This window comes from Phocoena sinus, chromosome 19 (assembly GCF_008692025.1).
Source record: "Phocoena sinus isolate mPhoSin1 chromosome 19, mPhoSin1.pri, whole genome shotgun sequence".
Classification (NCBI taxonomy): Eukaryota; Metazoa; Chordata; class Mammalia; order Artiodactyla; family Phocoenidae; genus Phocoena; species Phocoena sinus.
In genome coordinates this window covers 51,979,896-52,122,468 of record NC_045781.1, presented here as the reverse complement: position 1 = coordinate 52,122,468, position 142,573 = coordinate 51,979,896, and the positions used below count along the sequence as shown (strand labels likewise).

General features: G+C 43.2%; 4 protein-coding genes and 1 long non-coding RNA gene across 12 annotated transcripts in view; 3 read left to right on the top strand and 2 right to left on the bottom strand.

The window, feature by feature from the left end:
* C19H16orf46 (chromosome 19 C16orf46 homolog) overlaps positions 1 to 17,205 on the top strand; it is a 23,853-nt gene extending 6,648 nt beyond the window's left edge. The window contains exons 2-3 of the mRNA XM_032611813.1: positions 9,655 to 9,902; positions 15,064 to 17,205. Of these exons, the coding sequence (XP_032467704.1) occupies positions 9,693 to 9,902; positions 15,064 to 16,077 (1,224 nt within the window). The 5' untranslated portion in view covers positions 9,655 to 9,692 and the 3' untranslated portion in view covers positions 16,078 to 17,205. The remainder of the gene's footprint in view (positions 1 to 9,654; positions 9,903 to 15,063) is intronic.
* An 8,133-nt stretch (positions 17,206 to 25,338) lies between these two features.
* Positions 25,339 to 41,833, bottom strand: ATMIN (ATM interactor). The gene is made up of 4 exons (XM_032614399.1): positions 41,472 to 41,833; positions 31,336 to 31,461; positions 30,555 to 30,754; positions 25,339 to 29,862 (listed from the first exon to the last, which is right to left on the bottom strand). Exons 1-4 carry the CDS (start codon positions 41,814 to 41,816, stop codon positions 28,044 to 28,046), a joined length of 2,490 nt encoding a protein of 829 aa, XP_032470290.1. The 5' UTR covers positions 41,817 to 41,833; the 3' UTR covers positions 25,339 to 28,043.
* A 161-nt stretch (positions 41,834 to 41,994) lies between these two features.
* On the top strand, positions 41,995 to 43,562 carry LOC116744686. The gene is made up of 3 exons (XR_004347121.1): positions 41,995 to 42,264; positions 42,743 to 42,879; positions 43,471 to 43,562. It is a non-coding gene; the product is annotated as an uncharacterized LOC116744686 (long non-coding RNA).
* A 1,176-nt stretch (positions 43,563 to 44,738) lies between these two features.
* Positions 44,739 to 65,356, bottom strand: CENPN (centromere protein N). Of its 7 annotated transcripts, none has more exons than XM_032613768.1 (11): positions 65,236 to 65,356; positions 62,510 to 62,690; positions 61,182 to 61,227; positions 59,270 to 59,329; positions 58,893 to 58,969; positions 52,761 to 52,937; positions 50,867 to 50,968; positions 49,530 to 49,593; positions 47,892 to 48,004; positions 45,732 to 45,858; positions 44,742 to 45,468 (listed from the first exon to the last, which is right to left on the bottom strand). In XM_032613768.1, exons 1-11 carry the CDS (start codon positions 65,265 to 65,267, stop codon positions 45,386 to 45,388), a joined length of 1,062 nt encoding a protein of 353 aa, XP_032469659.1. In that variant the 5' UTR covers positions 65,268 to 65,356; the 3' UTR covers positions 44,742 to 45,385. The 7 variants fall into 7 exon arrangements, with proteins under 7 accessions (XP_032469662.1, XP_032469659.1, XP_032469660.1 ...); XM_032613769.1 differs by having other exon boundaries at positions 65,066 to 65,280; XM_032613774.1 differs by having other exon boundaries at positions 62,510 to 62,651; positions 65,123 to 65,240.
* Positions 65,357 to 65,556: 200 nt separating this feature from the next.
* Positions 65,557 to 80,065, top strand: CMC2 (C-X9-C motif containing 2). Of its 2 annotated transcripts, XM_032613776.1 has the most exons (4): positions 65,606 to 65,756; positions 71,888 to 72,003; positions 76,063 to 76,134; positions 79,679 to 80,065. In XM_032613776.1, exons 2-4 carry the CDS (start codon positions 71,923 to 71,925, stop codon positions 79,763 to 79,765), a joined length of 240 nt encoding a protein of 79 aa, XP_032469667.1. In that variant the 5' UTR covers positions 65,606 to 65,756; positions 71,888 to 71,922; the 3' UTR covers positions 79,766 to 80,065. The 2 variants fall into 2 exon arrangements, with proteins under 2 accessions (XP_032469666.1, XP_032469667.1); XM_032613775.1 differs by lacking the exon at positions 71,888 to 72,003 and having other exon boundaries at positions 65,557 to 65,756.
* The last annotated feature ends 62,508 nt before the right edge of the window (positions 80,066 to 142,573 follow it).

The following is a 142,573-nucleotide window of genomic DNA, read 5'->3' as shown; positions in this document are numbered from 1 at the left end:
TCTAGAGGGGCTTTACCATTTTGCATTTCTACCAGCAATGTAGGAGAATTCCAGTTGCTGCCGTCCCTGCCAACAGTTGGTATTGTCTATTTATATATATATATATATATATATATATATATATATATATAAACATCTTTATTGGAGTATAATTACTTTACAATGGTGTATTAGTTTCTACTTTATAACAAAGTAAATCAGCTGTACATATACATATATCCCCATATTTCCTCCCTCTTGCGTCTCCCTCCCACCCTCCCTATCCCACCCCTCTAGGTGGTCACAAAGCACCGAGCTGATCTCCCTGTGCTATGTGGCTGCTTCGACTAGCTATCTCTTTACATTTGGTAGTGTATATAGGTACATGCCACTCTCTCACTTCGTCCCAGCTTACCCTCCCCCCTCCCCGTGTCCTCAATTCCATTCTCTACACCTGCCTCTTTATTCCTGTCCTGCCCCTACTTTCTTCAGAGCCTTTTATTTTTTTTTTTAGATTCCATATGTATGTGTTAGCATACGGTATTTGTTTTTCTCTTTCTGGCTTACTTCACTCTGTATGACAGACTCTAGGTCCATCCACCTCACTACAAATAGCTCAGTTTCGCTTCTTTTTATGGCTGAGTAATATTCCATTGTATATATGTGCCACATCTTCTTTATCCATTCATCTGTCAATGGACACTTAGGTTGCTTTGGTATATCCCCGGTAGTGGGATTTCTGGGTCACTATTTTTAATTTTAGCCATTTTAATATGTGGTTTTAATTTGCATTTCCCTAATGGCTAATGATGTTGAATGTCTTTTTATGTGCTTTTTTTTTAATGGGGAATAATTGCGATCCCTGATCCCCATCACAAATGGGGTTCAACAGGTTACCCGCGTCTTCCAGCATAGGGTAGGCACACACTGAGCTAGGCATCACAGACCTGTTATTGCTCAATCTTGGGTGGGTGAATGCCATTTGTCCCTCTAAGAAGTATGTGCTTATTATATCCTCTTTGGTGAAGAGTCTGTTCAAGTGTTTTGTCCATCTTGTATTTGGCAAAAATAATTTTTCAATTTTCTATTTGTTGTTATTTTCTTACTATTGAGTTTGCAGAGTTCTTTACATATTCTGGATAGAAGTCCTTTATCAAATAAGCGATTTGCAAATATTTTCTCCCAGTCTGTAGCTTGTCTCTTTTCATTCTCCAACAGAGCCTTTGGCAGAGTGAAAGTTCATAATTTTAATGAGGACCAGTTTATCTATCTATCTATCTATCTATCTACAGTTTATCTATCTATTTATTTATTTATTTTATGGATCATGCTTTTGGTGTCATGTCTAGAAGACTTTGCCTAACCCCAGTTCTTAAAGATTTTCTGTATTTTCTTCTAAAAGTTATATAGTTTTATGGTTTATATTTAGATCTATGATCCATTTTGAGTTTTTTTGCATATGAATGGCCAGTTATTGCAACATTCTTGTTGAAAGACTTCTTTCTGCACTTAATTTTTTTTGCATCTTTGTCAAAAATCAATTGGCTGTGTTTATGTGGGCATATTTTTGAACCCCTTATTCTGGCCCATTGATCTGTTTGTCTCTGCATTCACCAATACCGTACTGATTCCTATAGTTTTATGGTAATTTTTGTTTGTTTGTTTGTTTTGTTTTTAAGTTTAAAAAGGTATTATTCTTTATTTTAAAAAATAGTGATAAAATATACCTAATGTAAAACTTACCATCTTCACTATATTTAAGTGTACAGTTCAGTGGCATTAAGTACATTCACATTGTTGGTGCACCCATCACCACCATCCACTTCCAGAACATTTTTCTTTCTTTTTTTTTTCTTCACACACACACACACACACACACACACACACTGTATTTTATTTTTACAAGAGCTAAATAAACTGACACCAAGCATTGTAAATGGATGACCACAACAAAATACCATACTGATTCCTATAGTTTTATGGTAATTTTTTAAACTGGGTAATGTGATTCCTCCATTTTGTTCTTCATTTTCATAATGGTTTTAGCTATTATAGTTCCTTTTACATTTCCTAATAAATTTTAAAACCAGTTTGTTAATATCTATAATAAATCCTGCTCTAGATTCATATCTTGATATTCAGCAGTTATTCCTCCAACTTCTTCTTTGGGATTGTCTATCTATTCTTGGGCCTTTGTATTTTCACATACGTTTTTGAATCCCGAAAATTGAAAACAGTTTTAAGAAAATAATTTTAACTTTATAGTCCTATCTTCCCAAGATCTAGGACTTCCCATTTCCAGGGTCCCTGGACTTTATTTTCAAAGACCACAAATGTCTACATTTTAGGTAGCGATATTTATAGTTATTAAAGGTCATTTGCTTTGTATCTCACCTCTGATGATACCAGACCAGTGTGGAACCAAGACATTACTACTGGGCACCAAAATCTGGCTTCCTTTTCCTTCTGGAGATAGAGGAGGAAGTATTATCTCCACTTCTCCTTGAAGCTAAGCAGTACCTTGTGACTTGTTCCAATTAATCACATGGGGACTGAAGTCATATGAGTTACTTCTAGGCAGAAACATCTCAGAGCCAGTGAGGGCTTCCCTGGTGGCGCAGTGGTTGGGAGTCCACCTGCCGATGCAGGGGACGCGGGTTCAGTGCCCCGGTTCAGGAGGATCCCACGTGCCGCAAAGCGGCTGGGCCCGTGGGCCATGGCCGCTGGGCCTGCGCATCTATAGCCTGTGCTCCGCGGCGGGAGAGGCCACAGCAGTGAGAGGCCCGTGTACCACAAATAAATAAATAAATAAGAGCCAGTGATTCCCCATGTTTGCCATCACATTCTGCCATCGCAGTTGGCTACGGTTTCCCAGGATGGTGTCTCCAACAGTTCAAGTTCCAGAGTGAGGAAAATGTGCCGCAGGGTCCAAAACATCATACAGTGGACATGTAGCATGAGTTAGAAATAAATTTATGTTGTTTTTTACCACTGGAAAAAAACCCCTGGGATTGCCTGTTATTGCAGGATAACCTTGACTATCTTGACTAAAACTAGGTAGCTGAGGCTAACAGACAGTGACCATGTCAAACTGAAGTATACCCTGGTAAGGCTGCCAGGGCAACCTTTTCCAAAAAGAACCTGACAGCTTAAGCCATATCGGGGGCAAACACACACAAAACAAACACAAATTCAGAGTTTTATAGGCATTTTCAAATAGACCCATTTCTACTTTTGTTAAAATGATAAAGTAACTACATTATCACCTTCTTGACCAAGGAAATACAAAGTTTCTTTATGTAATAATATAGCATACTCTATCTGTCTCTTCTTGTGTCTTCTGCTATCCCTTTTCTTAGCTTCTCTTCAGCTACTAGCCTTTTGGAAATGTCTTTGTGTTCTTGGTTGGGATTGTGGGGGGATCTCCTCTTTCCACGTGGGTTTCTCTCTGGGCAGCATTATTTATTTGCAAATAGTAGATATGGTCATTGTTCCCGGTTTACAAGAATTTCAACCCCTGCCACCCTATTTTAACTTTCATCCAACACATCCATGAGCATAGCAACAGAAGGCGTGTCCTTTCGCTGGACTCCGCTGTAATAGCGGTGTGCCTCTGCCACCGGCCAGTGGCAGCTTAATGGAAATCTTTGTTCATCTCAGGAGCAGGACACTTTGTATTCTAAGTTACAGATTGGTTAGTCTGTCAAAGCTCCATTGATTTTGCCAGATGTATAACAAAAAGGCATTTGGTAGTCTCTGTACTTCTTCATTAACAAACTACACCATCATAGTGCGGGGTCAGAGATCTGGAAGGTAACGTCTACTTTTTTTTCCTCTGCATTTCAAGCCCTTTCTTTTGCATTCAGTAAATTCAATGAGAAGGCTTTGAGTACTTTGACTTGTGAGTAATTGGCCGATTATTTATGGAGTGTCTCCAAGTCACCTTCGAAAGCTTTATTCTCTGATATTTTTGACTTTGTGGTACATCTGTTCTCTTTTTGTAAATCCCTCTTCAAGGTCTTTACTCCAGCTTAAAATTATACAAACCATGTAATCTATTCTTTGATACATTTACTTCAGTTTGCTTAAGGTCAAAATTCATGCTTCGCTCACCTCCACCATATTCTGATAACACGATGGCTTAAAAAAAACATGTTATTATGGAAAATTTCACAGTGACATAAAAATAGAGAGAATAGTGCAATTAACCTCCGTGTCCTCATACCCTTCTACAACAAACAGAATTTGTGGCTACTTTTATTTCCTCATTCTCTCTCTAACCATGGCCACACCCACCCCCTTTCAGGACTTTTGAAGCAAATCATAACAGCTTATGTTTAATTGGTAAAATAATAACCTACTTTACAGGTTTTTTGCTGATCATTTTCTTTCCATTTCTGTTTTTTTTTTTTTTTTGCAAATTTATTTATTTTTGGCTGCGCTGGGTCTTCGTTGCTGCATGCAGGCTTTCTCTAGTTGCCGCGAGCGGGGGCTTCTCACTGCAGTGGCTTCTCTTGTTGCAGAGCATGGGCTCTAGGAGCACGGGCTTCAGTAGTTGTTGCATGCGGGCTCAGTAGTTGTGGCACACGGGCTTATTTGCCCCGCGGCATGTGGGATCTTCCCGGACCAGAGCTCAAACCCGTGCCCCCTGCATTGGCAGGCGGATTCTTAACCACTGCGCCACCAGGGAGATCCCATTTCTGTTTACTTTAAATGCTACTAGAAATGATATTTTCTGTATCATACTGAATTTCCATAGGCCCTTAGACTCTCATTCATTTTCTTTATTTCATTTCCACATATCTTAAGTTCCTTGGATCAGTTTTTCTTTGGGTTTATTCTTGTTTATCCAAACATGTACTTTCGGGGCTTGCACCTCAGTCAAAATTTTCTTCTTTGTACATTTCAGTTCTAGCCACTTCAATAGCGTATGTCAGAGAATTTAATACCTTCTGGCATACCTCTGTGTGCCTTCCTGCTTTGTACTCCAAATCCAATCTTCTAGTTGCATCTGCAAATGAATTTTCCCATGGGAGCATTTTCACTGTGATCTTTGTGTTTCCTTGATGTAATTTTCTTGGAAAACATATGGACTTTTATGTATACTTTACACCAGTGATTCTTAAACCAAATCAGGTTGTAAAGGTCCATGGAAATCAAGAAGTGGAAGAACATGAGTTCTGATTTACTTCAAATCTATAAACAAGGCATAATTTTATCATCAGAAAATGAGTATTATATCACTGCAGATTTCTGCATTCCAACATAAAAGGAAAACTGCATGTAATTTGTAAGAAATCACATATCCACTCTTTCAGTTGACCTTTGATTGCTTCTTGCACATTTCTATTTGTCATCTCTTACATGAGCTGGAGGACAAGAATGGGCAATAAATCTCGAAGGCACAGGACTTCCCTGGTGGTCCAGTGGGTAAGACTCTGAGCTCCCAGTGCAGGGGGCCCAGGTTCAATCCCTGGTCAGGGAACTAGATCCCGCTTGCGTGGCACAACTAAGAGTCTGCATGCCGCAACTATGTTGCAACAGGATCCCACGTGCTGCAACTAAAACCCGATGCAGCCAAAATAAATAAACTAATTAAATATTTTTAAAAATCTTGAAGGCGTGTTTATAGGAGGAAAACTGAAAATTAAGATGATTCTTTACACTTAATGAATTTTTTCTAATTAGGAAAAGACCACCAATATTCTGTTTTAGTAGTGGAGCAGCTTGAGAACACCAGTGTTCCAGAGGAGCACCTAGCAATCTGGTATGCAGTAATCTGACCATTTGACTAAGAATACTGCATTTACCAACTCAGAGATGATACTTTGTTTTCAGTCATAAGGAGTCAGTATAGTTCCCATGATCCCCCATTAAATGAGCAAAGTACTTATATTGGGTTGGCCAAGAATTCGTTCAGGTTTTTCCGTAACATGTTACAGGAGAACCCGAACGAACTTTTTGGCCAGCCCAATAAAAATGTATTTATAATGAATAGGTAAAGTGCATATAGCAGTGCCTGGCACATAGTAAGGGCTATGTAACAGTAAGTTTTATTATTAAATTATTGTTGTTACCTGGGTTTCCTTTGGCACTTGGTAATATAATGTGACTGGAACCTCTTCTGGTGCCTTCACCAGGTCCATCTTCTAACTTACTCTAGTTTTTGTTGTTGTCCTTGATTTTTGTTTGTTTCTTTTTGTTTGTTTGTTTGGCTGTGGCATGAGGGATCCTAGTCCCCCGACCAGGGATCGAATCTGTGCCCCCTGCAGTGGGAGCGTGGAGTCCTAACCACTGACCCACCAGTGAATTCCCTCTACTGACTCTAAAATAGGGGCTTGGGACTTCCCTGGTGGTGCAGTGGTTAAGAATCCGCCTGCCAATGCAGGGGACACAGGTTCGATCCCTGGTCCAGGAAGATCCCACAGGCTGCGGAGCAACTAAGCCCGTGTGCCACAACTACTGAGCCTGTGAGCCACAACTACTGAAGCCTGTGAGCCTAGAGCCCATGTTCCACAAGAAGAGAAGCCACCGCAGTGAGAAGCCCTTGCACCGCCAAGAGTAGCCCCCGCTCTCCGCAGCTAGAGAAAGCCCGCGCGCAGCAACAAAGACCCAACGCTGCCAAAAAAAAAAGGGGGGGCTCACCTAATACCACATCTTTGGCCTCTGTGGTTCTCCTCTCTAGATATAGAGATGGAGATAGGGATATAGTCTTCCCCTCAGATTTCACGTATTCTCTTGACATGTGAGAAGTAGATGGAGGAACTGGAGATGGTTAACCTGTAAGAGAGAAGAGTACATGGAGCATTTTCATAGGGCTGTTGGGAGGCTGAGGCAGTGGCCAGTCTCTGGATCAATGATTCTTCAATCCTCTGTAGTGACAGACTGCTTTGTACCTCTGATACAAGCCCTTCCCCCCAAAAATGATTGAGCGTTTGCAGAGGCATCATAGACCTCCAGAAACCCATCCGTGGATGGGAAGGCTTCCTGCCTTGGTCTGGAGGGCAAAACGAGGACCAGGGAGTGGACGATGTTGAATGGGCAGGGAAAGAAGTCCTGGTTCAATATAAGGATGCTCTTTCTAACAAAGTGGTAGTTCTCCAACTTTGCAGGATTTTACAATCATCTAGGGTGATTTTAAAAATTTTGATGGCCAGGCTGTGCACAGACCGACAAGAATCAGAATTTCTGTGGGTATAGTCTGGGCATTTTTACTTTTTATAAAGTTCCCCAGATGATTCCAAGGTGCAGCCATGATCAGGAATCAGTAAATTAGAGTACTTTGCCATTGGAACAGTCTCTTTAGGTAGTGAGCACCTTGTCAGTGGAGATACTTCAAGCACAGAACATTTTTCTTATTGATTTGAACATTCTAACTATACTTAATCTCTCCTAAACAGTATCTATTTCTTTGCTCTATTAACCTCAAGTTCAAATTTCTTTTATTATTTAAGAAATGACTTCGCTTTTGATTCTCTGCTTTTTTTCTTTCCAGTTGTACACCTGTTAAGTCTATGGGTTCTGTGGTATTTGCATTTGTAATTCAAAATTACAATGGTATGAGTGTACTTATAGGAGCTTCTTTGGCCTGGGCAGCAACTGAAGTGAAATTTCACAATATGAAAGGCCCAGGCTGGTTTGCACAATCTGTCTGGTCCTTAATCATACTTCTGTTTGGAAACAGGATAGCACTTCTAGTTTTCAGTCACTTGTAATATCATTTCTTTCCCTTTCAGCTTTCATTCATTTCCTCTGATGTCATATTGGAAAAGATTAGGATGCCCAAAGATATTTGACCTTCCATAGGTAAATGGAACTTTATTAGCATCAAAATGCCATTTTAAGCCTATGTGAAAAAGCCAAAATGGTAATTAAACAGATATTGTTATAAGAAGTTGCTGATCTCTACCTAGACAGAAAGTGAAAATGTATGCTTCTGGCAGGGGTCACTTTGGGGTGAGAGAGCAAGGCGTGTGGTCCCCAGTGGCCTTTGTCTCATTACAAGCAAAGTTTTCCTCAGGAAGGCCATGGCCATTCATCAGCAGCCATTGTGCTGATGTAATATTGGTGGTCATTGCCTGGGCATTAGAGTCCATCCACACAGCTTGCGGGGTCCCCAGGAGGAACCCATCTGTGGGACTGTATTACAATCATGCTGGCTTTATAGATGAGCAAACAGACCTGGAGAAGTAACTCGCCCAACAAAACAGACAGCTAGGACATAGGATTGGAACCCTGGCTGATTGGAACCCGAGTCTGTGCTCTCCTGATAAGGATTATTACTTTCCTAACACTTTGGCTGGCTTATGAATGCCAAGTCCTATTTTTCAAGCTGGAAAAACATCAGCTAAAGATAGTATCATCATCACCACCACCTACCACCACCACAGCCACCGACACCATCATCACCACCACCTACTCTATCAGTTCGCTAGGACTGCCACCACGAAGCACCAGAGACAACACAAGTTTACCGTCTCAGTTCTAGAGACTTGGAGTCCAAAGTCAAGGTGTTGGCAGGGTTCGTTCCTTCTTTTTTTTTTCTGGGTTGTCTTTTCACTTTTTTTGTTTGTTTGTTTGTTTTGACCACGCTGTGCAGCATGTGGGATCTTAGTTCCCTGACCTGGGATCGAACCTGTGCCCCCTGCGTTGGGAGTGCAGAGTCTTAACCACTGGACCGCGAGGGAAGTCCCTCACTTTTTTTTTGTTATATCAAAGTATAATTGATTTACAGTGTTGTGTTACTTTCAGGTGTACAGCAAAGTGATTAAGTTTTATATATATATATATATATATATATAATAGATATAATATATAATTATATCTATAATATATATACTCTTTTTCAGAAAGAATATATATATTCTTTTTCAGATTCTTTTCCCTTATAGGTTATTATAAAATATTGAGTATAGTTCCCTGTGCTATAGAGTAGGTCCTTGCTGGTTATCTGTTTTACACATGGCAGTGTGTATATGTTAATCCCAGACTCCTAATTTATCCCTCCCCCTGGGTTGGTACCTTCTGAGGCTGTGAGGGAGGGATGTGTTCCAGGCCTCTCTCCTTGACTTGTTGATGACCGTCTCGTCCCTGGGTCTCCTCACATTGCCTTCCCTCTAAGCATGTCTGTGTCCAGAGTTCCCCTCTCTATGTGGACACCTTCATATAGGGTGGATGAGGGTGAACCAATTGACTTAGCTTTGACCACATTCTCCACCAGCTTCCTCAGATGCCAAAGGATCCCCAAGCCGACATCCAGGCTGTTCGGACAGGACAGAGGAGGTGGCTGGGATGCATCAGTCACACATAGCACGATGGTTCTCTTCATATTAGCACAGCATCATTTGGATGTTTTGGGAGTGGAGGGTAGGGATGCTTAACCCTACATTCCTACTCTGTCGGGGCACTTGGTACCCCATCACGAGAGACAGAGTCTGTGGTAACATCTTTCTACCCTCTTTTCTTCACTTCCAACTTTGGTCTTTAAATCCATCAGTCTTTAAAATTAGCCTTATTTTTTACAATGTCAATAGCTGGCAAAGGATGATTTTGTAATATTCTGTCTATTCCTGAACATATCTTGAAGATATTTCGCCTGAGTTGTTGAATTGCTTTTAAAACAAAAAACAAAAAACAATACTAAATGCTAAGTTCAATTTGCATTTCAAACCACAGGAAGAAGATGTTAAAGACTTTAAGCAACCATCACAGTAATGGATCTCAGTCTGAAAAACGAGACTGAATTAGAAAATAGTGAAAATAATGAAATTCAAAGCACAGAAGAAACTGAATTAATCTATACTTGTCCAGATGAAAGAAGTGAAAAGAATCACGTTTGTTGTCTTCTCAATATCAGTGACATTACACTTGAACAAGATGAAGAAGCCAAAGAGTTTGTCATTGGAACTGGATGGGAGGAAGCAGTGAGTATTTTCTTGAGTTAGGTCTCTTGCATGTCAGTGTTTTGACACAAGCCTTTTCTTTTACTATTTTCAAAAATAGTTACTATTGCCAAAAAAAAAAAAGTGTAAGTGATGAAATATAGAAAGCTTTTGGAACAGAGGTAGAATGTTAATGATGATAACAGCTGTACCTTTTATTGAGTATTTATGGCCACTCAGTATTGGCAAGCACAGTACTGAATGCTTTATGTACATCAATTCATTCACCTTCTCAATAGTTCTGTGAGGCAGGTATTATGTGAGGCATAATATTATGTGAGACAGCCTCTGGGACTCCAGAACCCAAGCTACTTAACTTAACCCAAGCTACTTAATTAATCCCCCAAGAGACCTGAGATTTTTATCCTGGTGGTTCTACTCAGAACCCTGTGGGTTTATTCTTAAACTATTCTTAGAATCAGTAATAGAAATACACTTCTAAATTTAGAACTGTAAGGGAATTTGGTCTAATCCAGTGATTCTCACCTGCTAGTGTCACAACTGGTGGGGAGGGAGAGGGGATGCTACTGGATGTAGTGGGTAGAGGCCAGGGGTGCTTACAATGCCCAGGGTGGCTCCCACCACAATAAATGGTCCAGCCTTGGGACTTCCCTTGCGGTCTAGTGGTTAAGACTCTGTCCTTCTATTGCAGGGGGTACATGTTCGATCCCTGGTGGGGGAACTAAGATCCCACATGCCACGAAGCCAAAAAAAAAAAGAAAAAAGAAATGATCCAGCCTTGTCTTAGCTTGGGCTGCTGTAATAGAATACCATAGACTGGGTAGCTTAAGCAACAGACATTTATTTCTCAGTCAGAGGTCAGGGTCCCAGCATGGTTGTGTTCTTGGTGAGAGCCCTGTTTCATTTTATTTTATTATTTTTTGGCTGTGCCATGCAGCATGCGGGATGCAGAATCTTTAGTTCCCCAACCAGGGATCAAGCCCTTGCCCCCTGCAGTGGCAGTGTGGAGTCTTAACCACTGGACCGCCAGGAAGTCCCCTCCTTTTCTTATAAGGGCACTAATCCCATCATGAGGGCCCTGCCATCTTGACCTCATCTAACCCTAACACCTCCCAAACACCCACCTCCAAATACCATCACACTGGGGATTAGGGTTTCAACATAGGAATTTGCCGGGGGAGGGTACACAAACATGCAACCCATAAATAGCTCCCAATGTTGGTAGCCAATGTTGAGAAACCTTGATCTAATTGGTTTATTTTATAAATATGGAAACTGAGGCCAAAATAAGGCAGAGTGACTCTACCCAAGTCCACTTGACAGTTGCAAGAATGTGTCTTCGGAGCCTCCTCTGGTGCTCTCTCTACTGTACGCCGCCCCCCGCCACCTCGTTAAGCGTATATGACCTATGACCTTCCATACACACACCCCCAGATCAGGTAAGTCAAGGTGGTAGAGAGTTCTATTTAAGCATGGAAAACTTTCTAAGCTTAGAAGTTAGAAGGTTCAGTTTACTATTCAAGGTAATTACTTTGAAATATACATCCAAGGGCTGTTGGAAAAGAATTTTCTTTTAATTGGAAAAATTGCCCCATGCCCCATGCTGAGAGTACGTTTGCTGTTCACACTCTGTCTGGTATGACCATTTCCTCCTGCCTGCTGCCTGCTACTCTTTGCTCTCTCTGTCCAGCCCCCGACCCCTGCCCACCCAGCCCTACCCCACCTCTCAGACAGCCTTGCCTCAGGAGGGTTGACTGAGGTCTGTCCCCGCCCCCTGCAAAGGCTGGCTTCCTGCACTGGCTCATGGCCCCCTGACCCTTTCTGTGCTGGTGCCAGGGACCCCTGGGCCAGCATTTAAAGGAGGACAGAGAACACTTTGCTGGTAGCAATTCGTGAGAGTTTCTTACGCTTGCAGAGCCAAGGGATCTCACAGGAGGCAGGTGATGGGATGCCTCAAGGCTGCACAATGTTGACTCAGGCTGACCCAGTGCAGGAGCCTTTCCTATCACTACCCTGCTGTTTCTCCCCGTGGCAGCCTGTGGACGCCCATACCACTTGGGGACTCTGTGGACACTCAGTCAGGAGGGAGGCACAGTCACCTTGCACTGCAGCTGGGCTCGAAGTCCTGGCAGACATCCAGACCTTTTTGGAAACACCTAGCTTACCTGTGACACCTCACCTGTAAGGACCAAAAAGGCAAGGTGTCATTGCCCCCTGCCCTGGGACTTGGATCCCCTGCCCGGCCATGTGAACACCCTGGAGATGTAGATCCTCTGTATCAGCCTCGACCCAAGGGGTGCCTTTTTTTTTTTGGCTGTGCCTTGCAGCTTGCTGGATCTTGGTTTCTGGACCAGGGATTGAACCCGGGGCCTCTGCAGTGAAAGCGCCAAGTCCTAACCACTGAACTGCCAGGGAACTCCCGTGTGGGGTGCTTTCTATTTTATTTATTTTTTAAAAAAAGATATATTTATTTTATTTTTTAATTAATTTATTTTTGGCTGTGTTGGGTCTTCGTTGCTGCATGCGGGCTTTCTCTAGTTGTGACGAGCGGGGGCTACTCTTCACTGCACGCTTCTCACTGAGGTGGCTTCTCTTGTTGCGCAGCATATCCTCTAGGCACGCGGACTTCAGTAGTTGTGGCACGCAGGCTCAGTAGTTGTGGCGCATGGGCATAGCTGCTTGGCGGCATGTGGGATCTTCCCAGATGGGGGATCAAACCCATGTCCCGTGCATTGGTAGGAGGATTCTTAACCAGTGCACCACCTGGGAAGTCCCTGGGGTGCTTTTTAAAGTCTACCTTCCCAGGAATTCCCTGACCCTTCCCAAGCCCCTCCCCTGAGTACTGGCTTAGTAGATTGGGGTGGGCCTCGGGAATCTGGATTTTGAAAAGCAGCTCAGGTGACTCTTAGGGTCAGGCAACTGGGGAGCCTTCGCTGACTCAGTTGGACCTGTTTAATAGATTCAGAAAGACAAAAGCTCAGGGGTTGCTCCACATTTTAGGCTCCCCTCACTCAACATCCCATTAAGCCAGAGTTGGCCTTTTCCACACACACAGCCTGGAGACAAATCCCCTTGCCTGGGTGGAGGTGGGGACCAAGCGACTTGCCTCACTCCACCAAAGCCACCATCTGGAGAGAGGCTGTCAGCCTGAGGACCTATTAGCAAATGGGCTGGGACCCTTGCTTTTCTGTAAAAGCTGGAAAACCACCTGGGGAGCCAGGGTCGAGAGCAGTGAGGTGCGAGGCAAGCAGCACGGTCCTCTTGAAGATGCAGTGCTGACCCTGCAGCACGTGAAGGGACAGGATTCCCTGAACAGAGGCAGAGGGAGGGGGAAGCTGGGGAAGATGTGCTCAGGCTGACTCAGCGTGCAGTGCTGGGCAGCAGCCTTGTAGCCGTCCAAGAACTGGGACTTCACTATGCTAAAGAAAATCGTTTTTTTTTTTTTATGAGAACATATTCAAGGCTTCAGCAGCACGTCTTTGGGAAGAGTTAGGTCTGGGGAATAAGAAAGTATCGGACTCCAATAGCACTTACTAGACTTTTTAAAAAAGTGATGCTGCAGGCTTCCCTGGTGGCCCAGTGGTTAAGAATCCGCCTGCCAATGCAGGGGACACAGGTTCGAGCCCTGATCCGGGAAGATCCTGCCTGCCACGGAGCAACTAAGACTGTGCGCCACAACTACTGAGCCTGCGCTCTAGACCCTATGAGCCACAACTACTGAGCCCTCGTGCCACGACTACTTAAGCCTGCGTGCCTAGAGCCCGTGCTCCGCAACAAGAGAATCCATTGCAATGAGAAACCCACCCACCGCAAGGAAGTGTAGCCCCTGCTCGCTGCAACTAAAGAAAGCCCGCGCAGCAAAGAAGACCCAATGCAGCCATAAATAAAAAGTTCCCTTTAAAAAATAAAAAAAATATAAAAAGGGGTTTTTCTTGACACTTATGAATTTCTAACAGGAATTTGGGGAGCTGAACACGTGAGGTGAGAGGGTGTGGAGGGTGAAAAGGGGATGATGGGAAAGGGATGATTTTGTGCAGGAGGACCAGAGGCTGGCCCCATCTTCAGGCCCAGGAGACAATGCTGCTCCTCACAGGCTCTCCTTGTCCTCTGCTTGGGGACGCACAGACCTCCTGAATGTGCCAGCACTTGTTGGCTGTAAGGATATTTTGAGCCTCAGTTTCCTCCTCTGTAACCTGGATATCAGAATACCTAAACTGTAGCACTCCTGTGAGGATTAAACGAACGAATGCCAAGAGATCCTCAGCTCAGTGCCTGGAACATAGTAAAATCGTGGGAGCTATTTTTGCTTTTTTTTTTTTTTTAACATATAAGGTTGCCAGATTTAGCAAATGAAAACACAAGGCACCCAGGTGAACTTGGCTTTCGGTAAACCTAATTAGTGTAAGTATATCCCGAATGTGGTCTTGTGTTTTTATCTAACAGCTCTGTTTACCTGTGACCTCTGTGGCAGGGTCAGCCAGGGGACTCCGGGTGTGGCCGCGGGCATCGGTGTGCCTGGGCCCTGATGACCCTGCGTCTGCCTCTGCTCCTCTGCCTTTTCTTCAGCCTCTCCGAGCAGCAGTCTCCCGGGTGTGGTAAACAGACCCTGCAGTACAAGAAAGGCTGGCAGAGAGGACAAGAACAAACAGTTTTGATTTTATTTTAATAATTCTGAATCGACTTTAACGCGCATCTAAAAAAATGTAGAGTCAGCACATCAATGTGGCCATTTATAGATACTATCGCTTAGTATTTTCGTCTTTAAAAATACTGTTACAAATACTATTGCTGAGTATGAGGCTAAACTAGGCATGAAAAGTTAAAACTAAAACATTTAAGTCGGGCTTCCCTGGTGGCGCAGTGGTTGAGAGTCCGCCTGCCGATGTAGGGGACGTGGGTTCGTACCCCGGTCCGGGAAGATCCCACATGCCGCGGAGCGGCTGGGCCCGTGAGCCATGGCCGCTGAGCCTGCGCATCCGGAGCCTGTGCTCCGCAACGGGAGAGGCCACTGCAGTGAGAAGCCCGCGTACCGCAAAAAAAAAAACAAACAAAAAAAACATTTAAGTCAATTTTTAGAGAAATATTGATTTAAATAGGACAGCCAAACTGGGAATGGGGCCAAAGTAGGGGCAACTGGAGTCTAGGCAGCTCAGCTGAGAGCAACACGCTGTTTTATTTGCAGGTCCGAGGCTGGGGAAGGATTTCTCCAACTGCCTGCATCTGGCCCAGGAAGAAGCTTAAAAAGGCGAAGATGGGAGAAAGTGCCAGCAGCTGCTTACTCTGTGTCAGCCTCTCCCAAGGGAGCCTGGAGGCCAGGCTTCAGTCGGAGGCCGGGAAGTTGGAGTCGAGGACTTCAGCTCTGGCTAAGGCAGGGCCGGAGAAGGATGGAGGCAGCCTCTCCCAGACTCCGGGCCCCCCGCCAGGCCCCAACACTGCCTACCGGAAGGTTAACAGGATCTGCTTTCCCACTTACAGTCAGGGAGAGAAAAAAAGTCTGCAAATGAAAGAGTTTATTTGGTGCCTGAAAGACTGGGCCACTCCCGAGTCTGTGAGGGGCAACGATCCCGGAAGCCCCAGCGGAGGCGCTGACGGAAGTGCCTCCATGGCAGACTCCTTGACTTCCAAGGCCCTTTTAGTTCTACCTGCCCTGAAGTCTTCACCCCCAAATGGCTTGGATGTGCCAGGTAAGAAGAGTCAGAACTTTTTCTTACAGCAGGAAGAGAAGGGGCCGAGCGTGGCGAAGGATGAGCAAGTGGCTTGTGCATATGGGGTGAAAACAGTTGACGGGACAGGTGAGAAGAGGCCCATTGAGCTGGCCAAGCACCACAAGGTGAAGGAAACGCAGCCTTTCCCCACCCCGGTGGCCCGGACATCCCTGCTGGCCGGTCCCGAGCCCTGCTGCCTGCCCTGGTCCCTCCTGCCTGGAAAACACCTGGTGTGCCCTCCCCACCACAACAGTGTTCGCTATCTCGCCACCCTGCAGCTTGTGCAGAAACAAGGAGCGCAGACCTACAAAGCCAAATTCAAAGCCAGGGAGCCAAGACCTCCCGTGAAAACCCCACAGTGCGTTCTCACAGCGGCCAAGCCGGAAAACAGGCCGCAAACGCTGGAGACCAAAGTGTTCCCAAGACCTCTCTTGCCGTCCCTCACGGTGAGCAGAGTTGTTATGGCCGTTCCCACTCACAGACTCCTCTGAGTTGCCATGATGTAATTCCCTGGGAATAAGCACCGTCTGAAAATTGTTCATCTTCTCTTCCCTCTCTCCCTCCTGCCCCAACCCCAGTCTCTTCCTACTCCTCCTCGTCTTCTCGTACACATTTCTCTCCCCCTCTCCCCTGGTGCTTTTTTGTAGTATAATCAGGGGAAATTGAACCTCATTGTATGGGTTTTGATGTGCTCTCAAAGCCCCGATATTAATGTGTTACCTGCTTCTATTGCTTAGCCGTTTACAAAACGCAAACTGGTAATGCCAGTCTCAGCCTCTGCCTGACTTATCTCTGCACTGGAAGACAAGTGGATGGTGGGGAATCTGAAGGGCCTCCCTCAGGGATGCCCCCATGCCAGCCCTGAGCCAACCTGCAGGGGCTCCTGCCCCCTCAACCCCAGTGCCTTAAGCCAAGCGTACTGGGCGTGTGTAGACCATATCGTTTCTTGATCTTTTGAACCCGGCAGATGTCTGTTGCCGCATTTTCTCTTGCAACAAAGATCTGCTTTAATAGAAACAATGTTATAAGAGAAAAATTCCAGCCTGTGTCCAAATGAATATCCTCTATCCAAGGTGGTGTATCCTTATCTTATATCCATGGATGTGCGGTATCCCTTGTTTCCTATGTGCCCCAGATTTCATATAGCCTCATGCTTGTCGCACATTTCATATATTTCATATATTATAGCCTCATGCTCGTCTCTGTGTCTGGGAAGTTTTTCTTACCATTCTACAAAATTCATCTTGGGAGGCAGGTTAAGAATATTTTTTTTTTTTAAATGTCGCTGTGATTATTGTCAGCACACATGCTTTCTCCAGTCTTACCTTATAACTACTATTTGGCAACTCGACAATCCCAAACAGACAAGTATGGAATGGGGCTGTGACTTTCTTCCTTCTTCCATCTTTCCTCTCCCCTCATTTTACCCGAGTGCGTATCTCCTGAAGTTGTATATAAATTAAACTTTTGTAAATGAGTTCTATTTTAAATGTGAAGTGACAATGCTATGTAGAGAAATGCTCTGAAGAACCATTTTGTAATACGCATAACCATTTAGCCGCTCTGTAATTACATAGTTGGCATGTGCTTAAGGTAGGTTGTACTTGAACTCTAGGCTTTCCGTCTCCTAAATGATGGGCAGACAGAATATATGACTGTATTTGTAAACATCTGCTTTCCATAACTGTTTTTTGTGATGTCTTGTCTGTTTGAGTTTAGGTTTTTTGGTTTTGTTTTGTTGGTTTGTCTTTACAGGAATAACTATAGTACAACCGTCACTGAAAGGCGTATTTTGCCTTTTGAGGTCATACACTTTATAGTCCAGAAGCAGTTAACAGGTTCTACTCATTCTTTCTTCTCTGAATGAAGAAACCATCTGGATTCATCCCCAAGAAGAGGCCCTGATTTCTCACTGTGTCTGGACAGTGGGGGTCTTGGACCCAGTACTGTTTGAGGACCCTCCAGCTCTGGCAGCCTGCCCACCTAAGTCAGTTGTTTTTCAAGCCCCTCTTTATAAGTTGCAGAATAATGAATAAGCTCACTATGTAAAGCAGTCATAAGTGTTTGATTGGGAGGGAAAAAGTATCCACCAGTATGAGGGACAAAGCCCACCTGCTCAGCCCAGATGTACTTACCTGTTGAGATCTTGAGGCAGTCTGAACTGATCCAAGTTACAACATAATGTTTTTTTTCTTAAGAAAAACTCATTTGTTGAGGTAAGGATTATAAATTCTATAGCTTTAGGGGTAAACATATAATAATTTAGAATTGAGGAGAGCCAGTTTGAACAAAGGAAGGGCCAAATTTAAAGGTTTGTAGTATCTTTTTTGAGCAAATAATTTGGTCAACAAAATGTTGACTAGAAGATCCCTCTGTGACTAGATAAGAATGCTTTGCATTTGGCATCTTTTTCTTTAGGTAATTATTCAAGTACCTGTTAAAGGCCCTCTGATATCTTATCTGTGTTAGCCGTGGTTTAAATTGTTTCTCTGTGGATAGTCACTCTAGGCCTTGTCCCAATTTCTATTCAGATTAAATCAGGACATCCGAACTGGTCTTTGATGTCCAAGTTTAGATAAAGGCTAAATGTTTACTAGAATGCAGCCCCCCTTAGGGTTCTAGGTCACTAACAAAAATCCTGCCATTTTAAGGAGTTAAGCATGTTATAATTCAGTGCCAGTGGCCCTCTTCCTACCTCCAGGTGATGATCTCAGTTAGATTTTGGTTCCTCTAGTCCTCCCCAAACCAAGCATGGAGGGCTCTGTGTTTCACCCCTCATTCTGTTATGTTTGGCTGTCTCATTAGTAAAGCTTTCCAAACCCCTATTCTTTTTTGAAATTAAAAAAATCACCGAGTGGAACTGTGGCAGCACCTGACAGAGGGCTCCTGCAGGGCTTGAGGTCAACTACTGGGTGAGGCCAGGCTGAGGTGTGGGGATGCTCCTGGGCAAGGGCAGGGCCGTAGGGGCTGGAAACCTCGGAAAGATAGAGTATAGATCTGACAGAGAGACGAGGGACAAGGCCAAAGGGAAGACTAAGAATAAGACCCGGCGACATTTGGACAAGTATGTAGGGCTTTGGCTACTCAGGGAGACTTTCCCTAATTTTTAGCTATGTTCTTTTTATTCTGGACTTTGCCCCCTATTGTGAAATTTACCTGTACTTCCAAGACCATGCTATAAAATGACTTGAACCCAGAATCAAATTTGCTTTTAACCTCTCCCGAAGCACCGGAGCCCCAGCCTGTCTCCCTGCGGGCTCCCCCAGTTGGCCAAGCGGGCCGAGCTGCACAGTTGGAGTCCCGCATCTGGGACTTTTTGGGTGTCTGGGCTCGGGTCCAGTGCAGCCTTAGTGCTGCAGTTTAGGGGCTACGGAAAAGTCAGATGGGGAAGAAACGGGCTCCTGTGGTTGTGACTGAGGGCAGACGAGGGTGGTCCCTGGTACCACGGGCAACACTCTCCCACTGTCTGCCAGGCTAACTGGGGCACTGGAGCCAGGAGAGATTCAGTGCTGTGCGCTTGATGCCCAGGCTAAACTCTGACCCGAGCTCTACTAGCCGGTCACATGATACAATAATTCCACTTGAATTGGCAAGGCACTGTTCTAAGAGTTCAAAGCCTCTTCTGGGTATTACCTCTTTTTATCCTGAGCAAATTCATGAGGGTCAGGGATCATTTTCTCCTGTGACCCAAGGAGAATCCAATCAACAGAGAGCTTGTGTTTAGTCAGGGCTGGTGTGCACCTTGGGCATCTGAAGGTGCCAACTTATCTCCAAGGTGAGGGAACAGCTGGAGCACTGGGTGGAAAGTATCACATAAGGCAGGAAGGAAGGCTTCAGAATGTCATTCCTTCCTGTAAGATGGGAACAATTTGACATAGGATGTGGTGAAGACGAGGAGGTAATGTATGTAAAACAAATCAAATAGAGGTTTGATCTGTGGTTTTCCTGAATGTGGTGATCAGATCAAATACAAATAGCTGGATCATTTCCCTTTAATGAATAGCTTTTCAAAATCACCTAGAAATCCTGTGGGCATGGCCAGTTGTCATTTGGAGTTTGATGGGTCTTCACTCTTTAGAAGTCCTCAGAGGGCTTCCCTGGTGGAGCAGTGGTTGAGAGTCCGCCTGCTGATGCAGGGGACGCGGGTTCGTGCCCCGGTCCGGGGAGATCCCACATGCTGCGGAGCGGCTGGGCCCGTGAGCCATGGCCGCTGAGCCTGCGTGTCCGGAGCCTGAGCTCTGCAACGGGAGAGGCCACAGCAGTGAGAGGGCCGCGTACGGCAAAAAAAAAAAAAAAAAAAAAAAAAGTCCTCAGAACTCAGCTTTCTAACTTGTTGACTCAGGGTCCTTGCTTGGGACTCCTGTTAATCCATGGGCCATCTTCATTCCCTGGCCCTTTTCCTCATCCTGTTTTGCTTGAATTTCCACTGCACCAGTCTAAACACCATTGCTCTGCAGATTTATACCATGCCTCTCATACTGATTTTGTGTCACCTTGAGGTGTTGTAGCAAAAAATTTACTTTTCAAGTTTAATCTCCCAGATCAAAACTATTGTATGTCTTCCTGAACACAGCCTCAGGGTAACTCCAGTGCAACAAGTAAAACTAGCACCATCACCCTTTTTCCCAAGAGCTGAGACTAGACTTTTTTTTTTTAATAGCCCAGCTTTCCCCCTGGACATTGTTGACTCTGCCCTATAAAATGAGGGGATTTTAATACCTAGGGTCCCTCCTAATTCTGTCATTTTAGTGCAGTTAACTTGACTGTAAACATTACCAGACACTCAAAATGTGAACAGTTCTTTTTGTTGCAGATTTGCGATCAGACTTCCTCTGGATGCTGGCTTTTGTAGTGTGAAATTTAAAAAAAAATCTAAATGAATTTCAATTTGTACATTTCAAAAGTTGCTTATAGTAAAAATCCTAAAGAGATTAAGAAAAAAAATTTTTTACATAAGACTATGAGAATTCAACTTTACTAACACATTCTTTATAAACAACGCATGCACTTTTTTTTTAAGACAATGTTTTAGAGCAGTTTAAAGTTCATAGCAAAATTGAGAGGAAGGTACAGAGATTACCCATATGCCCCCTCTCCCCCCCCACAGATGCACAGCCTCCCCCAGGATCAGCATCCCGAGAGTGTGGACATTTGTTACAAATGATGAATCTACGCCGACATGTCATAATCACTTAAAGTGTTTACATCAGCGTCATTCTGGGTATTGTACGTTCTGAACACACATACTTTTTTTTTGAATTTTATTTTTTATATAGCAGGTTATTAGTTATCTATTTTATACTTATTAGTTATCTATTATATATATATTTTATTAGTGTATATATGTCAATCCCAATCTCCTAATTCATCCCACCACCACCCCCTGCCGCTTTGCCCCCTTGGTGTCCATACGTTTGTTCTCTACATCTGTGTCTCTATTTCTGCCCTGCAAACCGGTTCATCTGTACCATTTTTCTAGGTTCCACATATATGCGTTTATATACGATATTTGTTTTTCTCTTTCTGACTTACTTCACTCTGTATGACCGTCTCTACAAATGACCCAATTTCGTTCCTTTTTATGGCTGAGTAATATTCTATTGTATATGTGTACCACATCTTCTTTATCCATTCATCTGTTGATGGGCATTTAGGTTGCTTCCACGACCTGCCTATTGTAAATAGTGCTGCAATGAACACTGAGGTGCATGGTGTCTTTTTAAATTATGGTTTTCTCTGGGTATATGCCCAGTAGTGGGGATTGCTGGGTCATATGGTAATTCTATTTTTAGTTTTTTGAGGAACCTCCATACTGTTCTCCATAGTGGCTGTATCAATTTACATTCCCACCAACAGTGCAAGAGGGTTCCCTTTTCTCCACACCGTCTCCAGCACTTGTCGTTTGTAGATTTTCTGATGATGCCCATTCTAACTGATGTGAGGTGATACCTCATTGTAGTTTTGATTTGCATTTCTCTAATATTAGTGATGCTGAGCAGCTTTTCATGTGCTTCTTGGCCATCTGTAGATCCTCTTTGGAGAAATGTCTGTTTAGGTCTTCTGCCCATTTTTGGATTGGGTTGTTTATTTAATATTGAGCTGCAAGCTGTTTATATATTTTGGAGATTAATCCTTTGTCCTTCGATTCATTTGCAAATATTTTCTCCCATTCTGAGGGTTGTCTTTTCATCTTGTTTATGGTTTCCTTTGCTTTGCAAAAGCTTTTAAGTTTCATTAGGTCCCATTTGTTTATTTTTGTTTTTATTTCCATTCCTCTAGGAGGTGGATCACAAAAGATCTTGCTGTGATTTATGTCAAAGAGTGTTCTTCCTATGTTTTCCTCTAAGAGTTTTATAGTGTCTGGTCTTACATTTAGGTCTCTAATCCATTATGAGTTTATTTTTGTGAACACACATACTTCTTTAATGTTCCAATGCTCAGCTGATATTGCATCCATAGCAGTGCTTACAATTCCACTCCACCAACTGGCCCTATGCCTCGGGCAGGACTTTTCAACCTTCACTGTTGGCATTTAGGAGCTGGATAATTCTTTGTGGTGGGGCTGTTTTGTGCACAGAGGGATATTGAGCAGCATCTCTGTCCTCTACCCGCTAGATGCCAATAGTCCCTGCCCAGTTGTGACAATCAAGAATGCCTTCAGACACTGCCAAGTGCCACAAGGGCAAAACCGGCCCAGGTGAGGACCAGTGCTTTAGGGAATTAGTTACCTAGAATCCTAGAATTAGTTATCTAGAATCCTAGAATTAGTTATCTAGAATGCCTCTGTTTGCTGCTTCCCTGACAACTTTACTTACAGAGCAAGCAGAAGCCCTGGCACAGAGGCAAAGGAAATGTGGGAGATGTCCTGCCTGCTTCATCCTGGAAAGCACAGGTGCTCTCAGTTTTGTCCTAGTCCTTCAGGGCCTTCTGGGGGCACCTGCCCGGTTTCCCTCCTGAAGGAAGCGACTCCGGGCCTGCTTTTCTCTGAGACAGTCTCTCTCAGAGTAACAGTAGGGCTCATTTAGCCAGCGCCAGGAAGAGCTGTTGGCATTCTCTTATCCTTCTTTTAGGAGAATGTACATTATTGTTTTGGCAAGGTTTTCAAGAAAATTCTAAGATGTTAAGTTGATTTATTTACATTTAATGGCATCATTCAGAATTCTCTACTTTTTTAACCAGTACTCTCCTCAACTTCACTGCTTGTGCTAAATCACTGTGAATATTGAGAGGCAGCCAACACTACGTATGACCCTCCTCAGTAACCGCTGGAAAATCTATACTTCATGTATGTGTGTGTGTGTGTGTGTATGTGTATATATACACACACACATATGAAAATGGCTTTCTTCTCCCATTTAGCTCAAACTACAAGCCTTTCTTCCCTTTGTATCTTTTAAAATGAAACAATTTCTCGCTTATTAAAACTTGAAGACTGCTAACTTGAAAACATAGCATAAAACTAGTCTTATTTCCAGCACCACAGGAGGGTTAGGACTATTCACTAAGTCTGTAAATGTGAAAGAACTCTCAGCAATTTCATTCGCTTTAAGCTCTGTATGTGAAGAAAAGTAGAAATCTAACTAATCTGAGATAAAAACCACTGGTCCTGATACTGTTCATGACTCTGTGAAGGTTTAGTTTCATGGCTATTCACCCAAATCCTCATGACTGACTTTTCTAATGTAATTCCAGGAAAATGGGCTGTCAGGGACATACCATATGGCAGCTAATGAGAGAACTTGAAATCTGAAGGCTTACTCCTTAGACACACATCTCATTAGAGAAATGGGATTTAAATGGTTTTAAAATACACCACATCTTACCAAAAGAAAAAGAAAAAAAAACTGATACCAGCTTACAATTCATTAACAAGTACTAGACTCTCAAATATAGCTAAACAAAAACTATTACCACGAACTGAACTAAGATAATATAAACAGTTCCTAAAGCATAGTTTGCCAAAGTTTGGATGGTTTCTCAAAAAGCATACTATAAAAATCTTAATTTTTGAAGGCTCACTTTTTAAATAGGGAAAAGTCTTTGAAGAGCATTTTAAGGTTAGATATCCTTTTGTGATTAAGTTAATTCAGATGCATTGACTCCTGCCAAATTTTTATTGCAGCACGAGCTACAATTTCTGAAGTCACTAAATTTCTCGTTACAGCACAGGAAAAGGAAGATAAAGTAGGAGAGGGATCAGTTTCAAATTCAGTCCTAAGCAGCAACAATGTTTGAGATGCAATCATAAAACCAAATATTCCACCTAGGACATGGAAAAAGCACTAGATCACCAGAAAGCAAAGAGTAAAAAGCTGCAAGCAAAAGCAATAAGAAGATGCCAAACTTGGAACAAGGTCTTATTGACACATAATATGCTAATCAGCTCACTCCTTTAGGCCAAAAAAAAAAAAAAAAAGTTTTTGTTCACATAGGTAACAGATATATTTTTGAGAATAACAAAGTCACCATGGAGATATATTTTTTTAAACAATTTTTTATTTTCTGAAATATTTGACTATTTCACTGATAAACTAAAAAAGAATATTATTTAATTTTGTTGTTTCTTTTTTGTAGCCTTTATGACCTGTAATACTAACTTGCTTGATGGTAAAGAACCAAAAGTTAACGGAAGGGCCTTGACCACAAGTTTCTCCTATGACAACCTTCACTATTCCTGATTTTGTGGATTTAGAACAAAGTTACAAATGTGTTTATTTTGTTAGTTATTAGTAAGGCAATATATAAATTTAGATTTTTTCTGAAGTTGAAAGAACTGAATACTAGCCCTCTTTCAGTTTCAGTATTATAGACAATGCTCTTATTCATTCACGTACTTTGACACGTGCTCCTTTCAAACATGCATACTTTCAAATTACAGTGCCCAAATGTGTTAATTTGAGGACACCAACAACCTGAGAGGCCTTTCCATTTGCTCTTTAGCCTGCTTCTCTCGATATGTAAACTAGTGTATCAGTGTGTCTGTTAATAAATACATTTCACACAACTGAGAGAACCCTTTGGATTTAAGCATTGCAAAACAATGGTATTTAGTCGACTATCTTCTTGACTATAAGAACATTAGACTAGCTGACATCTTGCTGAAAAAACTAGATTAAATTCATGCCATTTAAGCCAACAGACTGACGTGTCCTGTCCTAGTGTCGAATCTAATCTGTGGCACTTTAACACACTTCAGGTGAGGACACACACATATATTGAGATATAAGGAAAATAAAACTGCATAATACTTGAGACTTCAAAGGCTTCATTCCTAAATGCCCCAAAGTTACATGTTCCTCCTACTCTTTATTAAAGAGCCTTCCGAAAACAAGTCTGAGAAGCATTTCTTTAAGTATACATGATAGAAAGTACTCTTCAGAGTCAATATTAATTAGATAATAAGTTTGGACTGGGAATAAGATAAGCATTCTAAAATTGAGACTATAAAGGATTACATGAAAATATCATCCTGTCATTAAACAACTCAACTTCACAACTACCCTGACACTGATACATTTTCTTCCAATCAAAAGTAGCTGCAAACTGGGACTTCCCTGGTGGCGCAGTGGTTAAGAATCCTCCTGCCAATGCAGGGGACACGGGTTCCAGCCCTGATCTGGGAAGATCCCACGTGCCGTGGAGCAGCTAAGCCCGTGCGCCACAACTATTGAGCCTGCGCTCTAGAGCCCGCAAACCACAACTAATGAAGCCCACGTGCCCAGAGCCCGTGCTCCACAACAAGAGAAGCCACCGCAATGAGAAGCCCCCGCTCTCCGCAGCTAGAGAAAGTCTGCTAGCAACAACGAAGACCCAACGCAGCCAAAAAAAAAAGTAGCTGCAAACCTTACTCTGCATCTTTCAGGTAAGTCTATAAAAATTTTCTACTTTTATTTCCCTTTATCTAAAGGGAATCAAACACACTGATTGGGCTTTCCTGCAATTAGTGACTGAGTATGAGCAAAGAACTAGTCATAGTCCTACCCTCTTATTTTTGCTCTTAAGCCAGAACCATATTACTTACAAAGATAAAAGACACCCCATTATGAAATGGTGACATTTGGATGAAAAATGAATCAGAGTAATTTCCTTTGAAATTATTTTTTCAAATTTCCTTTGAAAAAATTTTCCCAAAACTTAAATCATAGGGCAGTTTTTATCAAAATAAAAACTTTACATCAAAACAGCAGCTTTGGGAATTCCCTGGCAGTCCAGTGGTTAGGACTCTGTGCTCTCACTGCTGAGGGCCCAGGTTCAATCCCTGGTCAGGGAAGTAAGATCCCACAAGCTGCATGGCGCGGCCCAAAAAAACCAGAAGTTTTGGTAATGGAATGTCTTTTCATTTTCTACTAGGAAAATTGTTAGCATATTTTCATGAACAAAGGTAAGACAGTAATGGAAATAACTAGGCACAGTCATTTCATCGTGTGACTTTCAGACGATGATGAGTTTGTGAAAAGTTAAGGCAACGAAGTCACATTATGAGTATGCTGAAGAATTCACACAAAAGGTAGAATTCTCACTTCTCTTTAATCACTGAGTTTCAGATTTTACAAATAATCTTAGAACAATTCAGGTAACTAAGGTTTTGGGGGGAAACAGTTCTTACTTGTACATGAAGAACTATTACATGCTCCATTTTTCTGCAAATAACTCTACTGGCTGGATTAACAAACACTGTCACAGAAACACAGAATTTTTTTAAAGCCATAGATCACTGCATATATATTTACAAAAAGCCATAAACAAACATGCATTTCTCCTTATTAGGAGAACTTAAATAGATGTTTGAACATTAAGGCAGTGATGATTCTAAAACATAATGAAATTCTAAGTTAAGGCTTTATGTTTGTTTTGAAACCCATATTCATAGGCAACTGTGACCAAAGCAAACTTTTATCTATCAGACTGAGTTCATCTACTCAGGATATGTTATTTATCCACTACCAATAATTCTTCTACAGGATGGGAATTAGTAGCAACACCACTGAGTTACTTTAATGAATTCTTAGTCCCCTCTTAGGTTTTATTTTGAGGATTTAGCCTTCAGCAGCATAAGCATGTGCCACAGAAAGAACAGAGCATTTTTCTGGGTAAACTCCGAAAAATTTACAGACTGCACTGATTTTTCCTTGCCTGAAAGTTGGCCAACAATCAAGAACTCAGAATCTCCTAAATACAGAAAACTCCAAAAGCATACTTAACCACACACCCATCTCAAAACACAGATGTTCTTGATTATTGAAGCACTTGGTCTTCACCTCATTTTCTTTGAAGACTGTTTGGTATTACCCTCTCTAAACAAACAAAGCAACAAAATGCAGAACACCATACTTTAGATGGATCTGTTCTATAATTGCTATCCTCAAGGCACAAATACTATCCTTGCTAGACCAATGTGTTTCCTCATTTAAGGAAAAAATGAGAGGTGGATGAAAACAAGATTCACTTTAGAATAGCTGCTGATTGCACTCTTGCCCTATCAAGCTTATGCAAACTATTGAAATTTAGGGGGGAATGTCCTTTTCTCCTTATGTTATTTTTCTTTAAACATTTAGAGAGAAAAACTCAGACTCAGCTGGTGGGTGAGCTTTGAGGAGCAGCTCTGGAGCACCGTCCTGGCCTTCTGTAGAGAGTAGGAGAGATGCTCGTAGGACACACTCCAGTCTGGGCTAACAGGCATGATTTCACAGCCCAGCGTTTCCATAGTTGGGGTGACTTACTGTCACTTAGACTGAAAGGATCACTATTTACACTAAGTGCTTGCCGCTACTTCTTTAAGCAATAATTTTACAGCAACACGTCTTGTGAGGAAAGTACTATACACTTAACGTTGGTATCAGTAAGAGTTCACGTAGAGGAGGGATGGCATTGACTATATGAAAATTGTCTCAAAAGCTAAAGACAAGTGTAGTTTCCTTTGTGTCTTCAAATCAGGGGAGAGTAAGATGTCAAAGCAGATGAAGCTGTTGGTGTTTAAATCTGATGGTACAGCGTCAGACTTCTTTAGACATTATTGGGACACAGGAATTTCTAACAAGCACTGGCAAAAGTATTTTAGGTGCAATTTAAGTAAGTCATACTTTGACTAAAGTGTTTTGAAGGTTTGAAAAGTCTGTACCCTAGTCCTGCTGAGCTTGGCTTCAGGTGAATGGCTAGATGGGTTTTAAAGATGTGAAATACATTTTTTTTTTTAAGAAGGGAAGACTACACTGAAAGGGCAAATGTAGGCAACACAAAAACAATTCTTGTTAGATCAACATCTTATACTTTATAATACACTCACACATTTTTACACAAATTTCATGTTTACAGTACAAAGGGCAAAGAACCTCAGATAATCGAAGTAACTGTATCATCAAGTACATTCAATAGAGTTAACACTGTTGTCCCCGTTCTCCATCTTCTAAATCCAGAAGGGAACCAACTGTAAATGCCATCCCCCATGTGGATTCCACTTTCAGAAGTTGGAGACTGGGTGCAGTTCTGCACATGTCTGGGTTTCAACAGAGCTGAATTGAGATTCCATCGTGTTCCAGGCCAAATCGGCCAGAAGAAAGTCATCCATTGCTGTTTGAGTTTCATTGCTGGTGAAGAATAAGCTCCCCAAAGTTTCAAAGCCAGAATTCATGGTCTGTGTTTCTGCACTGTTCAACTGAACTTTGCTTTCTAGAGCAGGTAGGTTTTTAGCAGTGGAGATTCCTTCAGTTTGGGTCTCTGTGTCAGATGAATCAGTACTCATGGAAAAGCTGGAGTGTTTCAGAATACTTCCCAGAGGCAGATGAGGGCTACTGTCTAAAAAGAAGTTCAAGTCCGTCTGTGTCTGCGTGTCGAACATTTCAAGGGCTAAGAAGTTAGAATTTCCCCTACAACTGTAGGACTGGGCACAGGCATCTGAAAGTAAGAAGTCAGTTTGGGTCTCTATGTCCAGGGATTCCAAGACTGGCTCCGTGGTCATGGTGCTAAGCTCACTCTCTTCGGTTTGAGTCTGGATATTTGAGGCCGAAAAGAACTCTTCAATATCAAAATCAATTGCAGGATTCTGGGTTGGGCCAGATGGGAGCTGGGTGTCAGGTCCAGTATTTGTGTCAGACAAAAGACTACGATTGTCCAGTGTCTGACCAGGCAGATTACTTGACAAGATGTTTTCTATATCACTTAATAAATCTATGGTTTGGGTCTGATTATCTGTCATATTCTGTGAAGAAAGTATACTATTATTCGGTGCACTGAAGTTTATAATTGGTGCAGATTTCTCAATATCTTGATTTAAAGTTTTAGGGTGGTTCTGAGGTCCCAACAAACCATGAGTCACAGTCTCTGCTACTAAGCTGCTGCTTATAATACTGTCTGTAGAAACACCATATGACGAATGGACACTCTCAAAAATGTCTCCACACATTACAGCTTGGTCCATCTGTACTCGATCATCGGTTGGACTTTGCATTCCACTGGTCTGAGTTTCTCTGGAGATCCCACCTGACTGGAAACTGGCATCTATAAACACATCAGTCTGAGCCGCTATAGATGAGGTTACCTTAGAACTGGGCAAAAAAGTTTGAGTATGAACACTAATGGGAAGGGAAACTTGAGAACCAAATGTCAAATCAGTTTGAGAACAAGATGACACAGAGGAATCAGGGCTAGCCCACTCTACAGACGGTATAAAGTGTGGTGTGGTATAAGACAGTTCTGTCTGTACATTGATTGAAGAAATGCTGTTCTTCTGACATGTGTTCCCTAGTTCTTGTAAAGGGTTAGATGGACTTTTACCCAAGTTCACTTGAACACCCGTGCTAACTGGCTCAACAGCAACAGGATTTAGAATTTTTGAAAGAGGGAGGCTCTCCTTGAGAGAGCAAGCCTCCGAATCTAGGCCGAGGATCAGGGTTCCGACGGACAAGGGCAGTAAGTGCACAGCACCGTGGGTAGAGCCCTGATGATCGACACCCAACACCACAGGCTGGGCTGAGGAGTCGGCTGTAGGCACAAAGACAGGCACAGGAGAAAGCTGCATAACGGGGAGTTTAACCAAAGCCACTTTGGGCTTTGGTAAAAGCAACTTCTGAGGATACCTTGGAGGTGTTGGAAGAGTCTGCTTTCTGGCATTAGAGCTGCAAGAATCTTCAAACGAAGCCACTAGCTTTATTTCTGAAGTTTCTAGTTCTTGAGCATCTGCTCTTGGGGTTGCTTGGTTGCTCAGTGATTCAACAGTCTTACTGGACAGCTTCTGGTTGTGCAGGCAGTTTTCCATTTTCCTTTTCTTACTAGGTGGATCCCTGAAAACAATGACAGTAAAAAGAGAAAAACAATTTTAAACTGCAGTTTTCTTCATCAACCCTGGCACTGTATCTTCACTTACAAATTCTATTTCCCACATCTACAGCAGAGGTCAGATTCAACCCAGCGAAGAGAAATCCCTTCTTTTGTAACTCGGCCTATTATCAATATATGGTAGGTAGAAGTTCAGAAACATGCAAACAGGGAAGCACACCTTTTTTTGAGTAAAGTGCTAAGTACCAGAACTCAACTTAGATCCGTAAGCATCAGGAAGCTAACAGATTATATAACGCAACTATTATCATTTCTAAAGTAGGAAGCTCTTAGTCCAATTATAAATATGACCTTTCAAATGAAGCACAGTTTCATGATAAAAAACTCTTCAATAATCTAGTATCCCTCTAACAGAAAACGCTGGAAGTTTTTGAAGAATTGAAAACCCAATAGATTTTCAGTTGGGAATAATTAAGCGATTCTCAAAAGGAGCTGGTGAAAGAATAAGTAACAGTTGGGTCAAGTAGATGTGGATCATTTGCTAGTACTGCTGCCATTTCCAAAAGTTCCCTTCTTCATGTCACATCTTTTCTCCACCATTGCTCCTTTCTCCCCACACTAATGGCTCTACAGGAAATTTCATTTGAAAATCTTCCCATAGCTATTGGCTTTTGGGCCACCATTTTTTCCCCTTTACCTGTGTTCTGCAGGGATCTCATGGCCAGTTCGGTAGATGTGGGACTGTAACGCAGTCCTGCTGGCATAGGGACAGCCACATGTGCACTGGAAGGTCTTACCACAATCCTCTGCATGTCTTTTCAAGTCCCACTCAGTGCCATACGAATTGCTGCACTTACTACATTTATGCTTCTTTTCAGCATGCATTTTCATAAAGTGCTAGGAAGAACACAAAAGGACTAAAATGAAAAACTTCAACTGCTCAAAACATTTCAAAAACCATCAACATACCCAAATTAACAATGATTTTACATGATACAATATAGCAGTGCAAATCAAAAGAATGTACAAGCAGGCAACTCTTCCAGTCCAGAATCATCTCTTTCCCCACTGGCTGGGTCCCTCCCTCCTCTTTAAGATAGCTGCTTCTGAAATTATTCTTTTCCCTGCAGTTTCTTAATCCCTTGGGAGAACATTTCCTTTGTGCTTTTGCTCCTCTGACCTTGAAAGCATGCAGATTCACACAAGAGATCTGGAAGTATAGTTTATCATACTTTGCTGACTTGGTCTTCTTTTCTTTCCAAATCCACTTCTGGACAACTTCCCCTCCAGAACAAGCCATGTCTCCTTCACTTACACCCTACTCATTTTTTCCCCAAGTAGGAGACTTGGGTGGCTGTCCTTACAAGCAGCTTTCTGCTCAATTCTCTAGTTATGATTGGTAAGTAATTAGAATACATGAGGTTTATGACATCTGCATTTCCTCCTCAGAGAAGTATACTTAAAGACAAGTAAAATACCTGTTTTACGAGAGAAAATTGAGAAAATGGTCTGTCAGGGCCTCTAGGGCATCCTTCAATTGGACAACAGTAGAATTTTGGTACAGTTTTCAAATCTTTTCTTATTGTTGGATTCACTATGCCATCCTGCAAAAGAAAAATTACTTTAAATAATTATCTTAAAAAAACCAACAGATGGGCTTCCCTGGTGGCGCAGTGGTTGAGAGTCCGCCTGCCAATGCAGGGGACACGGGTTCGTGCCCCGGTCCGGGAAGATCCCACATGCCGCAGACTGGCTGGGCCCGTGAGCTATGGACGCTGAGCCTGCGCATCCAGAGCCTGTGCTCCGCAACGGGAGAGGCCACAACAGTGAGAGGCCCGCGTACCGCAAAAAACAAAAAACAACAACAAAAAAAACCCAACAGAACGAGCTGGGAGTGATAACAAGGAATAAGTAAAGATGTGCACAAGGGATCTTTTTAGGGTGATGAAAATGTTCTAAAATTTGGGATTGTAGTCATGGTTGCACAACTGTAAATCTACTAAAAAGTAACTGAATTATGAACTTAAAATGCGTAAATTATATCATGTGCAAACTATAGCTCAATGAATCTGTTAAAATTTTTCAAAACAAAATAAACAAAAACCAACTATATTGTTTAAAAATCTTCTATCCATTCCCTTAGCACTCCTTCTAGACTTAAAAATCTCTGCCCTTCAAGCCAGCTTCTCTAATCGTTAAGTGGTATATTTATAGTTTCTCAGGCTCAAGACCTGGTATCATCCTTAAGTCTTCCTTTCTTTTTTATCCCAACCCCACTGAATTAGTGTGAGTCTCTGAAAAAAACCTGACTATGATCTAGTCTTCCTGATAAAGAGAACTGTGACTTTCTCTGATCACCACAATGCCCCCTAAAGTAGCTAAAGCTAGTTAACACAAATTTTATACAGTAGCGTGAATATGGGCACCATGCTCTGTTTGAAATTCAGTAATCATTATAACGGCCAGTGCTAACATAGCTTTTACTACCGTGGCAGGCACTGTTCGAAGCACTTTATATATATTAACTCATCCTAGTAATCCTTTCTTATTAAGTATGTGATTGACTTTTTGGCTGGGAATTTTAAAATAATTGGTGAGTTAATTTAGCTTAAACTGCTGTCTTGTTGCCCTTGATGAGCCCACATACCTCAGGAATGAGAAATCTATGACCTCCAGTATAATTCTTATCTGGCAACCCCCAGCTGGCTCCAGAAGAAGGTGTGTGGATGGGGGGTTGGGGTGGGGAAGGACCTCCCCACTACAGATGGAAACAACTGGACACGTGCTCAGGCCTCAGCTACCGCTGTAGCACCTAGACGTTTTAGTCCTTAGGTGCTGTGATGGGAAAGGATTCACTACTTTTGGAACACGCCCACCTCCTCCGCTTCCATCAGTGTGCATCTAGAGAAGAAACAAATAACCGTGCGGCTAGGACTCCCTGTTTGCTTTCCTACTGGATCTCAAGAGGAACATGCTGATCTTGTTGAGTCTGTGTCCACTCATGTAGAGGGGAAAAGAAGCTATTCTTGTTTCATTTTTAAACAACGTAATTTATCTCTCAATGATATCAAACGTAGTCAGTTATTCCTCCATGTCTTCTACCTTGGTCCATCTTTTTATAATCCTATTGCACTATACTGTCTAGATATTCATATTCATTTGGATTATTTAAATGGTTTCCTAAATAATTTTCCTTCCTCTTCTAATGTCAGAACAAATTTGACATTCCAAAAAATTATTTGTATATATCACCAAATACTATTTTTTTAAAAAAGGCATATAAAATAAAATCCCGGGACTTCCCTAGTGGTGCAGTGGTTAGGAGTCTACCTGCCAATGCAGGGGACGTGGGTTCGAGCCCTGGTCTGGGAGGATCCCACGTGCCGTGGAGCAACTAAGCCTGTGTGCCACAGCTCCTGAGTCTGTGCTCTGGAGCCCGCGAGCCACAACTACTGAGCCTGCATGCCACAACTACCTAAGCCTGCGTGCCTAAAGCCTGTGCTCCGCAACGAGAGAAGCCACCGCAATGAGAAGCCCGTGCACCACAATGTAGGGTGGCCCCTGCTCGCTGCAGCTAGAGAAAGCCTGCGCGCAGCAACAAAAGACCCAACGCAGCCAAAAAGAAAGAAAGAAAGAAAATTTATAAATAAATAAAATAAAATCCCATCTCCTCATTATGCCTCCAATCTACCATTATGACCATATCTTTTTCTGTTCCCTTTTCATACACTCCCCTGCTCAGCCTAAACACTCTTCCCACTTCCATTTCCACCTTCTATAGCCACTCTCGGATGACTGTCTCCGTGCAGGCAGAATGCAACGGTGGGAAGAGGGCACGGCATGGACAGGCCTGTGAGCCATTTCCACCACTGATTAGGCACATGACTTTAGACAGGTTATTTAATCTCTGAGCCAGTTTGCTCATTTCAAAAACAGAGAGAATAGTTAACTCTCAGGATTATCTAGTACTGGATTGCCATGGAGCCCGCTCACATTCTCAATAAATAGCACTTTCTTGTTCTGCTCACCACCCAGCTCTATTCCTTGTCTGAATTCCAAGGTAGCAGCTAACAACTTGTAAACTATCGTTTCCTTCTACAATTCCTGCCTCCTTAACTAAATTTTTTAAGGGCAGAAACTAATTTATACACCTCTTGGTACTGTTTTCATGCTTTAGACTGCATACTAAAGGCAGAGCACTTTTAGAAAGGCAGTCAGTCCAGTGTAGGGCAGCAGCTCTCAAATCTAGCGGCCTGTGAAAAATCACTTGAGGCGTTAAAAAAAAAAAAACCTGTGCCTGGTCCCAGTCCCAGGTAATGATATAATTAGTTTGGGGTGGGTTTGGTATTTGGTTTGGTATTTGGTTTAAAAATCTCCCCTGATGATCCCAGTGTGTAGCCTAGCTTAAGAACCATGGTGCAGTGGTTAAACCCATGGGTTCTGGAATATGGAATTCTCTACGTTGCTCCTTTCCTGTGACCTTGAAAAACTTAACTGTCTTGGTTTCCTTATTTGTGAAGTAGGCATGATAGTACGATCTACCTCAGGGTTGTTGTGAGGATTTAGTGAATAATTTAAGAGACTTAGAACAGTGCTTATCATATAATCACTCAATTAATTATTACAGCTATTAGTTATCGGCTGTGGAGATTTTTGTTGCTTCTTTTGCTTTCTGCCAACCAACTTAAGGCCAATAAGCTAATCTAAACTAGTACTTTACATTAAATACTGTCCTTGTGGCAACAGAAATAAAAGCAAAAATAAACAAATGGGACCTAATCAACCTTACAAGCTTTTGCACAGCAAAGGAAACCATAAACAAAACAAAAAGACAACCAATGGAATGGGAGAAAATATTTGCAAATGATGCAACTGACAAGGGCTTAATCTCCAAAACATACAAACAGCTCATTCAACTCAACAACAACAAAAACAATCCAATCGAAAAATGGGCAGAAGAACTAAACAGACATTTCTCCAAAGAAGACAGATGGCCAACAGGCACATGAAAATATGCTCAACATTGCTAATTATTACAGAAATACAAATCAAAACTACAATGAGGTACCACCTCACACCAGTCAGAACAGCCATCACCAAAAAGTCTACAAATAACAAATGCTGGAGAGGGTGTGGAGAAAAGGGAACCCTCCTACACTGTTGGTGGGAATGTAAGTTGGTGCAGCCACAGTGAAAAACAGTATGGAGGTTCCTCAAAAAGCTAAAAATAGCGTTGCCATATGATCCAGCAATCCCACTCATGGGCATATATCCAGACAAAACTATACTTCCAAAAGATACACGCACCCCTGTGTTCACAGCAGCACTGTTCACAATAGCCAAGACATGGAAACAATCTAAATGTCCATTGACAGATGAATGGATAAAGATGTGGGGTGTGTGTGTGTGTGTACACACACACACAGTGGACTACTACTCAGCCATAAAAAAAACAAAATAAGGCCATTTGCAGCAACATGGATGGAACTACAGGTTATCATACTAAGTGAAGTGAGAAAGAGAAAGACAAATACCACATGATATCACTTATATGTAGAATCTAAAATATGACACAAATGAATTTATCTATGAAATAGACATGGACTCACAGACACAGAGAACAGACTTGTGGTTGCCAAGGGGAGGGTGGGTAGGGGAGGGACGAATTAGGAGTTTGGGGTTAGCAGATGCAAACTATTATATAGAGAATGGAGTGACAACAATGTCCTACTGTATAGCACAGGGAACTATATTTAATATCCTGTGATAAACCATAATGGAAAATAATATATATATAAAAAGTATATATAACTGAATCACTCTGCTGTACAGCAGAAATTAACACAACATTGTAAATCAACTATACTTCAATTAAAAAAAGAAAGAAAAATCCATGGATTCATCTCAAAAAAAAAAAAATACTGTCCTTGTGAAAGTCTGATTGAAATGCCGCTTTTATTGAAACACTGGCCTCTGCTAGCTTTAATGACAACCAACACTGTCTCTCAATCACCAAACTCATCCCATTTACCAGTTCATCTTTTTTTAAATGAAATACTTTTAAACTCATATTATTTTCCTTCTAGTGTTATCTGCAAGAAAAAATCAAATACGGAGAGAATATTAAGAAAGCTTTAAAATTCTTTTTTTTTAAGGCTAGGGCAATTAAAAATTTTTTTTAATTTATTTTGGCTGCACCGGGTCTCAGTCGCGGCATGCATGTGGGATCGAACCCCGGGCCCCCTGCATTGGGAACATGGAGTCTTACCCACTGGACCACCAGGGAAGTCCCCATGCTTACTTCTAATACATCTTCAATTTGCTTAGCAATCCTTTTATTATCCCTTTTCAAACTCCCTATCATGTTCTCAATATACCTGTTCACTTCACTTTTTAAAATATTAATAAACTTTATTTTTTAAGAGAAATTTTATTAGATTCACAGCAAAATTGAGCGCAAAGTACAGAGAGTTCCCATACACTGTAGCGCCCCCGCCCCCCCCAACCCCAACACAGCCTGTTCCACTATTAACATTCCTCACCAGAGTGGTACATTTGTTACAATTGATGAAACTACACTGACACGTCATTATCACTCAAGTCCATAGATTTTATTAGAGTTCACTATTCGTGCCGCACATTCTATGGGTTTTGCCAAATGTATAATGACAGCTATCCATCATTATAATATCATACAGAGTATATTCACTTTCCTAAAAATCCTCCGTGCTCCACCTATTCATGACACCTTTCCCCTTAAGCCCTGGTAACCACTAATCTTTTTACTGTCTCTGTAGTTTTGCTTTTTCCAGAATATCATTTAGTTGGAATCATACAGTATGTAGCCTTTTCAGATTGGCTTCTTTCACTTGGTAATATGCATGTAAGGGTCCTCCATGTCTTTTCATGGCTTGATAGCTCATTTCTTTTTAGTGCTGACTAATATTCCCCTGTCTGGATGTGCCATCGTTCATTTATCCATTCACCTGCTGAAGGACATCTTGGGTGCTTCGAAGTTTTGGCAGTTATGCTTTAAAAATGTCTCCTACCACCTCCTCGTGTTTCCTTTCTCACTGCTACCATCATTAGTTCAAGTATTCCTGACTCTCTGTTTGGACTTTGTCACTAACCTCTTAACTAATTTCTAGACCTTCAATTTCTTTTTCATTCACACTTTGCCACATTCACCTTTCTAAAATATACCTCTGATCATGACATTACCTCACTCAAACATTTTCAATGGCACCCCAACACTCCCCAAGTCCAAATTCCTCTAGCCACTGGGACGTCCAAAGTCCTGTACTATATAGCTTCAAACTATGCTTCTTTTCCATCATTTCTCTGTTATATCTAATGGAATTACTTAAAATTCCCCAAACCTTTTCAAAAGGAGGAATATATTTATAACTTTGTTGCACTTGGGAATGTTTTAAAAAGAGTAAATGTTCAGTAAAAACTTGGGGCATTATACTGAATATGTTTAAGTGGCCATCTAAGTCAAAACTGTATCACACACCAGGATGAGACACTAAAGGCAGTCATACTGGACATCAACAACATCTCCTTGTTGCTGTCATTACAGGTGTGGAAACAACCCGACGCTGTTCGCTTTCCTGCTTTCTGAGGGCCAACTCCTCAATCCTCCCCATCACCACCTCTCTTCCCCAGTTCCTGACCTTCTTCCCATTCTTGTCCTTAGAAAATAAGCTCTGAGATGAGAATGGGGTAATAAGAAATGGTAATGGCACAATAAGACATGAACTGAAGTAAGAAAGTGATGTTTTTGTTCTGAAGTGCTATATACATTCTAGAATAAAACTTAGCAGACATATTTTTTAACTGTGCCTTTCGTGTGCATAACTGAAAAAAATACTTCATGCTTTCTGTACCTTTTGGGTACCTGTTTATAAAACATTTTAAGTAAAAGAATTTGAAAAAGAACCTATGAGAGGACATAACTGAAAAACAGGATGGACAAAAGTAAACAAAGAGAAGAAAAGCAAAGCAAGAGGAAGGACCCCGATGAAGCGAGGATAAAAGGAAAGGAGTGTAAGAACTGTGGCACAAATTGGGAAAAAAAAAAAAAGAAGAAGAAAAGGCATTATAGCTACTCTAGCATCTCTCTGCCTTTGCAGAAAAACATCCAAAAAGAAAAGTAGTTTGCTTTGTTGTTGTCTTATTGTAAATTTAAAATCAGAAGTCTTTGTACACTATGATCTATAGAGCAACTTGGAACATTGTCTTTCCTTAAAAAAAAAAAAAAATTCCTGGCAAATCATTAAAAGCAAACCCCTGGACTGAACATAACACAAAATCCACTAAGCCATGTTTTAAAACTATGTGTTGCTGGATAAGAGGTTCTTTAAGGGGGCCCCTGTCCCCTTCACTATTTTCAAACGTGAAGGATAAAAGAATCAAGAAATGCCCATTTACTCCTACTCTTCCCTGAATCACCAGCTTTCACTTCTCCATGGATCCCCTTGTAGGCAAGGCTGGAGTAGGATATTTCCAGATTTACTTACAGGATATGGAATATAGACATATAGCTGAAGAACCCACATAAAACCCAAAAGGTATCATGTACCTTACACCTTACAACTCTATCTCCACTTTTATTCATCATCCTTCAGAAGGATTTGTTAATCATTAAGAAGGGAGTATTTGATTGAGGGCAGGGTATCTTCTGAAGACTAGAAATAAATAAGAACCTTACAACAAATAATGGGGACGGGAATAAAATACTATCATAGGGTCTTCCCTGGTGGTGCAGTGGTTAAGAATCCGCCTGCCAATGCAGGGGACATGGGTTCGAGCCCTGGTCCAGGAAGATCCCATATGCTGTGGAGCAACTAAGCTGTGCGCCACAACTACTGAGCCTGTGCTCTAGGGCTCACGGGCCACGATTACTGAGCCCACGAGCCACAACTACTGAAGCCTGCGCGCCTAGAGCCCGTGCTCAGCAATAAGAGAAGCCACCGCAGTGATAAGCCCGCGCACTGCAATGAAGAGTAGCCCCCGCTCGCCGCAACTAGAGAAAGCCTGTGCGCAGCAACGAAGACCCAAAGCAGCCAAAAATAAATAAATAAAATAAATTAAAAAATATATATATATTATCATAATCTAGGAGAAAAAAAAACACAACAACTAGGACAGAAACTAGAATTATGTAAGTAGCAGTAACCAAGAGAACAAAGGGAAAAATTGCCATTGAATACGACGCAGATCTGCCAAGCAGATACACTCACGCTTCAGGGCCCGTAGGAGCACACTGGACTGCTAGTGGAGCCTCTGGTCCAAACGCAGCCCATCTTCAAAGCCACAGGGAGCTCTCAGTCAGCTCTTTTCCTTATTAGGCCTCCTTCTTTCCCCTCCCTCCTCCCAATACTTTGAGAACATCAAGGGTCAAGCGTGATGTTTGAACTCAAGAGCCTACTACTTGGCTCCCAAATGTGCGGACAGATTCACTACACTGGGGCAACACTATACAGATATGGCTATTTTGTCACATAGGCTACCTTCATTAAAAAAAAAAGAACCCCCTTTCCACCAAGACAGCAGATGTTCAGGGGCTGCGTGGTTAGAAAGACGGAACAAGGCAGGAAAGTGAGCCTGTTTGACATGGAAGAAACAACGATGGTTCAGAGTGAGGTTTCTTTAATTCCTGCTGAAACAGGTCTCTCTAGTGACTCAGGAAGGAAACTTAGGAGAGTCCATTTTTCGGTTGTTCAAGATTTGCCGTTCAGAAAGCAATCTTGAGCGCACTGTGCTGTCTGCAGACAAGAGAACTCTGAAAAAATGACTAAAACTGGAAGAATGGCTTCACACAGGTTCTAAGCAAGGGGGGATGCTGATACTCTGCCGTGCTAAGGTCCAAGTAAAGGTTTGACTGTTAAAATTTACAGTTGCCTCAAACATATTCCTCCTTCTTAGGCCTATTATATGCTTCAGATTGGTAGCTTCAGAATTCCTGAACTTTACGTATTTTAAAAACATTATTAGAAATAAACCTACTGCATACTACCAAACCCACTGTATACTAGTCCTGACAAGTAAATGGTATCTTTGCGCTTAACAGATGCTTCACAAAGTCTGGAGAGAGACACAGCCCCTGACAGCAATTCCATAGAAAAGAACAATGTAAACTGTTAAAAAGTGCTTGCGAGAGTGATGTTCAGGCCAACACAAAGAGAGTCGTGGTCAGACTGGCAGCTTCCTCTGTGCTCAGAGATGTAACGTCTGCCTTAGTTGTCTACCAGTGAGGGGAGGATACTGAAGGTGGATGATGGCTGTTACACGTGAGCTGAAGAGAACCCAGGGATTAGGCTGAAGAATTCCTGCAAATATACAGTTCATCCACTCAAGATAAAATATGGTTAAGAAAAGGAAGTGTTTAATTAAAATTCGGGATGGAGGAGAAAACAGGAGAACGAAGACCATTCCCAGAATTACTTCACTTGTGTTGTGGAAGAAACGCAGAACTTGCAGGGAAACTGCAGCCCCACCTGCAAGGTCTTCCTCAGCGTACCTCCATGTACCTCTCCCGATCGGGCCTCCCTGATCGTCACTTCAGGACGTTGTTGCCTCGGTATCTAGCTGGTGCTAGAAGGGGGCTGCCCTTCATGGGCATCACATCTGCCCTACTAGAGACCATCACCTCAAACTTTCTGCTGTTAAATTCTTATCAGAAACCTGATTCTTAAAACGTTTCTGAGGAAGATTTACCTGAAGGGCAGACGGGACATGCAAGAGGCGAGGTAATTTAAACTTACTCCTGAATCAATTCAGACCACCGAAAGCTACATACTCGCAAAACTCCTTTCAGTAACGTGCTTTGGAATTATGCCCCTGTTGGCCTAGAAAGACTTGAAGAAGTGGTGCAAGTAAACTTCCTATTGTAATGACTGAGAAATCATGATTTAATAGGTCTGGGATGGGGCTGGACATCTGGATTTTCAAGAAGCTTTCCGCAGATGTGCACTGAAGGCTGAAAGTCGCCCCATTTTACGTAAGGTGGAAGGGACGTTCAGATTACTGTCCTGTTATTATATACCGTGTCCCCTCTTAAACAAGATTCACGGGAGAAACTTCCCTTAGGTCTCATCCCTGAGCAAAGGTGATGTTTACCAACACTGTGGAACATGTTGCCAAAGCTGCAGCTCCCTGCTAACAACTGGCCCGGAGGAGGAGGCAGTGTGGGTGCGGTGCAAACGGCACCGGCTTCGACCCGAGCCCGGGTTTAAAGCCCAGCACTACGCAGGTGCGTCATCGGTTTCTCTGCAGTAGAACGAAGGTGCCGTGAGAGCTCACGAGACGAACCTGAGAAATGCCCGCGACGCCAAGTGCGAGACCGGTGGTCGGGCCGGCCCGAGCCCGACAGCGCAGTGGCATGACACAGGGTTTTCCTACCGCTGCGCCTTCCTGCCTCCTAGGTCCCACTCTCCCCGCCCGGACCCCCTCCCCGGTCTGGCCCTTTAGGGCCTCGGAAGCCCCCGCCGACGCCGGCCGGACCTCGGCGCCTTCCCGTCCGCGCCTCTGGCCGCCCTCGGCCCCCAGCGCCCGCTTCAGGCGCTCGGTCGCGTCAGGCCCCGGGAGGCGCCGTCCGCGGCGGGCTCACCTGCAGGCGGTGGCTCTTGACCAGGTGCATGTTGAGCGCGGGACTGTTGGGCAGGATCTTGCCGCAGCCGCGCACCGTGCACAGGATGTTGGTCCGCACGGCCCGGGACAGCTCGCTCACCGACGGCTGGATGAGCTCCCCGGCCGGCGGCGCCGCACCCGCAGGCTGCTGCCTCGCTGCCGTGGGTCGCGGCCGGCTGCCCCTCAGCCGCCCGGGGGGATCCCACGGGCCGGAGGCGGCAGCGGCTCCCCTCGCGGCGGCCGGAACGGCCGCGGCGCCCAAGGCCAGAGCCGTGGGCCCCGCCGCCGCCGTCGCCACCGCCACAGTCGCCTCAGAGGCCGCCATGGCTCCCGCACCTCAGCCCGGACAGCTAGGACGCCCCGCCTCCCGCCGCAGCGACTTCCGGAAGGGGGCGGGGCCTCTCGGCTCATTAGCATCCGGCGGGCCCGGGCGGCCGCGGCGTCGCGTGCGGTTAGCGGAGAGCGCGTCTGCCAGGAGCCACCACCAGATGAGGCGGGCGGGTTACAAAACTTCACAGAGGTTCCTGGGGACAGGTAGGACGTATTGGTCCCGCTGATCCATTGTTCGCCTTCCTAGAAATCTTACCTCGGGCCACAATTGGATAGAAGAAAAAGCAATGCGTTCAGGAACTTTACTTCCCAAAGATTGGAAATAACCCAAGTGTTCAACAGGAGGAGAGGCGAGAGTATGTGAATTACAACTATCTCTGTTTACTAGACACTGGGAATGCACTTTTCATTATCTCATTTTGTCCTCGAAACAGACCTAGCAGGTACGTATTATAAGTTTTCCCATATTTGAAGAGAAGTAACTAGCCCGAGGTCACATTATACAAACAAAAGAATTGTTATAATTGACAGAGTTAATCATTTTAGGGAGGGTAGGTTTACTTGCCTGTATTTTAACTGCTGAAATTTGATTACTGTTTGGGAGACAGTGTAGCTCAGAGGAGGGTTCCAAATCCTAAGTCGGAAGAGGGACCAGCAGATAGGTCATTTAAATGAGTGTAGGAGGCCAGGTGTAGTCAAAAGGGAGGGGTGAGGACTGCAGCGGAATGGGAGTTACATCCTTTGTTTAAAGGGGGCAGCGGCTACTACTCGTCTTTGGTATCGCCGGATTTATTTTTCAAGATTTTTATGTGAAAACTCCCAGCTTTTATATATTAGCAGCTCTATTTGTTTTCTATTGCTGCAATAACAAATTACCACAAACCTGGTGGCCTGAAACAACACAGATTTGTTATCTTACAGTTCTGGGGGTCAGAAGTCTGAATGAAATGAGCCTACTAGGTGAAGATCAAGGTGTTGGCATGGCTGCATTTCTTCGAGGCTCTGTGGAAGAATCTGTTTACTTGCCTTTTCCAGCTTCTTGAAGTCATTAATGAATGGTGAGTTGAGGCTTCTTCACATCACTCTGATTTCTTCAGTAGTCAGGTCTCCCTCTGCTCTCTTCTATTCCTCTTCCACTTTTGAGGACCCTTGTGATCACACTGGGTCCATCCAGGACATCCGGGATAACCTCCCCATCTGCAAAGTCCTTTTGTTTTGTAAAGTAACAGATTTACATATTCCAGGGATCAGGATGTGGACACCTTTGAGAAGGGTACTATTCTGCTTCACAGTAACGAATTCTGAATTAAAAAGTACTGTGGGCCCAAAACCCCCCACATCTGTGTGAGAGATAGCATCCACAGGCTATTGTTTCTTCCAGCACAGTGTCCAAGAGGGCAGGCTCTGGAGGCCAACTGCCTGGGGTTAATGTGGGCTCAATCACTTACTAGCTAGTACTAAGCTTTGGTATTCACGTCAATAGAGTGAGACAAGTAATGCCACCTGCCTTATAGGATTATTATGAAAATAAGATAAAGCGTATAAAATACTTGGCACAGCGCCTGCCACATAGTAAGTGCTCAGTAAACATGAGCTCTTTTTCATTTTTGGAGACCCTACCTAATGTGCATTAAATTCCTTTGGCCTAGAGATCCTTGGATCTGCATTTACTGCTCCATCTGATCCCAGGACTGCATCTGAATGGCGTATGTGTCTCTGGATCGTCAAGCACATACCAGGTAAGCATTCCCTGTATCTCATTTCCTGAAGCAGAAGCCTCTGTCTGGGAGGGCTGCAGGGTGCAGGCTCAAGTGATTCCACTCTAGGCTGGGTAATACTGGGATGGCCAGAAAGTCCCTTTGGGTTTTTCTATAACATCTTACAGAAAAACCCAAAGGGACTTTCTGGCCAACCCAATATTAATAGTGGCTTTCTCGTTCAGGCTCTCATTGCACATCCTTGCAAAGCACCAGAAAGGGCTGTGAGCCTATGGGAAACCATCCCAGGAACCTGCAGGGCCTCTGTATAGACCTAATATGGGCATTCAGGCACTGAGTAGAAGTGCCTACCATATGTGTGCACATAGGAACAGATGCTCTAAACCATGACTGTGGTCTACAAAAAAAATTAGCATTATTAAGCCCCTACAGACTCAGTGCCTCACTCTGAGATAACTGAAGTGTCTAAGCCATTTGCTAATTAAATCTAAACTAATATATTTCACATAAATACCTATTGGTATTGGTATACACAGTACCAATACATTATATTGGTATAAAGCATTGTTTAGCCCCTTCTGATTGTGTTTATATCTGTATATTAAGCCTCTTTTTGATTTTCATCAGAAGTAACTGATATACTAGTTTTTAAATATCTCATTTAAATTGGTGTTTTTCTCCTCTGCTTTGGCCACTGGCTAACACCATCCAAATTTTCCCTTTTATTCTAGCAGTTGAGGAGGCACTTGTATGTTCTTACGTGGTAATCTTACCTCTAGTTTTATTTTGTCCTCCTATTCTTTTTCTGTCCTTCATTTGCCTAGATTTCCTCACCTTTTAATTTTTTGTTAAAAATTAATTAATTTATTTTTGGCTGTGTTTGGTCTTTGTTGTGTTGCGAGGGCTTCTCATTGTGGTGGCTTCTCTTGTTGCGGAGCACAGGGTCTAGGCACGTGGCTTCAGTAGTTGCAGCACGTGGACTCAGTTGCTGTGGCTCGCGGGCTCTAGAGCGCAGGCTCAGTAGTCGTGGCGCACGGGCTTAGTTGCTCCGCGGCATGTGGGATCTTCCTGGACCAGGGCTCGAACCTGTGTCCCCTGAATTGGCAGTTGGATTCTTAACCACTGCGCCACCAGGGAAGCCCCTCACCTTTTAATTTTATCATAATTGTAACATATGTTGTTATAACCCCAAATCCTTTGTGGATCAAGATAAGGAGTAGATTTTAAAGTGTTATTGTAAAAGGACATGCAATTTAGTGATGATCACTGAAGGATTTTCACCACAAGTGACCGATACACCCATTTTTAAATATCTTTATTCACAAACCTGTATATTATCTGTCAGTTCGAATGCCATATGTATGATAAAATAGACGAGAAGTACCATATTTACAATGAAATCATTATTTTATATAGCTGAATCAACTGATAGGCTACCTCCTGCAATAATAACTTAATGGGCCCAATTCTGCCTTTTGAATGGACCAATTTTATGGTTCTCCTGGAAAGTTTCGGGCTGGGTATAGTTTCTTGTTGCTTCTTTCTGTGATCCAAGGCTTAAGAGAAAATCCCTGGAAACCAGCAACTGGAACCAAACCTCTCCAGGATTGAGGAGAGACAGGAGTGAGAGAAATGACATCCTGTCACATCTTAAAGTCCCACAACTGCTATGCTTTGCAGGAGGAGGAAAGAATCAGTCCCAAGAATTATACTGAACATTTCTAAATCATCAACATCAAGGATTAATCTCTAAAACAAGTTTGCAGATAGAAGCTATCCAGCTAGTCATTATAAAATGCATATGCAATACAGTCAAGGATGCTGTGCTTACAAAACCACATACATCTTATTTATCTCTAATTTTAAAGTAATTCATTCCCTTATTGGGTATGCAAGTGAGCAATGGAGAAAGTGGTGCATCTGCAATACCTGAAATTAAAAAAAAAAAAAAAAAAAAAGAAAAGAAAATGAAAATAATCACAGGGACAACGATTTGAGTCAGTTTAAAAATGACCGAGATTAGAGGGTGGATCATGGACCCCCATTAAGTGAAGCAGAATATGCAAAACAGGGCATGATGGGATAGCAGCCTAGAGCCATGAGAAAGCTCAGGGGCAATTAGTCAGCAAAGAGAGGGTCGAATGTAGTATGTTGTTAATTCTTCTGGCTGATGAAGTGTCCTGACTACTTACCGGCTGGTGCTAAGGATTTCAGTGCTTCCAGAAGATGGGGGCTAGAGAACTTAACCAGGCACCGGAGGGGTTCTTCTCTCTCAGCCAGGATGCCCCCATTTAGGTCACTTTTGAATTTTGTTTCAAGCTGTCAACAGATATATTTTTAAGTGACGATTAAATATATCAGTTGCAATGGCAAAATATAAAGAAATAGGATTATGTATTTCACTAATTCTTGTTATCAAGAAACACAGGGACTAATGGGGGTGGGAACCATTTAATTTGCTAATTGCAAACATTGAGGGCAACCAGTATATCCAACAATATCGCATGCAAAAGGCCAAGCGTGCACAGTGCCTGACACACAGGAGACCTTGCGTGTCGGTTCCGCCCTCAGATGCCCTTTACCTGAGCATTAGGTTTGCATTCTTAATGGAAAATGAGCAGTTTTTTGTAACCTGTCATTTCGATGTAAAAATGTCTTGTGTTTTGAGTCACTACCGCAGTTTAACTTCTTATTATAGAAGATTTAGAAAACATACAAAAGCGAGGAGCACAGTGTAATGAGTCCCCATGTGCATATCACCCAGCTGAAACAATGACTTGTCTTGTTCCATCTATTACCCTATCTTCCGTTCCCTACTGCCCACCCGCACTGGATTATTTCCAAGCAAATCCAAGACACCATAGTATCCCACCTGCAAATATTTCAATGTATCTAAAAGAGTCCTAAAAATGACTCTTTCTCAAAACTTCACCCCCATAACATTACCACACCTAAAAAAATTAATAACAGTTCCTTCATATCATCAAATATATAAGTACTGTTACTTCAGTAGGTACTTGGCTCTTAGATTCTAACTTCATTTTATTTTTTTTTAACTTAAAATGATTCTTAAAATTTAGAGACAGAATGCTGAAATATTTAGAGGGTGAGTAATGTCTGCAGTTAATTCAAATGGTTCAGAATAAAGAAAGAGAAAGAAAGCAGATGTGGCAAAATGTTAACCATTAGTAAATTTTGAAACAAAGGGGAAATGAATGCTCATTGTAATATTCTTGCATGTTTTCTGAAGGTTTGACATTTTTCAAAATAGAAAACGTAGGGAAAAATTAGTAGCAGGTATGAAAAAATGTATGCCTTGACTTATAGAATAGACCCATTCTAAGATGCATATAAAGAGAAGTTTTGTGGACTAAATCTTATGTATCCTAGATCAGTGGTTCTCTGTGCAGAATCGGCTAGAGGGCTTGTGAAGACAGCTGTCTGGGACCCACCTCCAGAGTCCGCAATCCAGTAGGACTAGAATGGGGCCAAGAACCTGCCTTTCTTACCCGTATTCCCAGCTGAGGCTGATTCTGCTGGTCCAGGGACCACACTTTGAGAATGACCTTCTTAAGAGTATGAGCTGTTTAAAAGAAATGGGTTGAAACCTGCCATTCAGGGAGCATCACTTGAAAGGTGTCAGTCAACTTTTCCCACTAGAAACAAATCAAACCAAACAGGCACTGGGCCTGAGTGAGCAGATCAATGGTAGACTTAAAGTGTGGTCCGTAGCTGCAGAAGGTTCCTTCTAAGCAGAAAGAATTTTATTGGAAGGTCTGAGGGGAGGAGGGTGTTACGAGTATGAGCATGAGTATTAGATTAGCGTGATCATGATATAAGCCTTGAATTCTTCTAATGGTGGCCATGGGCTTGCTCCCCCACCTGGCTTTCCTGGTGGGCAAGCTTCTGTAATGAGCCAGGTTTGCAGGCTGCTGGGTTTTCTCCAACTGCTTGCCAACTGGGCTTTGTAATGACTTATTTATTCACTCTTTTATTTAATAAGTATTTATGAGCACTGACCATGTGCAAGCATTGTTCTAGGTGTGGGTGGGCTAGAAAGGTATAACCTACCTTTTTTTTTTTCTCTCAAAAATACAGATCACAGCTGGTTATACATAACTGAATTAATATGAAAGGTGAAATGAAAAGGCAAATTCAAAATTTCCAAAGGTCTCCTTTGCAACAGAGGAACTTACTAAATATGATAAAGTCTATTTTAACTCATAAACTTCTTATACAACATTAAAGTGACAAATGAATAAGAGACAGTTTCTTAGATCTGTTTTCCACTTAGTTTTAGTTCTTTTTAAAAAATCTTGATAAGTTGTAGTTAGTTTATAGCAGTGTCCTACCTTATATTGTGCAAATTCTAGTCTTGGTTGTGGATAGTCTCCAAAAATTTCTTGAGTCACTCTCTGGACCCTCTCTTTTTCTGTTTTGTTTTCATGAATGATCCTTGAATCCACTACAGATGGAAGATTTCAAGAGAAACAGCTGTTATATATTTAATATTATTATAATAATATATATTTCATTCATAAAGTATCATCCTTTCATTCCTAACCTTTCAACTTGCTTGCATAACTTAAAAATAATGTTTACTGTTTCTTCTTGATTGTAATAATTTCTTATTGTTGAAAAGCTGGAAAGTATAGGCTGGTAAGAGAAAATAAAAATCACCCATAATTCTACCACACAGAGATAAGTACTGTTAACATTTTAATCTATTTGTCTAACCCTTTTTTCAGTGAATAAAAAGATATGTATTTTTTAAACTGGGATTATAAAATACACACAATTTTGTATCCTGCTTTCTTTACTTAACATGACATCAATAGCAGTTCCTATGCCATTGGAAAGTCATAAATATGTTTAGTTCATAATGGCTGTACCATTTCATTTTATTGCCAAATCACTGCCAAGAGAGAGGAACATTTTCATTTTTATAAATCTATATTGTACCCCATCCCTTTTCTGAACTTTCTGATCTACATTAGTAGTTTCATACTATATTCTCCTGGGTTTTCTAGGAAAGGACTCATGTCACCTGTGAGTAGCAACAGGGTAACAATTCTGATTACAGGCACACCTCAGAGATAAACGGGTGCAGTTCTATACCACTGCAATAAAGTGAGTCACATGAATTTTTTGGTTTCCCAGTGCATATAAAAGTTATGTTTATATTGTACTGCAGTCTATTAAGTGTGCAACACTATTATGTCTAGAAGGACAATGTACATACCTTATTTAAAAAGTACTTTATTGCTAAAAAATGCTAACCATCATCTGAGCCCTCAGGGAGTTGTAATCTTTTTGCAGTAGTAACATCAAAGATCACTGATCACAGATCACCATAACAAATATAATAATAATGAAAAAGTTTGAAATATTGTGAGAATTATGGAAATGTGACACAGAGACGTGAAATGAGCAAATGCTGTTGGAAAAATGGCGCTGAGAGATTTGCTCAACGCAGGGTTGCCACAGACCTTCAATTTGTAAATAACGCAATACCTGTGAGATGCAATAAAGTACTCAGGAAGCATTAAGAGCCTGGGCTCCAGACTCAGATTCGGATTTCACTCCTGGCTTTGCCGATTCCTAGCTATGTGATTTTGCCTCACAAGTTACTAAACCTCTCTGAAACCCAGTTTCCTGATGAAAAGAGCTTGTTCATGGGACTGCTGTGAAGAAATAGGAAATGACTCATATAAACACCTTAGTATGGTGCCTGGCACAGAAGAAATGCTCAACAACTGTTAGTTAAGTTTTGTTTTTGTTCTGATTATTATTAGATGCCAGTCTAGTAAATTCTAAAAGAGATTATGGTAGCTTAGCTTCCCCACTTCAACAGAAATGTAATTTTCAATTTTCTGAAAACAGTAAATACTTTTGAATCACATCCTGGTACATAAATGTTTTCCTGGGTGACAGAAATCTGAAAAGGAATGTCCTTCCAAATTTCAGTTTTTATCTTAAAACACACATACTATTTATATCTAGCCCAAGGCTTCTTTCTTGTAGAGGTGTAGTAGAGTTGTGAGTTTCAAAGGTCTAGGAAAAAGAAAAAAGAAAAAAGTGAATGTTTTCCTAATTTTATCACCTTGAAGTATAGATATTAATTGCTTTTAATGCACAAAAATATGGCAAATCTTATCTTTAGTTTTTCCCAACACAAAGATTTGAGGCCATTTGCAGACTGAGTTGAGCATTTCTCCTACAGCAATGTTGGCAGAGAATGCCAGCAACATGGCTGCTTTATTTGAGGAGCTCTGTACCTTGTTAACGTAAAAAATGGATCTGGAAGAAGTATAGCTGGTGAATGCAAAAGCTAGAGGAATCAGAGGCAGCATTTACAATGTGATGTTTCAGCTTTATATATATGTCTTTATAACTAAAAAATTTGCTGAGATTCCTTATCGAAAAATAACTTTCCTATTGTAAGTCTGAACCTCTCAGACCCCTTCGCTTACTTTCCCCACTGAAGCCATTGTTTTTATAATTAAGTGTTTGACAATATGAATTTTCCTAGAAATGCAACTGTCATAGGAGAACCATTGATAGCAATTTGGTAGGAGGGTGGTAGGTAAGAGGGAGGGGCTGCTGTGGGAGAAAATCATTATCTAACTTCTTAATGTTAGATTTTTTCCTTAAAGAGTAGCTTGCAGAGAGCCATCACTTCTTTCTACTTAGAACAGATGAAAATACATAAGTATAACATACCTAAGGGCTCAAAGATATACACAGAGCCTTAACAATCCTATAGGAATGTGAACATCTGAGCACACATATGCCATGCAGAGGAAAAAAAAACAAAAAAACCCCCCCTGAGCCTCGGAGCAAGGCCAGATCTGTTCTTATCATTAAAGGGGAACTTTAAATAATTTTGACAAATAAATTGTGGGACATAATAAACCAATGCCTTCTCCTTTACTTCCAACTCCTGTATCACTCGCTTGACTGATGGGACAAAAAATTCTGCTTCTCTCTTGCAGAACAGAATAATATAATCAGCTTCAAAAGACAGTGTCGAGTTACTCTGAAGAGAAAAATAAATTCTGATTGGAATAGATGATTTGGAAACAGGGACCTATAACATAGACCCCAATGACTAATGGGCAGTATAAAATACAATGCAACTATAAAAAGATGAGAGAGAGAAATTATATTGTTTCCTTTCATATTAACTGAAAACTTTCTGCACTTCAGGGATATCTGACGTGATCTCCTATGCTGGAGGTAGACTTTCCCACCTGCTCAGCTTCTAAATTATGTGTGAAAGAGAAAATGGAGACTTCACTTTAAATAGAGTCACTGATGGGCTCACCTGATTATACTGTTTAAAAACAATAGCCTTAAGAGAGTCCAGATACCGGCTTCTGAGGTCCATTTTCACAATCTGATGGTGTTTGCTAGCAATTGTCAGTGCCTTGAAGTGAAAATTAGCAAGACTATTAGCATTACTGTGTCTATCTCTGTATTTACAATACTTGTTCAGGAAAAAATCTAGAACAATTAAATCTCATGGCCTGTTACTCAGCTTGAAATACAAAAACAGGGGCTAATGCCATTAAGATTCTCACAAATGTAAGGTCTTTTGTAATACCATTTTTAGAAAAGTGATCCTGTTTATTTTTTTTATTAAAAAATTTTTTTTTTTTAATTCTTGGCCGCACCAAGCAGCATGTGGGATCTTAGTTCCCCAGCCAGGGATCGAATCCGTGCCCCCTGCAGTAGAAGCAAGACTCTTAACCACTGGACTGCCAGGGAAGTCCCAAAGTGATCCTGTTTAAAGTTAGGAATTACAATAAATGAAATTCAGAGTTAAGAATAAACAGTGAATACTCAAATGTTACTATTTTTGATTACTAGTCATTAATACTACGATACTGCCATACAAAAATGCAAATATGTATGTACGCTTTAGGACAAATTTTGAAGGAAAAAGTGCAAATTAAATGCAACTTATAAAAGCTTCCCATCGTCTGGGGAAACAAGTTGGAAGACTGAAACAGAATTAATAGAATAAGGTATTTACCTGGAACTAGAGGGTAGAAGTAAGTTTGCCTTAAGATACACATTAGAAAAGAACATTAGCTTTTGGGGTGATGTTTAAACTAGGTGGGACAGGGTGGACTCACCTGGCTGTCAGTGGATGGAAAACCAACATTTATTATGGAGGAAGAGACTCCAAATGTAAAGGAGAGTTAAGTGTTAGAAAGAAATAGAAGTGAGCAGCAGTAGCAATCTTTCTGCCATTTCAGTAAACACCTAAGGAATTTAAATGACAAGTCCGCCTGCCTGGAGGACTTGGTGTTCTACTTGGCACTAGAGATGATGCAGCCAGGATGGCAGAGCTGCTTATCTACAATCAGCTCTGGAACCAACTGAAGCACCATTGTAGTTGTGAATGTTAAGACGGTGGAAGCAGCAGCAGTTGCCAGGCTAATTTAGGGATGGCTTATTTGGGGGAAGATGCTAGGAAGCCTGTGACACCAAAGGCAGAACCATAAACAGAAGCAGGCTCTGACCAGAGGACCATCTTCTGTTAAAGCACGCTTCTTGTGTACGCAATGTGGGGAAAATGGTTACAAATGAAAATAATGTTCATTAATAGGTAAATGATGAGGTCATGAAAAAGTAGTGAGGTACATTCATATGTAACCTCATTGAAATGTTCTGTTAAGTTAGAAAAAGCGAATTACAGACCCTATGTACCCGTGTGGTTTTTGTAATAAAACATCTTCTGAAAGGAAATAGCAGAACTGTTAAAAGCAGTTATTTTGGGTGAATGGGATTGCACAGAAGGGTATGGAGTCTTAAAAGACTGTTCAGAGACTTCTGTGTTGGTTGGATTTTTGCCTTGATTGTGTGCTACTTCTCACTTACAGGACAGTAATGAAGAGTTCTAAACCAATGCTTATGCTGTCCTCCCACTTGTAGAATAATAACGTTTTCTGCTTCTTAGTTTAGGAGATGAAGAATTACAGGTGGTATTTTCTTTCTTGGCTGCGCCGTGCAGCATACTGGATCTTAGTTCCCTGACCACGGACTGAACCTGTGCCCCCTGCAGTGGAAGCGCGGAGACTTAACCACTGGACCGCCAGGGAAGTCCCCCTACAGGTCGCATTTTATATCAAATGATACTGAGCAGTTTAAACCTACACGGACCTGAGATAAGGATAGTACAGCATTATAGCTTATAGTAATTGGTTCCATACCTGACCCAGAAGGGGTAGATTGCTTTTCAGTTGGGAGGAAGAAGTGAAGGCATATGGTGTTTGGGAATAATACACCACGTAAGCAGGTTTGTACTGGTTTGGCTTTCTATACTGTGTTCCCCAGGCAATTCGAATCCATACTGCATTCTCCTCAGCGTCTCTGAAGCTGACTGTCACCTTATTTAAAAAAAAAAAAAAGATGTAAGTTTCCTAATTAAAATCTCATGTGGCACCAACAACAGGTGCTTTTTAGGGATGAAGGATGTTATTATAATCTTGCACACCGGCTGAGGTCTGGCAGTCTTTTCTCCTACGTTTTTTTATTTTTTGGCCGTGCCGTGAGGCATGCAGGATCTTAGTTCCCCAGCCAGGGATTGAAGCCATGCCCCCTGCAGTGGAAGCATGGAGTTTTAACCACTGGACCACCAGGGAAGTCCCTCTCCTACTCTTCATTACAGTGTTTTGGGAAATCTTTGGGAAAGTATTTTGTGGTCGTTTTGTAAAGATACATTCGTGCCTTGCAAAGTCTTTTGGAAGGAAAAAATTTTTAATCCTACAAGCAGGATATGACATCAGAAATTTTCAATAATTTCTTGGGCTTTGTCCTGAAAAACTGTAAGAGTTTATGAAGTAAAGCAGCCTCACAAATGAGATATCTTATAAGGAAGCATTTTTAGCATTGAACACAGACCTAGCATGCACTGTAAAGTTTAATAGTAAGATTTCTATGTAGCAATGGGCTCAAAAAAATACTAATCCTAATGCTTTTATGCATTTAGCTCAGGTGCTAAAAATTACCCCAAAGCAAAGTTACATAGCGAGAATATAAGAAATTCTACATGGTTTCCATTTCATGGATAAAATATAGACCTTTCTAAACTTTTAAATATGATTGCCAGTTTCTATGGAATTAATAGCTCACTCCTAGATTATTAGCCCCCCTTGCAGCTCAGACCCTGGAGATACTTGAGACAGGCACACTTGGCTTGCCCACATCCCTGGTTTGTTTTTTTTTTTTTTCCTGGCTGTGCTGTGCAGCTTGTGGGATCTTAGTTCCCTGACCAGGGATTGAACGCGGGCCCTCGGCAGTGAGAGCGTGGAATTCTAACCACTGGACCACCAGGGAATCCCCTGCCCACATCTCTGTATTTCCTCCCTCTTGTATCTTATTCCTGGTGATCACGTGGCTGCTGACATTAGCAAAGAAGGCAGTCACAGTTGTCCCTAAGGATTCTGGATGATTGGTTCCAGGACCCCTCTCAGATACCCCTCTCAGGATACCAAAATCCGAGGATGCTCAAGTCTCATATAAAATGGTGTAGTAATTGCAAATAACCTGTGAGATTCTCCCACATACTTTAAATCATTTCCATGTTACTTATAATACCTAATAGAGAGTAAATGCTATGTAAATAATCATAAGTACAACATGAATGCTATGTAAACAGTTGCTGACCCAAAGCAAATTCAAGTTTTGCTTTTTGGAACTTTCTAGAATTTTTTTTCCCGAATATTTTCAATTTGTGGTTGGTTGAATCCATGGATGTTGAACCCATGTATATGGAGGGCCGACTGTATTTTGACTCTGCGCACTCTTTATCTGGTTGCTTCCCCAAATTTCCTCAGTGTATCAGACAAGGAACCCAAGACAAGGGGCATGGAGGGTACAGAGCAGTCTGACCTTCCCCTAGATGAACAGCACAGCCCTCGGCCCCAACAGGCATGCAGTGGACCTCTGCCAGCTCGAATGGAAGAGGACAGGATCTTATTCTGAATAGCCTCTTTGCATCACATTACAAAAGAAAATAAGTGTGTAAAGTCAACATTGAGCGTAGTGTACGGAGGGCACATTTTCGCTAGGAGAAAATTGGTAGCATTCAACGGAGTCAGGTAGTCTCTAGTCTAGAATGAGGATAACTTAAGTGAGGGCTCATGAAGGGACTTAAAGAGGTCTGTGACCTCCTGAATTGGATGCACCGTTGGATGGACATGTCTAAAGGTGTGCTTTTCTAGAGAGGTGCTGTGCCACTTATCAAAATGTTCATAAGGGTCTATAGTCCAAAAGAAGGTTAAAAATCAGTAGGCTAAGAGGAAAGGGCGTCCACAGAGTCAGTGTAATCCTGGCCCGGCTGGCCGATGCTCCATCTCACATTCTTAAAGTAAAGAAGATACTCAGATACTTGTAGAGGCAGGGCCCAAATATAGATATTTATTATTTTCCCAAGAAACTACCTCAATGGATATCCTCCTGCAATACCTGGGATAAAGCGTTTCACAGAGGAGAGCTCAGATTAATATTGCTCAAGCTTAAACGAGTGCAGCCAAGGGACTTCCCTGGCGGTCCAGTGGTTAAAACTCCGTGCTTCCAATGTGGGGGGCGTGGGTGTGATCCCTGGTCAGGGAACTAAGATCCTACATGCCATGTGGAACAGGCAAAAAATTAAAAAAAAAAAATTTAAGATGACATAAACAAGTGTGGCCAAGGGTCCTAAGTGGTTTGGCGAAACTGGGACTGTTCTCTTGGCCAGGGTATCCTCCAGTAGCCATCAACTGTCAGTAACTGGCCAAGGCCCACAAGCTACTGAACATACGTATGTTTGGCGTGAGAATCAAATGAAGCTTACAATACAAAGAATCACCACATATTTAACACATTAACATACTTAACACAGACCATCATTATTATACTACATGATACAGGCATAGAAAGGGACAAAAAATGTGCTACCTTACGATTGAAGCAGTTTTTAGTTTGTCTCTTCTTTGTAAGTTTTTCCAAGAACTTTGTATTTTGAAGAGTTTTACCTGGTATGATGTGCAGTTAATCTCTCTCTCTCTCTCTTTCTCTCACACACACACACACACACACACTCACTCAGTCACTCACTCTCCACCCATCACTCCGCAGTTAGGCTCCCTGTGTCCTTTCATATCAGCTTCTCTCCCCCATTGGTTCAGGGCAGGAGTTCTTTACCTGAAGTCCATGGTTAGAATTCAGGGCATCTGTGGACTTGATGGGGGGAAAATTTCGTCTTTATTTGTACTAATTTCTAACTGAAATTTAGCATCTCCTTCAACTGGAAAGTAGGCATCAAAACAGTGGAATTTTAAGACCCGTTACTTTGTTGTCCATAGAAATCCCAAATACTCTTATCATATTATAATTGTTGCACATGCCTCAAAAATATCATTTACACCTATTAGTACTTTGAAACTAGTTGCTTTTAGACCCATCATGAGATTATTTATTGTGTTAATAAAGAAGCACATGCATTACTTATCACAATTTGCCATTTTAATACCTTAACTGTATTTTTAATACCATTTGTTTCCCCTGTGAGTCTATGGATTTTATTTTATAGCATTTAAATACACTCTTCTGAGAAGTGGTCCATAAGCTTCACTAATAGCCAAAGGGTCCTTGGCACAAAAAGGTTAAGGTGCCTGTCCTAGAGCAGCAGGTGAGTCACTCTTCACTCCTGGGCACCAGGAGGTGCTATTTGTCATGACGTCACCATCATCAGCCTTTCGGAAAGTGGAGTTATCCAGCCACTAGTTAAGTTATGTGGAGGAAGGTGAAGATAAGCCGGGAGTCCTCAGTCAGTTGAGGAAAGGGCTGAGGACACGTGGGCCAGCTCGGAGTAGAGGGATGGGGAGACAGAGAAGACACAAGGCCTTTACCTGCTCATCCTCATCTAAAACCTGCAGTATACAAAGCACGTCACTCTCTAGCTGGCCTTTCAAGCAGGACAGATATGATCAGTAAAAAAGCTCCTTTGTCCCCCCAGCCTCCCCCGCTAGTGTGCCTGAAATTCATTCAGGAGGCAAAAGCTTTTGGTAGTGATAAGAAAAGAGAAATCTAACGACTGAAATACATGGGCATCAAAGTGGGAGGAAATGTAAGTGTTTCAGACTCTTTTCTCCATGCCTGGTGAGGGCAGTGGCCTGGGGTTAAAAGAACAGAAGTTCCTGGTGCCTAAAACAGGGACAGGAAAGACCATCAAGTGGGAAGGTGCTGGGAGGGAAGATGCAGATAAACTCTGAACTGGACCAGAGAGAGAGAGAGAGAGACGAGTGTTTCTCAAGATGAGTTAGCCAGTCATGTTCAGCTTCATAAGAAGGCTGCTTCCAGAAGGGTCCAAACCACATATCCACAACACTTGTGGAGGGCTGGCCAGGGATCATGTGGTAATGAGGCTCTTTGTTTAAAAAAATAAAGCAGGTGCATGTGCCACAGCCACAGTCCAGACAGGACTCTCCTGTAATGTCTGCAAAGTTCATAATTTCATGGTAAGAAGAGTTTTCAAATAATATAATCCAAAATAAGAACTTAGGAGCAAGGTAAAAAAAAGTGCTTGCTTATTCACAAAATTAAAAAAGAAAAGGAGACATACCTTCTCTTGGTTCACAATTTTCTTTGAATTAATTTATAAATTAAATGCAGGGAATTCCCTGGTGGTCCAGTGGTTAGGACTCTGCGCTCTCACTGCTGAGGTCCTGGGTTCAGTCGCTGGTCAGGCAGCTAAGATTCTATAAGCCGTGTGGCACAGTCAAAAAATAAATAAATGCACCCCTACTCAAACGGCTGAAGATTTTGTTTTGTTCTGTAAACCTGAGAAAATGTTTCTAAGATTCATCTGGAGAAACAGGACATTTTTGACAAAGGAGAGTAATTGGGGGTAGGGGCCGGGTTGACTTGTCTTAAGGGTTATTGAAATGTTTTAAAAAATACAGCGATTAAAGGAATGGGGAGTTTGCTCCAGGCAAGTGGCCCTCCTGATACCAAATCCAGAAGCAGGCAGAGCAGCCTACATGGTAACTGGCAGGACTGCTCTGAGTGGTCTCCCTGCAGGGGCAGAGCTGGCCCTGGAGGAACAGACCAGAGTAGGTGCTGCCTGCAGGCAGCTGCTCTCACTCAGGCTAAGGCCCTGCTCCTGCTGGAGGAAAGTGAAGGGGGCGGTGAGGAGGGGCCAGTGGGATTGCTTCCACGTGTGGGACACATCCGGAGCAAGAAAAAATATTTCCCTCCAAGAGTCTTGTGGCAGAAAGAACAGAGCTTGAGGATGAGCCTGGGGAAAGGATGTACTTTTACTGAGACCTGAGCACACTTATAAGCAGTAGAGGAGGAATCAGAAGAGGCAAGAGATTAAGGATGCAAGAGAACAGAGGAAAATAAAGCAGGTATGTTGGATGAGGACATAGGAGATGGATTCACAGCACACACAGAGGGTCATTATAAGAAAGGAGATGAGGGAATATGTTCAGTGACAGGTGGGTAAGTAGAAAGCAGGACCAGTTAGAGACAGGATGAGGGGATGGAGAGGCAGGTCAAGGAGTTTATCAGAGAAGAGGGAACACCGCTATGCCAGAGAGGACGGGCAGTGCACAGCGAATGGGACAGGGTTGGCATGTCTTTATATGCAAGGACTAAGGCAGAGTAAGGTGGAAAGGGAATGAGAGGCTGTTAAAAAGTGACCACCTCAGGACCTACTGCATATCACAGGGAACTTGGCTCAACATTCTGTAATAACCTAAATGGGAAAAGAATTTGAAAAAGAATGGATACTTGTATGGGTATAACTGAATCACTTTCCTGTATGCCTGTAACACATCACTGTTAATCAACTATACTCCAATATAAAAAAAAAAAAAAGCAATCACCTCAACCTAGGATAAGATGTTGAGGTGGTACCTGTGGAAGCAGACTGGCAGCTGAGGACTCTTCTGTGCTCTCGAGCTACCCTAACGTTGTGACCACGAGCCACCTAGGGCCATTTAACTAAAATTCATTACAGTTAAACACGACGAACATTTTAGTTTCTCAGTCACACCAGCCACATGTGGCTACTAGCTGGGTCCTGGACGGTGCTGATCTAGAACAGTTCCATCGTTGTACAGTCCTACCGGGCAGTGCTGCTCTTGAGAAAGAAGCAGTGCCCCTGAATTGAGAGGTAAGGGGAGAGGAAAGTTTTTACACCGAGTAGAGTTTGTCTTTGATATGGAATAGAACAGTATGGAATATTACTAACTGAAATTCTTACAAATTGAAAAAAAGAATGTAGTAGCGAATTTTAAGTGCACAGATGCCATGAAATTGAATTTTATGGAAATTCAGATAAATTTTATTCTTACATTTTTTAATGCTCTCTTAAGAATTTTCTTGAATGAACTTTTGAATTGTTCCATATCAAAAAGGTCAGTGTCTTCACCTGTCAAAATGAAAAGAAAAATCAAGAAGAATCAAGGGAGCTACAGTGTCTTCAATACATTTACAAAGATCCTGAAGATAAGCATTTGGTGTAACGTCAAAGAGCAGTAATGATCAAATCACACAAACGCTGCTGGTACCCCTGACAGAGTGTCACCAGATATATTTCTCATTTTTCTATACATGAGTAATAATCACCACATTTGGAAAGAAAAGAGACTTAAGAGGAACAAACTGCTACTCATTTTTAAATTGCCAAAACATCAAATACAAGTGTTCAGTTAAAAATAGAAAACATTACCTGGTCCTTTACTCATCTGAAAAACATCCCAAACTTTCTGATGCCGATGAAATTGAGTATCTGAGACAGGGAGGAAGAGCTTATTACTATCATATCAAGAGAACTTTCGAGTAACTATAATATCAGAGAACTTTCAACTTATAAATACATTTTTTTAATAACGTGAAAGTGGAGAAAATTAACAGTAATTTACGAATTAAGTTATACAGATCTTTATTCAAAATATAAATTTTAAATGGACTAAATTTACTCCAGACAAATAAAACAAGTCATAAAGAATTACTCAACATAGTAGAGATTTAGCATTTATTCTTAGACCATTTATTCTGTCCACACAGGTCTACTCCACAGACTGCTGCATCTATGCGGCAAGCCAGGGATGATGTGTTCCTGGAACTGGTGTTTCTGTCGGCTTTCCTTAGTCTGGAGCACTCTTCTTCTAGCTCGTTGCACATCTCATTCTGGTCTCTACTAAAATGCCACAGTGCAGAATGGCCTACCCTGAACACCCTACCAAAATCGACCCCCCATCCCGCCCTGCTTTAGTTTCCTTCATAGTACTTACCACTACCTGACATTACAGCATACATTTAGATGTTCATTTTTACACTGCTTGTACCTGTGGGATATTGGACTGAGTCTTGTTCACCGCTGTAGTCCCAGCATCTAGCCACTGGCTGGCATTAAACATATATATTTGAGGAATGAATGAATGAATGTATGATATAGAAGACACCCTCTAGGAGTTACAAACTTAAGAGTATCTTGGAGTAAAAATGGGCCTAGGAAGTTACTGAGTTCAGTCCCAACACACTGTCATCCTGGCTTTACTCTATCCCTGCGCTGACCTCGGTCTGCATCCCTGTGTCTTTGGACCTAGGACCAAGGTGCTCTGCACCCCATAAGAGGAGCTGTTGGCCCCAATACTCAAGGGCACCAACCTGCTGTGCCTTTGTCTTATTACTTTTCTTGTCCTGTGTCTTTTTTTTTTTTCTTTTTTTTGGTGCCTTGGCATCCTTGTCTCCCCATCCCACCCCATTTATGGCGATGGCCTGACAGTTCTTGATTATCCAGTTCTGTCCAAAACAGGTGTAATCAGGTATAATGTGATGCCTGCCCTGAAAGATAGCATCCAAAGGGTTTTGTTTCTTTCCGGTATTTTCTTCCTTGGTTCTCTGTTTCAGAGTTCAGATGGCCTGCTAAATGATCTTTGAATAAGGTTGCTGTCGTAATAATGGAGATTAAAAACTTTTTGTCGTTAATGATTCTTTTAAACACCGTGTAGAAGTTCATGATAAATGGCAAGGACTTAAATACAAATGCAGACATTTCCTCAAATAGAACACATGCTAGACTAATCCATGATATTTGTGACAAGCTTGGGCCACCTCTAGTGTCTCCTATCTTAGCCGGGGGCCCAATTTCCTTCTAGTTGCACATGCAGACCCCAGAGCCATGTGTGCCTCTCCCACTTAGTGCCGCCATGACCACTCTACGTGCAAGTACGGTCACTGTTAATCCTTACGTTCCTAAAAGGCTGCGCTGTAATTAGAACACAGTCGCAGACATCTGCTTTCAAATTCTGTTAATAATAATGCAAAGCCTAACAAACACTAACTATGTGCTTATTGTATGCCAGTTACTGTGCTAAGGGCTTTTCAAGTCTTGTCTTATTTAACCCTCATAACAATCCTGTGAAGTAGAAGCTGTTATTATGTCCAGTTTACTTAGGAAAAGTCTGAGGCTTAAAAAAAGGTCGTGTGACTTGGCAAAGGACACAAGACTGGTAAGTGACAGAGCTGAAATATGAAACCAGGTCAACTTGACTCTAGAATCTGAGCCGTTACATACAAAACTGCCTCTCTGATGAAACTGGACTGGTTAAGCGTAAATACAAATCACCAAAACTTACAAATGATGTCCAAAAGGGCTGCATCATTGAGACTTGCACGATTCTCCTGAAAGAGAATATACCATTTTTAGTAATTGTGGTGATAGGTGTGGTTCTACCCCATCTACAGCACATTTTAGGATTGCTTAGAGCAGATGAGGGCCCTCTCAGTACTTTACTGACAACCTGTCTCCCATCTATGCTCTTCTGTTAAGTAATACATACACTTTCTGATTCGTGTCTCATTACAGGTTCTCACAACTGTTCTCCCCCGATCTAATCCTCATTTATCACTTTTAACTTTTTTTTTTTTTTTTAATCTATGGTATCCGTCTAGAGTTCCTCTATCCCAGGTTTTCTCAACCAGGTGCTAGTGACATTTTGAGTCAGATAAATCTGTGTTGTAGAAGCTGTCCTAGGATGTAAAGGAACATTCCTGGCCTCTACCCACTGGAAGCCAGCAGCACCCCAATCCCATAGTTTTGACACCCAAAAACGTCTCCAGACATTGTGTCCTCTGGGAGACAAAATCATCCCAGCTGAGAACCACTGCGGTATACACACACATTTATATGTTTACATATTATATAGTTTCTTTCAGTGTTATACAGAAAGATCTAGTTTATTCTTTTTAATGGTTAAGGAATATTTTATGTGGACATATTATTTATCTAATCTCCTAAGTATAGTTGTTTCCAAGTTTTTTGTGTGTAAACAATGCTAGTTAACATCTTTATATATAGATATTTACATATCTATAACTAGGTATATAAATGTTTATCAATTATGATATTACATATACCTCCTTTTTTTTATTATGTTTTCCATATATGTAAATTTCAAAGTGGAATTGCTGGGTCTAAATTTCAAAGTGGAATTGCTGGGTCATAAAGTATATTTATTTAAAAATGAATGAGGAGGAGCTTTCCTGGTGGCGCAGTGGTTAAGAATCCACCTGCCAATGCAGGGGACACGGGTTCGAGCCCTAGTCCGGGAGGATCCCACATGCCGTGGAGCAACTAAGCCCTTGCGCCACAACCACTGAGCCTGCGTTCTAGAGCCCGTGCTCCGCAACAAGAGAAGCCACTGCACTGAGAAGCCTGTGCACTGCAATGAAGAGTAGCCCTCGCTCGCCGTAACTAGAGAAAGCCTGCGCGCAGCAACGAAGACCCAACGCAGCCAAAAGTAAATTAAAAAAAAAATTAGTTCCTTTTCCGCTATTGTGGTACGTAGCCCTCCTAACTTCACAGCCTAGCAGCTACCTTACATCTCTTTCGGACTAAAGAAAGGAAAGAAGAAAACCAAAGGGTAGCATCATGTTCAAGGTTGATCATTTTGAACACTGTTACCTCACAAAGCAGAACCAAGTCCTGAACAAGAGATTCCTTTCTTTGCCGGAAGTTTACAGTCTGCAGTTGATTTTCAGACAAAAAATTCCAGGTTTTTAGTATTGTCATCATTTCAGTCAATGGGATTTTCAAGATGGTCCTCCTGAAAAACTCGGAAACAGTTTCATCCATCTCTTTGGCACTTTCGTAAAGACAAAACCAAAAACAGCACGATAAAGTATTAACCAAACACAAAAGTGTAACTTAGTGAATTTTCAGCATGATATTTTTAGCCAGAATTTTGATTTGTAGGTCAAGCACTCAAACGTTTACCATTTTTCAGGCGCTCTGCAAACAGTGTTCCAACAGGAGGATTAAACTATTTTCTCCTTAAGCGTACATTTAAATATGTTTTAGAGTTTTTAAAAATTAGTGCTCTCCCCCCTTTCCTGGCTAGAGTGTTTTGATCTTTTGATGGCAATGACATGTGAATCATTCACTCATTTACTGATTCATGTATCAAATTATTGAGCACCTGTGTGTGCCAGGCACTTTTCTAGGCACTGGGGATAGATACAGCTTTAACCAAAAAGACAAAAATCCCTGCCAATATGGAGCGTCCTTTCTAGTTGGGAGAGACAGGCAACAGCAAAATCACAAAAAATGTTAAAAGTGATAAGTGCTGAGGAGAAAACGGAGCGGTGTTAGGAAGCAGTGAAAGTGGAGCAGGCTGGCAATGGGTGGTGGGGATGGAGAGCAGGCCTCAGAGAGAAGGTGACATTTGAGCCAACCCTTGGGGGAGGGAGAGTGAGCCATGGGGCTAGCTGGTGGAGAAGCTTTCCAGGCAGATGGAACAGCAAGTGCACAAGCCTCGGGGTTTTCAAGGGACAGGGAGAAGGAGGCCTCCAGAGAGGTCAGAGTGGTGAGTGAAAAGGCACAGAGGGGGAGGTGAGGTCAGAGATCATGAAGGGCTGCGTTTATGACTAGAGGCAGAAGTCAGTCTGTCAATCTCACCTGCTTCCATCACGACTATGGGATTTCCAAGGGCAAATAGAGGAGATTCCCCTAAAAGAATCCTGGCTGCGACGTATTTCTACCATTTAAGTGTTGAACACGGCATATAATTTATTACCATCACCCACTTCTGAAAATATATGGGTAGTTGAATATATTGCGTTGCCCAAAAAGTTCGTGCAGGTTTTTCTGTAACATCTTATGGCAAAACCCACACGAACTTTTTGGCCAACCCAATACTTTGAAAAGATACTAAAAACAATAGTTAAAAATAAAGAGGAATGATTAGTTCTTTAGAGAGAAAAATAACTGAATTAAGAATGTGGGAGCAGCATGAGGATCATGAAAATTGAGCCTGACTCATTTCCTTGTCCAGATGCAGGACCCACCTGCCTTAATGTCAGGACTGAAATCCTCACCATGGTCCACAAGGCCCTGCGTTGTCTGGTTCCTGCCTCCCCGTCATCTACCACTCTCTCCTTGGCTTTCTGAGCTCCAGCTACACTGCCCTTCTAGTTTCTCTATTACAACAGGATCCCTTCAGCTAAGGGCCATTGCATCTGCGGTGACCCCTGCTTAGAAGGTTCTTCTGCACATATTCACATGGCTCTTGTAATTCAGGTCTCAGCCATGCTTCTTCACAGAGAGACTTACGCTGACCACCCAATCTAGTTATTTCCCCACCTTGTCTTTACAGAACTATCTGAAATTATCTTGCTTATTGCTTTATTGCATTAAATATTTGATTAAGCTTCACTAGGGCAGGAACTATGTTTGTCTTATTCATAGCTGCATTCCTAGAATCTAGAACAGTGTCAGCCCAAGAACTGTCTAGTGGAAATACTTGTGGAATGAAGTCTTAGAGACTCTCCACAAGCAGACGTGCCTGAGGAGGTAAACAACCTGGGAAGGATTAGGGTCCAACAGTTGGTGACAATATCAAGCCAACGTCTCCCATCAAAAACACTGGAGATGGTGGTTGTTAAAATGCAGATTCCTGGGCTCCAACGATTTAAACTGGGGGTGGGGTGGGGGACCGTGAAGGGCTTGAGATTTTTGCATTTTAAGACTAAGAGTCTTAATTCCCGCTAAACTTTGGGAATGCCATTCTAAAGAATTCTGGTAGAAAGAGTCCACAGAATCTCATCAATAAAGTTGGAAAACCCTTGAATAAACTCTTCTGATTCCCTGTGATTAGCTAACTTCTTTCTACATCTGAGCGCTTAGCACAGTGCTTGGCTTGGTGCTCGAGATATAACAGCTGAATGAACGCATGACAAAAAAGGTCCCTTTTAAGTAACTTTCCTGGAAATCTGCACAGCCTAAGAGCTGCCACAAGGAGCAGCAGGAGTAATGCGAGAGGCTGCAAAGACTGAAAAGGACGGACGCCAAGGTTAACCAAAAACAAGAACACTCAACTCTGGGGAAAGCAGAAACCCAGGGCTGGGATAGTTTCGCCGGTGACAGCTCGGCGCGGCTCCAGCGTGACGCAGGCCCTACGTGAGGCCCCGCCCCACCACGGGCGGATGTGACGTCACGGCCCAGCGTCATCGCCCTCCTCACCTCAGCCTCAACTGTAGTCCCCAGCCTCCGGCCCAAGAGCAAGGACCAATCCCACACCTTGGGACTTGCGGCAGTCGCGAAAGAGTCGCCTCAGAGGCTTGGGACGTGGCTTCTTCAAGGCTTCCGCCACGCTCGGGGGCCCGATGCCGTGCCGTCAGGGGTACTCTTACCGTACCACATCGCCGGCCGTCTCTCTCCTCATCAGCTGTTCCCGCCTGCTGCACCTTCAAAGCCACCAATTGCAGTTCCCGCCGCCCTGGAGCCCCGCCCGGCGGAGCCAAAACTTTGGACTGTACCCTCGGCACAGGGGACCGTGTGGGGAGAGCGACGGAAGTGAAACTCTCCGAGTCCCCGCCTCACTCTTCTTAGCAGAGAATATTGTTTGAATGCTTTAATCCCAGCCACGAAGTCTGGCTCGTCGGTTCGACTTAAGGTTCAGGCTCTGCCGCGCCTTCGCGGACTCGCTCTCTCTACCCCTACAGCGCCAGAAAATGGGCCTGTCCAGGCCGGATGGCGCATGCGCATCGGGCGGCGAGCGGTGGGGGCTGGCCGCGCGGGGTCAGGCGTGGAGGGCGCGGAGCCTCCGCCACCCGGAGCTGTTGGGGTTCCGGCGCCCTGGCCGCCGGCTTTCGGGCGCAGAGTCTTCGCCGGTGAATACCGCTTCCGCTCTCCGGGTGTGGCCGCCAGTCGGGTGAGTCTCGGGGGTCCGGGCCGTTCCGAGGAGCGCTCTCTTCGTGGCCGAGGTGTGAGGGGAGGCCGCGGGACACTCACCTGTCCCCCCTCAGGTCCCAAACTCGCGCGCCCCGCTGTGTGTCATCCTGCCGGGACTTCGCGCCCGCCTAGGGGGTTGGGACCACTGCGCTGGGTGTTGCCGGGGCGTTGGAGTCGTCCTGAGCTCCCCGCCCTCGGGCATTCTCTGGGACGCGCGTGTAGACCTTCACTGCCTGCGGGAATCGGCCCCGCCGCCGCTCTTGAGCCTGTGACCTTGGGCGAGCTCCTCCTCACCCCGAGCGTCAGCCTCCTCGCCTGTGAAGTGGGTATAACCCAGCGCCTCGGTTGTGAGAAGGGAAGCCCTGAACACCGTGTCTGACGCGGTGAGCGCTCAGTACGTTGTGTGATGATTACTGTTACTGGGTATCCAGGCGTTTAGGATTTGCTTGTGGTAGGTGAGAGCCTGTTAGGGCGCATCTCAGCTTCAGAGAAAGTTCCCACCAATCCGTCTTGCGATGCGAGAATCCAGTGAGATCACCCTCAGTATGCTTTTCAAGGAAAGTGACATTCAAATCTCGTTTATTGGCTTTCAAGATTACTGAGCTTGTCGTTTCACAGTAAGTGGTTTATGAAGAGTTTTCAGTAAATCCGAGTTCTGGAAGCCTTCATTTGAAGACTTAAATGCATAAAAGAAGTTTGCGCTGGCAAAGGAATTCTGTTGTGACACCCCTTGTGTCTCCTTTTCTATCTCCTTTTCAGGCTTCTGAACTTGTGTGGTTGATTTAAAGTGACCCTCATTTCCCACCTTTTTAAAAAAAATAACTATGTCGATGTCTGAATCAATTCTCAAATCCATGGTAATCCTATATTCAACGTTCAGTAAACATTTATTGGGCATTTACTATGTGCGTTTAGGGGAATGTCCCTTCCCTCACTAGCCTGTGTGTTCGTTGAAGTTCATGGACTAATTTTTTTTCCTCTGAAATTCAAGTGATCTGACAGAGTGCTCAGCAGCAAGTAAGTGCTGGTAAATATTAGTTCAGGGAAAGCTGCACCTGGGCCCATTCCTTAAGAAATTATGTGGGTTGCTCTCAGTAGCAGTGGGGCATGGTCTATACTCTGGGAGCACTTGTCACTCAAAAGCATCTGTTTAGATTTGGTGACTTTGCAGCTGTGATAAGTAAAAGTGGGTAGGGTAGGGAGTCCCCTGCTATGTCTGCTACCTCTACTGAATATGGTGCAGTTTGAAGTAGAGAAACACTCACTTAACTAATTCCGGTGCTTTCTGAAATTAGACTCTAAAAAAATATCTTTTAGAAAGCATTAACTCTTATTTTATCATTTTTCCTGGAGAACAGATTCTTCAGACTCTGAACAAGAGCTTTTCTGGGCTTGTTTTAAAATGACATTAGAAATTATAACTGGAGTGTAAATTTCTTTCTGGTGGGGCCACACAATAGCAAAATCTTTCTAAAGAAAACCTAAGTGGCATTAAAATATAGGGTTTCCCCCTTGTGATCATAGTTCTGCTGAAATGTGTTATTAGAATGCTTCCTCCCTTTTCTTCACTAGTTAATGTATTTCTTACTCTCGGTTTTTTTATTTTCTAAAGTTGTGCCACCTGGTGGTTGAAGTCTTCTGACTATCATAGAATACTCGTTAGAAAAATTTTACCTCAGGGTCTTGGTAGAATAAGGTGAAGCAGTGAATAAAATAAGACTATAGTTTTTATATCTTTAGTGAGGGCACCCTACTGCTTAAACCCTCCCAGCTTACCTCCAAGTAAAAGTTACAGTTGCTTTGCAGGGGCCTATTAGCCAGTTATCAAAATATCAAATTGTCACAGATGAACATTTTTAAGAGTTTAAGTGGACTGTTGTGGTATCAGTGTGTGCATACCTGAGGAAGTAGATGGGATTGGCATGGGGAAGGAAGAGTTGTAGCTGTGACAAGTAAACCGTTCTGATGGTTTCAAAATGCCAGTGTAAAAGTGGGACTGAAGTTTTGTGTTTAACTAAGTACTAACAGTTTGAATGGAATTTATCCCTGTCTTTCTCACTGCAAATACCCGTACACAAAGTCTTGTCACCAATGAACACTCCCTTCACCTTTGCTTCAATAGTGCGGCTGATGTTCATAATTACCTTGGTGCTGCCTTTTGAGATTGTTTTCTGTGTTATCAGTAGTAACAAGCGTTTATCCCTTGGGGGCAAATTTTATTTTTGGCAATGGCTTAAATTTAATTGTGAACTTAGATTTGAGAAGAAAGGTAAGGATGCAACGTAAGAATATACTCTGTAACATCCTTAATTAACTTAGCCAGTCTCTTGGGCACATTAGGACAGATAAATGAGAAGTTCACACAGCAGCCTGTTTCATTGTTGGATAGCTCCAGGAAGGTGACAACTGCCTCTGTAACTGCCACACTTTGGTTTCCAGTCCTGTCCTCGGATACATCTCAGAGTCAGTTCAGTTCAGCCTTTCCCATCAGGTGACAGGGCATTTCAGATATACTTTACCTTTGTCGCACTCACTCTTCACTATTTCAGATACTCTCACATATGTTATTTTAAACCTCATGATATAGGTCAAGAGCTAATTCCATTTTATGGAAGAAGAGACTTAGGTCTCAGATTAAGTTAGCCAAAGTGATATAACTTGTGAATAGCTGTGTCCACAGCCTTTGCCTTCAGACCCACATCTTCTCTCTTCAAATCCATTACTTGTCATACTTAACCAGGCTGTTCTTTTTATCTGTCTCCTCTGTTGTGGGTTTCCCTAAGTTAGTAAATATTCCCAATTTCATGAATGGCTTCCTGTTTAAACCTAGTGTCAGAGCCATCTCCATCCTGAGCATTCCCCCCAGGGGTACTCAAATTGTCAGTATTCTGGACATGGCTGATCAGGACAAACACAATACTTTTTTTTTTTCTTGATGTAGACAGATCCTCTATTTCTAATAATATAGGATAATATTACATTGACTTCTTTGAACCTAGGCCTAGAATTAGTCCCTGTTGAAGTTGTAGCTAACCAGAGGTTCTTTGGGAAATAGTTTTTTACTATCTGAGTTTATTTCATTCACAAACTGCTGGGAAGGCATGTCTTTCCTATTTTGAATGCGGGAAAAACCTGTCACGGTGGGAGATTACGTTGGGTAGTAACTCTGTCACTTACTGTGTGACCCGGGGCTTAGTTTTGCTATGAAAATATAAATAATGCGTATTTTGACCTACAAAAAAGCTCTTTCTTATGGCTCAACTGAACTTAAAAAGGTACCTACTTCCTCCGGTTATTGGGAGGATTATAAGACTTGCGCCTGCAGGTGGTTAAGTGTTCAAGAAATTATTTTCTATTCTAATAATGTGGATATATTCTTATGGCTTTGATGAAATTTTAAAAATAAGCATGTGCAATATATATTTAGCTTTTATTCAGTTCATAAAACGTTACTTTGAGTTACAATAGTGTTAATAGAATAAGCTTTTAAAGATGACTACTGGAGGGTGTCAGCACTCATTTAAATGTGCTCTAAGAACAATGCCATTGTTTTAGAGTTATGTTTTGTATATTACACCCAAGAGTACAGCAGTGCATCTGCATATACACCAACAGTTAGCCACAGCCAGTAGATGGAAGGAAAGGGGAAGAAGAGAATATCTAACTAAAAAGATAGGGTGGAGGCAAGAGGGGAATGATTGCTAAAGCAAGGATTTTGTTAGATAAGGGATAGGTAAGTGTTTAGAGCTTTAGGTTAAGTCACAGCTTTCACCAAGAAGACTAGGAAAAGGAAACTATATGAAACCATTTTCTTGTTTGACACAATCACCTAGGATAAGTAGGTAGACAGGAAGACGTTCCATTGGCACCATGACTGGGTCTACAGTAACGTACATGTTTGAAGTAAACTTTTGTGGAGGGAGGAAAAATATGTATCATGATATACATTTACGCTTATATACAAGGTGCATGTGTATATTTATCTCAGCAGCCAAGTGTGTTCTTAAGTTTTACCTTACCAATGAGAGAGGTCATTTCAGTACATCAGAAGCTTGTTTCTGAACTGTAAAAGCACACATTTGAGGGCTGGGTGATAGAAATATGCAAGAATATTTTGTCAAATATATTTACAGAATAAAATGTTAACGGCATTTTCTAGGTGACTAAACCAGTGTACATCTCCCTTCAGAAAAAATAAGCAAGGCAGAAGTAGGATAACTAATATATACATAAGTGTAGGTATATAATACTGGTATAATATTAGATGGCTTAAATTGCTGGACTGTATGAGACCTCATTTTTCTGAGGCAAAATTTTTATATCATTGAAAAGACTTTGTCATCAGTGACAGGCAAACAGAACTTGAACTTGGCTGCATTTCCAGTTTCCATTTCAAATACTCAAATACTTGCTTGGCACAGCGGCCTGATTTGTGATCTTTAGCTGTGGGGTGTGTGTGTGTGTGTGTGTGTGTGTGTGTCTGTATGTATGTATGTGTGTGTGTGTAGTAGTTACTCAGTGGAACAGTGATCTGATATTTTTATCACTTGAAATCTGAAATAGGTATATTATAATTCTCTGCAATTATTTGTTTAGTCATTTTTAAGGATTTTATTTGTCGGGAGTGGGACGTTGATGGGCAGTTTGAATTTCTTGGAACTTTTTTTAACAGCTTTATTAAGGTATAATTTACATACCATAGAATTCGCTCACTCTAAGTGAATTCAGTGATTTTAGTAAGCTTCTACAGTTGTGCAGCCATTACCACAATCCTATTTTAGAACATTTTCGTCCCCCAAAGTTTTCTTTGTGCCATTTGCATATTAATCCCCACTCTCACCTTTGGGCCTAGGCATTGATCAGCTTTTTGTTTCTACAAATTTGCCTTTTTTAGACATTGTATATAAATGGACTCACACATTCCAGTGTTTTGAATATGGCTTATTTCATTTAATTTAGTGCTTTTGAGCTTCCTCTGTGTTGGCACATGTATAAGTTCATTCTTTTTAATTGCTAGGTAGTAGTATCCCATTGTATAGATATACTGATTTGTTTATCCATTACTTGGTTATTAGACATTTGGATTGTTTCCAATATTGACTATTATGAATAATGCTATGAACATTCACATATAAGTCTTTGTGGGGATATATGTTTTCATTTCTCTTGGGTGTGGTCTTAGGAGTGCAGTTTCCAGGTCATATGTTAAGTTTGTGTTTAACTTCTTTAGAAACTGCCAAATTGTTTTCCAAAGTGTCTGTACTATTTAGCGTTCCCAGGTGCAATGAGTAAGGTCCCTTTCCTCTACATCCTAACCGGTGCTTGGTATCGCCTGATTTTGTGATTATAGCTCTTCTGGTGGATGTGTAGTAATCTTTTCTGAGTTAAAAAGAATAGGTTTAAGAAAAGAATAGGTGAATAGTGCTGCATAAATATAGCAAAACCTGAAAATGATGTTTTATCTTAGACCTTAGCTGCTAATTTTCTTCTTTGTGAAATGAAGCAATTAAACTTAATTTCAGGGATTTTAGGTTCTTGTTTTCATGGTAATAATTGCATTTTATGAGTATATATGCTAAATTTGAGAAAAAAATTTCCACATCTGCTTCTTGTTTCTCTTCATGGTTTAGTTAGATTTTCTCAGCTAGATGTTAGTTAGGAAGAAAGCAGTCTACATTAATTCACACTGATGTGAGACTGACTAATGGCCCTTTAACCCTTTTACATGTAAAAAGGATTAATAGGCCAGTTCTCATCATTGGTAGAATTTCATCGGAACAAAATAAGTTGTAATCAATTTCAGGAATGTGGGAAAAGTAATTGAAGGCACACATTAATATAGGCAAGCTGTTTCTGCTTGAGCACCTATTTCCAGGATTGGGTCTCTTGAGGAGTCTGCTTTTTTCTGAACCTGCATATTCTCTAAACACTCCTGATAACCTGCCAAATCTGTTAAGTCATTGGATAAGGAAGCTGAGGCTCAAGTTTAATAATTTGCCTAAGGTCAGCATTCTTTTCTGATAAAAGTCACTGCAGGTTCTTACTGAAAATACTTTTAGGTCGCATTAACAAATACAGTCACACATATTCAAGACACTCTTGTATCCACAGGTTGCTCTGCTGTGCTCCATCTCCTTCTCCTAAAGATGCATCCTGACTTATCTCCACACTTGCATACTGAAGAATGCAACGTCTTGATTAACTTGCTTAAGGAATGTCACAAAAATGTAAGAGTTCAGAAAATGACCATAAAGCAAAAATGAAACCTAGGTACAGCACACCGATGTAAAACGTTATCTCCATTAATGGAAGGAAATGATAATGTCTTAGTTATGGGTCTTAGCTTAGTAAAGATTAATGCTTGTGATCTTTTTAGAAAACATTTCCCTTTATGATGAGTAGAAATCAAGCATGGTAGTTTATTAGGGAGCTTCTGAAATGATATATAGTAATTAGAATCCCTGTTCCTTGACTTCTACAGTTCTGTGTTTAAAGGAAGTTGAAACATTTTTTATAATTATATGTTAACTAGATTTAAATTATGACTGGCCTAATTTGACAGGTTTACTTAGTTGTTAGTGGAATGGAAATAAAATTCCATGGTTAAAACCAAAATAGAAAATAAGCCCATTTTTGGAATGCGTTAAATTCATCTGATATTTTTCCCAATGTCAACTATTTAGCTTTTTTCATGTATTTGGTGTATGAGACAGTTATAAGGAGCATTTGTGTTTTTCTTTAACTTTGCATGATGCATTATTTCCTTCATGTTATTCATAAACTGTAGGTATATTAGATTCCAATAATAGTATTATTTAAATGAGTAAAATTTTAAGACTAAAAGTAAGGTAGTAAGGAATGCCGATGACCTGTGAAGTCAGGTATTTATACTGGTTCAAAGAATGTTGTTGATGACAGTATGCTTTTCGGTAAACTATTTCTGCCATACATCTAGATTAAGAATTGATACTGTGGGATTGACATATATTCACTAATATGTATAAAATAGATAACTAATAAGAATTGATATTGTAAGTCTTTTTAACTTTAGCCATTCTATGGATGTGTCATAGTATATTATTTGGTTTTAAATTGTATTTCCCTGGGGGCTGATGACTTTAAGCATATTTTCATGTACTTATTGGCCATTCATATAACGTCTTTTGCCCATATTTTAAAATTGGGTTGTTTTGTCTTGTTATTGAGTTGTAAGAATTCTTTTTATCATTTGGCATACAAGTCCTGTGTCTCATAAGTGTATTGTGAATATTTTCTCCCAGTCTGTGGCATCCTTTTTTATTTTCTTAAAGATGTGTTACAAAGAGCCGTTTGTAAGTTTGATGAAGTCTAATTTACCAGTTTTTTCTTTTATTGTTTATGTTTTTTGTGTTCTAAGGATCTTTGTATATTTCCTGGTCACAAAAATTTTCTCCTATTTTTTCTTCTAGAAGTTTTATAGTTTTAGCTTTTAAAATTTAGGTCTGTGATTCAAGTTAATTTTTGTGTATGGTGTGAGGTACGAGTCAAGGTTTATTTCTCTCCCTGCGGATACCCAGTTATTCCAGCACCATTTGTTGAAGAGACTGTCCTTTCCCCACTAAATTACCTTGGTGCCTTTGTCAAAAATCAGCTGACCATATGTGAATGGGTCTACTTCTGGGCTCTCTAGTCTGTTCCACTGATTTATATGTCTGTTCTTAACACCAGTTGATTCCAACATTATCTTACTGGGGCCACCTGGTCCCATGACTGTTTTGTCCTCTTTTCTGTCCCAGTTCACTTTCCATGCTCTATCTGGAGTGCTCTCTCAGACGTAAGTTTAATCACTGTTCCCCTTAATGGCTCCCTTTGCCTGTAGAATAAACTCTAAAATTTCTTTGTGTTTCGAGGCCTTCATGTACTGGCCCCTACTTACTCTTGGGCTTGACTACACGCCCCCCCTGCCCCCGCGCCCCTCATCCTTCCTGCGTGTTCTTGTCTGCAGTTGTACTGGAGCATGTTTTTGTCTTCTAAGCCTTTGTACTTGCTTTTTTCCTATGCTTAACTTAGAGCCTTCCTCACTGTCTCAACTTCTCATTTGCTTGATCAGGTTTTATCATCCTCCAGGCTTTATTCTGCTTAATTTGTCATTTCCTCTTCCTTTTCTTTCCTGACCCGGATTCTCTGTACTCCAGTAATACTGTACATAATAGATTTCCGACGTTATGGCAGTTACTCTTACACTTTTTGGTCTCAGGACTCCTGCACACTCTTAAAAGTTATTGAGGACCCCAAAGAACTTTTGTTTATGTGGACTATATCTACCAATATTTAGTGAATTAGAAATTAAAATTGAGAAATTGAAAAATACTCATTTATTTAAAAATTATAATAATAAACCCATTACATGTTAATAGTTATTTTTCATAAAAAAGACCTTATTTTCCAAAACAAAAAAATGGTGGGAAGAGTGACATTGCTTTTGCATTTTTGCAGTTCTCTTTAATGTTTAGTTTAATAGAATACAGCTGGATTCTCATATCTGTCTCTGCACTCAATCTGTGGTGATATTACACTTCATGTAGCCTCTGGAAAAATCCACTGTACCCTTGTGAGAGAATGAAAGTGAGCAAAGCAAATAAGATCTTCAATTATTAGGAAGATGGATTTTACCTTCCCCTGGAAAGGTCTTGGGTAGCCCTGGGGACTACACTTTGAGAACCGCTGCTTTATAGCAATCACTTTATGATTTGTCTCTTTCCTCTGACTCTGAGCTATGAGAGTAGGGCCCAGGTCCACCTTGCTCACTGTTGTGTCCCTAGTGCCTGGGACACTGTCTTCCAGACACTGACTAATTGATTAACTTATTCAGTCAGTTGCTCTACCAGTTTGTTCTCTATAAACAGACACCAGGCACTGGAGGCTTATGCACGTGTATACAAGAGAAGTGCAGTCCATGGACATTTCTTTTACCAACTTCACTGGGGCGTTTTGGGTTTGTTTTTCACATAATGTCCACAAGAGTATAATTCTCATTTGGGCTAATGTTGAGGTGAAAGTGAAAATATAAATTAGTTTTTGTCTTGAATTTTTAAAATAAGATGTATGTGTATGGGATGATATGAATAAATATAAACTAAACTATGAAATATTGCCTTACATTCTAAAAGTTTAACCCTTTCTGGTATTTCTCTTTGGCCAGAAGGTGTGTGAAAAAGCATTGTCCCTGTTTGTTGTCAAGGAGGTAGTTTATACACAGGAAATATTTATCCTGAAAAGGTAATTAGGTAATCAGTAGGAGATCTTAAATGCTTGCCAGAAAAACTCTGACCATTTATTCAATGTGGACCAGAAAAGTACATTTAAAGTGGTGAAGAAACAGGGAAAAAAGAAGTAGCATGACTATTACTAATTATGTGTTGTCTGGTTTCCATGAAAGCCTTAATTAGAAAGAAAAGGAAAAGATGTGCTTATTGTTACAAGTTCAGCATTTATGGCATGTCATTATAGGAGATCACCATGCTGTCCGACCTACCCATAAAAATCGTGACGTGCAAACACAGTAATTATGGCCCTACTAAAATTCAGGTTCTTGATGTCAGTCTTTATCTGCTTTGGAGCATATATACTTTTTGCCATGATAATAGTCACAGGACTTGAAACCACTAGAAGATTTTTATTTTTGCTTTTCAAACAAAGCAGACTTTGAATTCAGACATTGATTTTCTTATATTGTGAATTACTGGCTTGGTTATGTGGCCCTTACAGGCCATCTAATAATAGTGTTATGTGTTTCTAATTTATTTTGATGACATTTTGAATGGAGGCAAATGAGAGAATGGCTTTGGCACTAAGCTTTCCATAAGTAACTCTTCTATGGGACAGGAGTGTTTGCTGGTGAAGGAAGTTACTGGTCGTGTCAATATGGCTACACTGACGTCACTCTATAATAGAGGATGGATAACATGCCCTTAAAGAAAGGGTATTAGGTAATAAAATGCTTTTCACTCGGTCATTATGAGGTTTTGGCAGGTTAATAGTCTTCTCTTTTATCAAAGAAAAGTCTTTTTATTTTTCATTTCTACCTATAGAGCATTTATTCCTCTTTTGTAGGAATGCCAGAATAAGCCTGTTTATTTGTATATTTTATAGTTGTGACTTAACTATTTGCTTAACTATTAACTGTTTGCTTATTGACAAGGTGACCCATTAAACCCATTTCTGTAGGAATAAGTGTTTCAATTCTGTGTGCCAGAGACCTTAGCATATTATGGGATGAAATATTTTACACCTTTTCTTCCTTTTAGCACAGCATTCTGAAATTTTTTGGTCATTGCAATGATCTTGATCGGGAGATGAGAAAATGCTTGAAGAATGAGGTAAGGAAAATGTTAAAGGATGGAAATGGTTGAACAATAGAAAAGAACATCTTGGAACAATATTAAGTATTTTGCAAATTTTTGTATAACACCAAAAGTTGACTTTATATGTATGTCTTCCCCTAAAACCAAGAGGAGAAATGAAAGTGTCTTCTGGGGACAGTTTGGGGACATTGCTGATTTTCTTTTGCATGTACATAAATGAAAACAACTATCTTATAATAGTCACTGTAACTCCTTTGGATGGATTTTTAAGGTTTAGGACATTGAAGCTGTTCAGCAGAAAGACTTGTCAGTCAGTGTTTAGCTATAGCAGGTAACTAAAACTCTCTGGGCCTCAGTTTCCTTGTATAACATGAGGAGGCTAGACTTAGTCTCTTTCCAGCTTTAAAATTTTGAATTTCTTTATAATTATAGTATGCACAACCCGTAGGGATTTAGTTTGACTTGTTTAGAAAGACTCGTTTCCTGAATAGAGTTTTAGGCTATGACTTGGACTTGGGCAAACAGCCAAAGTTTATTGTCTTTTTGCAGGTACTGCAAACTGAACAGAGTGCATTTTAAATCTTTGAAAAGAAATTTAATTCCATTTCTGTTTTGTTCATCAGATATTTTAGGTCCAGAACCTTTAAAAATATATAACTACTAAAAATGTGCCCTCCAATTTGCGTTTTCTGTACTTTTGAACGTTTTTCCCCCTATGAGCCTCATATTGAAAGGTATTAGATATGATATTTGAAGCCATTCAGCATCTATGAATCATTTTTTGTGTTTTCCACTTTGGGGCTCTCCCCCCGCCACCCCGCCCTTCCTGGAATCCCTTTACAGCATCTTTCCTGTTTGAAAAACTTCCTGGAGTTCTGATAATTTTCTTTGTGTGAACAAATGGGTATAAGTGTTTTAAACTGGTTTTTGCAAAGAGTTTTTTCATCATATGTGAATGGTAGTTTATATGGAAACTAAACCTAGGGCTGTGTTCCTGTTTTAGTAAGATTATGGAAAAATAAAACCCATAGTGTTTTATTTGGTATAGCTGTTTGTTTCTTACATGCTTTCAGTTGTATAAGATAGCTTTTTTCCTAACTTTAGATTTTTTTTTTTTCCCTTACACTTCAGTGATTTTGCCATTGGTTTGGTGATTAGATCCTCATATGAAATTTTTTTTTTCCTATTTGGTAGAAGAATGTGTAGATATTTTTCTTATTTTGTCTGAGTCTGTTTTCGTATAAATGTCAGGTTTTCTCCTTGACTGCTTTCTAAGTCCTCTATGTAGTTTTTTATATTGCTTCATTACCTGATTTATAGATGTTTTTCTGTCTGTTCTTTCATCCTTCAATTCTCCGAACCTGTGCTCATTTATTTCCTCTCTGCTTTTAATGCTTCCCAGTTTCCCATTTACTGCTTCTAATGCTCTCCTCCTACCATTTCCTTCATGTGTCATTTAAGTACTTCATTCTTTGAAGATTTAACTAGAAAAAAGGTCCGGCCAGTTCTTTCTGATGCTCTCTTTGCTGCTTTGTTGCTGCTTTTGTTCTTTTTATTGAAATAATCGCTAATACTACTTTTGCAGCATCCTCTTTTGTCTCTCTTACTTGTTTTGTTTGGTTTGGTTTTTGGCTAATTGACCTTCCATGCTATCTGCGTTGTTTGGTGGTGTTTTGTGAGTAACATTATAGTTATCCTTTTTTTTTCTTCTTTTATTCAGGGGCTATGTTGACTCCCTTTGGAGATACCGTAACATGTATTTTAATATAGACTCTGTTTTAATTTGCTTTATGACTTATTTTATTGGCCTGCTACAGAGTATTGTCTTCTGAAGACTTACCCATTAGACCCTCCTTTGAACCTGATTGTTGGAGGCTTCATATGATTAAAGAAGGATATCAAATATTTTTCTCAGAGCAGGTATCCCTCCATGTTCTACAACTTTTTTTTTTTTAACCTTTAGAGCAATGAAACGCCCTTCCCCTCTCCCCATCGACAGTCTTATGAAGAAAATTAATGTATGACGGATAAAAGGAATGTTTTGGTTAAAGGGACCTGGTGTTTCATCTGTTATTTGAAATGGCCCTTTGATGAGGAAAAAAAAAGTTTGAAAACTGCTCCTATTCCAGAAGATATGTTAGAACTCTTCAGTCAAAACTTTAGACCTAGAAAACTTCTTAAAGATTATCTAGCCCAACTCCTTACATTTGAGCTTACTGGCCCAGAAGATGAAGTAACTCAAAGGTGTTAATCTCAGGACTCAGGGGAGGGCAGCCAGAGTCCCTGGTTAGTACTCTGTCACTAATCTTTTGCTTCTGTGGCTTCTTTCCATATCTCTGACAGCTGAAAGATTTTGATGTCCAATTATTCACATATACTCAGTTTTTTCAACTTGAACTTGCTTTTCCTTTTTTTCCACTCTGCCTAAGAACCCCTCTTGCACCTTTAAAATATATCTTTATTGCTGTATATATTATAAGCATGTAAATATACACGTATGAAACCACTTACATTCAAGTTTCTTTGCTTTAAACAAGTACTTTTTCTCAGTGCCAGGCTCTGGGTTTCCTGTTAGTTATAACCTGCTGGCCAGATCAGAATACTAGGCTAAAATCCTCCAAGGTGAAAACTACATTTAGATCCAACCGATTACAGAAACATAAGATTTGGGGAGAATTGGGTTTGCTGACTATTCATGATGAAAAAATCCTAGGAAGTTCAGCTGACTAAGTTTCCATATGAACCATTAGGATAATATGGTTACTAACAGCCAGTTACTCTTTTGGCAATATTTATAGAAATATGGTGTGTTTAGATCATGAGAACTAGAAGGCCCACTGTAGTCCATATCTGCCGGACTTTGTTTAGAGCACTAGAGTATTTAATTCTGGTGTGGTGTTTTTTTTATAAGGGGTTATTCATATTAAAGTGTTGTATAAAAGGCACTTTACAGATAAGACTTTAGAAGGCAGAAGCTATGTTCTGTGGAACAGTTGTAGAAGCCAGCAGCGTTCAGCCTGTAAAAGAGATAGTGAGTGGGTTACCTGTAATCAGATATTTGGAAGATTGTAGCAGGCAAGGAGAAATAGAGGGAAGTAGGAGAATTTACAGGGAAACACTTGGTTCAACACGAGAAGCTCTGGAACAAGTAGAAGTGTCCAACAGTTAAACAGGCTGCCTCTCAGGGTAGGGAGCCTCCTGATTAAGAAGTGTTCAAGTAGAGGTTAGATGACACGCTAGATTGTGAGCTTCTGGAGAACAGGGACAGGACTCATCCATCCTAAATATTTATTGAATTCACATTTTGGGAGGCAATTAACTCAGCAAATATTTCTGCACCTATTAGCAGTTAGGTGTTGTACTGTATTGAATGAAATTTTACTAGATGGCCTCTAAGGTCACTGTTTCCAATCTCAGGTTCAGTGAAATAAGAGCCGTGTAGAAATTTTGTCAGTAAAAATGTTATTTTTATTTTGCAAACATATCTAAATATTTAATGTATGTAAATGATGACATAATCTATTGTCTCTCTTCTCCCCCCCTTCATTTTATTTTCTAGTACATTGAAAAGAGGAACAAGAGCAGGGAGCGTGGCAATGCAATGCGAAAGAGACTTTTTAATCCTCCAGAGGAATCTGAAAAATAGCTCATACTTTCATTGGATGCCTTGGCTGAGAGAAGACCCAAAGACTCTTGGGTGGTAGTTGAAGGAATCCCGTTGCATTTGGTCTTCAGAATCCTTTGAATGGAAAGTGACCCATGAGAAATCGAGCCTTGGAGAAGTATGGAAGCCCTGGATCCGGAATGTTGGTTGGGCAGAGCTGTTAGTACTCTCTCTCCTCTTCCACCGCACCTGAGACTTCTAACGTGTTTGTTCCCTTTGCCTACAGCCTGTTGACCTTTGAGTAACTTATCTCCCTCAATAAAATCATTGATTCTAATCATATTTTCTCTGTTCTCTTAGACTCTCTTGGAATTAGGGCAAAATGGTGCCGTTAGACTTCTCTTTTTGCAGTGTGGCAGTTCTGGAGCCTAAACGTTGAAGGCACAGCTAGGGCAGACAGAGCTTGGGGAAATCCCAGCTGTGTTAACTCTATGAAAGTCTTCCAACTTTATTGTTTTTAAAGAGCTCTTTTCCAAAAGGTTAAATGTTTAGCATTGGTAAAATTGTGTCTGGCTAGGATTTAAGTCTGAGCAGACTTAGCTTCTCCGTTTGGTTGAAGGTGCCCACCCTGGGTGCCAGTTGTCTCGTGGGTATCAACCTTAGGCACGCGTGCCTCCTCTTTGCTGGGCACAGGGCCCTTCTTCCCAGTCTCATTTCTAGCAGCCATCCTGCCAGTGTTCCTTTCGCCGGGTGTTTCTGAGACCTGTGACAGTCTGGAAACCAGCTTCCAGCCATGGCCACAGCAGGGCCTTGAACTTCCTGTTGGATGAGGTGTCAGCAGACTGTGAGCCATGAGCTCTTTGTAGTGAACTCTGCCTTCATGTGCAGCAGGAGGCCTTGTTGGGCATCAGTGTTTGGTAGTGATTTCCCCATCACAAGAGGTGTTCAAGAGACTGGACATTCATTTAGCAAGGGGGTTACCCAGGGTAACAGACATTCGATAAAGGCATGGAGGAAGAAGCAGAATTAATTCTGAGGTCCCTTTCAAGACTGAGATTTATGAATATTTGTTCAGTCAGCCCTCCCCTAAGTGTCAGGCAGAACAGGTGCAGAAGTGAGACATTTTGTCTTCAGAAGCTTGTAGTAAACTGACAAGTTGACTATTACAGTAGTGTAGTTAAGTACCGTGATTAGGTAGGTGTCATGGAAAACATCAGGCGTCCATGCCCAGCCTTCAGGAGGAAGGAGCCATTCCAAGAAGGCTCCTTAGCAAAGGTGACCTTTGGCAAACAGTGAAAATGGAACATTCTCAGGAACTTAAGGTTGTTTAGCCTGACTGGAATATGAGAACTACTGGTGGAAGAAGATCCCAAACAGCTTTGAATTCTGTTGCAATTTTATCTTCAGTGTTATGATAACCAGTTGGGGAAGTAGAAATGGTGACTAGGGATTTGTGGAGGGGCCTTAGTTGGAAGGATGATGTGTTTCAATTTGTATTTTAATAATATTTTTCTGGTTATGGTTTGGGGGATAAATTGGAAGAGATGGGAGATTACACCCAGGGAGACCAATTTGGTTTTTGCCCCAACGTAAATGAGAAATTAGGGCCTGAGTTAAAGAAGTGGCTTGGGGATCAAGAAGAGGGACTAGAGGGCTTCTCTGGTGGCGCAGTGGTTGAGAATCTGCCTGCTAATGCAGGGGACACGGGTTCAAGCCCTGAACTGGGAGGATCCCACATGCTGCCGAGCAACTGGGCCCGTGAGCCACAACTACTGAGCCTGTGCATCTGGAGCCTGTGCTCTGCAACGAGAGGCCGCCATAGTGAGAGGCCCGCGCACTGCGATGAGGAGTGGACCTCGCTTGCCACAACTAGAGAAAGCCCTCGCACAGAAACGAAGACCCAACACAGCAAAAATAAATAAATTAATTAATAAACTCCTACCCCCAACATCTTCTAAAAAAAAAAAATAGAAGAGGGACTAGATTTGAGGGGGAATTTGGACCGAGGGTCAGCATGACTGACTAGGTGGAGGGTTTAAGAAGAGTACAGGGGGTCGCAGGCTTTTTTTTTTTTTTTGCGGTACGCGGGCCTCTCACTGTTGTGGCCTCTCCCATTGCAGAGCACAGGCTCCGGACGCACAGGCTCAGCGGCCATGGCTCACGGGCCCAGCCGCTCCGCGGCATGTGGGATCTTCCCGGACTGGGGCACGAACCCGTGTCCCCTGCATCAGCAGGCAGACTCTCAACCACTGCACCACCAGGGAAGGCCAGTTGCAGGCTTTTGATTTGTGTTTTCATGCTGATGGTCCCTGCCCTGAGCTGGAGGGAGTACAGCAGAGGTGTGGTGAAGTGTTGAGTTTGCAGTGTGTGGGGAAGATCCTGATGGAGATGGCTTTTAGACTTTTGAGTGTTCAAACCTGGAGCTTGTTAGAGTCACCGGGACTAGAGCAGATTTGAGAGAGGGCAGCATGCAGGTGGCAGCTAATGCCCATGGGCCCATGTTGACAGTGGACTGTGACTGGTGTTTTATAGACCAGAATGAAACTTTGGGGTCACTTAACTTAAAAAACAATTGTATAAGTTCATTTTTTATGGAACATTCAAACAATTTATGTCTTACAGAGTAAAAATTTGAAACCCTTTATACCCCTATATTACCTGACTCCCGAGAGGAATCTGTAGTTGACAGTTGGTGGGTCTTATGCACTTACATGGATATTTCAGGACAGGAGAAGGAGCCCTGTGTACAGAGAAGGAGCAGGCATAGAGGTAGAAGGCAAACCACAGGGAAGGGTGCCTCAGATTGCCAGGTAGTTACGGAGGAGGGAGTTACACTGGGTCAGAGTAAGGGCTGAGGTACCAGTTGATTTGGTTCCTCTGTCATGTGTGACCTTAGAATGGTGTGGTGTTGGGTGTGGAGAAATGGGTGGAAGTCCGGGTGGAGCTGGAGGATTCAAGCACCTTTGAAAAGGCTTGGCTCTGAAGGGAAGGGCAGTGGAGAGTTGAGAGACAGTCGTCTTCTTTTTTTTTTTTAATTTAATTAATTAATTAATTTTTGGCTGCGTTGGGTCTTCGTTGCTGTGCATGGCTTTTCTCTAGTTGCGGTGAGCGGGGGCTACGCTTCGTTGCGGTGCGTGGGCTTATTATTGCAGTGGCTTCTCTTGTTGCAGAGCAGGGCTCTAGAGGCGCAGGCTTCAGTAGTTGTGGCACACGGGCTCAGTAGTTGTGACACGTGGGCTCAGTAGTTGCAGCGCACGGGCTTAGTTGCTCTGCGGCACTTGGGATCCTCCTGGACCAGGGTTCGAACCCATGTCCCTTGCATTGGCAGGCAGATTCTTAACCACTCAGCCACCAGGGAAGCCCGAGACAGTCTTTTACAAAATCAAAAGAAGTGGTGAGTGACACTTGGGAATGGGTAAGTGTTGAAAGAATGACAGAAAAGAGAGAGGGATACATTTATGGAGTCAAGTCTTTGAGGATGCAAAAATGGATGAGATTCAGGGTTCATGCTGACAGTGATATGTTTTTTTTCCAGAAGGCAAATTAGAAACTCTGAAAACTTGAAGCACTGTAGGAAATGTTAAGTATTCCTTTCAGAGAGCAATAAATACCTGTTTGTGCAGGATGCAGTGCTGTTTCTTCTCCAAAGAATTAGGAGGTTTTGTTTCTGCTTTCTGAGCACCAAAAGCTCAGACACACTAACATGGTCATCAGTTACCAATGATAAGCTGGTAAATGTTTAATAACTGGCTCTCAGAAATAAAAACAAAAAACAGAACGGAACACCTCCTTTGCAGCATTTTCCATTTCCCATAGTGTAAATACTCCTGCCATGGCAGATTTTAAGGTACCAAGCTGACCTCACTGAAGGTGGTGTTGGGAAGAGGTGCACACAGGGGTCTCTCCTGAGCTGGTATCAGCTGGCACCTGCCCCGTAGGGCACTCCACTGATGCACAGAAGGGACTGCAAGTCATTTGATTGCCCCCTGATTGTCACCTTTCTCACTTCCAGCTTTTGGTCAGTTGAAAGTTCCTGTGACTGAGGTGAACGCTAAAGCGAGAGTGTTGTGATGTGACTTTTGTGACAGGGCACCTGTGGTCCAGGACTCCTGGAGTTCAGAGAGTCTCCAGGGCGTGTCATTTTGTAGAGGAGCGAATAACCATATGCCAGGTGGTTTAGGAAGGAAATGAGACCTGCCTCTGCCCTGAGGGCCCCAGCAGCAGAATTCAGGAGCTGAGATGCCTCCTGTCCTCAACCCTCCTCTCCATAATCACATTACCTTGGTAGCCGTCTCAAGGACTTTGGGGACCTTCAAAAATGGGCACAGGCTGTCTCTGAGTTGTCACCTGGCTGTGTGACTTCTCACGGGTTGTTCAGTCTGGATTTCAACTCATTTAAAATATTTTTTTTTTTTGCGGTACATGGGCCTCTCACTGTTGTGGCCTCTCCCATTGCAGAGCACAGGCTCCGGACGCGCAGGCTCAGCGGCCACAGCTCATGCGCCTAGCCGCTCCGCGGCATGTGGGATCCTCCCGGATCGGGGCACGAACCCGTGTCCTTGCATCGGCAGGCGGACTCTCAACCACTGCGCCACCAGGGAAGCCCCAACTCTTACTTTTAAAATGAGGCTGTCGGACTAGTTTACTGTGTTGTTTACCTCAGGCCTACTAAGCACTAAGTAATCAGTAGGAGATAATTTTGTCTTGCAATAAAAAAAGCTATGACTGTCAGGGAAATTTGGCCCGGGTGTTTTTGTTGTTTTGTGTCATTTTCCCTTTAAAGTTCCATCCCATCTAGGTCTTAGCTTCCTACCTTCGCATCTCTTTCTGATTGCTGTAAGACACCACCTTTACTAACAGGACTATATCGTATCCCTGGAGGATGGAGGCTAAATTGGGGGTTACAAAGTACTGCTCAGAACTCCTTTCCCTGCTCTGGCCTGGCCTCCTCTAGACAACCAACTCTCCCAGTACAATAAGTCCCCTACATATGAACGAGTTCTGTTCCGAGAGCATGTTAGTAAGTCCAATTTGTTTGTTAAGCCCAGCAGAGTTAGCCTAGGTACCCAGCTAACACAATCGGCTATATGGTACTGTACTGTAATAGGTTTATAATACTTTCCACAAATAATACATAGAAAACAAACAAACACTAAAAATAAACAACATTTTTAATCTTACAGCGCAGTACCTTGAAAAGTACAGTAGTGCAGTACCACAGCTGGCATCCAGGGGCTGGCATCGAGGGAACAGGCAAGAAATAAAGACACTGTACTACTGTACTCTATACAGTCCTGTACAGGAAAGTACACAAAAGCACAACCGCCTGTAGAGGACACACGCACATGATAATGTACGCCAGACACGTGAACTAACTTACGTGATTGGACATGCAAACGCACGTTCGCATCTTTGAAAGTTTGCAACTTGAAGGTTGGTATGGAGGGGACTTACTGTACTGCCAGGGAAACCCTACACTCTGCTTTTCATGTCCTACTCTGAATATTCCAGCTTGTCCTAATCCCAGTACAGTAACGTGCACACTCAAGGCCTCGGCCATATCAGCCCTTTCTACTTTTCTAACTCCTTCTAGGAAGGGAGTTTGTAAAGGAGAAACGGCTGTGGAGCTGGTGCACAGTGGGTGAGGGAGAGAGGGGACAGAGGTAAGAAGAGGAAGGTGGGCAGGGCCTGGGGAGCCACAGCAAGGAATTGGGATCTTACAAAGATCTGTCTGGTGGCTGGGTGAAGAATGGTTATGGTTAAACTAATTCAACCCAAGTTTAGTTACTTAAAAATTTTTAAGCCTCACATTCCAGATCTGTAAATGAGGAATAATATCATTACTTATCACATAGGGTTACTGTGGGGATTAGTTGAGATAATGTATGTAAAGGTCTTAGCAAATTAGCTGGTACAAAGTAGGGCTCACTCAATATTGTTATTCTTTAAAAGTGCATTCAAACTGGAGTAATAGAAACATTTCCCCTGCACCTTGGTAGAATGTACCAGATCACTTGGGGTGGTCGCATTTGGGCAGGGCCATGGCAGAGGGGTGGGGCGGGTCACGGTGAAATGCTTGGTATGTGGCAGAAGAGGGGACCAGGCTGCTAGAGAAAGAGCGCTTTCCTCCTAGGGATTTCTGGCTTTTAAATTTGTTTTTCAGTTGCCACTTGTAGTAGAAGCCTAAGAGGCTGGAGGGAGAGAGGGGTAGGGAGGGTCAGAGGTCCTATGTTCTGTTGCCTTTTTCAAACACCTGGCACTGTGCTGGGTGCTGGTGATGCAGTGATGAACAATCTGGACATAGTCCAGGTGAGGGCTTGTGTTATGGAAGACCACCTAAGTCCTGGTACAGAGTTGGCTTTCCTTTCAAGGGCGCTGGAAGACACTGTCGGGTTTCTTGGGCTGCAGAGTGAAGTGATAGGTTTACCTAGTGTCCAGTGCCTATGGGTCATAAAGGACCATCTCTTGAAGAGCTCAAGCCGGTGTTTTCCAGGGAAATCTAATTTTGCAGAACACTGTCAGCCCTAATGTTCTGGTCACAACAAATTTATTAATGCTTTATTGCAAGGAGCACTACACAGTTCTACTTAAGACTGAGGAGAGAAAGTTGAGCTTCTACTGGCCCTTCATAAATGGAGTTTAAAATCAGGTTAATCTCCATGGGGTTTTTAGCTCAAAGCACAGAGTTAGTTTCCTGAGAAAGAGTTTGGGCGAACCCCAGTGATGTCATTGGACTGCCAGGTGGACACACCCGAGATGATTCAGTCTTAGCAAAAGAACAAGTCCCCAAGTCCCAAGTGAGCTGCCGTTTCCACCCTGCCCTGAGATGGAAATTGGTGCCCTTTAAATGAGGTCCAGGGGTTCAGATAGGCCAGATCCTGCCTTCATCCACAGGCATGCCCGCTTCCCCCAGTGAGGTCACTGAAAGACACATGTGAGTGAAAGGGAAAGCAGAGGGATGCTTTATTATTACCAGTCTCCTGCCTCCTCTGTGGTATTAGAGATGGAGCAGGTGGCTTAGGCTGGAGGCTGGTGGCCTAGGCTGGAGGCTGGTAATTTCCTTCCTCTAAGCTCAAGTCTGATCTCACTGGCAGCTGGTCACATGGGCAGACAGGAGGCTGAAAACGAGACTGATGGTAGACAGGGAGTGAGAGCGATATGGCTGAGCTGCTCTCACTCATCAAAGAGGTTGGCTCCGTGTGGACCCCCTCTGACACAAGAGCCAGAGGAGAGTGCCACATCCCTGCGTGAATGTTGCCGTTCTTTTTGTAAAGTAAATATTTCAGATTTACTGAAAAATACAGACGCTGTATGAACACCCAGGTACCCACCATCTAGCTTTATTAATTTTAATATTTGCCATATATGTTTCAGGATTGTGATGTTTTTTCAGTTTTCTTTTTTTTCTTTTTTTCTTTTTTTTTTTTTTAAGAAATAGTACATTACAAATGTGGGTGAAGCTGCCTGGGCATGTGTCTCACCTCGATCCCATTCCCTTTCTCTATCAGAGGTAACTATTTTGACTTTGCTGTATTTCATTCCCATGTATGATTTTATACTTCTCATTTATAGGTTAAGTATCCATAAACTATATTATTTTGCATGTCTAAACATTTTAATTAGAAGTCATCATGATGTATGTAGCCTTCTGTAGCTGGCTTTTTAAAAAAATAAATATATTTTATTTATTTATTTATTTTTGGCTGTGTTGGGTCTTCATTGCTGCACACAGGTTTTCTCTAGTTGCGGCGAGCGTTGCTGTGCATGGGCTTCTCGTTGCAGAGCGCGTGCTCCAGGCCTGCGAGCTTCAGTAGTTGTGGCTCACAAGCTCTAGAGTGCAGGCTGAGTAGTTGTGGCGCATGGGCTTAGCTGCTCCGTGGCATGTGGTATCTTCCCAGACCAGGGATCAAACCCATGTCCCCTGCATCGGCAGGCGGACTCTCAACAACTGTGCCACCAGGGAAGCCCCCCTGAAGCTGGCTTTTTTCACAAAATATTATGTTGATAAATGAAGCTCTTTACTCATTTTAACTGTTATATAGTATTCCATTGTATAACTGTACCACTGATTGTTTATGCATTTTCCTGTTGATGATCATTGAGACACCAAGTTTTTGCTACTATAAACAATGCTTTAATTGGCATTCTTACATGTCTTCTTGTGCAATCTGTGAGAGAATCTCTTGGGTATAACCTGGGATTTCGATTGTTGAGCTGTAAGGTATGCATCTTCAACTTTACTAGGAGTTTCTAAATTACACCTCAAATGGTTATAGACATATAATTAATACATCTTAATGATATTAAGTTTTTCTGTCTATGAACATAGTATATTTCTCAATTTACTCCGTTCTTTTATGTTTTTAAATAAATTTTTATGATTTTTAAATAACCATCTCATGAATCTTTTGCTAAATTTGTTCCTAAGTGGTACTTTAAAAATTACATATTTGGTCTTATTGTTAGAGGTATATAAGTATGGAATTGATTTCTTTATATTGATCTTATATCTAGAAAGCTTGCTGTAGTTTATAGTTTATCTTAGATATTTCCATATAGACAATCATGTCACTTGTGAATGTTTACAGTATTGCTTCTTCCTTTCAGTGCTCAGACTTTTTATTTTTTTTATTTTATTTTATTTTATTTTTTTTTTAATTTTTTTTTTTCGGTACCAGGGCCTCTCACTGTTGTGGCCTCTCCCGTTGCGGAGCACAGGCTCCGGACGCGCAGGCTCAGCGGCCATGGCTCACGGGCCCAGCCGCTCCGCGGCATGTGGGATCTTCCCGTACCGGGGCACGAACCTGCGTCCCCTGCATCGGCAGACGGACTCCTAATCACTGCGCCACCAGGGAAGCCCAAGACTTTTTATTTTTAATTGCACTTAGGGCATCTAGTACAATGTTTAATAGAAACACCAGGTTTCTCTTGTTACTGACACTAAATCCTAACGTTTCACGGAGATCGTGTTTGTAGTAGGTTTTTGGAAAACACCTGTCTGTTGTTAAGGAAGTTCTTCCTGTGGTATATGTTGTGGACGGACTTTCTCCACCTCAGTTCCACATGCCTCCCCAAACTACTGAGAAGGGAAAGCTCAGTGCTGCGTTTTCTCGGATTCCCTTACAGTCAGGCTTTCAGATACGAATTAGTATCCATTCACCAGTGAGACTTGAGTTTAAAGTTGACTTAAGGTGCGGGAGAAGCAGCACATCAGGTGTCCATTTAGCTGTTGTGGATTCTAGCACACAGGGAGCAAGCAGTCAGAGGGCCAGCCGTTGTTGCTGCGGTTCCCCCTGCCCACCCTTTTTTTTTTTTTTGGCTAGGCAGCTTCCTAATTGTGTCAGGAACATATACCCAGCTCTGCAGAGTGGCTTTGGGATTTGTTCCTGAAGTTTCTTCATCCCCCTCAGTAGTTAAGTAGGGTTATTTTAATACCTTGTAGTAAATACTTTTCTGCCATTACATACTACACTCTTTCCTTTTTAATGTACTTTATTATATATATTATAAGTATATATTTAATGCTCAATGCTAGTCTTATATTAATATGTCTGTAGTCATTTTGGTTGTCTGAAGCTTGTTCTCCAGCAGATTCCTCAGGAAGGTCTCATGGGAACAATATTCCCTGGGTTTTTGCATGATGATAACAGTTTGCACCCTTATAGTTTCTGAACTTGTAGAAGGAGTCTTGATTCGGATGATTTTTCTGACAGTGTGAAGTCTTATTGGTTTTGCATAGTATTAAACAAATACTATGTTTTCTGAGATTCCTTGGATTTTACTCTCCCATTTTTTTCTGGGCATTCACTTTTCCTTACCTCTGTTGTCGTATCCTGCTCAGCGTTTATTCTGCTTCCTGTGTTTCCTCCCCAGGGTGGGATCTTGTCCTAGAAGGGAACCCTGGAGGGTGGGTTTTGAGAGTTCACAAGGGCTAAACCGCTCCAGCCCTTTTCACACCGCCCACGGGCCTCTTTTAACTCACCCACTATTGAAGTAGGCAAAACTCCATCTTAGTTGCTCCACGGCCTGTGGGATCTTCTTGGACCAGGGCTTGAACCCGTGTCCCCTGCACTGGCAGGAGGGTTCTCAACCACGGTACCACCGGGGAAGCCCCGGTCTCAGATTGGCTTGCCAGCCTTCGCCGTGAAGGTCTGTTGACTGTGTTGCGTGCTTCAAATGCCCAGTTGCTCCTGTGTGCCTCTTTGCACATAGTAGATGTTCATGCATCACAGTGCTTGTGGTTCCTGAGGATTTGTCCTCACTTGTGCTTTGCAGGTTGGCTTTTTAATCTAGTTTTGTTGTAAGTGTTGTCCATGGCCTTTGTCTTGGTTTACTTATCTGGTTCCTCTGTGTGTGTGTGTGTGTGTGTGTGTGTGTGTGTGTGTGTCTCTGTGTGTGTCTGTGTGTGTGTGTCTGTGTGTGTTTCTGTGTGTGTGTCTATGTGTGTGTGTCTGTGTGTGTGGGGGGGATTTGGAGAGATCCAAAAATTTGCTTCCACAGCTACAACCATCTTTCCAGAATTTCCCATCATGCACACTTGATTCATAAAGGCTAGAGTTAATCAGTATCTCCTGAGTAGAGTGTACTTAATTTAAACTCCTATTTACACCTTATTGTTTTTCTATTTGGAGACGTCTCTATTTTTTATCCCTTAGAGTAGTGATTGTTTTGTTTTTCAACTTCAGTATGTGATTAGGTTTGCCATAGGTTGCTCATCATTCCATCCTGTATCCCACTCCTTCTAGGTTTAATTACTTTGTTCCTAAAAAACAAACCTTAGAAGTTCTTTTAGTCAAGGTCTACTAGTTGTAAACTTTTTTGGGGTTTGTCTGAGAATGGCTTAATTTTGTCCTCAACTTGTATTATCTTTTGGCTGGGTATAGAGTTCTAGGTTATCATTTTCTCTCATCATTTTGAAGAAATTTTCTTATTGTCTTCTGGCTTATTGTTGCGTACTCAGTCTAATTGTTGCTTCTTTGAAGCAACTCTTCTTTTTTCTTTAGTTTTTCTTTTTTTTTTCCCCCCAAATACCAGAAGGCATCATTATTTTTTTATTTTTATTTTTGGGCTGCGTTGGGTATTTGTTGCTCTGCGTGGGCTTTCTCTAGTTGTGGTGAGTGGGGGCTACTTTTTTGTTGCAGTGTGAGGGCTTCTCATTGTGGTGGCTTCTCTTGTTGCGGAACACAGGCTCTAGGCACGCGGGCTTCAGTAGTTGTGGCTCACGGGCTCTAGAGTGCAGGCTCAGTAGTAGTGGAGCACGGGCTTAGTTTCTCCACGGCATGTGGGATCTTCCTGGACTAGGGATCCAACCCGTGTCCCCTGCATTGGAAGGTGGATTCTCATCCACTGTGCCACCAGGAAAGTCCTTCTTTAGTTTTAAGATCCCTTTGTCTTCAGTGCTCTGTAATTTCGTTGTGATTTGTCGTAATGTGGATTTTTAAAATCTTGCTTGAGAATTTGTCTGATTCCTGAATATGAGGATTCTTGCCTTTATTTGAAAATTCTCAGCTGCCATTTCTTTGTTTCCTCCATTCTCATTATTTTCTAATTCTAGAGCCCCTATCACATATGTATATCTATGTATGTATGTATGTGTGTGTATATATATATATATATATGGCCTTTTTATTCCCTTTTCTGTTTCTCTTGAACTTTTTCAAATTTTCTATCACTTTACCTCTGTGCTGCCTTCTTGGTAATTTTCTCAAATCTATTTTCCAGTTTATTAGTTAGCTCTTCTGCTTTGTCTCCTTCGCTTATTTATCTATTAAATTTATTTATTTATTATTTTTGGCTGTGTTGGGTCTTCATTGCTGCATGCAGGCTTTCTCTAGTTGCGACAAGCGGGGGCTACTCTTCCTTGCAGTGTGCGGGCTTCTCATTGCAGTGGCTTCTCTTGTTGTGGAGCACGGGCTCTAGGTGCATGGGCTTCACTAGTTGTGGCTCGTGGGCTTCAGTAGTTGTGGCTCGCAGACTCCAGAGCGCAGGCTCAGTAGTTGTGGCGCACGGGCTTCGTTGCTTTGCAGTAAGTGGGATCTTCCTGGACCAGGGCTCGAACCCATGTCCCCTGCGTTGGCAGGAGGATTCTTAACCACTGAGCCACCAGGGAAGCCCTCCTTCACTTACTTAAACAACCCATCAAGTTTTTTATTTCAATGACTGATTTTCCCTTTCTAGAAGTTCTATTTGGTACATTTTCAAAATTTACCCATTCTTTTTTCACAAAGCTATTTCATATGTTTTCAATTCTTTATTTTTTTAAAGATAGTTTCCTTTTTAATAGTTTTTATCCAATAGTTCTATTATTTGAAGTTTTTGATATCTATCTAATACTTCTGTTTGTTTGCTGTCTCTTCCTCATGGTTGATTGTTTCCTTGTGTGTTTTTAATTCCTTTATTGTTAGCATATCTTTAGCAGGGTTTATTTAATTGGACTTCGTACAGTGTAACTTGAGGGTGTATCTCTACTATATTTGCCTCTACTAGGCACCACAGAGGTATTACTGACTCAGAGCCACCTTTTATGCTAATTTTGCTGGTTGGGAATTCCTGGATCACTTGAGTAATGAAAATTGCTCACGTTTTGGTGAGGGAAGGCTCAAGGTTATGAATTCTAGGTGAAAATTTTTTTTCTGCTCAGAGCCCAAGATGAGTCTTGGCTTTATTTACTCTTGTCTCCCTATGCTGGTGAGTGGATGTTTTCTAGTTTCCTTTTCTTAGAGGGGGTACCCTTTGGTGGTCCTGGCACTATGTGGTATTCTTACTTCCTACACCACTCCTCATGCAGACCCAGTGTCTTCCATTTTTTTTCAGTGTGTGAATGAAAACCTATTTCTAGGTTACTGGAACTGGTCCAGGATGCACAGCACCTCCTGATGCTCGTACCTTTCTGGTTTAACAGTGCTTTCAACCCTCAAGGATTTTCTTTACTTTATTGTGAGCTCAACTGTACCTTAAAAAACTCATTTGAAATATGTGCTCTAGTATTTTAAAATAGCATTTTAGTAGGAAGGTGTTCAGATGATCTAATCATCCATATTACCAGAAACAGATGTCCCATGCATAAAATTTAACTTGCTCACTGGGAATGGTTGTATTTTAAACAGTTAAAGGAATAATTTCTCATTCCTAGGGGGTGAGTGGAGAGTGAAAGGGGTTGGAAGGAAAGGGGAGATGAGAAGAGCATGGCAAAGAGAGGAGTTGTTAGGGAGCAAGTGTTCTTTTTTTTTTTTTTTTTTTTGCGATACACGGGCCTCTCACTCTTGTGGCCTCTCCCGTTGTGGAGCACAGGCTCCGGACGCTCAGGCTTAGCGGCCATGGCTCACGGGCCCAGCCGCTTTGCGGCATGTGGGATCTTCCCGGACCGGGGCATGAACCCGTGTCCCCTGCATCGGCAGGCGGACTCTCAAACACTGCGCCACCAGGGAAGCCCGCGAGCATTCTTTTCCAGGTGTCTTCATCGATGTTTGGACTCTTGCTACTTAACTGGTCCATGGATCAGCAGTTTCAGCATCACCTGGGAGGTTTGTTAGAAATGCAGTCTTAGACCCCATTCTAGACCTACCGACTGAGAATCGTTTTTTTGGCCTTGCCAAGCGATGTGATCTTCGTTCCCCGACCAGGGATCTAACCTGTGTCCCCTGCAGGGAAGCATGGAGTCCTAACCACTGGATCACCAGGAAATTCCTGAGAATCTGCATTTTAATAAAATGCCCAGGCGATTTGTATGCACATGAAAATTTGACTTAGACTATTCCTGATCTAACTACTTCCTTAAAATGACTACTTCTTTGAAGTTAAAAACCTTCCTCCACTCTTTTTTTTTTTTTTTAATTATATTTTTATTTTTGGCTGCGTTGGGTCTTTGTTGCTGCGCACAGGCTTCCTCTGGTTGCGGTGAGTGGGGGCTACTCTTTTTAAAAATTTTTTTTTTTTTTTTTTTTGCGGTAGGTGGGCCTCTCACTGTTGTGGCCTCTCCCATTGCGGAGCACAGGCTCCAGATGCGCAGGCTCAGCGGCCTGCAGGCTCACGGGTCTAGCTGCTACGTGGCATGTGGGATCTTCCCGGACCGGGGCACGAACCCGTGTCCCCTGCATAGGCTGGCAGACTCTCAACCACTGAGCCACTAGGGAATGGGGGCTACTCTTCGTTGCGGTGCGTGGGCTTCTCATTGCGGTGGCTTCTCTTTGTTGCAGAGCACGGGCTCTAGGCTTGTGGGCTTCAGTAGTTGTGGCGTGCGGGCTCTGTGGTTCTGGCTTGCGGGTTCTAGAGCACAGGCTCAGTAGTTGTGGCGCACGGGCTTAGTTGCTTTGCAGCATGTGGGATCTTCCCAGACCAGGGCTCGAACCTGTGTCCCCTGCATTGGCAGGTGGATTCTTAACCGCTGTGCCACCAGGGAACTCCCTTTCCTCCACTCTTGTCACTACTTCTCTGGCTTTGTCCTTTTTCTGCAGTTAATTTTTAAGCATTTTTAAGCACTTTCCTGAAATGGCTTTTGTATTGAGGTTTTTGAGAACATTCCTATTGGTGATATATTGAGGAAGTGTTAACGTGAGAGATTGTCATATTGAATATGACAGCAAAATCTTACTTAACTCTGGAGCGAAGCCATTATGAAATTCTCAGAGTATTTGCTTTGTACTCAACACTGTAGGGTAGAGGACTGAGAAAGTGGAACATTCTGTATAGAGAGCTTTAGACCTGGCTGTTTTTCCCTGGAATGTTTGCCCTGTACATGGAGGATTCATATTTGCCAATATCCCAACAGTGCACAAGGGCTCCCTTTTCTCCACATCCTCACCAACACTTATTATCTCCTGTCTTTTTGATGCCATTCTTACAGATGTGAGGTGTTATCTTACTGTGGTTTTTTTGATTTGCATTTCTCTGATGATTACTAATGTTGAGCATCTTTTCAGGTACTTGTTGGCCATCCATATGTCTTCTTTGGAAAAATGCCTATTCATTTCCTTTGCCCATTTTTAAGTTGGTTGTTTTTTTAGCTCTTGAGTTGTAGGAGTTTCTTATGTATTGTGGATATTAACTTCTTATCAGATATATGGTTTGCAAATGTTTTTTTCCATTCTGATTGCCTTTTCATTTTGTTGGTTGTTTCTTTTGCTGTGCAGAGATTTGTAGTTCGATGTAGTCCCACTTGTTTATTTTTGCTTTTGCTGCTTATGCTTTCGGTGCCATATGCAAAAAACTGTTGCCAAGACCAGTGCCAAGGAGGTTTTTTCTTATTTTTTTTTCCCTAGGAGCTTTACAGTTTCAGGTCTTATGTTTAAGGTTTTAATCCATTTTGAGTGCATTTTTGTGAGTGGTGTAAGATTAAGAAACTTAAGAAACATAAGAACCAAATGTATGAATCATGTTTGGCTTCTGATGGGAACAAGCCAACTGAAAAACAGACATTTTGGGGGACAGTTGGAGAAATTTGAGTATGATTGGGTTTCAGATGATGTTAAGAGATTGCTCTAATTTTGTTAAGTGTGATAGTGACATTGTGATTACGTTTAAAAAGGTGTCTTTGTCAGTTAAATATGCATTATGGTTTTATTCATAGGGGGAGTGATAAGATGTTTGGGATTTACTTTAAAATACCAGCAAACAAAGTGAGTGTGGGGTTATTAGGTGAAACAGGACTGGCCATGAGTGTATAACTGTTGAAATTGAATGGTAGATTCATAAGGGTGTATTATACTTTTCTCTCTTCTTTAATGAATGCTTGAAAATTTCCATAATAAAAAAATTTTTTTAAGAGCCCTAGATGTTTAGAGTCAAGAAGCAATTTCATCTAGAAATATGATTTGTCATAAATACATATTTTTCTGAGGAAAGGAGTCAGTACTGTTGGTTCTTTTTTTCCTAAATACTTAAGATTTATTTTGAATTTTTTGACTCTGAAGGGTTCTGGGTTTTTCTGCTGAAGACAAAGGGCAGCCTTTCAAAAAAGATGTTGACTGTGGAAATGCTAGGAGTGGAATAGAAATGTGTTCAAAATATGATATATATGTGCCCACACAGAAACCTACTCATAACTATTTTGAAGGCTTTTTTTTCCCCCCCAGGGCCTTATTTTCCATGACAAATTCCCATAAATCCAAAATGTCTATTTCAGACTTTGTTGAGAGTCAGGACACTGCCATGATCAGGAGTTTGGAATCAGACAGACCTATATTCAAATCCCAGCTCTGTCGCCTCTGAGCTGCAGTGATGGAGTGCAAATTTAAATTCTCTGAACCTCGGTTTCTTCAACTGTGAACTGAGACTGTTATAGTACCTACCTCATAGAACTGTGGTGAGGATCAAATGATCACATTTCACATGTGGTGATCTTGGAATACTGTGAGTATCCATAGAATCCTAGCTTGTATGTATGTGTTAGAAAACTAGAAACTCAAGCACACGGCCTCATGGAGACAGATGCCTCTTGTCTGTCTTTATAACCCCATCTCAATTGTGATACATAACTTCCTGTGTCAGTGTAAGGAATTCACTCCTCTGAAGTGAATTTGTACTGCTGTTTTTGGAGTTGACCACTCAGAAGTGCAATTCCATATATTTGTCTCATTTTCCTTTGGACTTGATTTGTCTTCTCAACTTTCCCCGGGGGAAGAGAGTGATATGTGAAAAACAGGCTTAAGGACCATTTGATTAACTGAGGAGAGCACTGCTAGATATCACCCGGGCTACAGAGGTTAGCAAGACCCCACCTGTGTCCTCAAGAAGGCCTGGGACATATCTCTGTGTGTTCAGGGAAGAAGGAAGAAGGAGGTGGTGGTGTGAAAGGCAAGTCTCAGAGTCAGAATTTTTCACTGGAATCTTGGCTTCCTTGCATATCTTTGGCAGGTTATCTCTCCTTATGCCATAGAACCCCAATTTTCTCAGTTATAAAATGGAGTTCTCTGCTTCACCAGTTGTTGGGTGGATCAAAGGAGACTCTGGCATTGCTTTTGAACTATGCAGGGCCATGCAAATATTCGTTGATATTTTCTAGAGAAAGTATGTCAGACATCTCTTGGCATCCCAACAGGCATCAGAACAAGCAGGGAGTGGCCCCTGAATGCTCTGTAGACTCTCCTGGAGCATGAGCTGGGTCTAGGGATGCTCTGAAGGAGAGTCTAGCCCCCACTGTCTTATACTCGGCCTCCCTGTGCTGCTCCTGGGCCCAGACAAGGGAGTTTCCCAGGATGTGGTCCTTGGCCCATATTGCAGTGTCCCTCAGAGCATGCAGGAAAGCCCTACTCAGCAAGGAGAAGGTATGAGCAGTCACAGCCCCTAGGGTCACTCTGCACCTTCATTCAGATCCTTATGGGATCCCCAGGGCATGCAGGCCAGTGTACAAGGTGTCGGGAACATAGCATGAACCAACAGACATGGTGCTTATAAGTTCAGTGAGTAGTCCACTGGGTGTTCCGTGTGTCGGCCCAGCATTGTCCAGTAGAATTTCCTATAATAATGGAAATATTTATGTAATATCTGTGCTGTGCAACTCAGTAGCCTGTAGCCACATGTGAGTGTAGGACTGTTGAAATGTGGCTTTTGTGATTGAGGGACTGAATTTTAAATTTCATTTACTTTTAATTAATTTAAACTTAAACAGCCACATGTAGCCAGTGGCTACCATATTGGACAGTATTGTACAGCGCTGGAAACATTCTGAGAAAATTAGGAGGGTACCCATGCAGGCCGAAGGCTTGACCTCCCTTCGTAAGAAAGAGCTGTGAGACTCAGAAGACCTGGTTTTAGCTCTGCCTCCCACTATGTGTGGTTTTTGTCCTGGTACTTGGCCTCCTCTCTGTTGAGTCTCCTGATCTGTAAAACAGGAACAGAGGGATTGGATTAAATTCTTTCCAGTGCTACATTCTTGACTCTCTTACTATTGGCCTTTTATTTGCATGGTGTATTAGTGTGCTATGGCCTCTGTCACAAAATGCCGTGGACACTGTGGCCTAAAACAACAGAAGTTTATTTTCTTAGTTTTGGAGGCCAGAATTCCAAAATCGGTTTCATTGTGTCCAAGTCATGGTGTCGGCAGGACTGTGTTCCCACTGAAGGCTCCAGGGGAAAATCAGCTTCTGGTGGCTGCTGGCATTCCTTGGCTGGTGGCTGCATCACTCCAATCTCTACCTCCGTGGCCACAGGTTCTTATCTTCTTTGTTTGATCTCCCTCTGCCTCCTTATAAGGATACTTGTGATGGCATTTAGGGCCCACCAGATAATCCAGGCTAATCTCCCCATCTCAAGATCTTTAATCACGTCTCAAAGACCCCTTTGCCATATAAGGTCACATTTATAGGTTCCAGGTATTAGGACCCGATGTCTTTGGGGGCCATTATTCAGCCTCCTACACACAGTAATATTTAATGATGTGGGTTCGCTTCAAATCAAATACCGTGGCTGTGTAACTGGATGTGTGAAAGTTGCCGCCTGCCCACATGCTCTCCTGGGGAGAATTGTCTCAGCTTTCTGAATAGGGACTTGAGTTTGATATAAAATGTCGTTTCCTGCTCCTACCTTGATTTGTTTATGCCAGAGCATCTTTACCAAAAGATTGATTAACTCACGAATATGCCCCAATTCATATACTTCCAATATTGAAATATTCCCCATATCACCAGCAGTCTCCAATATGTGTGGAAGGGGGCTTTGACTGGGATTTGAGTCAAGAAACCAAACTGTATTGCATGGGAGTGAAAGGAGAGAGCATTTGTTGGATCAGCTGGATAAGTGATGTTTCTCTAGTGGCATACTCATAAATTTGAAAATATAAAGGATTGGCCCCGACACAGCCCGAGAACAGCTTGTAACTGATTTGGAATATCATGTTTTACTGTTACTTAATCAAATCTGAGAGCAGTGGTTGGGGAAGTGGGTTCTGTAAATATTGCTCTGAAGCTTTCACATTTCGACAGAGAACAGATGCCAAGTGTTTTCATTATTATTGATGTTCGAAGTTATTGGAATCAACCACAGATATACTCCTTGGAACAGCAAAATGCCAGCAATTGCCTGGGGTGGGGAAAAGGTGGGGGAAGAACAATGAATTTGTAAAGTTTGAATGAAGAATAAGTTGGCTTAATTTTTTTTGGCAAAAGAGACCTAAAGGTGAAATATTTATCATCACAGAGATAGAGAAACACAATTATCATTTAACATGAGTCACAACCTTGTGTTGTTCAAGCAGGAGATGAAATGACTTAGAGGCGGAATAAAACTACTTCGTTTGTGTCTCTTAAGAGCACAGAGTTCTGTTGGTCTGCTTAAGTGCTTGGGTTAAATAAGCGGAGAAGTATGTCTTCTGTTCCCCCAGGTGATCGGTGGCTTTGTTACTGGCCATTCATCTGAGGTTGCTTTTCAAATACTTAATAACGATGGTGATGTTGATGATGGTAATAATAATAACAATGTGTTTCTTAAGTGCCAGACACTGTGCTTTACTTGCATGATCTCATTTAATCCTCATGTTGCCCTATAGGATAAGTATCCTTATCCCCATTTCATAGATGAGGATAATAAGGCTTGGAGAAGTTTGGTAATTCTCAGCTACTAGGCATCACGGCTGAGGTTTGAGCCCAGCTCTTAGTCACTTGCCCTCTCCTCTCTGATGAGATGGGCTTGGGAATTCCCTTAACTTTCTCTCAAAAGCCCATGGAACTAACCTGGCAAATTTTGCCCTGCGCTGTTCATTCGTGGTCACTGTAGTTGGCGTGGCATTCGGGGGTGTGGATTACTGTGCATAAGGTTTTAGCTGCTTTGTAAAGTCTGAGCATTTATGCTTTTTTTTTTTTTTTCTGTGACTCTATCTCTTCACCTGTGCCCACCCCCCTACCAACCAACACTTTTCTAAATGGGAGAGGAGACAGGATTCAATAGCTTCCAGGGACAGAGAACAAAATCTTTTCCCCACATCGAAAGAAAATCTCACTGACTTCCTGACAGGGAGGATATTTTCCCTTCAGATTCCTGTCTGTTTCTGACTGATGAGTTAACACCCTGGTTTTCAAAGTGTACTCGTAGCAAGCACTGGAGTTCTGTGGGCTGGTGCCATAGAATACTGCATTCACACATGCCTTCTTTCACTTAGCAGGTATTTATGGGGCTCCCGCTATGCCAGGCCCTGGGCCAGGTGTTGGGGACACACTTGTCCTCAGCCTCCCAGAGCCTGCAGAGTTTGCAACAAGATCGCTATGGGCATTTTAGGCCAGATAGTTCCTCACTGCGGGTCTGTGCTGCTCATTGCAGGCCGTTCAGCATCCCTGGCCCTGACCCACTAAATTCCCAAGCAGGGAGACAGCTAAAAATGCCACCACACATTTCCATATGCCTCCAGAGGGCGCCGCTGCCCCGGTTGAGAACCACGGCAGGGGAGACGGATTTGGAACGAACAGAAAAATTTGGTTGCACGTCTTGGGTGTGGTGCACACTTGTCTGCCAGGATGGTTGCCTTCCTCCTCTTCCTTCATCCCCGTCTCCACGTGCTCCCACCCACCTCCCTGCTCCCATCTCCACCAAAGGATAAGTCTGATGGACCTGAATGGCTGAGCCTGAGCCAGAGGCAGAGGGAGACCCTGGCCAGGAGGCATAATGAGGGGCTAAGTGACCCTGAGCACTGTGGAGGTGCGGGGGGGGAGGACTCCTGATAAAACTTATTGGCAACCTGAGGGCACAGGTAAAGGCATCCTTTCCCCATCCTCCAGATACCGTGTGCATGCTGGTTGAGCCCACAGCAAGGTTCTCCCACTCACCAGACTGTACCCTCCCACCTTCCCTCCTTACTGTTAACAGCACAGCAAAGGATTTACACAGAGAAGAAGAATGAGGCCAGGACCCCGCACTCAAAAAGCTCAGCATCTGGCCCAGCTCTCCCTCGTGAAACTTAACAAGTGCTGAGTGTCGTCTGGTGTCTGGGAGTGAATGAAGTAAACACATTCTTGGCCTATGGGGAGTTTGGAGATTAGCAAGAGCCACAGACCATTTAAAGATGATTTACAAGACCAACCCATTTCAAAGTGGGACTCGGCATGTCGTTGGCAAGAGTGTGGAGGGGCAGAATCCTCACGCACAGCTGGCGGAGATATAACTTGGTACAGCCTCTACCGAGAACAAAGAAAGCTAAAGATGAACATACCTTATGACTCAATGATACCAATCTTACTCATATATCCAAAAGAAACTCCCCTAGGAATATACAGTCCTGTGCTGATGAGCATGTTCACAGCAGCTTTCTTTGCAGCAGTTAAAGAAAAAAAAAGCATCATCCTAAATGGTGAGCAGGAGAACGAATGAATACGTTCGTACGTTGGAATGCATCTGTGAAAATGTGTGAACTGAAACTTCACATATGCCTGTGGACATGTCTCGCTAATCGGATCATGAACAATGAAAGCAAGTTGCAGAATAGCGTGTACAGTATGATCCCATTTGTATTAAGTTTAAAAACACACAAAAGAATGCAACATATTGGTTAGGCGTACAAGCGTATATAATAAAAATAGAATGAAATATACGGGAATGATAAGCCCTAAGTTTAAATTAGCAGGCAACTTGAAGGAGGATGAAGGGAGTGTACTTGTTCACGGGACTGCAGGAATCTTCAGCCATGGCTGTATTTTATATTTTAAGGTGGGTGGGATGGTGGGCACATTAGTATTGTTGCATTATCATTTATATTCAATGCCCACCCATCATGTGTTCCCCTCTGTTCTTCCTGACAGAACCTCCATTTTGTTTAGGGCTCCACCCTCCCTTCATGCATCCTATTGGGGCCTCGGGGAAGCTGACCCACCCTTAGGTTTGGGTTGCATGGACTCATTAGTTTAAGGACCCAGCACTCTTACCAGCAGTTGGTTCAGAAAAGGGCATGTGGTCCAATTGTGTTCAATTAAACTTGGCAAGGTTTGCTGAAGTGTTCAGGGAAGCACCTTTTCTAAGGAGAGAGCTACAGGAAGCCTCTCTCTGTCTCTGGACTCTCTTCCTGGACCCCAAAGAGGAAGCATGTAGCTCTGCTGGCCAACAGTGAGGGGAACAGCCTTAAAAAGTAAGCAACACTGTATATGGCAGAGTGGAGAGATGATTAAATCTGTTGATGGTATCACGCTGGCTCTGAAGCCTGCCCCACTTTTTGCTTTTCCAGAAGGGGAGCCAGTAAATGTTCTTGAGGTTGAGCTACTTTGATCTGGGCTTTCCACTTGTCTTGCCGCCAAAGCATTCTCTCTGTACCACATAGGTTGTGGAAGCACATAGCAATTGTTTCTTAATTTACTCAATTTTAAGCTTTTCCCCCTATTGTACTATAAACATTTGTAGTAGTAACAAGGGGTTAGCCATTGAGGAAACCCATGAACAAGAAGAAAGAAAATATTAATGGAAAAGATCTTGAAGACTTTAGTGTGTGGTTGTCCTTTTCTGAGAACGTGTGTTAGTTTCCCATGTCTACTGTAACAATTACTGCAAAGTAGGTGTCTTAAAACAACTGAATTACTCTCTCACAGATTTGGGGTCCAGAAATCTGAAATAAAAATGTTGCAGGGCTGCGCTTCCTCCAAAGGCTCTGGGGGGGATTCTGTTCCTTGACTCTTCCAGCTTCTGGTGGCTGTTGGCATCATTCCAACACCTACCTCCACCTTCACATAGTCTCCTCCTTGTGTCTCTGTGTCTCTCCACTTCTGTTTCTTATAAGGACACTTGCCACTGGATTTAGGGCCACCCGGATACTCAGGATGGTCTTGTCTCAAGATCTTTAGGTGAATTACATCTGCAAAGACAAATTTCCCAAATAAGGTCATACTTGCAGGTTTGGGGAGTTAGGGCATAGATATAGCTTTTTATTTGGTGCCAACATTTGACCCACTACAGTGTGGTTGCTCTTTGTTGTGATTTTACAGTGCAAACAGATAACACGGTTTTAATTTTCAACCTAAAAAGTGGTTCCTGATTCATAAAAATAGGAATACATAGGTCAGTACTTACTTGTGCTCCACAGAAAGCATTAAATTTTCTCTTATCCAAGTTGGATAACTGCTTAGTTAACATTTGAGAGTTTTGGTTTTTTTTTTTCTTCTTCTAGATTTTAACAGAGGAAATGAAGTTGTGTGATGTAAATGTTGGACAGCATGTTCTTGACAGTGTAAGTTCCTGGCTCCCTGGGAGACAGATGGTGTTCAGCCTCAGATACGTCCCAGGACAAATTAGACAAAGAGGCCCAGCATCACATACAGGTTAGCCAGAAAGGAAAAGTATGAATAAAATCGTCAGAGAGCAGACGAGTGTGAGAAGGGAAAAACTCAAAACACGTTTTGAGGCCATTTGATCTCCTCTGAGAGGTGGTAGATAGATCCCAGAGAGGCAGCTGTGGAAGTTGGAAAGGAAGGAAAGGACTTTTGGACTTGGAATCAGATAGACCTGATTCATGTTGCTGACATGTTTCCATATGATTTTGGGGAAGTAATGTGCTCTCCCTGGATCTGTTTTATCTCCCATAAAACTTAAGAAAATTGCATTTCCCAACACAAGTTTATTTTGTAAAATAATGGGGATAATGATGCATACCTCTGAGGGTTGTTACTAGGATAAACTGATTTGTCCTCTGCAAGAGAACCTTGCCCACAGTGAGGACTCACGACATGTCTGTTGAATGAGAATCTGAACTTCTGAAACATCTTCAGTGAGTGGCAGGTTGGGAACACCTACAGCGTGGGCGTGTTACCATAGTTCTTCAGATTCATCAATTTCCACAAGGCTTCAAGTGGAAATAGAAAGGCCGAGGTAAACACACTGGACTTGAGTTTCTAGCCATGATGGAGTAACTGGTGTGGATTAACCCTTCCCCCACAAACAACTATAAATACACGGGGCAACTTTTGTCAGACAGTGGGCGACAAGTAGAGCAATAATGTGATCCCTGAGAGATGGGAAACTCAAGAGTTGAGTCCTGTAATCATCCAGCACCCAGTCTGGGGACAATATTCTGGCTGTGGCATAAAGAATTAGAATTTGAGCAGAGCACAGCTTGTCCCACTGACTGAAGGAGGCAGAGATCAGAGTTCAGGGCAAGTGAAGAAGTAGAATCCATGGGGCAGGATGTTACAGAAGAGGGCTCTCTGTACAGGAGGACCCCCTCTCTGCGGGTCCCCTTTGAGTCTCTAGTGGCCTAGAGACACATGTGCAAGCAAGACCACCTGAGGCTCACAGAGAAGGGCAGCCATAGGGTTGAGAGAAGAATATAGGTCCTAGAGGATGAGCAGGGCTGGGGATCATTGGATTTTTGGTCCTGCCACAGTGGAGAGATATCATTAATGGCTTGTGAATACACTGGCATTCAGCTGAGATGCTAGAAAGGCCACACCTTAGGAGGAAAATCTGTCTTAGCGCAGGGTTCCCAACCTTGGTATTACTGACATTTCGGACCAGACAGTTCTTTGTTGTGGGAGCTGTCCTAGGCATTGTAGGATACTGAGTGGCATCCCTGGACTCCACCCTCTAGATGCCAGGAATGCTCCACCACCTTGAGACAACCAAATAATGTCTCCAGACATTGCCAAGTGTCCCCTAGGGGCAGAATCACCCTAGTTGAGAACAATACCCTAGGGTAAGACCTAATTTGTACCTTCCCTAACAAACCCAAAATGGTATCATGACAAGATTTGCAGTTGAGGCAGAGTTTGGAAGTTGAGTCCTACCAAGTTGCAGAGGCTGGGCTTCCCGCAGATCCACACTAATATCGTAAAGCTAAACCTGCACTAGTTCAAGGTGGCTTGCCAGTAACTGAACAGCGGAACAGTGTGAGCTGGACTTAGTGACTGACTTCTGATGATTAGATTATGGTGGGAGTGCTGGTGAGTGATTTCCAAGGCTGGGTCATAAAAGGCCTTGTGCTTCCTGCTTGCTCTCTCTCCCTGATCACTCATTCTGGGGAAGCCAGCTGCCATGTTGTGAAGACACACAGGCAGCCCTGGGGAGAGCCCTTTAGGCGAGGAACAGGCCTCCCGCCCACAGCCATATGCGTGAGCTATCTCGAAAGAGGGCGTTCCAGTCCATCAAGGCTTCAGAGGACTTTAGCCCTGGCTGATATCTTAACAGGACCCTCACTAGAGACCTTGAGCTAGAAGAGCCCAGCTAAGCCTCTCCCAAATTCCTGACCCATAGTAATGGTGAGATGATAAATCTTTATTGTTTTGAGTGGCTAAATTTTGGGATAATTAATTATGCAGCAGTAGGTAACTAATTCAGTCCCTTTCCTTGGTGGATCTCAGTTACCACCTCTCTCACAGCTCCAAAATCTCTCATCCTATTTCTTATTTTTCACTCTTTTCAAAATTTTAACAAATACACTTAATTGTTCAGGACCAATTCTTCTCTCTCTCTCTGTCCCTCCCTCTCTCCCTCTGTCTGTTTTTCTGTCTCTGTTTCTTCTTTCTAAAAAAATATTTATTTACTTGTTTTTATTTGGTTGCACCAGGTCTTAGCTGCAGCTTGCCAGTTCCTTAGTTGCGGCATGTGGGCTCCTTAGTTGTGGCATGCAAACTCTTAGTTGTGGCATGCACGTGGGATCTAGTTCCCTGACCAGGAATTGAACCCGGGCCCCCTGCATTGGGAGCACGGAGTCTTAACCACTGCACCACCAGGGAAGTCCCTCTCTTCATAATTGTTTGCTTGATTTTGGTTTTGTTCTGTTTAGCTTTTTTCCATTACAAATTCTCATCCCCATTTCTCTGGTTCTTCTCCCACTGATGAGCCAGATTTCCCGCATAAGACCCAAGAGTAGAGGAGAGTGTGGAGAAGGGGCAGAAGGAGGAAATGTTGACCAAGTAATGCCAGCCTGTCTTCAATAGGAGAAGAAAGGGGAAAGCTATGAACACACATATATCAATTATTTTTGTCCCTATTATATTAGTACTTATAACCAAAGTTTGTTATTTGCTTGATATATGTCGGGTACAGTGCTAGGAGCTTTAGGTGTGTGTGTTTAATCCTAAAAACACATTCCAATGAGGTAGATGCTATTATTATCCTATTTTTCAAGAAGAAAATTGAGGCACAGAGAAATTAAATTAGTTGTCCACATTCACAGAGCTGTCAAGCAGCAGGGGCAAGGTTTAAAGGTCTGTATAACTCAGAAGAACATGGCTGAAGTTGCCATGCAAGTTACATCAAATTGGGCTGACATTGGTTCAAACTCAATTTTTTTATAATTAAAAAAAATTTTTTTTTTATTTTTGGCTGCGTCGGGTCTTTGTTGCTGCGCGCGGGCTTTCTCGAGTTGCGGCGAGCGGGGGCTACTCTTCGTTGCGGTGCGCGGGCTTCTCATTGTGGTGGCTTCTCTTGTCACGGAGCATGGGCTCTGGGCGCTCGGGCTTCAGTAGTTGTGGCTCATGGGCTCTAGAGCGCAGGCTCAGTAGTTGTGGCCCATGGGCTTTGTTGCTCAGTGGCATGGGGGATCTTCCTGGACCAGGGATCAAACCCATGTTCCCTGTGCTGGCAGGCGGATTCTTCACCACTGTGCCACCTGGGAAGTCCCTCAAACTCATATTTAACTTTTATAAAATCACAAGGCTGATTCAGTGCTGGGTTAGACATTTGTAAGCCCATATTGCCTAATCTCCCTTCTTGGACCAGAAGGAAATCCATGATCTCCAACTTATACAGAACAGGTGGCCATTCTCTTTCTTCAACCTTAGATGGCATCTAAGTCGAAAATTCCTGGAACGTAGGTTTTGGAAGTGAAGCCTAGTTTGTACACATATAGAACCCAAGGAAGAAGATTATCCTGATCACCACCTTTCTGTTTGTCAGTCATTCCCGTCGGTGGCAGGACCATTTGTCCCACAGGATTGAAATTACTCAGCCCCGGTGCGTCATCTGACATGCAAACCTTCCTCAACATCGTGAAGTTTGACACTGAAAAGCAGTTGCGTCTGCTGCCCATGCTGTTTTCGATTTCAGCAAGGGTATAAAAATGAGCAATTAAGAAAGTAGCAGAATAACGCAATAGAAAACAGAAGGGGAAATTACTCATAACCCAATGCCTTGAGACCATGATTATTCTTATGACACATTCATGAGGCATCCCTTGGACCATTGTGTTCTGGCCTTTTGTGAGCCCTCTGTTTGGGTTCCAGATGTCGAAAGCGATATGGGAACATATGTATATGTATAACTGATTCACTTTTTTATAAAGCAGAAACTAACACACCATTGTAAAGCAGTTATACTGGAATAAAGATGTTAAAGAAAATAAAAAAGCTTAGCTCTCAAGACTCTTTGTTTCTGCCACTGAAATCTGGACTGTCTGCAGCTGAGACTGTCTTTGCTCAACTCCCAGAAGTCTGGGAGCTTTGAGTCTCCTCCCATCAGCCCTGCTGGAAGGCTCCCTGTGATGAAAGGTAGATTTGTCAGGTCTTCTCCTACTCTCGCACACGCTCATTTCTTGGTATCACTGATTGCGTTATTGTTTGCAGCCATCTTCCTCCTGGTGAGGGTATTATACATCCACACCCTTTGCCACGTGACTTCCAGGAATGATGCCAATGAGTGGAATGTACTTTTTCCTGGAGTTATTCCAGTGGGTGGACTGTATCCATAGGCTTGGCCGTGTGACTTGCTTTGGCCAGTGGAATGTGAGTGGACATGATCTAGGCAGTGTCCAAGCAGAAGCCTTCATCGATCTTGCATAGTTTGGCTTGGCCTCTTGCCTTCCTGTGTTCTGCCATCAGATCATCACATCCCAAATTCAGGCTGTTCCTTCAGCCTGGGTCCTGGAGTGAGAAGATGTGGGTCAGAGGTGAGCAGAGCTGCGAACTTGAGTGTAAGAAGTATCCCTTGTTTTGGTAAGCCTCTGAGATTTTTGGAGTAGTTTGTTACAGCAGAATACATTACTGACTAATACATTGGTTCTCTAGGTAAGCGAGGAAGAGTCAGTCTTCTGGGGCAAACCTTCCTCATTGCAGGTATCTCAGCTACTTCCAGCTCCCCGCCCAAACTGAGGCATGACCTTCCTCTTCTTCACTGGTAGGACTCAGATATTGGCACGTACTTCCATCATGTTAAAGGAAAGCAGTGTGACATGGAGACTGAGTTGGAGCCCTGCCACTCGCCTCTGTGTGACCCTGGGCAATTTGCTTAACCACTTTGTTCCTTGTTTCTCTCCTTTTGGTAAAAAGAATAGCACCGACCGTAGAGTTTGGACGCAAAGAATAAATGTGGTGAAAGGTTGCTATGGAGTTTATGGTTATTGCCTTTCCAGTGACTGACTCCATCTGTCCAGGCTTTTAGGAGAGATGTTTACAGAATGCAAAGGAGAACTTCTAGAGCTGGACCTGGAGGCCTAGAACTGCTGGAGTCCTGCTGTCCATCTCTCATCTCTTCTGGTTTCTGATTGACTTTACTCTGTCCTCTTGAAGATTAGTTTTTTCTTTTTCCAAGACCCAAGAGGCAAAGGGCTTTCCCCATTTACACAATCCAGGGAATAACTCTGATGGTCCTGAGGTGGGTCATGTTTTCATCCCTCAGTCAATCTCTCTGTCCAGGGACATATCCCAGTCAGCTGTGCCTGGGTTCACAGACCTGTGGCCAGCGGTGGAGGTGGGGACCACTGCTAGAAACATGTGGAAGGGGGCATCAAGACAGTAGCACCATCACCAAAGTTACCACACAGACCAACACGTGATTACTGTTCCTTGGATGTGGTTTGTGGTCATTGTTGGCAGCATGAAAACACATGGTCTTGGAAGTAAGGCAGCTGTGTGACCCTTAGGAAATTTTTAAACTTCTATAAACCTTGGTGTCCTCATATAAAAATGAGGATAATAATTTCCCTCTCCCTGGTTTGCTATGATTAAATAAGGTAACATATGAAAGCATCTGGAACATAGGCTCAGCAAATACTAGTTATCAATCCCCAGGTTCTGTTACCCTTGCACCTGGGGCTGCCTAGGAGAATGCATTCCCTCCTTTCCCAATGTCCGCATTTCTTACTTTGCAGTTAGTAACACAGCTCTCAGGTGGAGCCAGGTGCCCCCCTCAGTTGCTCACTGCATTCTCTTCCTGGAGGCAAGCCACACGGGAAAGCTGATTATCACAGGGCAGTGTCCTGAGAATGAGACTGAAGTATACAAAAGCATTTGGGTGGTTTTAAAGAAGAGTTTCTCTACTAGGATACCTGAAACCCTTTCACTCGCTACATTAGCAAATCTTAACCTACTTGACATAATCAACCCATCTGAGAGTCTGACTGAAACAATGGACACTCTTCTCTGAAAGATGTACAACTGCACACACAATTTCAGGAGGGTCACTAAGTTCCAGGAAGCCCAGCCCGGGGACCCCAAGTTCAGAGCCTCTGCGCTAGATAGGGAATCTTGCTAAGGAAACCCTGATACCTATTAACCCAGATGGTGCTTGGATGGCCACTGCCAACTCTTGCTCCACAGCCCTCCTTTGTCCAGGCACCTGTGTCTGACCAACCCTCCTTCTCATGGACACTTTCTGTGTCCAGTAACTTAAGAGTCTAGGCACAAGGTATGCCCTCTAAGTCTGTTCAATTAGGTTACAGTCAAGTATTGCAGCTTCAGGGCCATTCTGTCTCTTTAAGTTGATCCCATACTTCTATTTTGATGCATGACCTGTGGATTTCAAAGGTTTTCTCTCAAGGAGTATTATTATTTCAACATCTTTTAATGATATCAGGATTCTTTTGCTTGCAATAGATGGAAAATCCACGTTCAAAATGTCTTAGGCAAACAGAGGGAATGGCTTACACAACTGAAAAGTTCAAGAGTTATGTCTGACATCAGGCACAGCTGCATCTAGGGGCTCAAATGTCACCATGGGAACTTGGTCTCACTCCAGGTACTAACTCCTTCTTTGTTTGGGTTCCATTCCCAGGCAGTGTTTACCTCATAGTGGCAGAATGGCTGCGTGCAGGTCCAGGCTTAGGTCTTATTCGCTCTCAGAAATGTAAAGAGGCCCATTTCAAACCAGCTTCCCATGTTCTGCCTGGGAAATAAAGCAAACCTAAGACTATCTCTTTTCCCCATCTCCACCCAGAATGTACTCATTCACTCATCCCACTCTTTGAAGTGGTGTCTTGGTCGAAGGGGACAGATGAACACATGACTTGCAGGATAAATCCAATATGGTAAAGTAGGTGCTAGAGTAGAATTGGGGTATAGGTGTAATAATGGGAACTCAGAAGAAGGAGTGATAGATTCTGCCTGTGAGGCTCAGAGAAGGCTTCCCTCAATAGGGGATGTTTGAGCCTCATCGCAAAGCACAAGGAAGAGTTTCCTAGGTAGAGAAGAGGGTGAAGGGCATTCTAAGCAGAGGAATATAACACATGCAAAAGCTTGGAGGCTCAAAAAAGCAAAGAATGTCCTGGAATCTGTGATGAATTTCGTAAAGCTAGAGGAGAGTGCTTGGGTAGGAGTGTTGAGAGATGACAAGCATGGCACAGAGTGCCAAGTGATACAAGACCTTGTTTATCATGATAAGGAGTCTGGGCTTTACTGAGGAGCCAGGGGCCCAGTATTGAAGCATTTCAAGCCCCTGACATAACCAGATGGAAGATTTCGGAAAGATCGCCCTCACTACAACATGGAAGATGGGTTGGAGGAGAAAGGCCCAGAGGCAGGAGGCCTCTTCCTAGAGAAGCTATTGCCATCTTCCAGAAGAACTGAGGCCCATGAAAGAGGAATGGGTTTAGAACCTCTTTAGCAGGCAGAATTGGCATACCTGGAGACCAGATGGATGGGGGCTGAAAAAGGAAGGACCTAGGATAATTTCCAGGTTTCTCCATTGGGAAACTGGGTGAACAGTGGTGGCCTGCACTGAGACAGGGAACACGGGAGACGAGCAGGTTTAGGGGTGAGGGGAGGGCAAGGTGTTAAGTCTTAAGCATGTCAGTGCCCTTGGGACATCAGGTTGTGGCTGTCCAGCTGTCAGCTGGGTTGCTGTGTCTGGAGCTCTGGAGAGAGGTGGGCCTACAGGGACAGACATGAGGCTCATGGGTTGTGGGTGGTGCTGGCAGTGGAAGCAATGATAACCTAGATAGGGCACCACCACTAGAAAGAGAAAACCCACTGTTGTTATTATTATTGTTATTATTGGTGTGATTGTTTTCTCCTGTCCTTGCACATTCCCTTCATGATTCCAAGTCCTGGGCGAGGGAGAGTCCAATTGGCCAGTGGGGTTGTGGGCCCACTCCTTGGCTTGGGGACGGCAGGAGACTTTGGTTTTCAGTCACCCGAGATGGTACGGTGCAGACGAAGTAATTTCCCTAGAAGAAATCAAGATAATATTAACCATAAAAAGGGGTCATGGACCCCCCCCCCAACATGACCCCAAAATGACAAATGTCCAATCACAGCTCCGCTGCTTATTTCAGTATCAGTTTTCCTTCTGGTGGTTGCTGCTGAGAGGCTAAGAGAGGTATTTCACCTAAAGCTCTGGCACCCTCCATCGTATCCCAGCGATTGCTTTGTGTTTATTACTTTTTTGTACCAATAATCCAAAAGATCGTTCTTTAGGTGGTAGGCATGGGACCAAACTACTTCATATGAAATATTTTAGAACGAAGGCATTTTCCCAAGCAGTTCGTTACTTCATGTCTCAGGGCTTAGGTAACTATGATGACGTAAATCACTCCTGACCATCTGTGGATAAAGCAGCATCGGCAAGTGTCTGGAGCCATCAGCTGTGTCCCCTAGGAAGCAGCCTCCTCACCAGTGGATAAAACCAGCATTTATACTGAGCACCCACCATGTGCCTGCTGCCACTCCGGGCAGCATCACACACATTATTTTTATTTAATTCTCACCCTGACCATGAGATGTACATGGCATTTTCTTCATCTAAAAAACAATTAAGATGAAACTCCAAGGCAGCAAGTGACTTGCCCAAGGACACTGGGCGGAAAGTGGCAGAGCTGAGCTGACAACCTGAACCTGTCAGTCAGTAAGTCCCGGCAGATGCCCGGACCAGGAGGGAGTGTGTGTGTGTGTGTGTGTGTGTGTGTGTGTGTGCGTGTGTGTGTGTGTGTGTATGTGTGTGTGGTGTGTGTGTAAGCGTGGGCCCTAGAGGGAGCATCAGGTGAGGGTCCCAGAGCACAGGGGTCTAGTCCTGCCCCAGGGAAAAGGAAATTTGCTTTCTGGCCGGAAATCCCATGGGGGGGACTCGGGTTTATAGACGAAACCCCCGATCTCTCCAAGAAGCCTGGCCCCGCTGTCTGCAAAGGGATTCCGGCTTTTCTGGGGAAGCTAGAGTTGATGAAACTGACAGCCCTCTGTGCGTAGGGAGGAGGAGGCCGTGGTGGGCATCCGGCTTGGCTTCCTGCGAGTCTCAGGGAGCACCGGGCTCTCTCAACAGTAGCTTTGGCTGCAGACAAATCGGCCCAAGAAAAGTAGGTCAGCTTGCGGCCAGGCAGCACTTCCTGCTGGCCCCCAGCGCCCCCCTCTGCGCCCTCCCCTCCCTTCCCCACTTCTCCGCACTCTCTGCTCTTCCTCGCTCTGCGCCACCTGCGGTTCCCGTTCTCTCATCCCTCCTTCCTGCCCTCTCCTCTTTCTGGTCCCCCTCGCTACTTTCTCTCCTCTGTTCTCTCCCTGTCCACCCGACATCCCCCCTCCTTCCTCTCCGCCTCTAACACTTCTGGTATCGGTACTTAATAATACAGCCAATCTGTTGTCTTTTTAAACAGATAACATGCTTATTTTAAAGAGATCAAGGGTGCAGAAAAGTTCACACATGAAAAAAGGCAAAATCCCACCACTTGGAATTAACCTTGGTGAACACAGAGTGAATCCTGCTCCAGATAGATTTTAATGTATACATGCACATATTTTTACGTATTATGTATATAGTAGAGGATAGATATAAGTATTTTATTAAAATGAAATGCTATTTTATTAAAAAGTATTCAATTTGATAATTTACTTTTATTGAAATTCAATACAAGAAAAGAAATTATAGTGAAATGGAAAGAATTGTTGAATTTTAAATAAATGTGTCTATCACAAGAGATAGAATAAAATATTCCTTTAAGAAGGGAGGAAAGGAGGAAGAGAGAGAGAGAGAGGGAAAAGGAATGTGAATTAAGTGGTTGGAAATTTGTGAAAGCTACATGCTTTAGTTTTTAGCTAGTATACGTAATCCTTGCCAAGAAAGATGGGGGCCTTGAGATTTATGCATTTCTTCCTATCACTTCTTTTGTTTCCTGATTTTTAAAAAAGTTACACTATGATTATTTTTAATTTTACAGGCTTATAACATTCACATTCAGTAAATATATGTATTTACATATTACATATTCAGTTATCTAAATTTATTTCCCATAGAAACCATAGTAAAACATATTTACTGTTGATTCTATATTTACATAGATTCAGTGCTGATCACCAGCTCTTTTCTTTTGCATTCCTCAATTATTTATTTAAGTCACTGTTTCACAAATGACTTATGGGTCCTGTATGGCTTGAACAACAACATGGGCTGGGCGTAACCTTCTCAAGATACACTGGTTTTCATTTAGAACTTTGTAGACATGATTCCATTGTCATCTGGCATTGAGTGCTGGTGTGGAATTGATTTTTTAATCCTTTTTCTTTCTTTTTTTGGCTGTGTTGGGTCTTCGTTGCTGCGCCGGCTTTCTCTGGTTGCAGCAAGCAGGGTCTACTCTTCGTTGCGGTGTGTGGGCTTCTCACTGCGGTAGCTTCTCTTGTTGCGGAGCACGGGCTCTAGGGAGCACGGACTTCAGTAGTTGTGGTGCGCGGGCTCTGTAGTTTGCGGCATGTGAGCTCTAGAGCGCAGGCTCAGTAGTTGTGGTGCACGGGCTTTGTTGCTCCACGGTGTGTGGAATCTTCCCGGACCAGGGATCGAACCCATGTCCCCTGCATTGGCAGGCGGATTCTTAGCCAGTGCACCACCAGGGAAGTCCCTGTGGAATTGTTTGAGGATAGCTAGAATTTTTTCCCTTCCTTGTAGGTAATTTATTTTTGTTCCTGGGTGTTGGAATGATTCTTTCTGATTCTATATAATTCCAGTTTAACTGGGATATATTTGAGCATTCTGAATAAAATTTTCCTGCAATGGATAACTGTGCTCTTAGAGCTAAAAAATCATTCCTCTCTTTATTTCAGGAAAATGATTTGCACTGTATGGTCTTTAAATACATCTTCTCTAATCTTTGTTGGATTATTAATTTAAGGAATCAAATTTCCATATGTTGGATATTTTTTGTCTTCCATATCTATTAGTTTCTCTCTAACAGTTTAAAAATGTTTGTCATTTTAATTGTAATGCAAGCTTTTTATTTCAGTAATTCAGTTTTTAGCACAAGATCCATTCTTTCTTTGCTGTCCTGAATTATGTCTTAGTTCCATAATATTGCTGTTGTTTTGGTCCTCAATTTGTTTCCTTAGTTCTTCAGACTCTATTTAGAGCATCTCACTCTGTTGTTTTATTTTCTTGTTTGGAGCTCTTGTTTTATTGACATTCATGTTCTTATTTGTTGCTGTATAGTACGAAGTAGTTGTAAGGGATTTCCTTCTTTTTTTGGAGTCGTGCTTTCTTTTTGGTTGAGTTCTTTGTTTTATATTTGCTGTCCCTTCCTCTCCCCCCCTTTCCTTCTCCCCCCTTTCTCCCTCCTCCTCCCTCTCTCCCCCGCTCCTTCCCTCTCCCCCCTCCCTCCTTCTCTCCTCCTTCCTTCCTTTCTTCTTTTCTTTTTTGCTGTAAGTCTGCACAGTTTCTATCACATTTCTTTTCATTTTACTTATGCTCGGGCAGCTCTGATTGGACATTCTATTTGCAATTATATAGCGTGGATGACTTCTTGACTCTTTCCATACCCTATCTGAAACCAGATTGTTTCCTCTCCAAGCAAAAATGCTGTCTGTTGCCTGGACTCTATTCTCTCTTCTAAATTATGCCAAACATCCTGGATCAAGGTTCACTACACTCAGTTGGCGGGGTTGGGGGGGTGTACACCCATTTCTCCAGGGGCTGGGATATCCTGTGTTTTGTTTTCAAATTCAGCATATAGGTTTGGAGCCTTCCTTTCTATCTGTTCACTTTTCTCTGTTGTTTCCTGATCTCTCCCTATTTCTTCCCAGTAGCCCTTTCCCCTATTTCTATATCAGAAGAGAAAGAGATAAGAATTGGGGGATTAAGTAAAACTTCCTTGGATTTTGTTGATTTACAGGTAGAACTTCTGGGCGATGAGGGTGGCTTGAGAGCCATGCCATGTTGTACTTTTTGCTTTGCTCCAGAATTTTTTGTTTCTTTCCATAATTGATCTTTCATTGGTTTACCCCTTTTGTCTTCTTTGAATAGTACCGATGACTTTTTGGTTCTTTGCTTGTTTAACTATTTTACTCATTGTGTTAGATGTCAAGACTGGGAAATTTTGAGATGCAATTTCAATTACTATCTTAACCTCTTAACCTGGAATTTCTGAAGTTGTGTTCTGTCCATGACACCCAGTTATCCACAAGGCTGCCACTGTGATTAAAAAAATCCTCCCTGGACCTTGTCCATATTTATTCATTCGATCATTCATTCACTCACTTGTTCAATAACATGTGTGTTCAAGACACTGTGATAATTATATTTTTTCTTCACTGTTGCTTCCAGACTTCATGTACTATACATCCTTAAATCAGATTTATCCAGACAGTTTAACTGATCGAGAGCATTGTCCCATTGTGTAAGAACTACCCAAAACATGGAAAAGTAAAGAAACTTTTTTCAAGTTGCTAAAAGTTAGCTTGGGGAATAAATTAGGTTGTAAATATTGTCTTTGTTTTGTTTTTGGCTGTGTTTTGTCTTTGTTGCTGCAGGCAGGCTTTCTCTAGTCACGGCGAGCAGGGTCTACACTTCGTTGCAGGGCGCGGGCTTCTTATTGCAGTGGCTTCTCTTGTTGCAGAGCACGGGCTCTAGGCACGTGGGCTCAGTAGTTGTGGCATACGGGCTTAGTTGCTCCATGGCATATGGGATCTTTCCCGGACCAGGGCTCGAACCCGCATCCCCTCTATTGGCAGGCAGGTTCTTAACCATTGCGCCACCAGGGAAGTCCCTTGTCTTTCAATTTTAAAAACTCTGCCAGAAAAGTTCACTTTAGAATCAGCTCATAAACACACACATGCACACAACACACACACACACACACACACACACACACACACACACACACAAAGTCCCTGACGTTTAAAATCTTATGTCATTAGCCCTGCTATTTACTAGTGTTCCAAATTCCTGTTGAACCATCCCTTAACTTTTTGCTATTTCCTAGTAATTGCAATGTTTTGTGTATATAGTACATTATAGTTTAGAAAGTGTTTTCCCTTACTTTTTCTCTTCTTTCTTTTCCCCTTTCTTTCTTTCCTTTTCTTTTTTTTTTAAATTGGGTTAGCCAAAAACTTCATTTGGATTTTTCCGTAACATTTTATAGAAAACCCCTGAAAGAATTTTTTGGCCAACCCAATACTTTACACTCATTTTTTACCTCGATTTAAAAATGAAGGGGGGGCTTCCCTGGTAGCGCAGTGGATGAGAGTCCGCCTGCTGATGCAGGGGACACGGGTTCATGCCTCGGTCCGGGAAGATCCCACATGCCGCGGAGCGGCTGGGCCCATGAGCCATGGCCGCTGAGCCTGTGCATCCGGAGCCTGTGCTCCACAACGGGAGAGGCCACAACAGTGAGAGGCCCACGTATGGCAAAAAAAAAAAAAAAAAAAAAAAAAATGAAGGGGTACTTCCCTGGTGGCGCAGTGGCTGCTTCTCTGCAACAAGAGAAGCCACTGCAATGAGAGACACGCACACCACAATGAAGAGTAGCCCCCGCTCGCTGCAACTAGAGAAAGCCTGCACACAGCAACGAAGACCCAATGCAGCCAAAAATAAATAAATAAATAAATAATTTAAAAAATGAAGGAACCAAGGTTTAAAAAATGTGACTTTCCTACACGGCTGGTAAGGGAGAAAAAGAAGCAGAGAAATGGAAATCAACACAATCCCTATACTTGTTTTCCAAATATTTTTGGCTCCTGCTATCTTGAAATACATGGGATGGTTTTGTTTACAGGGAATAAAATCTAGTTCTTGCTTACGGTGAGAAACCATTGTACATGCAGTTTTGTGTCTTATTTTTTTTTTACTCAAGGCTATACATTATTAGCATTTTAAAGTTCTTCTCAGTATTCCAGATATCATTTTTCGTAGATAGTTCATAATTTACAGTGCAGTTCTCTAGTGTCAGACATTTAGATAGATTCTAGTTGTTATTTTTCTGTAATAGCTGAGAAAGTAATCAACATATTTGTGACATATAGCTTTTTGCTTTTGTTGAATCATTTCTTTAGTATAAGTTTCCAGGAATGAAATGATTGGAAATGTTTTATAATAGTGCTTTCCAAAGAGGCCATTTTGGTTTACAATGGCACCCTTAATGAATGAGGTCCTACTTTCGCTCCAACTTGGCCTGAATTACATATTGTTTATATTGTGAAATTTTGCCAACTTGGGCAGGTTTAAAATGATATGTCAAGGTTGCTTTCGCCTGCATTAAAATGTAATAGTATGGATTTTTTCCATATGCTTTTTTACCAGTTGTATTTGCCCATGTAAATTATCTATTTATATTCTTTATCTATCTATTAGGTCTTGAAGTGTCCCTAAAAACCTGAATTACTTCAGGGTTTGACATATTTAACTTAAGTACTTTCCTCTGTCTGGTTTTTTTCATAGTTAAAGTTTTAGAAATTGAGTTACAACTTATATATAGCGAAAATCCACCCTTTTTAGGGGTTTGACAAATGCATGCAGTGGTGTCACCGCCACTACAATCAACAATTCCATAACCTCCCATATCCCCTCATGAGCCTTTGTAGTGAACCTCTTTCCCCAACCCCAGACCCTGGTGATCACCGATCTATTTTCTGACGTATAGTTTTGCCTTTTCCAGAACGTCATATAAATGGAAACATGCACTACGTAGCCTTTTGAGCCTGACAGTTCCCCCTTAGCATACCACGTTTGCCATTAATCATGTTGTGTGCCTTCTCATTGCTGAGTCATATTCCATTGTATGACCATAGCAGTTTGTTATCTCTCTTTCTGCTTGAACCCTTCTCTTTTTAATTCTGTGACATCTCTCTAAAATTTTGGACTTTTAAATATTTAAGTCTATCAGCCAGTCTTTTCCTTTGTAATCACTTCTGATGAGAAGATTTTACTTAAGCAATTTCTTTTGCAAATAGGAGAACCCTAAGAAGTATAACCCATACATCTGTCCATTCTCCTTTCAGAGAGTGGCTGTCGTTTGTCAACACCTCATCTTCCACCACGATGGGCCCAGTTCTGGGCGTCTTGGATAAAGAGGCACAATCCTGAGAGCTCTCTTGCTGTGCGCTCTCAATTTTAGTGGAATTTTAATAGTTAGTGGCAGAAATGAAAATGCTGAAAATTAAACACATTCTCCTGGAGGCAAGGGTAACTGCCTGGGAGATCAGGGATGCAGCAACACTGAGAAAGATGAAGTGAGGTGGCATCTCACCTGGTTAGGATACCTTGGCACACTGAGAGCAAATGTGACTTTAAATTCAAGGGAGTGGTTTGTTTTTATACTAGTTGAATATTCAAGTAGTCAAACATTCTCCTTGGCAACTTCTTAAAGCAGCTGAGAGATTATTTCCAGTTCCTTATCCAGGTCGTTATTAGGATTGAGCTTGCATAGCTTCCTTGGAGATATGTGAGCATCCTGTAGCATGATCATGGGGCCTGATTTACATAGGGACTCTTGTGCCCTGCGGGGAGGGGAGCATGAGACAAAGAATCTGGGTTTTTTCCAGATCTCTGGACACGGCCAGAGATGCAGGAGACACTCTCTGTGTTTCCCTTGGCAGATGCCTTGCTGAATAGGAACAGCCTCCTTGAGCCTCAGGATTAATGCTGTTGCCACCACTAGACCATAACCTCCATGAGGGCAAGGGCCATGTCTGTTTCTCTTACTCTCATATCCTCAGAACGTAGGATTAAGTGGATGGATGAATGGACAAACTAAAGGACTGAAAGCTTTTTGGTCCATTTCCTGAAGCTACAAAGGCATGCATCATGTAAATCCATTCAGGAAGCTGACCATGCCCCCCCTCCTGGTGCAGCGGGAAATGAGGTAGGAAGGCAGACCTTGAAATGGGGCAAAGGAGCCACCTAAAAGCTTTTGGCTGTAGCATTCAAGACGCCAAAGATGTGGATGTAAAGTGACCCTGAACCCATGCTGTGGCGGTTCAGCAATGTCCAGATACCCCACGAGGAGTTATGGAGGGTCTGCCTCTGGTTCACTTTGACAGTCAAGGCTAGAAAGGTGGGGCTCAGCCTGACGGGGGATCTCTCCTAGACACGGGTGGAGGGGAGATTCAAAGGAGCAGACATAGGACGGCTTTTTGGCACAAGAAGGTGCCACTACCCTGACAGTAAACACTCAAATCATCTGAGCCTATTTCCTGAGTCCTGACAGCCTCTTTTCACTGCCTTAGTCTTCCTTTCTTCTTTGTAAGGTGCCTTGTAGCCACCAGGAGCTGAGTCTTCAGCCATCTGTGGAATACGGAGATTGTCCTCATGGACTGATATTCTCAGCCTAACCTAAATGACACTAAGCAGTGTGACCTTCTGAGCCCCAACAGGTTGCAGACCTGGTGATGTGGGTCCCTTGGTCCATGGGTCCCTTGAATAAGGGGAGAGGGCCATGTCCTTGGGTTGGTAGATGCTGTGGGTGGAGGGTCTACAAGCGCAAACACCTATGTGAATCCACTTCTTAGTTTTTGTCTGTTTTGAATGTTGATACTTTGTGGACAAAACAATAAGTTGTTTAGCTTTTTCTCTGTAACCATTTGGTTCAGAATTAGGTAAGAGTCCAAAACCCAGTATCCAAGCAGAGAAACAGCTAATTACCAACATGGAAAAGTTTGATAGGGACAGATGCTATGCAGGGGACCTGAAACCAGCCATGAATGACAAAAACACAAACTACATTCACCTCCCCACTGTTGAGTTCCAGCTGGAATCCCACAGAGACCTGGAGCTCCATGTGTCCAAAATCTCCCTCATCCCATTTCTTGGTATCTGCTCTCTCTCTTTTTTTATTTTTAATTAATTAATTTGTTTGTTTATGGCTGTGTTGGGTCTTCATTTCTGTACGAGGGCTTTCTCTAGTTGTGGCAAGCGGGGGCCACCCTTCATCGCGGTGCGCGGTCCTTTCACTATTGCGGCCTCTCTTGATGCGGAGCACAGGCTCCAGACGCGCAGGCTCAGTAGCTGTGGCTCACAGGACCAGTTGCACCGCGGCATGTGGGATCCTCCCAGACCAAGGCTCGAACCCATGTCCCCTGTATTGGCAGGCAGATTCTCAACCACTGCGCCACCAGGGAAGCCCGATATCTGCTCTCTTAGTGACTAAGACCACGAATATATCTACGTGTCCATGTGGAAACCCACGTGTCACCTTCAACATCCTTCTTCCCCTCACCCCCCATATCCAGTCACTCACCAATTCCTGATGATTCTGCCTCCTAAATGTCTCTCCAATCTGTCCCTTCTCCCCTTCTCTCCATGGACCCCTAGCATCTCCAGCCAGGGCTGGTAAGTGAAGAGTCCTCCTAACTAGTCTCCCTGCCTTCACTACTGCCCTTCTTCAAATCCAGTCATACCACAGGCCACAGATGGTCTGCATTCTCTTAGGATAAAGGGCCTCACGATCTCACCTTTGTGTGTTATCCCGGTCGTATGTCCGGATTTCCCTTCCTTGCAATCCAGGCTCCGGCCATAAGATCCTCTTTCAGTTCCTGCAGTATGGGGGCCACTCTCTGCAGTTCCCCTCCAACCCGGCCCCCATGCCTTTGGCATTCCCATTGCTAGCTAATTCCTACCCATCTCTGAAGTCCAGTTAGACGTCTCTCTTTGAGCCCCCCAACCTGGCAGGGTCGGGGGCCTTCCCCTGCATCCCTATTGTGCCCTCTGTTTTCCCCACAGTGTCAGGTATCAGGCTGTATCTTAATTGCCTGTTCATTGCGGTAGTTCATTGCCTCATACAGAGCCTGGTGCCTAGTAGGTGCTTAAGAAATGTTTGTACAGAAGTTGAATGAACAAAAACAAGAGAGAGATTGGCTTGGCACCGAATGAACATATTAAGACCTGATAGGTTACCAAGATGTATTAATGAGAAATTATAACTTTCTGGGTAATGATAGTGGTTATTTCTAACACCCCCCACCCACTTTTGCTTCCCCTTCTCCTCCTTTGTTTTTGGCTTATGTATTTCTAAAATTTCTACAATCAACATGTATTTATTTTGTAATAATATAAGAAAAAATGACTCATTTGTTTATCACCACAAAGAATGAATTTTGCATTCTGGGTTTGAATTTTATGTCCCAAAAGACAAGACATTGAACCCCTGGGTGCTGCTCTTTGAAGGCCAGCGGCAGCCTTCTATGCTGGCTGTATTTTTCTTGCCTAGCTACATTTCAACATTTCAAGGATTTTCAGCCAATTAAGATAGAGGTACTCGGATGAAATGGCTAAAAAAAAAAAAGTCTTTAAAATGCTAAAAGCAGGCAAAATAGCAAAAGACATTTAAAAGGAAGCAAAAACACTGAAGGGACAGAAAGTTACATATCATGGAAAAAAGAATTACTTTTGACAAATGCTTTGCTACAAATATGAAATTAAGGTGGACATGTCCTTGGACAAATAAGCTGAAAATGCTCATGAGTTAAAGCCGGGAAACGATTCCAGGCGGCACGTGCGCCATGAAGGGCCACCAGGGTGATCCTGTCGTTTGTTGTATGTGGTCCTTCACCGCGAGGCCCCGCCCATCCCACCTGTGGGTAGGTGGCTCCTACCTACAGGAAATGGTTCTTCCATAGGTCAGTCACCTGAGTGTGAGGGAGCGTCGTCAGACCGGAAAGTTTTATCCCAGGCAGGGGAGAAAGCGCATTTTGCTTTATCTCAGGGTCTTGTTCTTTGCATCTAGACTTAAAGGAATTGAAATGTCTAGTAAAGTGTTTACGCCTCCAGCCAGTTCACGCTCTAACAGACCTTTGTTTTGGTTACCTAATGCTGCGTAATACATTCTCCACAACTTAGTGGTGTCAAACAGGCATTTTTTGAATTGATGGATTCTGTGGGGGAGGAATTCAGACGGCTTTCCAGGGCTGGCAGCTGGAGTCCTCTGAAGGCGTCTTGACTCATCTGTCTGGCTGTTGTTGTCGGCTATTGTCTGGGGGCCTCAGTTCCCCTCCAGGTGGTTCTGTCCATGTGGGCTTTCAACCTGGGCTCCTCGGGTTGGCTTCACAGCATGATGGCTGGCTTCCCCAGAGCAGGCGTCCAGAATGGTGGAGGCAGGCAGGAGCTGTATCCTTTGGACCCCATGCCCTCCAGAATCACACAGCCCACCACCTCACCCCCTGCGTTAGGGAGAGCAGTCCCAGCCCCTGTCCGGACCGGGGGGAGGGGTGGTGGTGGGAAGGTGGACCCCACCTCTCAGAGGGTGCGTGTCCAAGCCGCACTGAAGGGCGTGTGGGATGGAGATCTTGGCGCGGTCATTTAGGAACCCCCCCTGCTTAAAGTCCTTCAGTAGGATTCCATTTCGAGCCTGGGTGAAGTCCAAACGCCGTGTCAGAGAGCCTGGTCCCCTGCCCTTGCCCAATGAGAAGCCCCTCTGGCCTTCTTTCTGGTTTTCTAACACATCAAGGGCTTTACACAGCCTCTCCCCCTGCCTGGTTCCATCTTTGCAAGGCAGGCCGTTCCTCCTCAAGTCTCAGATTAAAGGGTTACCCCTTCAGAGAGGTCTTCCCTGGCCACCTTACACCAGCTCTGATGTTCTCTATCACCACACCTCTCCATTCCCTTCAATGGCCTATTCCACTTTGGGATTATGTATTGATTTCTTTGTCAAGTGTAAGATCTATGCCTCTTTTATTAAAAATATATCCCCATTGCCTAGCACAGTGCCTGGCACATGGTATTCACCCAACAGAGATGTGTTCTATGAACACATACACCCTGCAAGCTGCCTACCTCAGGGAGGCTGGCTGAGAGCTGGATTCTGGGGCTGGCCTAGGGCCCCAGATGATCACATTTCCAACAGGTCCTCAGTGTTTCATTCCCCTTTGCTCTCCGCCCTCGTATTTGCAAACGCCTTGACTCCTGTGCTCAGGGGCATTAAAGGAGCGCGATGATTCCTCGTCAAGACCAGGAGGGCGTTAAGTGGGGAGCAACGCCCCCTAGCGGCCAGCAGGGCGGTGGCTGGGACAGATCCCGAAAGGAAGACTGGTCTCTGGGAACAAGTCAAGAGATCCAGCTGCTTCCTTCCCACGTGGTCCAGTTACACCTTTGGGGAATTGGGGTTTTGTTGGTATTAGTGGAAGTCGCTTTTGATAACAGGTGGCAATAAAGGGAAAGACCTGATTACTCAAATGTGCTTACAAAGGGTTGTTGTGTCATGTGTAATATACTGCAATTATTTAAAAAGTGTCATTTAGGTAGCTGCCACTAGGTGAGCTGACAGAGCAGCTGTGAGTTACCTTTGACTTGTAACTTCCATTAATAAAAACCACATAATTACGCCCTGACCCCATTGCTAATCCTTTTCCTTTCATGCACTCTGCCCTGGCCCAGTGTCCTCTTGGCTAGTCTTCAAACCCATGTAGAATGCCCCAATCGCAAGGCCTCATCTTCTTCAAGTCTTTGCCCAAAGAGCATTTTCTCCATGAGGCCTTTCCCGGACCATCCTCTTGAAAATTGCAAACTCCCTGTCAAAGCAGGCCCTGGCCGCCGTCCAACAAACTTAGCTCCTTTTAATGTCATGTAATAATAATAATAATAATTTTAATTATTTTTCACTAATTGTCTGACTTCTCCCACCAGACTTTAAGCTCTAGGAGGGCAGAAATTTTTGTTTGCTTTCTTTACTGCTGTATCCCCAGCTCCTAGTGCAGTGCTTGGGACATAGTATGTGCTCAATAAATACTTGCTAAATGAATAGATAAATAACTGTTAATAACCGTCCTTTATTATGGGCATTTATTAAATAGCTTTGATAATCAACAGCAGTAGCCTGTGAGATATTTCTTTTTGTCTCTCTCTCCGACTTCTGGCCGCGCTGCACAGCTTGTGGGATTGAACCCCTGGCCACAGCCGTGAAAGTGCCAAGTCCTAACTGCTGGACTGCCAGGGACTTCCCTCTTTTTGTCTCTTTTTTGCAGAAGAAGAAACTGAGGCTCAGGGAGGTCAAGTAATTTGCCTGGGGGAACATAGCTACTGCCTGGCTCAATGTGGAATAGAATTCAAGTGTGTCTGACGCTGAGATCAATGTGCTGTTCAGCCCTGCGTTCTCTCCTGTTGATGCAGACACCCAAAAGGGACCCAGCCCCATGCCGTGGCTGGGCAAGGATAGGCAGGGTCAAAGAGGAGCAGACACAACATTCTAGGGCTGGGAACTATGGTCTGGGCAGAAAGCATCAGGGAGATGGGCTGTTCAGCCCAAAGGGGCCCGTGCAAGGTTTGGGCAAGGCACCAATGGATTGTTCTCCGCATTATCTCACAGAGGCTGTAAATCTCAAGAAATGTCCATGAATTTCAGGAGAGTCCTATCTGTAGCAGCCTGGCCTGCAGGAACTGGGAAGAAATCCCCCTAGATTATATACCTATCAAATTTCCCAAAGAAACTGTTTCTGAAGTAGTGGAATTCAAGGAATTCCATGTCTCATTTGACAATCATGATTATAAATGATTATGGGCTATGTGATGATAAATACAGGGAGTCTTTCTAAATACAAGACTTTTTTTTAAACACAAGACATTTTAAATGAAGTGTGTATGACTGACTGCCCACTGCTAGGTCTCAGGAGGGATTCAAAAGAAGGGGCCAAAGGATTACAGTCTAATGCTGTGAGGTCCCCTCTAGTAGCCTGAAAATATGTGGGACTGACAGATCTAAGTTCTGAATGGGGCTCTTCGGGCACCCTGAGCCTGAGCAACGGAGTGTGATGGTACAGATGGGTGGTTCTCAAAGTGTGGTCCCTGGAGCAGCATCAGCACCAACTGGAACTTGTTAGAAATGCAAATTATCCCCTCTCTCTTGCCCAGTGCTGAACTGGGCCTGGCAACCCGTGTTTTAACAAGTCCTCCATGTGGTTCTGAAGTTCGAGAGCCGCTGGCATATATATTAATGCAAAAGTAGAGCCTCAGTGACCACCGTCTGGTCCCTTCAATAATATTTTCCCCCCGTGGCTGTGCTGTAGGAGAGTCAGATCTGGGTTTGAATGCAAGGGTGGGTAATTTCTCTGAGCCTCAGTTTCCTTATCTGTAAAATGGGGATAAAGAATACCTACTTTATAGGTTATTATATAAAATTAAAAATAAATGAGATGATGTGTATGCAGTTCCCGGCACCCAGGAGGTATTCAATACCTTCTTTTGCCTTCTGCTTTCCTCCTTCCTTAGTGGACTCTTTTTTTTTTGGTTATGAGCAACAGAAGGCAATTGACAAGCTTAAGGTCAAAGAAAATCTTGATGGGTTCAAGAATTCTGTGAAGACTTGTCCATACTTGCCGTCTCCAGTTCCACTCATTCTTGAACGCACCCTCGTCAGGTTTCTGTACCTCAACTCACGGAATCTGCCCTTCTGCAGGTTTGCAGTGACCTCCTTGAGGCTAAACCCTGTACTTTCTGGGCCCTTATCTGATGTGCCCTATCACTAACATTTGACACGGTTGATCCCCTTGTCCTTGACATGTTTCTGGGGCAAGCTCCTCTCCTGAGATCCTCCTCCCATTTCTGGATGCCGGTCTTCTTTGCTGAGTGTGCATCACTCATTCGCTCTCTAAAGGTTGAAGTTCCCCAGAGCTCAGGCCTTGGGCCTCTTTTCTACCCATACTCTCTTCCTAGGCGATCTCATCCAGCTTCACAGTTCTAAGCCCATCCATGTGCTGCTGATAACTTCCAAATTTATATCCCCAACCTGGACCTCTCCCCTGAACTCCACTCTGGAATGTCCACCTGCCTTCACGCTGTCTCTACGTAGACGTCGAATAGGTTTCTCCAACGTAACAAGTCCCAGCAGAGCCCCAGTATCCCCCATACACACCAACTTTGGCTTTGACATAATTTTCCCACCTTGATTAATGGCAGTGCCATCATTCCTATAACTCAGACCAAAAACCCTGGTTTCATTCTTTTTTTAAAAAAATTAATTGATTAATTTATTTTTTATTGGAGTATAGTTGTTTTGCAATGTGTGTTAGTTTCTACTGTACAGCGAAGTGGGGTTCCCTGTGCTATACAGCAGGTTCTTATTAGTTATCTGTTTTATACATATTAATGTATATATGTCGATCCCAATCTCAATCTCCCAATTCATCCCACCCCTTGCCATCCCCCGCTTTCCCCCCTTGGTGTCCATATGTTTGTTCTCTACATCTGTGTCTATTTCTCTGGCTTCATTCTCTTTTTTTTTTTTTTTTTTTTTTTTTTTTGCGGTACGTGGGCCTCTCACTGTTGTGGCATCTCCCGTTGCGGAGCACAGGCTCCGGACTCGCAGGCCCAGCGGCCACGGCCCACGGGCCCAGCCGCTCCGCGGCACGTGGGATCCTCCCGGACCGGGGCACGAACCCGTGTCCCCTGCATCAGCAGGCGGACTCTCAACCACTGCGCCACCAGGGAAGCCCTCTGGCTACATTCTTGATGTCTCTCCTTCTATTGTATCCCACATCCAACTGGCAGCAAGTCCTGTTGGCTTACTTTCTGGATCTATCCAGAGTCAAATTCTCAGCACTCTCTGTGGGTCACCGTTATCTGTCTGTTGCTTGGATTTTTGCAGTGGCCTCCTAAATGCTTATGCCCTTGTTTCCCCTGCAGGTAATTTCCACTCAGAGAAACCCTGTTCACATGTAAATCAGGCTATGTAACTCCCATGTTCCAAATCTTCCAGTACACGTGTCTTCCATTGACTCTTTGTATTAGTGTCCTAGAGCTGCTATGATAAAGTGCTGCAAACAGGGTAGCTTAAAACAATAGAATTTTATTCTCTCACTGTTCTGGAGGCCAGATGTCCAAAATCAAGGTGTCAGCAGGGCCAAGCTCCCTCCGAAAGCTCTGAGGGAGGAACGGTCCCATGCATCTCTCCTAGCTTCTGGTGGTTCCAGCAATCCTTGGTGTTGCTTGGCTGGTGGCTGCATTGTTCTAATCTCTGCCTCCATCCTCACATGGCCTTCCCCTCTGTGTATCTCCCTGTGTGTCTCTTCTCTTCTCATAAGGACCTCAGTCATTGGATTTAGGGCCCACCGTAATCCAGTATGGCCTATCTTAACTGATTACATTTCCAAATATGGTCACATTCTGGGGTTCTGGGTGGATGTGAATTTTAGGGGGAGGCACTATTCACCCCAATCCTCTCTCTAACCTTATACCCTGCTACTCTGCCCTCCTTTCAGCTTCATCCTCAATGTCCTCCTTACGCTCCTTGATCATGTCAGGCTTAGTCTCACCTCGGAGCAGAGACTTTTCTCTTCCCTTTGCCTGAACAGCTGACTCACTCAGGTCTTTTCTAAAATGTTACCTTCTCAGTGAGACCTTCCTTGGTCACCCTCTCTAAAATCCTGACACCTCCCATCAGATTTCATATTCCCCCTTTCAGCTTTATAGTTTCCTCTTTAGCATTTATCACTTTCTAACATACTATATATATTTTAATTTTTTAATTAATTTATTTTTGGCTGCATTGGGTCTTCGTTGCTGCGTGCGGGCTTTCTCTAGTTGCGGTGAGCGGGGGCTGCTCTTTATTGTGGTGCGCGGGCTTCTCATCCTGGTGGCTTCTCTTGTTGCGGAGCACAGGCTCTAGGCGCGTAGGCTTCAGTAGTTGTGGCTCGTGGGCTCTAGGGCAAAGGCGCAGTAGTTGTGGCACACGGGCTTAGTTGCTCCGTGGCATGTGGGATCTTTCCCGGACCAGGGATTGAACCCGTGTCTCCTGCATTGGCAGGTGGATTCTTAAGCACTGTGCCACCAGGGAAGTCCCTATTTTAATTATTTTCTTTGCTTGTTATCTACATATGCTACAGTAGAATGTAAGCTCCAAGAAGGCAGGGTTTTTTTGGTCTGTTTTGTGCACTGTTCTATTCCCAGCACCCAAAAACGTGCCTGGTACATAATAGGTGCTCAATAAAACTTTCTTTGAAATGTTTTTGAATTAATGAACTGAATTGTCTGGGAGTGGACTAATTTGACTTTTGAACTTGTTATTTAAATTTAAATACAAACACCGTTCATTTCTATCTTTTGACATTTTCTTTCTGTTGGCTTCATTTTTAGGTAGGTTCTTCTCTTATCTGGGGGCAATGACCACTAACAACTCTAGGTTTATACCTTACCAGCTTGACAGGAATCTTAGTCAGCTATTGCCACAATAATGCTGCATAAAAAGACACCCAAAGACTCAGTGGCTTTTCTACAACATACATCTATTTTTCTGGCTCACAGTTTTCTGCTGGTTGGCTGAGACAGCTCTGCTCCTGGTTGGGGATTGCCTGGGCTCAGGTCTACTCCATATGTCTCCATATTCTCTCTGGATCCGCATCTATCCATGAAATATTCTCCTCATGGCCAAGGGTGGGAGCCCAAGAGTGCAAGTGGAAATATGTGATGCCTCTCAAGGCTTTGGCTTGGAATAAGCACACTGTCGCTTCTGACCACAGCCCTTTGACCAAAACCAGTCACCTGGGGAGGGTGAAGAATCAAACTCCAGCCACTCATACACTACAAAGTCACATGACAGGCGGGAGTGAAGAGCTGAGGACAGTCCTCTAATACCCCATAACAGGCTCAGCGAAAAGAAGGAGACTCTTGTCCCATAATCCCAAGAGAGATCTTGGGCTGACTCTCCCGTGGTTGACTCAGTTCATACCCATCCTTGACTTAATCACTGAGTCTTGGGGCAGATATTACAATGACTGGTCAGACCAGTGTCGTGGGCTCATTCCGGGAAATGGGCAGTGGGGTGGAGTTGGCAGAGGTCCCCCTCTCCCAAGCCACTGGATTGAGAATCAGAAAGATGTGTCTTTCTGAAGGAAAATTGAGGTTGTCATTATCATGAGAAGGGCGAATGGGTGCTGGGAAAAGAAAACCACAAATACACTAGTCCCTCTAACTCTAGAATAATTTGAGATACCTGGCAAGTGGCAGTCTCAGGAAGCAGAGAGCGGCACACGGCATGTCACACGGCATGGCACACGAGCCGTGGCACTAGGTTTGGGAGTCTGAAGGCAGGTCCTTGCCTAGGACCTAGGAGTCTAGGAGTGTGATAAAAGGGAGATCCACTGGGCCACCTCAAACTGAGGTCTCCTGCATTTGCGTGGGGAAGCGGGCCATCATAGCTTGAGGCATCTTCGAGCCTCACCAACTTATGAGTCACACTCACGTTGGCCCAATCAGAGTGAAGCCCAGGACTTGCCCAAGAGTCACTCAGAAGAGAATTTCTCTCTTTTCTGCTGGACTTGCCACTGGGAGGATATGAGGGCAAAGTCTATCTAAGCTGTAGCCAACATGGCAGAAGTAAAAGATAGAGAGAAGCTGCTGACGTTGTTCAAGTCCCAATATCCAGCCCTGCCGCAGTCTTTTCTGTTTCATGTCCATGAATTTCCCTTTTTTACTTAACCGTTCTGAGTCATCTGTAAGTGAAGTGCCCCCCTCCTGAAACCAGGCTTATGCTCGGGACCAGCCCTGCTCCTCGCTTGGCCTCTTTTGATCCCATTTTGCATTGAACATTTGCTCTCCTGTGGCTTCAACACCTGTGTAATTTATCAAAGAGGACTGTAGACAAGACAACAGGTCATCGGTGACAGGTTTTCTGAGTGGAGAAAACTGTCCTCAAAATAGGATACTTTGTGCTCTTCCATTTGAAATGGCTCCATCGTCAAGTCACAGAGGGAGGTTTTGTCCCCTACATTTTAAGTATGTAACATTACAACAAAGACCCAAAGAGCATTTTCCCTTTTTGGGGATGAGTAAATATAGAACTAGCCATTGCCAGGAACCAGTGTGCTAGATAAATGTACTCTCATAAGAGAATGATTTTCCTTATAATTGTGCCAAATTAACTAGCGTTGTATATAGTGCTTTGTAAAGATTTTCGTTCTGTCATCTGATCGAATCAACCCATGTTAAAGCCACCCCAAGAGGTGGGTATTCTAGTTCCCATTTTATGGATGTAGAAATTGAAGCTCAACAAAGTTAAAATAGGTTATGTAAGTTCTCTAGGTAATGAGGGTCAGAGGTGGAATCGGAACCCAGGTTCCGAAACCTCTGTGAAACAGAGGTTTCACAGTCCTATGTAGTTCACCCCATACTGTGCTGGTAGAATGAGAAAGTTTGTGGCAGTGTTGGGTGGATTTTAGCTTGGAGTCTATTTTACACTCTTTGCTGCCAAAACAATCTTCCATGACTTCCTTGGGCTATTGGATAAGGGTCATTAAAAAAAAATCAGAGTGTCCTCAATGGAAAGCAGTGTCCAGAGTTAAGAGGTCACCAACCTGATCTTCTTCCCTCATCTTCCACCAAGTTCTATTGGTTTTACTTCTCAAACATCCCTCAGGGGCTTCCCTGGTGGTGCAGTGGTTAAGAATCCACCTGCCAATGCAGGGGACACGGGTTCGAGCCCTGGTCCAGGAACATCCCACATGCCGCAGACCAACTAAGCCCGTGCACCACAACTACTGAGCCTGCGCTCTAGAGCCCATGAGCCACAACTACTGAACCTGCATGCCACAACTACTGAAGCCCACGTGCCTAGAGCCCGTGCTCCGCAACAAGAGAAGCCACCACAATGACAAGCCCGCGCACCACAGCGAACAGTAGTCCCTGCTCACAGCAACTAGAGAAAGCCCACACGCAGCAATGAAAACCCAACACAGCCAAAAAATAAAAATAAATAAAAAGCCATCCCTGAGATCTGTCCCTTTCATTTCATCTCCAGGCCCCCATTTTGTTTGTCTGGACCACGGCTATTGCCTCCTCATAGGCCTCTTGTTTCTACTCTTAACAGCTCCAACCCATTCTCCAAAGTGCTTGAGAATGAAGAAAACACAGATCAGGTTATGTCATGTCTCTACTGAAGACCTTTCAATGATTCCATCTCCTCTTGGGATAAAACTCAAACATCTTACAGGGGCCTTTGGGGCCATGCATGGTCTAGCCCTTTAACTCGCTTCTTCCCCTGATCTCTAGCTCCAGCCACACTGGATGTTTCCCAGCTTCCAAGGAACCTCAGTGGAGCCCAGCCTAAATCAGCCAAACTCAACCTGACTTGTAGACACATGAGAGATAAGAAATTACTGTCGTCTTAAGATAATAAATAATGTTTGGGCATGTTGAGGTTAGCGATAGCTAACTGATACGATCTTCTATGAAAACACTACCCCACTGCATATAGCCATTTCTGCCAGTGCCTTGTGGTCAGTGGCCAGCTGTGTGTGTGTGACTGTCCTTTTCCCCACGTTTGGTCATACTTATGCTCAGTTTCTCAAACAGCCTCTCTTGAATGAAGCTCCTTCGACTTTTGGCCATTTCCCCTTCTTCCATGCAGGCTCAAACCAGCTGCTAAAACTTGGTAAAGAGACAGTACTCATGTCATTCCCTCTATCAGCCTGCTCTCCCTAGTCCCCAGCCCCCATCATCCTCTTTCATAAAAATAAATAAAATAAATGAAAGCATCTTTGCATGGACAGGCATGCAAACCCAAGCAAACACCTGCCTGTAGGCATCAACAGTCTATTCAGTTTGGCAAACTGCCAGGCTTTATGTGATGGATTGCGTCTGCAAGAAGCAGACGCTAAGATGGGATTAGACAAGCAAAGGATTCACTGGGGGACTTGCCTGTGAAGTTGTGACAAGGGGAGGAAGCAGGAAGAGGTAGGACGAGCCTTGAGATTAGATCCAAGTCTGACACCTTTGAAAGGAGAGTGGGAAGGAGGGAGGATTAGGCAGGAAGGGCCTCAGACCACAGTACAGGTCTAAGAACATTTTGGCCAGGCTGATAAGGGGTCCTCCAGCTAAAGTCACCCTTGAGAGGAGTCCCATGTCCTGTAGAAAAGGGCTGGCACTGTACCATGCTGTGTTCAATCACTGAGTGGTGTAGCCTGAGAGAAGCGTAGCCTCGTCGTGAACATGGTACATCCCAATGGGTGGCAGCTGGGTCTGTCAGTCAACTGTGTTCCTACAGCTGGGGATCTGAGCAATGCATTTTCTATGGCTGCCATACTCTTAATCGCAGATTGGCCCTCACCCACTATGCCCTGAATAGAGAATAAATATGTGCTGAGTTGAATGGGTGGTTGGGGAGGGGAAGAAATCAGATCTCTCCAAGGAGAGAGTTTGGCCTTTTTAGAAGACATTCATGTGGAGCAGACATATGGAATACCTTGACTCAGAGACAGGTACCCAAGTATACGTGTCTGTCTTTGTCTAAATCGGGAACAGTAACCAGATGGCTTTGGAGCAGGTGGCAGTTCTTGTGGTTTTTCACCAAAATGGTGTTGATTGTCAAAGGGCACATGGTCACAAGACTGGAGTATGGGAATCACCTCTGCGCTTTTCCCTTCAAAGCAAAGGAGGAAGGTACCCCAAATCCTTAAGACCTGCCTTTACAGGCAGACTCCAGGCACAGGAGAGAAGGTTCGGGGTCAGAATGGTCACTCATTCAACAATATTGATTTCACACTTGTGCTCAGAACTGTACCGCGTGCTAGGGGAATGCTCCAGGTAGCCTCCACTTGCCCCTTCAGACCTACTCTCCACCCGTCCCCACCTTGCTCTGGCCCAGAAGGCTGACCTACATGGGCAGCATTGGGCTCCATTGCCCTCTGGCCTCTGGTTGGGCTTGACCAACAGGGGGTCCTGGCAGGAGATTGTGAGAAAGAGAGAGGGTGGGGTCAGGCACTTCCTCCTCTGGCTTCCTGTCTGGTCACAGCTCTCCCTTCCGTGGCTTCCCTAATGTCCCCTCTTTTCCTCCCTTTAAGCCTGGGGTGGTAAGTTCTGGGTTACAGCCCCCACCCCTTTATATAAATAAACCCTCCTCTGCTTATCCAGTTCAGGTGTGCCGTCAAGTCTCCCGTGAGGCCTGGGAGTGAAGGGAACAATAAGACAGATTTGGTCTGGCTGGGGTCAACAGACATTGTCCTAAATCAGCTCTGGCTGCCCTAACAAAATACCATAGACTGGGGCACTTAAACAACAGACATTTATTTCTCACATTTCTGGAGGCTGAAAGTCCAAGATCAAGATTCATTTCCTGGCGAGAGCTCTCTTTCTGGTTTGCAGACAGCTGCCTTCTCACTGTGTCTTCATGTGGCAGAGTGCGTGCACGAGGAAACCAGCTCTGGTCTCTCTTCCTTTTGTTATAAGGACACTAATCTCATCACGGGGATCCCATCCTCATGACCTCATCTAAACCCAATTACCTCCCAAGGGCCCCATCTCCAGATACTATCACACGGGGAGCTAGGGCTTTGACATGGGAATTTTCAGGGCAGGCATCAAACATATAATTCCACAAACATTTAAAACTATAATACAATAAAAGCTACAATGGAAAAGTACTTGGCATCCCTAGTCTGGGGTCAAGTGGGGGTCAGAAAGGGTTCCCCTGAGGAGGTGACATGTTTCATGTGCTCTGTGCTGGGCACGGAAGGTAAGTTTCAGGCAGAGCAATAGCAGACATGAAAGCCTGAGTGGGGAAGGAGCTGGGTGGGTTCCACGAACCAGAGAAGGCTCGAGGGTGGCTGGCAGCCTAGTGATGGCCATGGGATCAATTCATACAAATCCCTCTCTCTTTGTCTCTTTGTCTCTTTGTCTCTGTCTCTGTCTCTGTCTCTCTCTCTTTCTTCTTTCTTCTCTCTCCTCTCTCCTCCACCCCCTTCCTTTTTTTTCCTCCCACATAGGCTTCAAAGAGGTCTCCAGCCCAAGGTCGGCTTCTGAACTTGAGAAGGACATAGGGTCAGGGGCCCCTAGCTGAGCCAAGGCAAAAGTCCCCAGGTTCAAAATGCTGAGTAAAGCCTGGGCTGTTGCCTTCTGCTCTCTTTTCTCTGCACTGCAATGTGGGTGGGAGGATTAACTCCTTGTGATCCGAGTGATGAGAGGGACCAAATGACTCAGAAGCAGGGTCATCCTAATGCATAGAGGGCTGGTTATAAAGGGTTCCCCGACCCCAGGACAGGCAAGACAGAATGCACTTGTCAGGACACCGTGAGATCTTATTTACTGGATCCATTATCTGAATTAGGAACAATTTGAAATTATGATCTCGAGATAAAAATCAAAGGTAAGGGTGTTTGCAATCTTCCTTGCCCCTGCTTGTGTTGTGGGCATTGTGGAGGCCTCTCCTACCTTTCCTCATGTTTCAGATCATTTAATTAAATTTAACTAGTTCTCTGGACCCCAGAAAAGGAAGAAGGGAGCCAGCATTTACTATGTGCTAGGCACTGCATTAAGCCTGCATTATCCTGGAAGCCTCACACAGCAGTTGAGTTTCTCATTTAATTTTCCAAGCAGCTCTACACAGACGGTGTTACTATCCACATTTGATGGGTAGGAGTATGCTGAAGTTTTGAAAGATTGAACAACCTAATTGTAGTCCCTTAGTTACAGTTATACATCTGTCTGTCCATCTGCCCATCCATCCACCTATTCATCTAGCCATCTGTTCATCCATCTATCCATCATCCACCCATCATCCATCCACCCATCCATTCATCCATCCATCCATCCAACCATCTACCCATCCATCCACCCACCCATCCACCCATCCATCCATCCACCCATCCATCCACCCATCCATCTACCCATCCATCCACCTGTCCATCCATCCATCCATCCATCCATCCATCCTTCCAACCGTCCATCCATCCATCCAACCATCCATCCACCGCTTGGTCAACAATACTTACTGATCATGTTTCATGTGCTGCTGGGTACTGGGGTATCACTGGGTAAGGAGACACTTGGTCTTCTGCCCTCATGGACCTCTCAGTCTAGTGGGGTGGGTGCTCAGACCTCCTGGGCCCCTTGGGTGGGATGTCTCAAAGGGCTTCTTATCTGTAGCTTCATCCCAAGGTCCCCTGCACACTCTGGGTCTGGACTGGGGTGTCTGGAAAAACTTAGGGCTTTTCAGTGGCACATGAGCTACTCTTAGCCCTCAAAGGGAGTGTATTTTGGGTGGGCAACTGACTTGAGGGCTGTCCCAGAATATGGGCCTTTTAGTGCTAAAGCCAGAGTCCTGGGCAAACTTGGATGGTTGGCTGCCATAATTCAGTGGTTCTCAACAGTGGGGTGATTTTGCTATCCTCCCACTCAGGAACACTTGGCAACGTCTGGTGACATGTTTGGTGGACACAGCTAGGGTGGGGGAGCTGCTGCTGTCTTTCTAGTGGGTAGAGACCAAGAATGCTGCTGAACATCTTACAGCCCCAGGGCAGCTTCCTTCACAAAGAATCATCCAGTCTAAAATGTCAGTGGTGCCCCAGGCGCAAGAGAGGTGCTAGAAGTGCCGCAGTTACTGATGTCAGGAGCGGCATTCAGCCATTGGTGGGTGGAGTTACTGATGCCAGGAGCAGCATTCAGCCAGTGGTGGGTGGAGTTGGAGGGCAACTATCCCAGCTTCTTTGCCTGTTAGGTGGGAAACTCCAATGCATGTTCTACGTTGTCTCCCAGACTTTCCCAGTGGAAATGAGCTCCCGCGTTGCCCATGGTGGTTGCCTGCTTAGTAACACAGCCCTTCAGTGGCTGCCTTCCATTCCCTGACTCGTCCCCCCCTCCCCTACTGACACTACCCCGAAACTACTTGCACTCAAGTTAACTCAAGGTTTGCTTCTGGTGGAACCCAATTATCTTTAGAAAATCAAACACGGCCAGTTTCATTTAAAGATAACAGTGGGTTTACACTTGGAAACTCCATTCCCCTTCTCCCCATTTCTGGCCCCCTGAACTCAGTTCTGGGGTCCTGCTGCACAGCCAACTGCAGATGCCTGAGGGCGGGTGGCCACGTAATGCTGAGCGGCAGTTCGTGTAGAAGCTGCCAGTGGGTGGCCCTCTTTGGGTGCCGTCAGGTGCACACAGATTTGCCTAAAGGGATGCCGTCAGGTGCACACAGATTTGCCTAAAGGGACGTGAGCGGTGGGGTGATGTTGAAGCGAGGCGTGGAAGGGGAGTTAGAAGCAGTCAGGCCAGCTGGGCTTCCTTTGACCTTTCCTCATTGGCACAAGCCATTTGTTTCTGTTGGCCTTGTGATTGTACAGTAAGGCTTTTCTTACCCTCAGTTGAGCATAGGTTAGCTGGGTAAGGATAGCAGGGCGGGTGATGTTCCAGGCTTTAGAGTCAGACAGAGTTGGACCTGAAACCTGGAGTTGGCATTTATTAGTTCTTTGCCCTTGGATGACTTACTCAGTCCCTTGCCTCATGTGATTGGCATGACAATTAAATGATAAAATGCACATAGAACGGTATGCTTTGTGCCTGGCATGCTGTATAGTTTACACGTAACAATTACAATACTGGTGTGTGTGTGTCCACGCATACAATATATATGTATGATATATATATCCATGAATATAGATTCATGAATGCAGGATAAAGGCCTATTTTCTTCAAAAAATTGTTTTCAATATTTACATTTTCAAGTCTATACAAAAGTAGAAAAAATAATATAATGAACCCCCAAATATCCATCACCCAGCTTCAGCCATTATCAATACCTTTTTTTTTTTTGGCTGCACTGTGTGGCATGCAGGATCTTAGTTCTCCGACTAGGGATCAAATCTGTGCCCCCTGCATTGGGAGCGTGGAGTCTTATCCACTGGACTGGCAGGGAATTCCCTCAATATCTTGTTTTATCTATCCATCCCCTGATATATAGATATAGATATTGATATATATATATATATATTTTTTTGGGTGTTTCAAAGCAGATTTCAGACAACAAGTCATTTCAGCTGTCATCTTCCATTTGCCTTGTAATGAGTTTATCCTCACTCTTCACCCAGGGCTGAAGACCCTCTGGGGAGTGCCACCAGGACTAGCATCTTCCCTGGGCCATGGGCTCCCCGTGGTCCCTTTCCACAGTCCTGGGGACCAATGTGCTTGCCCCCCACACGTGTGCTCTTTCCTCCCAGGCCTTTGTTTGTAGTCATGGTTTCGAGGTCGTATGTCATTTCTACCCAGGTACTTACTGCCTGCTTCTCCAGACTTAGCCGACATAATTCATGCTGAGCGTCTGTCTCGACTCTGGAAAGGCACTACTGCCTCTACATTTCACAGTAAATATCTTTTTAAACGACCTGGTGTTCAGGCCCGTTTCTTATTTCCAAGGAGGCTTTTGACTGATGACCTAAAGAATTGCTTCCCTGAGACTGACAAGGGAATGCAGTATCTCAGCCTCCCTCCTTCTCTCCTTCCAGGAGGCTGGATGGGAGCTGTGACTTTAGGTGCCACAGGCTGCTTCCGACAGAGGCATTTACCCCAGTTACTGCCCACTTTCCTCTGCCCCTGCGGGGCTGCTGGCTGCCACCCTGGAGGTCAGGGCCATCTTGAGGTTGCTCCAGTGGGGTGCATTTTGGCAGGAAATCCATGTGAAAGGCCTTCAAGGGCAAGGTGAATAGGGGCTCCCTGTCTGCAGGCAGGGAGTTTTATAGAGACCTTGAAGTCCACCGAATGCAAAACTCCACAACTAGGGAGTTGTGGCTAGAATTCTCTTGACATGGGGGCCGCAGGCTGCAAAGGCTGGCCGTTTTAAGATCTCCATGTGCACAAGAGGCCCTAGGCACTCTCACTTTGTGAAGCACCTTCTTGCATCCCATCAATCACAATAAAATGTATCCACATCCCATAGGAAATGCAGTTCATGTATAAATGTCAGGTTGAAGATGACTAGAGGCCTGGAACAGATTCTTTCTTAGAGCCTTCAATGAGAGCATGGCCGTGTTTGGAGTTTTGTGATATAAAAACCATGATTTCGGTTCCAGGTAACTCACTACCATGGCCAAAGAAACCTGCCCTTCTGCTAATCATTGATGATGCTTCAAAGCCCCTAACCAGCTCCAGCTCAGAAGTCAGTCAATAAAAAATAAAAGTGTCATAAATGAGAAGGGCCTGGGGAGCATAGTTGGCTGGAGGCCACAGGAGGCTCCTGAGTGCCTCTGGCTACTTCTCTCAGATTCATCACCAAGTCATCCTGCTGTTGACAGTTTGGTTCTGACTATGGCCCCTTGTTATGGGCTGACTGTGTTCCCCCTACCCCCAAATTTATATGTTGAAGTCTTAACCCCCAGCACATCAGAATGTGACTGTATTTGGAGATAGGTCTTTAAAGAGGTAATTAAGTTAAGATAAGGCCATTAGGGTGGATCCTAATCCAATATGACTAGTGTCCTTATAAGACAAGGAGATTACGACTCAAACACATACAGAGGGAAGACCATGTGAAGACTAGGGGAGAAGATGGCCGTCTACAAGCTAAGGAGAGAGACTGCAAAAGAACCCAACCCTGCTTATACCTTGATTTTGGACTTCCAGCCTCCAGAGCTGTGAGAAGATAAATTTCTGTTGTTTAAGCCACCCAGTCTGGTACTTTGTTATGGCTGCCCTAGTTCTGATAATGGACTTGTGCCTCAATCTCCTTCTCTAGGACATACCTCCTTCCCCCAACGCCCGCCCCAATCTGATCTTTCCAATCCCTCTCCGAGGGGCTGGTTCTGTTGATCGTGGCTTGATTGTCTGTATACACTTTTATGAAGCCAGTTCTCAAGACTCATGAGCATCACAGCCCCTGGATTGCTTGCTGAGATGCTGTCATGAGTTTTACTTGCCCATCATACCTCTTTTGGGAAACCTCCTTTTTCCCATCCCATGTGTTTCTAGTAGGGCTTAGTCATAGCATCTGCCTTCCTTCCACTGAACTACCCATCTGGACCATTATTCTTGATCAAGAAACATTTCAGAGGGAGAATCTAATGGTTTTATCTTTTTTTTTTTTTTGGTTGCGCTGGGTCTTAGTTGAGGCTCGCTGGCTCCTTAGTGGTGGCATGCAAACTCTTAGTTGCGGCATGCATGTGGGATCTAGTTCCCTGACCAGGGATTGAACCCGGGCCCCCTGCATTGGGAGCATGGAGTCTTAACCACTGTGCCACCAGGGAAGTCCTGAGAATCTAATGGTTTTGGTGGCCAACTGGATATGGGGAGAGAGAGTAGAAAATATCAGTACTCTGGCTTGGGCATTTGGATGGATGCTTATGAGACTGGGAACATGGACAGAAAAGAAAATTTGGGAGAAAGTGATGAACTTTGGCTTTCAACAGCTAAGAAGTGAGCTGATAAAAGTGATGTTTTAGGAAGTCTCATTTAGAATTGATGAGAGTCTGGAGGTTGGGAGACCAGGGAAGAGATAATACTTGATCCTGATGTGAGAAGAGAAATGATGTTATTAACCAACCACTTCTGCCTAAAGGATCGTGGCAAGTGCCGGGTTCAGCTAAACATGTTTTTTCAAAAGTGGACCCGGAGGCTGTTTGCTGCTGTCACCAAGCAAGTCACACCTTCCCTAACTTACTACCTGGAGTCAGCTCAACCCTGGCTCTGGCTTTGATTGGAATTTCGCAAAATGACAGAGGGGCAACCATTTCCATTAAATCGACTTCTGTGGGCTTTGCTTGGACCAGAGGGCATGACTCTTTGGGGACATTTGGAGGCTGATGGACAAACCAAAGAATTCCTACAAAACCACCCTGAACGTTCCATTGCAGTTAAGTTCTTCATGGACATATATAGGTGAGAGATCAAGTGAAAAGAGGAAGGAGAATATGGGGTTAGACTAATCCACAGTCCCAGCATGGAAAGAGGCAACAAAGAGGAGGGTTGTGGATGAGCCGTGTTTTGGGGCATCCACGGGATGCATGATTTTTTTTTTCAAAACTTTAGACTGTCTTGAACATTCCAGTTACAACTTCTCTACGGGCAACTTAAGTTTCAATGGGAGTTTGCTAGATTTCAGTGATAATGAATACAGGTGGCTACAAAGTTAAAGTTTAATTTAGTTCAAATAAAATATTTACTAAAAAAAAAAAAAAGTGGACCCGGAGATGTGTTGGGGAGTGGAAACTGGAAAGAGTCCATCATTTTGCACGATACAAGGAAGGGCATTTGAAGTTCCCAAGGGTAATCAAGAAGTGAGGAGGTGAGAGAGAAAGATGGAAAGAGGAAGGAGGAAGGAGAACCAGAGACGTGTCTCAGCCTGGTGCTCCCTTGTGGAGTCAAGTGACTGCTGAAGGCAAAGGAATCTAAAGCGCAAGATATCCAGTGTTTAATTTTAAGTTCTTTGCTTTGCTCCACCCACCTAAACTTTCCATTTCCCCTAAGCACACAGACTTCTTTGGTTTTGCTTTTAAAAGGAAATCGAGGAAGGGTCTGAGTGTGGATATTTTCAGAAAAGCAAGAGCATCTAGGATGTGATAGGATGCACGCCCTGGGTGGCCTCAGTTGGCAGCTGGGTTTCACTTATACTGTTTGTTATCTGCCTCAGGTCTGAACTCACCAGCTGGGTCTGAAACCTCCCTTTAGATTCCTAGGTCCCACCACACACCAGAGGTGTCTGGCAAGCATTTGTTGACTGACTGATTGCCTCCAAAAGGTTCTCCCATAAGAAGTCTCCCAGTGACCCACCTCCCAGTTCTATCCAGTAGCCTGGCCTAGAGAATGCTGCTCCAAAGATAGTGCAGAGGTTGCCCACTGCCACTTTGAGATCACAGTAAGAGAACTAGCTGCACTTAAAGAGGCAAGGTTCACTCAGCAGCTTCAAAAACATTTTTTTTTTTCAGCCAAGTTTCTGTTCTGCTAGCAGTTCTTGCTTGTGACCTAGAAGCGGCCAGTGCCCCAGGGAACGATGCTGTCTAAACTTCCTCCTATTTCCTGGCCTCCCCTCCCCCCACCTCCACTGGGCACTTGGGCTTCCCAGCAGCCTTTGCAGGCCTTTCCCGCACCCCTCCTCCAGCCACGTCCCTGCTCGGAACCCTCACCCTATCAGATGCAGGCCCGCAGCTGGACTGCAGCCAAGGGCAGCCATGAATGTTGGCACCGGGCTTAAATCCACACTGGCGTCCCTCCTGCCTGCAGCGGGTCCAGTCTGGTCTTCCTGTGCTAACTTCTCTCTCTGCTCTGGCCAAGGCGCGTGTGCAGAGTTTCTTGGTCCAAATCATACACTCACAGCTGGGATTTGTGTCACTACATGCATTCTGAGCTTTGTGGATATGTACTCCAGAAATGTCTGTAAGTTAATTTTTCTTTTTCACGTTGGTTTGTTTGATCCATTAATGAATGCACCCCTCCACTTTATGACATTCTAGAGTCCTCTTTTCCTTGTCTTTGAATGGAAATGATTACTTGTTTGGTTGCCTGGATCTGGCTGGGAGCTGGGCCAAGAATCCCCTCTTATATATACCACTCAGTGCCCACATGCATCCACAGTCCTCTCAAAAACACTGACTCATCCCCTCTATCAGCATCATTCATTCACTTACAAGAATATTGAAGCCTACTGGGTGCCAGGGGCTGTGCTAGGCGTTAAGGGCGCAGTGCCAAAACAAAACAATGGCCCTGCCATCCTGGAGCTTGGAGTCTAGTGGAGGATATAAATAAGCAAACAATTTAATCTACTGATGTAAGAGGAAAAGATGGGAACACCTAAGCCAGACTTGGAAATTCAGGGACAGTTTTAGGAAGAAATGCCATATGCATGGTTGATGTTGACATTAATGGTGGCCTTAAGGCATGCTGTGCATGTATCATATAAGCAAATTCCATAATAGCACCAGACATAAGGAAACAGGGAAAAACATTGACTCAGTGGGTTTTCCATTTCTTGGTTCAAAATGTTTTCATTGGCAGCCTCTAAAAGTGGAATTGAAGTTTATTGCTTGTCACCTTTTCACTTGTAGAATCTGTACTTTGTAGAGTCAAGACTTTTATCTTTGTAGAGTCAAGACTTGTTCATCATTCTAATAGATAGACTTATTACCCTATGGTAAAGCTCCAACCGGACTGATCCCCCCCCCCGCCCCCCGTCTGCCCCTGCTCAAGGTCAGCCTCATCTCTAAGCCCCGCTTTCTGGATATTGACCATAAACTTCTCATAGAATGAGTGCCTTAAAAATATGTGCTGATGGGTGAGATAGGGAGGGTGGGAGGGAGATGCAAGAGGGAAGGGATATAGGGATACATGTATACGTGTAGCTGATTCACTTTGTTATACAGCAGAAACTAACACAACAGTGTAAAGCAATTATACTCCAGTAAAGATGTTAAAAAATATGTGCTGATATATACACTATTGATACTATGTATAAAATAGATAACTAATGAGAACCTATTGCATAGCACAGGGAACTCTACTCAATGCTCTGTGGTGACCTAAATGGGAAGGAAATTCAAAAAAGAGGGGATATATGTATACATATAACTGATTCACTTTGCTGTACGGTAGAAACTAACACAACATTGTAAAGCAACCATACTCCAATAAACATTTTAAAAAACATATATGCTGAAGGTGGGCAGACAGGGAAAGAGCGCCTATTATTACTTTATATATATATGTAACCAAATCCACCAGTAACTTTGGAAAATTTAAATTTGGAGTTAATTCAGGTAAGTAATAGTATGTGATATTTGTTGAATGCTTACTACGTGTTAGGTGCTAAGAGCTTGATATGTGTGCCCTCATTTCATCCTCATAACCACCCAGGGAGGTAGGAACTATTAGCTCCCCAGGGTAGAGATG

Excerpts from the sequence above, each read along its gene's own strand:
- ATMIN (XM_032614399.1), bottom strand. The coding sequence starts at position 41,816 with ATGGCGGCCTCTGAGGCGACTGTGGCGGTGGCGACGGCGGCGGCGGGG. Across the intron at positions 31,462-41,471 it reads TCAAGAGCCACCGCCTGCAG|GATGGCATAGTGAATCCAAC; the intron begins GTGAGCCCGCCG and ends TTTCTTTTGCAG. Across the intron at positions 29,863-30,554 it reads GAGATCCCTGCAGAACACAG|GGATCCACCTAGTAAGAAAA; the intron begins GTAAAGGGGAAA and ends CATTGTTTTCAG.
- CENPN (XM_032613767.1), bottom strand. The coding sequence starts at position 63,588 with ATGGTAGAAATACGTCGCAGCCAGGATTCTTTTAGGGGAATCTCCTCT. Across the intron at positions 52,938-58,892 it reads TTAAGAGAGCATTAAAAAAT|GTGACAGTCAGCTTCAGAGA; the intron begins GTAAGAATAAAA and ends TTTTTAAATAAG. Across the intron at positions 50,969-52,760 it reads ATCTACCCCTTCTGGGTCAG|GCACTGACAATTGCTAGCAA; the intron begins GTATGGAACCAA and ends TTTCACTTCAAG.
- CMC2 (XM_032613775.1), top strand. The coding sequence starts at position 65,583 with ATGCGCATCGGGCGGCGAGCGGTGGGGGCTGGCCGCGCGGGGTCAGGC. Across the intron at positions 65,757-76,062 it reads CGGGTGTGGCCGCCAGTCGG|CACAGCATTCTGAAATTTTT; the intron begins GTGAGTCTCGGG and ends TCTTCCTTTTAG. Across the intron at positions 76,135-79,678 it reads GAAAATGCTTGAAGAATGAG|TACATTGAAAAGAGGAACAA; the intron begins GTAAGGAAAATG and ends TTTATTTTCTAG.